Source organism: Parasteatoda tepidariorum, chromosome 7 (assembly GCF_043381705.1).
Source record: "Parasteatoda tepidariorum isolate YZ-2023 chromosome 7, CAS_Ptep_4.0, whole genome shotgun sequence".
In the NCBI taxonomy this organism is placed as follows: domain Eukaryota; kingdom Metazoa; phylum Arthropoda; class Arachnida; order Araneae; family Theridiidae; genus Parasteatoda; species Parasteatoda tepidariorum.
The window spans coordinates 45723761-45861631 of record NC_092210.1 but is presented as its reverse complement, the minus strand read 5'-3'; the positions used below and the strand labels follow the sequence as shown (position 1 = coordinate 45861631).

General features: G+C 29.1%; 1 protein-coding gene across 1 annotated transcript; it reads left to right on the top strand.

The window, feature by feature from the left end:
- Positions 1–20939: 20939 nt before the first annotated feature.
- Positions 20940–108301, top strand: LOC107451260 (QRFP-like peptide receptor). The gene is made up of 8 exons (XM_016067306.3): positions 20940–21167; positions 71634–71708; positions 77238–77518; positions 83424–83545; positions 86067–86190; positions 103821–104026; positions 105339–105468; positions 106893–108301. Exons 2-8 carry the CDS (start codon positions 71696–71698, stop codon positions 107223–107225), a joined length of 1209 nt encoding a protein of 402 aa, XP_015922792.1. The 5' UTR covers positions 20940–21167; positions 71634–71695; the 3' UTR covers positions 107226–108301.
- Positions 108302–137871: the final 29570 nt, after the last annotated feature.

Below are 137871 nucleotides of genomic sequence, written 5' to 3'. Positions count from 1 at the left end.
TCTTTTAAAAGTTGTTATTTACTTTTGGAGGACAGACAGGAAATCATTATTTGGAATGAGGGAAAACTTTTATATATATATATATAAGTATTCTATTTTTTTAGTTTGCATTAACAGGGTAAAATTTTGAAATTGTGTAAATGTTTGTAAATTTTTTAAGTTTCTTGAAAGAAAAAAATATTCTTATTGAAAATTTTAGAATAAAAATGACTATTTCAAAAGAAAGGACTACTTTAAAATAAAAAAGAATGACTATCACAAAACTATCATTAAGCACGAGTATTTGAGATAAATTTATTGAAGTTCTTATAAAATCCAAGAACAATTTTCACTAATTATAAAATAAACAATTATTTTTATCCATTTTTGAGCACAATTTCTTAAAATTAATTTAAATATTATAAATGAGAAACAAAACTTATTTAATTCTTGTTCTTATTACGCTGGCGTAAAATAATATTGAATAATACCGAACGTGAATAATTTAAATAGATATAAAGAGGATTTACAACTCGCTTGACTAGAGGATTTATTATTAATTTTCCAGATTTTTAAATATTTTCTTAATATTTTTGAAGTAATGCATATTTTTGAAAATTTTATTGATATTAGAAATGTTTGAAAACATTTTATTTATTTCTATGATAAAAATAGAGAATAGTTTGAATTTTTGAGTTAAAAACAAAAATTTTTCATCTCATGTGTCGTCACAAAAATTATTTTCTTGTATTTGAGGACAATTAAATGTAGAAAAATAAATTTGATAAAATACAGTGTAGATATAGAACTAGTTATATTAAGTAACTATACGAATCCGAATCTACTTTTTTACATAGCAGCACGTACACCATACGTGCCAATGTATCATGATACGTGTAGACGCAGCACTGTAAAACTGTAGCCTGAAATGTTTGGGGGAATTCTCCTTTTATCAAATAGAATGCTTCTTTATAGATGGAAAAGGGAGAATTATCCACAATAGCTAGTAATTTTTAGTTCACTCATAGAGAAATATCAGCAACAAAAATCGTAGGGTCAGTGGAAAACAAAAAAACTCAGTTATTTTGCCGGGCAATAGTGAGCTGAACAAGTTTCTTTAATTTTGAGAAATCTGCTTGGCTATACGATTTTCAAATGAATATAACGTTTTGAAGTTTAAACTATTTAGCCGACCGGCCTGTGTAGGGGGCAAGGAACTGTCCTTGCATCAGAAAGGCTCTGGGTTCGAATCCCGGTCAAGGCATGGATGTTTCTTTCTCTCTATCTGTGCTCTACGTCCTTTCTCCTTTGTGTGTGAATGTGTGAATGTGACCCGCCCTATAAACGGGTTGTGGTAGCGTGACGTGGGCGACGCTGCTCCATCGCCGTGGCTTGGCCACGGGTGCCCACTGGGTGATGAAAAGAGAGTTAGCAGTTCTGACACTTTCTGTGGCCAATGGACAATAGTTCCAAGTTCCCGCCATTAAAAAAAAAGTTTAAACTATTTTGTAACCAGTTGGATTATCGATTTTCTGTTAACGACCAAGTGAGTGCCTTATTTTTGAAAATTTGATGATAATGAAAATCAAAAATTAGCATAAAAATTAATTAAATATCTTTTTATGTTAAGAAAAGGTTCTAGTCACCATCACCTTTATTTCAGGAACTTTCGTCAAGAATGCTTTTAACTATTTGCTGCTAAAACAATATGAAATCTTGCAAGTTTCCGGCGAGTTTTTTGAGGATCATTCTGAGGTTAATTTTTTTGTGCAGTCATTAGTTTTTGGGTTATTCTAAATCATAGTAAAATATTTATATTTATTTTAAATCCCGTAATTCAGTTTAGCAAATACTACTAGCAGAGAAATTTCCTCCTTTCTATATGCAAGGAATCATTTCTCCATTTTTAATATTTAAGATATGAATTTCATGATAAATATATGTAATTCTAAAGTCTATTTTTCTCCAGGTTGAATTTCAGAGTTTAAACATATTTTTAACTGAGTAAAGAGTAAAAGCACAACTCAACCTTTAAAATGCTTCGCTTTGAATTTTCATTTTATTTTCGATTTGAACTTGAATTTTTATTCTAAACATATGCAGATTTCAGTAACACTTTTTTCTTGATGGCAATTAATATTTTTACTCTGGCATTAAAATTAATTAATGCCAGAAGAAAATTAAGAGAATGAATAAGTAGAAATGAAAAAAGAAATAACTCTCATTCGGTTTAAATTAAAATTTTTGATATCGAAACATATTTATGTAATTTAAATTTGTTTCTGAATTTTTTAAACATATTTTTATGAATTTAATTTTAGGATTGATAAAGAACAAGCAAAGCTTGCTAAGATCGCAAAATAATTTAAAAAGAATCCATGCAGTTCCGAGGATTGGCGAATCATATCATACCCCCTGGATCATACCCACTAATACAAATATAATGAAACAATAGTTTGTATAAGATTTTTTATGTCAAAATTGAGGATTTTTATCAAAACGCTTAATTTCGTTTATAGAAAATCATTATCACGGAAATAAAAGTTTCTTCAATTGATTATCCATCTGATTATGAACAATCCTTCACATTTTATTTAAATTTCCAATTTAGTTTTGACTGATTAAGTTTGTGAAGTTATATTTTCTGAAAATCGAATATCAATCCACTCCAATATCTAGCTGCTTGCGTTATCTGTAATCTGTCCCATAGTGGGCCGATTACACGTTAAAAGAGTGAGAGTCTTGACTAAAACAGTGTTAGAAATTCAGAAGGTTGGCAAGCGATAAGAGGTAGAGGGGTCACAGTGATCGAAACTCCACTAGTAAATCTGGCTGAGACATATTTATATGCTCAGCTTCAAGTATATTTTTTAAAAATTGTCACAATAAGTGTTACTGGAGCCGCGGTGGCTCAGGTAGTAGAACATTACCCTCTCAATGCCATGACCTAGGTCTCAATTCCAGGACCGACTGGAGACAGAACTCTGATCCCGGCTCGCACCAACCACAGTGCTGAAGCAAAATATCCTCAGTATTAGACGGATCATGGGATAGAATTCTCTTGTATCCGGGCTAACCGTGGGAGGTTTTCAAAAATGTTCTCTCCTTGTAACATATGTTTCAAAATTTTTCTCTCCATGCTGACTAATTCCATCGAAAAATCGTCCACGAAGGCTAGTTTCTCAAAATGCTTGATTCAGAAATTTCCGTGTGTTCTAGGTTGGGTTCAAAATTTCAAGACTACGGAATAGAACATTGATAGTCGTAAACTAAGAATTGTGGTGGCTGTACAATGTTGGTTATAAAATAAAATCCCAACTCGTCAAGGAAATCTGTCTGAAACATACTTATATGTATATATATTCAGGAATATTTTCTAAAAATTATCACGATAAGAGTTTCTTGAGCCACAGTGTCTCAGGGGGCAGAGATGTTCTCCTCCCAATAATGTGCCCCAGGTTCGAATCCCATCTGTGGCTGGTTGGTACAAACTTTGCTACCGGCTCGCACCAAGCGAAGTTCTGACGTAAAATATCCTCAGTGGGAGACGGATCATGGGTTCGAATCTCATTGCTATCGAGCAAATCATGGGAGGTTTTCGTGTAAAACAAATGCAGGTTAGTTCTATCAAAAAGTCATCCACGAATGCTTGTTTGTCCCAATGTGTGATCCAGGAATTCCTTTGTCTTCTGGGTTGTGTTCAAAATTATAAGGCAGCGAAGTTGAATATTGATAGTCGAAAACTATGAATTGTGTTGACTGTTACACGCCAGTTATAAAATAAAATAAAATAAGAGTTTCATGTATGACTGATTAATACTTTAAGGTTTGAGTTCAAAATTCTAGAATTCAAAATGACTGATCCAATATCCAATATTTGCGTTAAAGTGCTAAAAATTGAATGTGTCTAACTAATCATAAATATTAATTCAAAAAATTATATTTTGTTGCTATTGGGTATATTTTAAAGTTGATATTTAACTGCAATACATATATTATCTGAAATTTATTATGGCATTTTGGCGCGTAAACAATGAATAAAAAAACTGAACAAAACCGCCCGCATAACATAAGCGCTTGCGCATTACAATTAACACTTCGGAAGTAACAAGTGCTCGAAGTGAAAACTGAATGCCTTTTTCCAGATACTGGAAATTTTTATCCATTTTATATGGATAATACTGACAATAAAATTTAGAATATAATTATATATTATACATATAATATAATTATATATTATACATATAATATAATTATTTATTATATATATAATATAATTATATATTATATTTTTCGGAATATAATAAGTTAATGAATTATGTTATAATTTTTTTTCATACTTTTATAAATATTCACGGATAAGTAGTACTTAACAGTATTATAATTTTTGGTAAATTTGGGCAGCATTTCTTAAGTTCAAACTATTGTGTGGTTGTTAGTATGTAATACAATAAACTATAAAATATGCAATGCTATAAAAATTAAGTTTTTAAATGCGATTATGGAGTAAAAAGTGGGTGAAGCGAGTTTAGATCAAGAATCTGTTTGAGTGAAACTGCGTAATCAATTTCGAGGATTAGTGAGCGTTAGCGAGAAAGGATGGGATTCCCTAGTATTATACTAAAATATTTTAATCATACGAGTTTTAATGCTGCACTACAGTATCATCCTCAGGGTTACGTAGAATCATTTTCTATAATTTTAAGAAAGTAAAACAAACTGTGGTCCATAATAAAGTAATGAGGAGTGATATGGCTTGCTTGTTGGAAGAACCTTGCCTTATTCTTGCAGTAATAACATTTCATGCAATGTGAGTTTTAAATCGTTAAATTTCGTTTTCTGAAAAAAATTGTATGGTTAAAACTACCAGAATAGGGTAAAATTAACCACGTTTTTCACTCTATGGGTATGCCAAAAACTCGGTAATTTTTACTGAAGTGCATTAGTAATGAATTTGGTAAAATTAACAATAAAAAACATTTTTCTAATGCTTGATAAAATTTGGTAATCTTATGATGATATCTAAGAGAGTAGAATAAAAACCATTTATTTGATTAAACCATTATTTACTTTTCAGTTTCGTAAATTTTATTAAGTGTGCAATGAAAAGATCTATAATTTCGAAAACTGGAATTTTCAGTAAACCGTTACCACAAGAACGAAAAAAAAGTACCAAATGAATGGCTTAAATACCGTATGTAGTGGTTTTATTAACGAGAATTATGTTTGTTTCCTTTAATAGAAATGTAATTACTATACATTACCGTAAATTTACCAGAAAATTTTTTCTCTGGGTAATTAAAATTTTAGGAGGCAGTTTTTTATAATAGCTTTAATCCGAAAAAAATAATATGTATTCAATACGAATTTACTCAAAATAATAAGACAGTTCAAACATACTAATTGCATACGTAAAATGTTAAACGTTGCAGGATAAAAGGTCAGTGTTTGTATGAATACGGGATAACATCAAAAAAATTACTGTTATCCTAGAATCTGTTAATATTTGACATAAAATATGAAAAGAATCATTATTTACTATATTATATAAATTAATATTTAACAATTTGTCTTTTTCACTTTTATGTAAAATATCTTGTAATTACATTAGCAGATTTAAACTATACAAGCTGGCAGTAATCCAATATAATATCAAAAATAAATTAAAAACACTCATGATACGTGGAAAATGATTATTTGGCCTGATATAGGATACAAAATAAATATTTTGCAGTTTTTTCTTTTAAAAGTGAATACTTCAAACAAAATTGATACTGCTTTTTACTAAAATGATTTTATAATTGAAATTATTTAATGCTGGATATTATCCAGCGATCAAGAATATTTAAACTAGATTGAATTAATCAAATTGAATTTGATTGCTATAACACATATCATAGAATATCGCATATTATTTTAATCTGCGTTATGCAAACTCAGATTAAGTTCTCAATAACGACAAATAGTAAGTAATAACGGCAAATGTTAATATGGTACAATGAAATAATCCGTGAGCACCCCCTGTAAGCTAGTACATTATCAGTAAACACATTTGATATGATTAATCCTGACTTAGAGTATATCCAGAGTTACTTGATAAGCACAAGTAATGTATTCAGAGTACAGATGGAGTCATGTAATCGGCACAAGACGGATACATAGGACTTAATATAGATCTATATAGAAGATAGTTAGAGAAGAGTACATAGGAAATAGATAAATGGAAAACGTAGCTCAAATTTTTGCTTATTATCTATATTTTTTCTTTTGAACAGTTTAAATATGATAAACTGTTGACTAAATGAAATATTATTTATAATTTAATTTTATTAAAATTCATGAAGAAACTATAAATAAGTTTCAGCAGAAATTTGAAGGTTTTTCTCTGAATTTTCTTAAGTTATTATATTTGATTAAATCAATCTTAATATCTTTTATAAACTTTTGTTTACTTTCGATAATGTTTTTCATGCATTTATTTTCTCTACAAATTATATTCTTTGAATAGCACGTATACAATCATTTATCAAAAGAAATTCAATGCAAAGTTTGAGTAATAACAAACAATAGCTTTGCAAAATATTGCTTGGAAATATTATATTGCAAAGTTTTTTTCTTTCATAAGAATGATTTTTACCGTGCCACTTAAAAAATTAAATATTTTATGTAAACGCACGAGTACAGTTTCATGAAGTACTTGAGTTTTTAATTATGTCAATATTTGCGTGTCGCTAAAGTTATAATTCATTCAAAGTATCTTTACCTTATTAGAAGATTGTTTTGGTTCTTATAAAGAAGAGTTAAATAATTTTTTATACACTTTTTTAAAAAAAAAAATTGTGATTAAAGGCATCTAAAATAAAGCAGAATATATTCATCAAGCTCACTATAACAACATGCACATTTATAAAATTCAGCATTTAATATTTATATTAATATCATAAATCGAACCTCTATTATATTTCTAATTTTGAGAAAATAATACTATAAAGAAAAAAGCTTAAGAAAATTCCTCTTGCAACAAGAAAAAAAAGCAATATATTTGAAAAACTAATTTTTAAAAAGTTACAACTATTTTCAAATTATTGTATTTTAAAAAGTGCATCCGAGCATAATAAATGCATATTTAAATATAATAATAAATGTATTTGAGAAAATAGTAAAGTAAATTAAATGCTTTTACGATTTTAAAAAAAATATATCGTTTTTAAGAAAAAATAACTTTTAAAATATTATGCAATTACATAAATATAACTGTGCTTTCTATAAACATAAATAATAATATTAAAATAAGAAAACTAATTCGAAATTGTTTGAACGAAAAAGTATATTTTATTTAAACTCGACTTATGATTTAGAATTCCTCTGAAATAAGGAATTTTAATAGTTTGCCATAGTTAAGAAATAGTCCAAACGAACATTTAATAGTTTTCTCTATCTACTAAGTACTTTCTTTTCGAATCGAATTTATTATAAAGCCAGAGCCATAAATCTCTAAATGTGGAGTAGAGTAATATGACGCTTACTTTTATAATCAGCAAACAAAGTATATTACGGTTCTCACTTTACCTCATAAAATATTTCCCTATAAAATCTATTTTTCAGCATTTCTGAAAATCAAGTTATATTTTTGTTTTTAAAAATAAGGATGAAGGAAAAAAATTTGGTTTCTGATAATAAGAGGAGATAAGGCTTTTTTTCTCTCGTTAATGATTAAGTAGTATGGGTAAATTTTTTATTTAACTGATAAGAAGTTTTATCTCTTAATAATAATTTAAGATTAAAAATGTAATTTCAAAGGTGGAAAGTATATAATTAGACAATCATTAAACGGTCTCAGAGATAATATCACAGAATTTTTTCTGAGGATTGCCTCAGTTTATAGATTAAATTTCGGATCATACAAATAAATAGCATTCTTCATAGTTAATAATAAGTTATTTATTTCTTTAACTACCTCATTAAAGTTTGTATTTTAAAATTTTAATTAGAGACAATAGTACATTATTTAAACTTTTTAATGGTAAATCAAAGAATAATAAATATTGATTTTGAGAAAAAATTAAAAATGCAATTTTTTAAAATTTTGATTTTCTTATATTTTATCTAAAATATACTTACGAATCCATGTCTAGTATTTATTATGAAAAAATACCAGTAAAGATTATTTGTCTAAAATAAAGCTTTTATTTCTTTAATTTTAGTTTTCGTGCTTTATTGAATGATATTGCAATTATCATCTGATAATATTGCACTTTTAAGTGACTATCTGGATATCAATTCACCTAATACCTTAAATATACTTTTTTAAAAAACCTCAATTATGTATTTATATATCATTGCAGTCTTTGAAAACGCATTGATAATGACATTTTCAATATTAAACCAATTTAAAGTTTTACAATAACAAATGAAAGCTAGTTCAGTATTTTTTCTCGTGCAAAGGATCTCAATAAATTATTCAACAAATTAAAATTCATTAAGACTATTGTACCTCGGGACAAAGACGACTCCTAAAAACTTAATAGCAAAATTAGCATTAATTTAAGCAATTTCGCCTTTTAAAAGTCGAAGAGATTGGGGCAAAAGTCAACAACTGAAACATTACATTAATTAAAAATAGTAAAAAGTAAAAGGTCTTGTAATACAATGTAAGTACTTGCACTCTAAAACTTTAGCAGAACCATTGAAATGAACTTTCAATGCCAAATTAATCAAATTAAAACACTGTTATAATTTCCATTCTAAAATTATGGTAAAATAACAGGTATAAGTTTCTCCTTCCAATCAACCGTAATGTTTACTGAGAAGAAATTTTTTTACTTTTAAGGTTTTAAAAACGTTTATAACTAGTATGGTTAAAAAACAGTGAATACGAAACTATAGGAATTTTTTTAACCATTTATAACTAGCATGGTTTCAAAACAGAGATAAAGAAATTTAATTGGACATTCTAGCTAGGTTTTCCGTTAGGTAATGGGCTTTGGGTTATCAAGCGGAAATATTGCGGTGCCAACGCTGGGACTGAAACTCCCATTCAGTCGGCAATAATATGTACCCAGCTGCATGGAATTAAGTGGAATTCCATGCAAAATGAACTGCATGGAATTAGGTTGGCCTAGTTGATGTGATAAAATTCTGGTTGTTTAACCCTAATAAGTGAATGCAGTTAATAAACAATTTATTACTAAACAGTTTGAATACCATCTTATTTATAATTTTTTGATTGTTTTGTTTGAATATACTAAAATAGAAATTAAACATTGTTATTTAACAATTTTTCCAAGAAATTTCTAACAGTGTAGGTGTGCAAACGCAGTAATATCTGAATGTTTAAATGTGGTCACAGCTGCAACCCAAGAGGGGGGATTTCCCAGCTTCCATTTCTCAATTCAACTGTGTTTAATGACCTGTTCATTGTCACCTGTTTGGCATTTTTTTAAATAAGAAAAGAAGCTTGATTTTTGATCTTGTATAGTTCAGGTAACAAATTTGAAAAGAAATAAAAGCTTGAATTACAAATGCGAACAACTACAGAAAAGAGGAGTAATCTTAAAAAAAAAAAGTCTTTAAAAGTTGCTTTATTGTAAATTAGCTTCCGGACCACTACCAAATCCACAAAGCTCACGCTATGGTTTTTTTCCCGGCAGATCGTTGGCCATACAGTGCAAGATTGCTTAAAATTTCGCTCTATTTCTAATATAGCAGAATGTAGAGGTAAGTCTCTACAGCCTATTGAAGAAAAACGTTTCATTTTCAAAGCTCATTAATTTTGTTCAAACCTAGTTGTGGTTGTAATTTTAGGTACCTCAGGACATGTGCTAAGGTACGGAATAGGCATTTTTAATAATCTTGATATATTTTCTGTTACATTCTTGTAAATATGGGAAATTTCATATTTGATAAAAATATTTTATTTTAATTTATTAGAATACTTTTATTATTTATTCCAATTTACATGTTAAAAATTGGAAACTTAAACTATGGCATCCCAATTTGATGCATATATTTTGGTGGAAAAGATATTTTCTTTTCTTGCTTTTCAAAAAGAGCTAACTTCCGACTATCGTAATTTTAAAAAAAAATCATTCAAGTAATTTTTAATAAACTTTCTTATTAAAAAATCATTTATAAAATTTTCAATTTTTGTTTTATGAATTTTGCATTATGAATTATTTGTTTTATGAATTTTACATTATGAATTATTTGTTTTATGAATTAACATTTGTTAAAAATATTTAAGCGCACAGACATAATTACAAAAGATTTTTAGAAGAATATACTAATTAATTTCAAACACCACTTACGGGACACAACAGTGAAATTCCTCTGAATATTACGATTATTATTGCAATAAATACTATACTAGGAATACTATGAGTCTCTCAAATTCATGTTTGCAAATTCAATGTAGAAGTCTACATCGAATATGAAAACATTCCATGAAGACTTGAGTCAATAATGTTTGCATGTATCAAGTTTAAACAGAAAGCTTTGAATTTTTGTGTTACACATTTGCAATGTGTATCTTTTTACCTTCGTTTCTTAAAATAACATGCAATGTTTTTGAGTTAAAATTCATTCAAATATGTGATTGCTGATTGTAGCATGAGGTATGTCCCAAGCAACAGCAATAGAGTTTTCGCTGAGACAGTTTACATTGCGAAATAATTAAATTTTAAGCATAATAGATTATATTTAATGGCTGAGAAAAGCACTTTTATTTTTGAAAAATGCATTATAAAAGAAAATGTTTGAGCACTTAAATATTGCAATTAGATTGTAAATCTGATTATAATTTTTGACGAAAAAAATCTACGATGAAAAGATGATCCAATGAAGATCTACGATCACGCCAAATGAAAAAAAAACTCTCGTCTATAAATATTTACATCCGTAATCAATGCTATGACAATCACTAAATATGCTAAATAAAATTTTTGATCAAGAACAATAAAACGAAAGAATCATTACTAATCTAACGATGACATAATCTAAGAAAGTAGAACTCAACACCTATACCTACTTGATAATTATCACGGTACCATTTAATAAAGATACACTGAAAAAAAATTACACCTCTTGATAATGACAGTCACACCTCGAGACGAATTTTAAGTAAGAAAGCTCAAAAACACGTTCTTCCTGAAGTTCTAACTATAGAAAGAAAGTAAAACATAGACGTATTAAACATCGAGCAATTATTATCATTATCGTTAAAATCAAAAACAATTTATTATATCAGACACTGAAAAGAAATACGGAAAAAAGCATTTGTTAAACATTTATTTGAAGGGGAAGAAAGAGAGTTAGAAAAAATATTTTACTTACAGCAAAATATTATACGTCTAAATTAGCATTCATTATTTACGCATTATTAAATGCTTTCATTGTATACTCATTTGTATGTAGAAATGATTCACACGTTGCGAAGGTGCTTTCTTCTTATTCCTTTTAGCAAAATATTTTCATTCAATAATAAAAAAAAGCTTCTATCCCACTAAAAGCAGAATAATAAGAAGAAAAAAAATGCCAGCAATTTATTCAGCAGCTTGAGATATTCTCCCAACTCAAACAAAATTAAAGCACTCCTTGATGCCCCTAGTTCAGCAAAAAACATCCATTTTAGGAGAATTCGTTGTGACTAGAAAATAGAAGAGTTAAAATCCTTCGCCCTAAACATTTTCTTTTCATCTACTCAATGGAATAGAAAATTTATTTCCATATGTTGCTTTCACAGCTCATCATAGACGATTCACTATCTGAAACTATTTTAAACTCAGAGTATAGAAGGGGGGGGGGGTGAAACAGACGTCCAACATTCAAAATGGAAGAATTGTAGATATGCCAAAGAAAACGTCTTATTAAAGTGGTATTATATGGTGATGCATATGAAAAAATATTTGAACATGAATGGAAATGTATTCTTTTCTTTAACGCAAGAAATCAACAGAATTGGTTTGTTGTGAATCGGCAATTCTATGGCAAACCCCAAAAAATATATTAAGGATTGTTTAAATGAGGAAATGTCTTTAATTGCATAAAAAGTATGAAAAATGGTACTATTTTGTAAAATCGACGCTATGTCTTTTTTTATTTCAGAGTTTTTTTATGACTGGATGGAATTTTTATGTAAACATATACAATTCTAACTCCAAAGCAACATAAGTGTTTTTGAAATTGGATAAAAAAAAAAGGACATTAAGATTCATATAATAATTCACTGTATTGTAGCTGCAAATTATGACATTTCACTTCAAGATCTCACAGCAATTTCAGAAGCGTTTCAAATAGTTGCAATTGCTACGCGTATTACTAGAATAAAAAGTTCGAAATGAATCATAAAATTGAATCCTTGATTCATAATATCATGCAAATTTATTACAACTACAATGAAGCTTTAAATTGGTCCAAATGACGTTCAGGTGTTCCCACAGTATCTGTAATAGAGTTTAAGGTAATTCATTTTGCACAATTGTATGTTCAACAATTAGTCGTATTACGATTGTAAAAAATATACACAATGTAGCTTTTCGACCTGCGCCAAAATGTTTAATGTTATGAAAAATTGTGCTGCCATCTATTTATTAAATATTTAATTAAACTCTTACGTAACCCAGACAAAACGGAGAAATGCACTATAACCAATGAATATCTCTGTTATACTAGGTTATGTTGGCAAAATGAGATACAGCAAATGAAATTTAATATTTTTAACATTAGATTGCCCAAGGAAGTCATTTTGACTGCTTTTAAATTTCAATCAGGAAAACAATAATGCATATAATGACACAATTTCTTAGAATTTTGTGACTTTTTGTACAAAATATAATTTTTTTATTGTTAATATTTACTAATAACTTGTTATATAACTGTAAATAATACAAAAAATAATAAAAATTAATTTTAAGCAAATTTCTGTACACATTAGTTATTCTTTTACAATCCTGTCATTTTGACTGCTTTCGGGCAATATAAGTATATACTAAGTTTCAGTCTTTCTTGTGCTAACAGTTTAAAAACTATTAAAAACGGAGAGAAATTGACTCAAAATTTATAGAACTGTACCAGATTTCGTTTTTCGTTCCTTTTATACTAAATGAAAAAAACATGTTTATTTTAAAATTCTTTAATAATTTTCGTGCATTTTCTACCAGAGTCCCTATTCACAAAAAAACCAATTCTGTTCTTTTCTTACGTCAAAGAAAAGAATACATTTTCATTCAAGTTTTAATATTTTTCTTCGTGTGCATCTCTATGTAATATCACTTTAATACTGCGTTTCTTTTTGTAACAACAATTCATACATTTTGAATGTTGAATGTCTGTTTAACCCCGTCTCCTTATATTCTCTGAGTTTAGAATAGTTTCAGATTGTGAATCGTCTATGATGAGCTGTGAAAGCTACATATGGAAATCAATTTTCTATTCCATTGAGTAGATGAAAAGAAAATGTATGGGGTGAAGGATTTTAACTTTTGTATTTTTCAGTTGCAACGAATTCTCTTAAAAGAGATTTTTTTTTGGCGGAATTCGTGGCAGAAAAGTGTGTTTTAATTTTGTTTGAGTTGAAAGGACATCTGAAGGTACCGAATAAATAGATGGTGATTTTTTTGCTATTTTACTTTCAAAGATATAGAAGCGTTTTTCACAATATAATGAAAATATTTTGTTCAAGGAATAAAGGGAGCACCTTTGCAATGTGGGATTTCAGTCTACATGTGAATGAGTATGCAATGAAAACATTTAATAATACATAAATAAAAAATGCTACTTTAGACGCGTAAATCCTTCGTTAGCATTAATACTTTTTGTTTATTGTCCGTTTCGTCTCAAGATTGTTTTGTTGTTCTAAGCTTATAAGGCTCTGCTGGTACGAGTCCAAATCCCTTTTTCAATGAGTAGTAATTGCAAGTAATTAACTTTGATAAAAAATCTCACTAACTCAACAGAGTATATTGCGCATTTAAGGAAACGGAACACCTTAATAGTTTTTTATATGAATTTTCTTGTACTATCATGCAATGGTATTGGTTTGGGGTCTTGACATTAATCAAGTTAATGAATTAAAGCAGAATTTATTTAGAGTTAAATCGTTAATAAAGATGTATTTTATCTGAATAAATAGATCTTTTATCATTGGATTCAGATTTTTGACCTCCAACATAAAAGGAGATAGCCTCAATCTCGACAGATAGTTTAGTTAGAGGAGCGGTCATTTTAAAGTTTTGATCCCTTAATGTTAATATAACATTTCAAATCTATCGGATCTTTCAGAATGATATCCTCAATATTTTGGTGGTAGAAGATTCAAATCCATTAGGTAAAGAAGTGCTTATTTTGAGAAATGCGTTTTTATTTCTTATTTCGCTGCTTATCATTTTTTCAACACAAATTGATACGCATTTTTAAAGTTGGACACTCAAATCATGTAGACCATTAAATACAAGAAAATCTGATAATTTGATGGAAATATATTAAGCTAGTCTATTTATTTTAATTTTTTGCACCATACATTGCATAAACGTGCAGCAGCTGGACATATATTAAGAAAAAAGTATTTTCAAAACTACCAATATATGGTACATTTTACAGTGTTTCTAGTTCTACGAGAATACTAAAACAATAGGTAATTTTTAGCGAAGCTTTTGGGTAATGATTTTAATAAATTTAACAAAATATGGTTTTAGAAAAAAAGGTAATTAAATTTAGCAAATATGGCAAAATTTGCTAATTTTAACATACCTTAGAGCATGGCATGAAAATCATTTATTAGGTTAAAATTACTTTAGAGTAATTTTACCGGAATTTTCTTCTCTGTGTATCATAACTTGCACTGCCTTACAAAAAAATTTGGAAAAAGTTTGACGTTAATATAATTTTAAAATATAGTCTCCAGTATTTGACCTCTGCAATAAAATGTAGAGAGAAAATAGACCAGACAAAATTGAAAAAAGACGATAATATATTCTTCCCTATCTGTTTTCCGGCTTAATTTTATCGATTACGAAGGCAAACTGTGCGATGGGGATGTTTTAGGAGTTAGTGCATTAGTTTGTTAAACACGTCCTGAGTTTAATTCCTATTGACGACCTAGTGGTCCTTCTCTCTTTTTCTAGCATAATTTCTAACATAAAGTTCTACTGCAAACATTGAATTATCATTGCAAAGTCAGGACTTCCTGAATACCGATACTTTTAACCTTTAAATTTCAGGAATGCTTTTTACAGAGGTCTGAAAAAAAATCCCCATTAGTTTATTTTAAAAATTAAAGATCTCGTGTTATGAACATTGCAGAGTTGTGGCATGAATTTTGACTACCTTCTGAAAAGAATTTCTCCAAGTTCCGATATACTGAGTTACTTTACTGCGAACTGCTTACTAATTCTCTTTTCTCTAAATGGAAATGACTTTTCGGATTTTAACGTCTTTGTTTTAATCTCGTACTATTCTGTACTTTCTATTACATTACTATAATGCATAATTTTCGGACTCTCTATTTCAATCAATTTACTTAATTTTTGAAAATATGTATTCCGGCACTCATGTGTGCATGTCCTGTAAAGAAATGTATGCTATGACTACATGCGTCCTTAGCAAAATCTTTTAGTCAAATCAACACAAAATTAAGATCAGTTTAAATTTAATAAAATGTGGATTTTAAATGATGCTGGTTCAACATAAGCAACTCAACATTAATGTATGACATTCGGAAAGAAAGTTTAAAAAAAGCCTAATTACTTGAAAAGATACATTGCAAAAGGATTTAGCAAAATCAAAGCTACTTCTTAATTTTAGAACCACAGGTATTATAACACATAATGTGTTATGTAAAAAGTTTCTTCTCTGTACTATTATCACATATGTCTGCTGCATAGGAATGGAATCAGGCTGCAACAGCAGTTTGTTGGAAAGAGAAACCTGGATATGAATTTACAGCATTCATTCAGGTGGAAGTCACTAGGAGTAAGATATAGGTTGACACATATACACCGAAGAGCCATTACATTATGAACAACCTCCATCTATAACAATGGGCTCGCCCTGATTTTCATGGTCTCTCGCCCTGGAACAGTGTTTTCATGGGGCACATTAGGATCCATAATCCTCAGTGAACAGTACCTGGAGTCTGTGAGCTACTTGAATATATTTGCAGACTAGGTTCACCCATTCAGGGCAACAGTTGTTCCTGCGGGGAATGGTGCTTACCAACAGGATAATGCACCATGTCATAAGGGTCGAATCGTCGAGGAACATTCCAGTGACTTTGAAGTCATGTTTTGTCTCCCAAATTCACCTGACCTTAACCCAATAGAGAATTTGTTGTCCTACTTGGAAAACCAAATTCGTTCTGCCACGCTACCCCCTCGCAATGTGAGGGAATTGCAGGACAAGTTGGTGAGAGCTTGGTACCAGATACCTCAGACTACCTATCAGCACCTTGTGGAATCAATGCCACGGCGGGTGCTAGCAGTTTTGAGGGATAAAGGTGGTCCTACATGATATTAGCAGGGTGGTCATAATGCAATGGCTCTTCGGTGTAAATTGGGTGGTCGTTCATTTCCCAGTGAGACTTCTGCAACTTCTAGCATCGAAATGTCTTCAGATCTCAGCAGTTTTCGTAGTTTCAGTGACGGACCATCTGCAGTTGTTTTCCAGTGACTTCCACATTTAGCTCTTTTATCGCGACGGATAAGTAAACTCTTCTTCTAGGTATATTCGAGGTGCTCCATTATTATGTAAAGAAATATGGTTATTATTTGCAATTGAATATTATTTTTTAAAATAAAGTAAACAAGTCTTACAGGAATTTGCGTTATGCTTCAACTCTAAGCGTAGCGGTTGGGACAAAGCAGCGTCATTGCCGCCATGAAAGTGTTAAAGATATTTTGTTAAACATCGCTGCATTCAAGTTAAGAAGAACTTCTTCTGTGGCAGCCTGTAGTCAGTCAAGGGGTCGGTCATGAAGGTTGAAGACTTCCAATTTCATTACAAAAAGCACTATGATGACAATTGGATTTTTTTAGCAATATAATAAAGCTTCTAGTTCTACAGAGTGTAAGTAAGATCACTAAATTAAGAATTTTAATTTTAAAAGGTGAGTTTTAAAGCACCGTAAATTTGAGAAAAACCTGCCATAAGATATTTCACATGCATTGAACGAATTATAATTGCGAGAATTCTATTCTTTCACTTTCAAACAAAAACATTTTTATTGCTTTTATTTTCCGTTCAAAATTTTTCTTTATCATCTGTTTTATAAATTTTACACAGAAATTTTAATAAAAACATTCCGATTTATGATACGAATTCAGTACTTGAATCAGTGCTATTATACTAAGGATTGTAGAATGTTTTTTATAAAGCGCATATTTCATAATTTAAAATACAAAGTAAGTCGTTTTAAGAAAATCCAAATTATTCCTGAACTATTATACCGATTGAAAATTTACTAGAAAAAGTCAACAACTTACAAAGATAGCCTATAACTTTTACTACTGCAGGACGATACTGATTAGTTTTTAAACATTTATCAAACAGCTCTGTAAAGAACTCTTATAACTTTCGTAAATTTATCAATTAATCACTCATTACGCTTTATCATATTATTATGCTCAGATATTTCCGACAGATTGTGATAAGAAAATGACCGTTGCGACCGTAAGTAACGAAGGTCTGCGTTAAATTGCGTTATTAAACATGTATTGCAATAAGCATAACTAAATTCAGTAATTAGCGTAAAGCAAAGGGGCTGGTTATAGTGAACCAAAAATATCTAGCATATTAGAAAATACTGAAGTCTTTCTCATTAAGCCAGGCGAGATGCAAAATTTCAGTGATATTAGGGGGATCGAAAAGTAATGTCGTTTCAGCCCATTAAATAGTTGTTAGTCTTAAAAACTAATTTTTTTCGATCTATTTCGATTCATTTTCGATTCGGCATGAAAGGTTGTTTCTAACGAGTGTGAATACATTATTGATTAAAAATAAAATATTGATAACAAATGTCAAATGCACCGAAATTGACATTACTTTCCTGTCTCCCATGAGAACTTCGTCTACGATATATATACTAACAGTATAATAATCTCTTCATCACTTAGTGTTAAATATGAAGAAAAAAAGAAACTCAATTCCCTTTAATGTTCCAGTTAAAGTAAAATAATTATTTTCGTAACGTCTTCTTAAACAATTTAAGAAAATCTTAAGATTTTCATGATATTTGTGCCTCTATTGTTGAATTTAGCTTTCTGTCATTAGGAACTAAAAAAGTATAACTAATCCCAAATATTTCATGAAAATTTTGAGAAATAAATTTTAAACATTAAATCATGGGATTCAAGCTGGTATTTCATTGCTGAAAACTACAAAACACCATGATTTATTCTAGTTAATAATGTTCAGTACATAAATTAGTGGTATAAATTTCAGGCACAGGAGCCATGTGTTTAGTTATACCACACCTAAAACTAGTTTCATTTCAGCAATACAGTTAAAGACAATATAATTACAGTTTAAAATCAAAATAAAAGCCTCCAAACAGAAAATAACATGATTAAATCCCGTACTACACTGATTGAAATTCCAACTACATCGACTTTTTATATCTTATGACATTAAGATCGAAAAATAAAATTAGATAAGGTATGTTCTTAAATAAATCTATGTAACCTGATAAAAATTTAATTATTAAGAAGAATTGTAAATTTATTTAAACAAGTCGAAAAATGAGTAATCATCACAAACTAAAATTTTAAACTTTGGTCTGTCTTAATAATAAGGGATTCAAATATTTTGTGTAAGATTTAATCCTCTATTTATTAAAATAGATATATGGCCTTTCTATACACGTCTCTGGCTTAAGATGAAAGCTTAAATTATTTAAATTAGGAATTATCTTTCCCTTTATTTGACAGCTCTTTCATTTTCCATAAATATTGCTTGTACAGTGCATAAATGCCTTAAAGCATATTTCTATACATACGAATGACAAAGCGCAGATTATTGTGCTTACCTAACAAAGTTTCGGGATCAGATAAATCGGCTAATGATAAAGTGAAAAGAGCTCAAAATAACAGTTTAAATAATATCATTATTTAAACTTTTCAAGAGAAACGAATTCTTTCCTAAAAGATTTGATTTTTTACTGATTTGATTCGAAGATACTGATTTGATTTGAAGATTTGATTTGACATTAAATTAAATAGAGTCTGATAAATGTATCATCAGATTAAATAAAATGGAACAGATTAGATTAAACAAAACAGCCGGCCGTGCTGTGTTGTGCCAGGGAGCTGATTCATAACAGGAAATTCCAGGGTTTGAATCCCGCTTCGGGCATGGATGCAATTTCTTTCTTTCTCTCCTTTCTATCTGTCTTTCTTCTGCTGTTGGGGTGACGTTGATCCACCTATATGGTACACACGAAAAAGAGATCAACAATACCGATTTATAAGTATTACGATGGCATATATTTCGTTTTATGATAATATAGTTGCAAAATGTGGTAGGCATTGAAAATTAAAAAAAAAGATTAAATAATATATTTGTACAGATTGTTTACTTATGACAGTTCAATGGCTCACCGAAAATTTTGGTTTTCAAATTTATCGTTTTTATTACCACTGCTTCAGTGAAAACTACAAAGCTGAAAATAACTGAATAAATTGTTTTCATGCCCTGTTCTAAGGTATGATAAAATTACTAAATTTTATCACATATTATAAAGCCATATTTTATTGCTTGTTTTACCAAAATTATTAACAAAACGCAATGGTAAAAATTGTCGATCTTTTTGGTGTTTCCATAGAGCCAGAAACATGGTATATTTTACCATATTCTGTTAATTTTGACTTAAATGTTTTTTCTCAGAGTATTAATATGTTTTTAAATATGGTGTTCTTTAATATAATAATTATCTTTCAGAACTACTCAACATATGAAAGTTGCAATATTTCTGCAGTTCATGCACATTTTACAATAAGCAACGACTTTTTTAAAACTATTTTTGAATTTGTAACAGTAAATTTGTAAAGTGTTGTCTAATTTGTATCGACAAAAACTTTAAAAATAAATTGACATTTTAAAATTCTTTGAATTATATAGAATGTAAATAAGAAATTTAGCAAGAATTATTTTCAATTTTTAGGACAACAAGATGAAGTCTAATATAAAATGCTTTGAAAATATTATTGAGAATTAAAATTTAAAACAATTATTCGAAATGCATTTCAACTTTTAACAAATAAACATTTCTTACTTAAAAAAGTTGAAACTGATTTAAAAATAAAAAGGGGATTGAAAAAACATAATATTAGCATTCTATAATGGGAAAAACCGATTTTAAAAAAGCTTTTCTAAAAAAATTATTGCCTCTATAATAGCTGCCATGCCTGCTTCCTTTTTTTAGAAATTTTCAATCGCAATGAATTTTTTACTATAAATAAATAAATAAATGAAAATGAACGAAAGTGCTGAAACACTGACATTAATTATTCTTCAAACAGTTCAGAAGGTTAAAAAGAAATTTACTTTGAATATTATTCATTTTTATTACGCATCGAAATAAAAAATTCATTAAATGGTCCTCAAACTTCAAAGATTTAAATAAATCTTAATGAAAATCAATCATATAAAGAAAAATAAACTGATTTGAAAGTATTTTAAGAATGATGATCTTGGACGGAAAAATCCAATTCCAACAAAACTTCTCACAGGAAAATTACAATCTCCCCAACAATTACTAGAATTTTTAAATTAATTGCTTCCGGCTTTCTTCTTTCGCTCATTAACAGCAACAATGCATTTTCCACAAACCCGAGAAAAAATGTTAAAAATGTTTTAGCGAAACAAGAATAAAAAGGAAACATATTTTTGTTGTCTTCCTTGCACGACAGGCAGCGCTTTCAACTGAACTTCTAAGAGTGGGAAAAGCGGGGGTGGACTAAACGAGACGAAAAGCTTCCCACTCTGTCCACATCTCTTAAGATCCTGCGCTCTTGCTTTTCCTTTCATTCATCCACTGTGCGCTTCATCTGTTAACTGTGCGCGGTTTTCAGTTAACTTTTAGAGTTAACAGGCAGCGGGTTGACACCAAAAAAGATAAAAAAGCATTTATTCTCTGAAAATTGAAATCAACTCCTCAGAAAAAAAATCCTAGTTTAAATGCAGATTTATTGCTAAATTTGGTAAGTTTTGCTAGTTTCATAAATTTCATAAAGCTTAAGAGAAAACATTTTATTCCATTTTTTGAAGAAAAAAAAATTAGGTTATTTGAAGAACAACCTCAATCTGTTGATTATGCGTTTAAAGCAAAATTTTAATTGCATAGACTTAATTTTACAGCCAAAGCAAGAGCAGAAGTGCTTATTAAAAATATTAAAAAAAAATATTTAAAAAAATTTTTATAAATTTTTTCTAATGTTTGTTTGTTTATAAAATTAAATATACAAATTGAAAAGATATATTTGAATAATAAATGTGTAATTAAACCTTTTAAAATTACTGAAATTATGCAATTTTTGAATTTTATAATGGAATAATAAAACTAAAGGAATAATTTGATCAAGTTTAATTTTACTAAAAATTATTATTTAATTATTTCAATTTAATAGTACACTTTTATTTAACTATTACTCATTTGTTTATTACGTGTTTAGAGCGAAATTTCAACTACACAGATTTTGCAGCCATAGCAAGCGCAAAAATATTTAACGAAACAAAACAGAAAAATTTTAATGAAAATAAAAATTTTTAATTTTTTAAAAAATATGTACTCAGTGTTTATTTGTTTATAAGAATTAATTTTACAAGTTACAAATGCATTTTGTATTAAAAAATGTGCAATAAAATCTTTAAAATTGTGCTAAAACTATAAAATTTCTGAATTTTTCATGGAATAATAAAATTAAAGAAAACAATTTGATTATACAATAAATTTTATTGTAAAATTATTTTGATTTCTAATTAATTCAATTTTGGTTATTCATTTCATTTAAGTATACATTCAATTAAATTGCATAATTATTTTTACTATACAATTTTTCTGATTTCACAAGGAGCAATTTTTTGTGTTGCACCTTTTAACCAGATAAAATTTTATTTTATCATTAATGTCAAATCATGCTTATTTTTCTAGAGAGAGGTATCATTTTCAAAATTTAAGGCATAAATTATTTTAGTAATTTTGCAAAATTCAATTTAATTAAGCAAGAAGAAAATTTTTGTGCAGATGTTTTTTACTCAATTAAATTTTCTTTTAAAATTAATATCAAATAATGCTTGTTACTTTATAGCGAGAAATATAATTGTCAAAATTTAAGGTACAAATTATTTTAGTTTTTTGACACAATTTAAATGTTTGAGTCCTTTTCTTTTAGTACACTTTCAATGCATGATTATCTATATTTTTTATACAGATTATCTCTTTTTTTATCAATATTTTCTACGTTTCCATGAAACTGATCATAATACTGATCAAAGGTTGATCATGTCTTAACCTAATTAAATATTACATTGAATGCATTTTCTTCTGCCATTTTGAAATTTATACTGTATTTGAATATGATGTAAATAGAACTATATTTTTTTAATACTTTTTTACTTCTTATCGCTTTTTTATAAATCTTATTTGCTATCGGACTTATTTTAAATATTTATGCAAATCAATTTTAGTAAAAATAGTGACATTGTTATTCTTTTCAACTGAAGTGTAAGTAAATTACTTATTGTTTTTGATATTCATTTTAACAGTTTGCGGAAGTTACGCTGTTTTTAAAATGCGTACATAAATGCTGAATTACATTTCATTGAATGTTTACTCAATTTAATTTTTTTTCATGTATAGTAAGAATCTAATTTATATGCTATTTTAATTTTTGTGTTACTGATACTTACATTTATATATAAAACTACCTTTAAGAAAAATATGTGATATATCCTTCCGTGTTTGCTTCATTATAAGGAAACTAAAAGTAATATTACTTCAATCGCTGTTATGATTTGTTATTTGTTTAAATGGCGGAAATATTTTTCTCGATTTAAAATATTGTCTTTTAATTTACTTTTTATATTATTCTCAAGTTGTTTATTCTTATGAATTCAGAAAATTAAATTTTATGGAATTTCGCAATAATGCTTTAAATTTACTTTTCAGTTTATATTTATAAACTGTTTTAAATATACTTTCTTAATTTTTTAAAATAAAAAACATATTTATAGTATATCATCAGGAAAAAAAAATTTCTCGCTCGTGATATTTGACCTTAAAAGTAAAAAATAAAACGTTAAATCCTTAAACTTCATTGCAAATTTTTTAAGAAATATATGTTTAGGATTTTATGTTGATAGAGCACACGCAATGAAAGAAGTATATATTCAGTATCAGTTATTATACATGAATAATAATAGTTCATTGTTTTTCATAAAATATTTTTGTATAAGTTAATAATAAGTTTGTCATTAAAGTTGTTAATCAGAATTTTGTGAAGAAATGTATGAAATGTTTTATATATACGCACATTCTTATTTATAGACAATTGTAAATCGTCTCTTCATTATTATTATTTTTTCTTATTTGTATATATTTATTACATTATGCTCTCTTTAGGATGGCATCGATGAGTATAAAGTAAATATAAAAATTCTGTTTTCGATAGCTTTCCATCTTACGCAAACGCATTTTTTTAATAAAATATGACGATTAAGATAACATCACTTTCAAAAGTAATTCAATTTTCTCAGAAAACTTGACATGAAAACTTCTACGAAAGGATAATTAAAAATTTTCTTATTATAGAAATGTATTTTTAATTATGATTTGTAGAATAAAATATGTATATCCCAATAGTGTACCAATATTTTAATTATAAGAAAAATAAATTTCATCAAATTTGCTTTCTTTTATTACATTTTTCGTTGGACATTTTAATAAGTCTGCTCCAACGAGCAATACTTTTACGTCTTTAAAAAAGCGAAATAAATAACGCCACGTAATATGTTTAAAGCTTTTTGGTAGATTTTTATGCCCTTAAAGCTCATATTATTTTTTTAGTTTCTTTGTTACTGTCCTCTTCCTAATATTCATATTGTTAAATTAGTGAACTTAATGAACGACTCAGTTGAACATCCGTCATCAATTTTCTAAATAAATAAATAATTATACAAGAAAAAATCTTTATGAATAATCATTGCTCAAACCAGGGATCCATTTCAGCCTTAAACCTCTACTTGTGTTTCTTTGCTTTATTTTTTCTTTGGGAAAATAAGTCGAAACTGATTTTTTATGATATCTTTTAGTTTCGATGAAAACTCCGTGAATAAAATTGCTTAAATATTTATTTGTTTGCTAAAATAGCCATTTAGCTTCAAAAATAAAAATTACTTGATTAAAAAAACTATATTTTAGAGAATAAATAAGTTTTTTTTGAAAGTCTACTAAGAGCTTATACAAATAAATATTATGAAAAAATTTACCAGCAGAAATATATAGTTTTAGCAACAAACTAATATTATAACCTCTTACACTGCAGAAAATACAAAAGTCTAAACAATGAACAAATGGGATGCGTTTTTTTGGAACTTATCGTAAAGTCAATTGATTATATTTTGGAACAGAAAATCACAAATAAAACATCTATCATGTTTCTCTGCAAAGCTACAGGCTTCATGTTTACATCGTTTATATTTAAGACCATGCATTCAATCTTCCAGAAATTTTGGCTTAGGATGTTGCGGAAAATAACTACCATGTTTTATCCTACTGAAAGCGTCTCAATTTTATTCGACAGTATTTTTATAGAAATGATTATCTGTATTTTGTATATAGATTATCTATTTTTTTTTATCAATATTTTCCACGTTTCCATGAAACTGATCATAATCTTTTCTTATTGATTGTTTTTTTTTTAAATAATTTGCATTAGCAACTGGGCGTGGTTTTTTCTTTCCAATGTAAAAAAAAAAATCATGTACCACACCAAGAAAGGTGGCAACTACTTTACATCCAAATGGTGCTTCACTAAATGCTCACCTGCACCAAAACAAAGGATAGTTCCTGGTGAAGTGAAACACCTGAAAAAGTTCCTTTACACTACTTGGTGTAAAGCAGCTGCTACTATTTTTCATATTTAGTAACATTAAAAATAATTTATAATTACAGTAAGATTACTTTCGGTGAAAAGCAAGAATTATAAATTTAGAACATGCACAATATTTCTAAACCCTTTGCTCTATTTTCACGAATCTGACTCGTGATGAAAATCTTAGGCCGAACTTGAATATCACAAGTCAAGCTCGTTGTTTAACTTCATGTCAAACATGAATATGACGAATCTGGCTCGTAATCGACATTTCGGGCCAAACATGAACATCACGAGCAGTACTCGTGGTCTTAATCTCGGGCTAAACAAGAACGTCTGAATGGGCTTGTGTTTCTTCTTTATATGAATAGGTATTTTATTTATTGTCTGCTAATTTCTTATACTCTAATTCTCTGTCTGTCTCTCTTGTCTTAGGATCTTTTCGCGAACATTCGGGTGCATAAGTTAGGCACGTCTTGTCTCGAAGTTTAGTGTAGTTCAAGCAGTTAAAATGAAATTAGTTTGTTAACAAGCATTTAAACATCACAGAGATAACATTGATAAGAATTCTAACAAGGCTTAACAAAACTGAAGTGGTCAGAAGCTAAATATTATAAAATTATTTTATACAATCGAGATATTTATATAAATTTGTTTACGAAAATGTAAATATTTTATTATGCAACTGAAAACATACATGCCTTTTATAAAAATTTACATAATCAGTTTGTTGAACGTATTGCTAAGATTGAAACGTATTGCTAAGCTTAAGTAGATAACTAAGTCTAATTTGATTTAGATGTTGGCCATAATAGATCGAAAATTAAAATATCTTATAATCTTCAGACATAACGTTGATATTTAAGAGAGAAAAACAGTAACGCATGAAGCTAAAGAACAAAACGGGTCACAATTAGGTAAAAAAGTTTTAAACGGTGCGCTTGACGTGTATGCATCAGTTGGTGAAAATGATTAAACTTGTAGTAATGTCAGTTTAAGAAATAAAAGAAGAGTAAAATGATACCGCTAAAGCCATTGAAACAAAACCACAACCAATACCAACTTTGATGGGCTGAAGTTTTTGACACAAATACCTTTCTATTTTCACGTTAAGAAAATAGCCTACAATACTTAGAAATTAAACAGTTAAATCAGTTACCATTGTTAAAATTTATTGTTTGCACTAAGAAGAAAATGGCATTAAAACCAAAATTTCAAAATATTTTTAATAAATATATGCATTAATTCATCTTTCTTTTGCATCCTAAATATTTCGTGCTACTTTGTTAATTATTTTAATTAAATCATTGTTATTACGCCTATTTCGCTCGATCGGTGAAATTAACTCTGCTATTTTCACTTGTCTTCTAGCACAGCAAATTCCATTTGCTTCATTCTTAAATTTATGGGCACTGCAACTCGCACATAATTTATCAATCTTTCCTATGCCGGTGATTAGATGGAGACTATATCGAATAAATAATAAATTGGATCATAAATTGGACACTAAGATTTAAATTAGCATATTGACATCGTCTGGATGGAGAAGTGCGTTCTCGATCGGTTTGCATTCTTGTTCCCCACTGCTCAGATGTTTCAAAGAAATGAGCTGGAGTAGTGTGTACTCAAATGATTATCGGTTCTCAGTTTTTCTTTCCTTTGCCCGGATATTTCTGAAGCACGTATATCTCTTTTTTTGCACACTTGAGGTGTCGATTGACTTATAGTGATTAGGCTGGATAGTTTTGCAAATACTCCTCCTCACTAACAAAAAGAAATGTCAATGTTGACGAAGGTCGTAGACTTGCTAAACCAAAAAATTCACATATTTGTTCTAAATGATGAATAATATATATATATATATATACGTATATATATATATATATATATTTCATCATTTAGAACAAATATGTGAATTTTTTGGTTTAGCAAGTCTACGACCTTCGTCAACATTGACATTTCTTTTTGTTAGTGAGGAGGAGTATTTGCAAAACTATCCAGCCTAATCACTATAAGTCAATCGACACCTCAAGTGTGCAAAAAAAGAGATATACGTGCTTCAGAAATATCCGGGCAAAGGAAAGAAAAACTGAGAACCGATAATCATTTGAGTACACACTACTCCAGCTCATTTCTTTGAAACATCTGAGCAGTGGGGAACAAGAATGCAAACCGATCGAGAACGCACTTCTCCATCCAGACGATGTNGGACATTGTGATAATATTCTATATATATAAGGATGATAAACGGCTGAGCTGAGCAGACAGGCACTGGATTTTGAAAAAGCAAATTAAACTTACTTGAATCACTATAAGCATAGAACGAACATCCAAGGGACAAAAAAATCGAAATGCTCCCGAATAAAAATTTGGGAAAAATCTTGCAAAGTTGTCCTATAATATGCTACGTATGAAAAGGAAAACCTGAGTAATTGCAATTAGTTCATTAAATAGGTCGAGGGAATAATCTCTTTCTTACAGTTAGTAAAGGGTAATTTTCTATAGCTTTATGTCAAATAATTCATGATTTAGAGTTTTGTTTCTGAGTGAATGTTTCTCGCATTCTACATATACTCTGTTTGTGCCAGCGTGCTGAAATTAGGACAGTAAGTGAAAAGGGTAACTTTAGCCCCCATTTCTAAAAAATCTAAATTTAAATGAGATATTTCAGGAGAGACGTTTAAAAACTTGAATTTGTCATTGCTATAGAACTATCCATTAACGTTTCAAGTGAAACTACAAATGGTTCAAGTTTATCAAATATTTGAAGTAACCGTACTGTTATATATAAATATTTTTCCTTCGCTACATCAGATAAACTGAAGGATGAATATGAACGTGGACGTTTCAGTTATCTACTGAGAAGCAAAACTAATTGAGAAATAATGCAAATTTTTCAAGAAAAAATTTAAATATCGTCATGTTAATACTGAAGCCCATGATGGTCGATCAATTGGAGTTATGTCTACTAATTGAAATAAAATTTAAAAATCAATATTGTTTATCCTTTATTAACGAAAATGATGCTTAGTTAATTTTGCCAATAGTTGTAAAATGGAATAAAAAATTAATCTATGAGCTAAAAAGCACAATAGATGAATAAATAGTACTAATTAGTTTTAGAGTAACATAAAAAACTAGTGGGCTGCGCCCCCTGCTCGCCAACTCAGCAGTTTTAATTGGTACCCAGTATGCTAATCAAAGTACAAAGTATTATATTAGTATAGTTTGAAACCATTAAAACTGAACCAATATTGTGTAATTTTAGTATAGATACTGCGGAAGAATGCTTTCGCATTCCCCGAAAAGGTAGAAAATCGCCACTTTATTCTTGACTATCATAAGGTAGTCTTGAGCAACTGCAAGCTTAATTACAAATTAAACTGAATATATTTAATATTTATCTCGATTGATTTTGATAGCATGAACTTGTGATTTTGCTTATGTGATTTTAAAGTGATTTTGCTTAATCTAATATCGTAAAGGCTATAGACTCTATAAAGGAGAAAAAAAGAATTATTTTATTTTTTTAAATTATCTTTTTCTTTCAATTTTTGTGTTATTTTGTGGAGCTGATAAATAACGATTTTTTGAGTATTCACATATTTTACCTAGTACGAAGAACGAGCTTTCAACTAGTCTGTAATAATAAAAGAAAATACTTGATCGTGTTTGTGTATGTGTCTGTTATAATACGAAACGCGCTTTTGTTAGATTACTAAGATTTCGTCAGTGGGTAAATTGGGAAGTTTAGCCGTCGATCCAAAAAATTGTTCACTATAATTTCTTATTATATCCTTTAGAAGAGACGTTTGAAAAGATGCATTTTTCATTGGTTTAGCATTAGCTATTGTTATAAATTAAACTCCAGTCGATTCTGTTTTGTCTTTTTTTTATCTAAAATTTAATAGATAATATCACTGTTGTTTGCTATCCTACAGCTCTTTTAATCTGAAAAGTAGTGTTCTTTATAACATGCAAGCACAATGATCAAGTTTATAGCTTGTGGGAGTTAATCACCAAAATTGGATTCCCTAAATTGATAACAAGTGCTTATTTTGTTTTATATTGATGCTTTTTGAAGGCGTTTCTGTTAAACTACATAATTAAAATTCAACGACAATTGAAATTATGGAACAAAGTGAAATTAAAGAAAATGTAATTTTTAATTTCTTGGATGGCAGAAAATTGCCAAACTAACATTGAAACCAAATAAGTTTTCTAATTTGTGATTAGAACTAAAGGTGCTGTTTTAAAAGGTACAGTTTTATTAAGAACTAATGTAGGTACTATGGTAATAGAATTTTTACCTTTCTCGAAAGGAACAAGCAACGGAAAATTATTTTATTGTGGTAAATTTTGCTACTATAGGTTGACGGTGAAAATTAGCATCATGCCAAATGATACTGAATATTGTTAATCTTTCTCTTAAAATCGGAGGAATATTTAAATGCGTGTTAAGCTTATTCTTTTTATGCAAAGTTACCGAGAATGGCAACTAAAGGTCTGGTTTCTTAGGACAAGCGCCTTATCTGGGGGTCAGCGAAAAGTTGACGTAGAGCTGACGTCAAAAAAATATTTTTTTGTTAGCTCAGCGTGAGCAGTCGGTCCAACGCAGACATCTCTCATTGTGCATGCGTTAGTAATGTAAACAAATATTTATTTTGAATTTGTATTGATTTTGTTTTTCCCGACCAGTGTTTAAGAGAACAAATAATGACTTTGTCCAAGAAAAAACACATTATAGCTGAGCTAAATGAAGAGTGCTATGTTTAATGAAAAAGCTATGTTTAATGTCAAAATCAAAATCTTGGCTGATTTCCATGGGCGGATCGTGAATTTGTGGAGCCCTGGGCTGAAACTACTTAGGGGCCCTAATAGCCATTTTGTCAAAAAACTGTTTTCTATAGTGATGTAGATAAGTATATAGAAAAAAATAGGTCAATAAAATAATTTTGTGTATTTTTTATTTTTATTTGTGTATACAAACAGCAACTGTACAACATTATTGTAAAAGAAATTGACATGTTGTGAGTAGTTATGTTATATAAATTATAAAGCAATCTTTCTGCATATTTGTGCTGCAAATTCCTTTATTTGCTCATCACATTGTAAGTCCTTCGTTAAATCACAATTTATGGAAAGAACTGATAAATGATTTAGTCCATGGTTTGACATTGTTGTCCTATATTTGTTTTCTATATATGACATCCTGGAAAAAGAGTTCTCCGCTTCACAGCTAGTGATTGGCAAAGTTAAAAAAACCTTTAAGATAGTACAGCAATTTGGGAAAACATCAACGAGTTTCTTTTCATAAATTAGCATAAAAATTTCACTACAAGAGGTGTAAGACTCTGGCTTAGACTGAAGTAAATAAGATTTTAACTGAATGCACTCATTCACTAAATGCTTGTCTACGTCTTCTGGATAATAATCAACAATATTACGTACACTTTCCAGATCTATGTTTTCCATATTTTTGTCTTGAAAATACAATAAAAATTTGAATTTCTTGCTATACATCTCATAGACTTAACTCCTTTTTATTAAATCTATAATCAAATTATCTAACGCAGCGTTTAGCGTGTCTCTTTTAAATTTTCTGAGCTGTATACTGAGAATTTATCTGTAGACTTATCTGAAAATTTTGGAGTAATGCGTCTCTTGTTTTGTCATTGTAGTCTATTTCCTCACTAGTACTTAACATTTCAGCTTTCTCTTCGTATTCCTTTAGCTTCTGATCTGAATGGTGCCTTATGCTGTTCACAAAGTCTTTTAATGACACAATTAACTTGTTGCCTTCACAAATATCTAAATCAGGACTCTGTATTTTTTTATTAACTAAATTAAATCTCCCCAAAATTTCTTCCCAATAAATAATCAAAATTGCAGTATCGAATTTCGCTATTTACATTTTATTGAATAAATTTCGTGCCTCTTTCCGGAAATCAACTTTCTCATCCTCATTTTCGCTGAAACTTTCGAAAATTTTCATAATGTCATCATAATTATTTTTCATCTGGTCTGGCTTAAACTTTTTAACGTAAATTTGAGTTTTGTTTCACGATTTAACAGTTCCCACCTATGGATCTAAGTAGAAAAGAAAACGTAAATTTTTTGTACTACAAAAAAGTTCACAATTTCGGTTGCAACCTTAACAGATTCTTCACCAACTAGGTTAAGGGAATGCGCAGCACATGACACATAATCCGCGGATTTATTTTTTTGTTTTAGTAGTGCTCGTACACCATTGTTGTGACCCGCCATATTAGCAGCGTTGTCATAAGATTGTCCCCTACAATTATCCAGTAGCATTCCATTTGCTTCTAAAAAGTCTTGTACAATATTAAATAAATATAAGCCAGTATGACTACTAATTTTAATGAAGGATACACATCTTTTATACACTTTTCCCCGAAAACAGTATCGTAATACAATAGCAAGTTGATCATTGTGAGATAGATCTGGAATAGAATCCATCACAATTGAATAATACTTTGTGACGTCGTTATTTATATGAGTTATAATTTGTTTAATTATCTGTCGGCCCATAATCTCAACTATTTCCTCATATACTGTTTTTGATAAATACGATATTATCGGTTTTGGTCGCAGCTCTCGTTTTTCAATGTGTTCACGAATAAATGGATTGAACTCTGCCAATAGCTCCAGAGCACGCATAAAATTACTATTATGTGGAGAACCAAATACTTCCTCGGAACCTCTAAATGCTAAGCCCCTTATACTTAAAAATTTGACCACTGCAATAACACGTTTTAGGACATTGTGATAATATTCCGTTTCTTTTCTTAATTGCTTCTGAAGCCGCTTGTCTAAGACAGATCTATTTTCTTTTGGTGTCAACCACACTAAGATTGATTTCTTATGTTCATTAGAATTTTCATGATTTTCTAAACAAGTTCCTATGTGTTTCACATCAGTAAATCCGGTTGTGTATTGAGAAGGGATTTTAGAAAAAAGTTTGCAAGTCAAACAAAAGACAGTACCATCCCTGGTTGAATAATATTACCAAGATCTTTCCAGAGATTGACCATTTTTCATTTTCTTAATGAAATACCTATTTGAAAATGTTCTGTTTTGTTCTTTGTATTTCTTTATTGAAGTTGAATATATATTTTTCGGATCTTTATTTTGAAAGTCAGTTTTTTCATGTGAGAGGATGTCATTAATAAAATCATTATTTAACAATTCTGGCCACAAGCCCACGTCAACATATTTCTCAAACTCAAACTTAATATTCTCTAAATTTCTTTCCACCTCGGTATTACCGTCCTCTTGCTGAACACCAAAATAGTTTTCAGAGGGATCAGAGGGTTGCTGGTAGTCAAGACTTTGTACATTTTCATCACTTGTATTTTTTTCCTGGTGTTGCGATTTTCTGCTCCCTTCAAATAGATTCTCTTCGGGTCTTCGGATAAGATCCCTTCCTTTTCGCTTATTAATAAATTTGTGGCTATTTCATTCTCGTTTTTATGTTCTAATCTGAAAAAAGTTTCAATTTTTGCGCATTTCTTTCTTTCTTTTCTCGATCTAGCTGTAATGTCAGTTTCTCAGCTCCACTTTTATATTTTCTACCGGACATATTGTAAAATAAGACTTAGATATTTTTCTGAAAATAAACAATGAACTTGATAATTTTCTGGTAATTAGCAGGAAACAAGATAATCGATGTAATATTGTTCTTCGTCAAATTTTAATACTTTGTAATGAGTGTAGTAATTCACAAATTATCATTAAAAATCGATTAAAAAGTTCATTTAGTATTGAAAAAATACATTAAAAACAAAAAAGGCATGATTTATAATTCTTTTTAGAGAAAGGTCCGATCTTTATAACTTTCAAGTTATCATTTATTAGTAAACTAAACAAGTTTTTCACTTCAATGACGAGAACAGAAGTGCGGAAAAACTAGCGACGGGGAATTCCCCGTTCTGTTCGAAAGACACGCGCATGCTTGGGTTGATTGATCTCAGGGTAGCCAACCTTATAATAGTTTTTTTTTTTTAATATTAGGTACTTTTTAAAATTCAAAATATCCCCTATTGCTTTCAGGGGGGACTGGGGCCCTTTGTATCCACGGGGCCCTGGGCTGCAGCCCATAAAGCCCTTAAGTAGATCCGCCCCTGCTGATTTCAATGTGCTGTTGGATGTTGTCCGCCATTGCTTCTGTGGTTAACGTCACGTTGTAATCCAACTGCAGTTGAGTTGGACGGCAATTGTAGTTCAAGATGAGCGTTCGATGCCGTATACTATCAAACTCACAAATGGATCAATCAGAGGTTAGCGCTGATTTCCAGCTGACGGCGTCCTGTCCTAAGAAACCTGGCCTTAACAACAATGAATACAAAATGTACTTATTTTAGTATTTTTAATTGCAATGGTAGAGTGAATTATAGAATAGCTCACCCTGTTGCGATGTTTTTAAATCTCGCCAAGTAAATTTTTGAAATCGCGCCAAACTAGGTATTCGGATTTGATTACTTTGAACGTCCGATTAAACTACCGAAATTCTTAAACCTGATTGGTTATTTGAAGTGTATACCTACGAGAAAGTTGGATTTCGCTAGAAAAGAGGTTTTTTTTTGTTGTTTTTTATTTCCTATGAGCTGCACAATCAGTCTTCCCGATGAGCAGACCTAGTGCGTTCTCCGGAAGTGGTGTCCACTCTTTCAGGACCACACAATGAGTGAGATACCGTTGGCCATGCTATATTAGACGTCTGGTTTCTGCCACACTAGATGGCAGCACCGAGACTCTAGTTGGATGCTAAAGTGCACTAGGAATTTAATTTTGCGAAAAGAGCTAGAAAAGAGGTAAAATGGTTTATTTTTTCGCCATTTATGCATCTGATCTCTTGCTGTTAGAATCATCGTTATTATTTCATTCCTTAGTCGTTATTTCATTTATTACCGGTATTATTTAATTTTCAAAGGATAGGTAAGTTATTTTTTCATTCTATTAAAAGTATTTTAATAAATTTGTTATAATTTAATTTTTTTTAAGAATCAAAAAGCAACGTTGATCTCAGTAATAATCGCCAACTTGGCGATATTTCAAAAGTTGTGAAGAAGAGGGCTATTCTAGGATTTTACCCAAAGGTACCTTTCAGTTTCCTTCACGGATTCGTAGTTTTTTTATAACCGATTTGATTACTGACATTTTTCCAGTTACGAAGAAAGGGCGCATAGCTGGTAAATAAATAAAAATTAGAAATTTGAAACTAATGCACTTACTACTTATGCTCACACATTTATCAAATTCTACACCTTGAATTTGCAGAAAATCTCTTATTTCAAATTGATACGGGCAATAATTTTAATTGATTTTTTTTGTTGCTTTTGTCTCAAATACTAATACAAGAAGTTTCAAATTTTACATTGCAATTTGTAACCGGTTTTGTCAATCATCTGAATTTTGATTAGCTATTGTTTCTGTGTAAGTAAAGAATTAAATTTCGTTGCTTATTTGAATTTCGAAAATGTACCAAAGCATTTTGTCTATTTTTTTTTAAAGTATCTGTGGAGAGAAAAAGCGACTGAAACTTATGCCCTTATCCTTGAAAAACCAGTCCTTCAGTCATTTTTTTGAATGGTATTGCTTTCAGCAATAATTTATCAAAAAAATTTTCCCATATGGAATAATTGCAGTTACCTTTGAAAAATAACTAATTCAGCCCTTTTACAGAGTGTTATTGAGTTTTAGGAATATAGGTTTTTCTCAGAATATTAACCCGTTCCTTCTCGCTCCCGTGAAAATGACGGGGGGAGTTTTCGCTCGCTATTTCTCGCTCCCGTGATATTGACGGACTGGAGTGTTCAGTAGTAATGCGCCAATAAGAATAAAGCTAATTCACTTCTTTTGCCTGGAAAACATTTTATTTCTCATTTTACATACCATATAGCAGTACCAGGATATTTTTAAGGTAATTGTAAATAGTTAGTTTATTTTAAACTAGATACTAGCACTAATCAAATACGTGTATTTGGCAAAATAGACACTTTTATAACCGTTTTCTTGAAAATTAACCGATCGTTAAGTGGTTAAGTGAGATTCATGTTACTAATGTCCATTCAGAAATTTGAAAATCATACACTGAGAAAAAAAGAATGGTCAAAGCTACTAGAATAAGAAATAATTTTCCGTGATTCTGGCTTTATGGAAATACCTAAAATCTCAATAATTTTTACTAAAGCGCCTTTGATAATGATTTTAATATGATTTTACAAATAACAATAATATATGATTTTGTAATAGGTAATTTTATCATGAATCCTTTGATAGTGGCATAAAACCAATGGACTTATTTCGTGGACTTTCGAGGCATAAAGCCAATGGACTTTCAGATTTACTTTCAGTTTCTATTTTTTACGAAATATCAGATAATAAGAATTTTGAAAACCAGAATTTCTGGTGAATTATTGCCACATAAAGAAATAATTTACTAAATGAATGATTCAAGTATCGTACACTTTGGTTTTTTTAACCAGTTTTTTTATTACCAGAAATGTCATTACCAAATAATATGGTAGTTTACCAGTTTCTTTCTTCTTGTAACTATTGCATATTCAGTATTGTTATAAATGGTTTACTTTAATTGCAATTGATTTTTTCTTTCTGCATTACATTGTTGGATTTAGAGGAAGGAATTGCATTATTTACTAAAGATTATTAAAAAACGATATTTCACTATTCAGTTTACTCCTTATTGCGTTTTTTATTTTACTCTTATTACGTTTTAATTCCTTTATCAACTGAAGATTAATATTAATTTGGATGCGTAACATCTTTAAAGTTTTAAATTTTTTTATGGTAGTCTTAAGAAATAAATCTGAATCGTTGGAGCATTCTAAAACTTTTGAAAGTACCCATTAGAAGGAATGATTGATGAAGAATTTTTGTTTAAAAAGTTCTCGATTCTTAAAACTTCTAAAAACATAATATTTTTTCTTGAACATGCACTCCTCCGATTTATCATTTTTTTCATCTATCAAATTTGATTCCACGGGGATGTTTACCTTAACATTTTTCTAGTTTAAGTGACATTAAACTTTTATTTTGCATTTATGTTGTTTTTGAAAATAGTTTTCTTATAAATTCCATTTGATATGAAAAGAAATACTCCGTATGTCTTATAAAAATGAAATTACAATATTATTATTTGGAATGTATTTAAAATTAATAATTTAATTCGAATTATGGAATTTTGAACTTCAATTAATTCAAAGTCATTTTTTTTTCATCTATCAAATTTGAATCTTTGGGGTCGTTTACCTTTGCATTTTTTCAAGCTTAAATGACATAAAACTTCTATTTTGTATTTTTCTGATTTTTGAAAATTGCTTGCGTATGAATTCTATTTGATCTGCAAACAAATACTCCGCATTCCTTATAAAAATAAAATTAGAGTTTTATTATTAGTTTTCTTATAAATTCCTTTAGAGCTGCAAAGAAATACTCCGTACGAGTTATAAATATAAAATTATAATATTATTTATTTTTAAAATGTATTAAGAATTAATAATTTAATTAGAATTATAGAGTTTTGAATTTCAATGCATTTAAAGTCATGTTATTTCATTTATCAAGTTTGAGCCTTGCGGGGACACTTACCTACGCATTTTTCAAGTTTAATTTACATTAAACCTTTACCTTGTATTTGTGCATTTTTGAAAGTAATTTTCTTATAAATTCAACTTAACCTGTAAGAAAATATACCGTATGTCTTATAAAAATAAAATTTTACTATTATTAATTTTTAAAAGGTATTTTGAAATAATAATTAATCAAAATTATAGAATTTTGAATTTCTATTTTAAGTTTTTACGAAAATATAAATTTCTCAAAATTTGAATATCTATTGCGAATTCAGACTTATTAAAATTATGTAAACTTATTTTAGTTTAAAAAATATTCCATTATAAATTCAACCAAGATTCAACTAGATAAGTAACTAAACTGTTGCATATTAGGCTCCCTCACTATACACGAATGGAGTATCACAATAGCAACGTTGCTCCTGATTGACGGGTAACGTCCTTTAGGGTCACTAATGGTCTATTATAGTTAATACTTTTTGCTCTAGCGGGATAAAGCTAATTAATAAAGTAAGATATTTTATTTAAAATATAGACTATGATTTATTACGCTTGAAAACTAATAGTGTTTGTCAATTTAGTAAAAATAAAACATATAATTTTATTAAACTGTAAATATATATTAATAAGTCAGAAACATTCTGAATAATCATTCATGCATTCACAATTATAATATTAAAAAAAACTTTAAAAATAAATTTTGTCATTCCGAGACTGTTAATAATACTTCATATTCCTGGTTCAGCCTAGTTACGAGGCTCATCCAGAAAGTAAGTTTTCCTATTTTTTTTTTAAAGAACTCATACTTTCAGGAACATATTTATTGGTAACAAGTACAGCAATGTTTCAGCTATTTTTCAACATAGCCCTCACCAGAAATGAGACACTTGTCGTATCATGGGATCAACTTTTTTATCCCTCTGTAGTAGAACTCTGCCGTCTGTGAATGAAACCACGTGGTGAAACAGTAAACGCTGACCGTTACTGAGAAACATTGCTGAAAGTGCGACGTGCCATTCGAAACAAGAGGCGTGGAATGCTTACTGCAGGTGTTGTGCTCCTCCATGACAATGCTCGTTCACATACGGCTCGACGTACAGCAGCTGTTTTGACGGAATTCGGCTTGTAGTTGTTTGGTCATCCACCCTACGGCCCTGATCTTGCTCCCAGCGATTTTTATGCTTTCTTGCACCTCAAGAAATGTGTTTGCGGTGAGCGTTTTGGCAACGATGAAGAGCTGAAGACGTCTGTCACACGCTGGTTCCATTTACAGGCGACAGAGGGATACAAAAGTTGATCCCATGATACGACAAGTGTCTCAATTCTGGTGGTGGCTATGTGGAAAAATAGCTGAAACGTTGCTGTACTTGTTGCCAATAAATATGTTCCTGAAAGTATGAGTTCTTTTTTTTAAAAAAAAAATAGGGAAATTTACTCACTGAATGAGCCTAGTACATCCGTAGTTAAAAGCTATGCAGTAAAACCCTTCTGTTCCAAGCACTGTAAAAAAATCCAGATAAAATTACGAAGAAAGAAATGGCGCCCTGAAAGCAGTACTTATAAAATTCATTTTACCATAAAATCCATTATTACGGTAAAATATTTTATTTTGTGGAAGGATTATAAGACTCCGAGAATTAGAGCTTTTTTTTAACCAGTTATAATTTTAGAAACGTGCTCAAAATTTATACCCTATCAATTATACATTTTTTATTAAGTATTTTAACCAGTTTTTTAAAGTTCTTAAAGAAGTACCAAAATTTAAAATGTATATTTTATTACAATTTTTTTGGAAGTACGTAAAAGAATTCTCATTTCTAAAACATTGCAATTAGTATTTCGCATCAAATTCTTTCTATTTACTATAAAATAACCCTTTTTTTTTAAAACGAAGAAATGTATTTCCTAAATTGTTGCACACATTTTCGACTTTTTCTTTTTCATTTCAACGAAAACCATAATTCAGTTTATTTATCTTCAACTTTTATATACATACTAAAATCAAAATCAGAACGATTGTAGATTCTGTTTCATATTTTTGAATTCTACTATTCAAACAATCTAGTTTCAAGATTTGTATTAATTAAATGATGCGATACAAAATATGTGTTCTTCATATTAAATATTTTTAAAATAATTAACAATATTTTATAGGTTAAATAATCACAATTGCTTAACATTAGTCATGAAGTCTCATGAAGTTGGTCTTTTAGGGTCCCATACCGGGAAAAAAGTAACCATTTGTCTATTACTCTGTAAAGTGACAATATTTTTAAAATAAAAAATGACAGTATTTTTTCCATATACAATAAAAACAACACACTTTACAAAATCAAAGTATAAATTAAGTTAAATTCCTAAATGTGATTGCTTTTATTGTTTTGTCGCCAAACTATATAGAACACGTTTCTTAATGTCTAAATTTAATAAGTTATGTAACGCGAACAATGATTTCATTGTTTTTTAAGACAAGTATAATTACTTGTATTACAGAAATTGGGTTGCACCTACAGATTAAATTTAGGTTATGAACAAGCCTGTAAAAACATGTCAGTTTTAAGTGCAGCTTCAGTTTTTTAATTAAAATTGTCAAATTTATTAGCTCCTTTAAATTTTAAGAGATAATATTTCTCGAACTGAATTTCAAAGGCCAAAATAATTTATCTTATCCTGCTTCCAGTATTATTAACAAATTGGCAAAATAGGTCTTGGTTTGCATTTCATCGCGTCCTCACTTTTCAGCTACAATAATCAAGAGTAATAGTAAACAGTGCGCATGCGTTGCTATAGCGACCGTTGCTGTTTCATAATTTTTTTTAGGATTCCTTTTTTTCACTTTTAATTTTGTTATGCATTAAGTTGGTGAGTTTATTTTTGAAATATGGGACCAAGGATATCCCATAAATACTTCTTGAGTTGTGAATTAAAAAAAAAATTTCATCATTTGAACGATTTTTTGTTTTTATTGTTTTAATTAAGAATCAGAAATTCTAACCTACAGTTCAAACTGGATCGTTTTCAATACTAATTCAGGTGAATATGACAAATAAAGAGGGTCCAAACTGATTGACATGACCCAAAAGTTAGAACTGAAATAAGAAAAAAACGATGTCAAGGCCTAAACTGTTAAGGCTGAAAACACCAAAGATCGTAGACGGGAATACCTTAAGCGTTACACACAAACGGAAAAACGAAAAGATTCCGTTCGCAAACGCAGGCATGAAGCCCGTCCCTCACAAAAGTACCAAAGATAGTTCAAAGAATTGAACCCTACCGAAGAATGAATGTTGACTCTCCGAACCCCTTTCATGCAAATACAAGAACTAGGTATTGATCACCAGTTAGGGATAAAATGATCCATTATCAACGTCCCCAATAACTCGCACAAGACCATAGACTGTCTTCCACGCAACATAAATTATTCATTCACTATTCATGTAAAATTAAAAAAAAAAGGCTAGCTTTCAAATCATATTTCATGTATGAACTTGTAAATCCGAAACTGGTGTATGATGCAGCTTACAACCTCCTTTAAACATCATTGAACCAATCCGAAAATGTTAATATTGATCTCGATTGGCTGTTCAATGTCTATTCAGTCATCAAAAAAATTCACACAGAATGTGTATGAGCTGCATTTAAATATGTCTGCAGAATTTTGTATCGAGCAGTTCAGGATTAACAGTTAAAGATGTCCAAGATGAAAACACAATAAAGTTTCTTTTCCAAGAAAAAAATGGACAGCAACCATTTTGTTAATAGATATCCTGTGATCGTCTTGCGACGATCGCAATTTTCATGATTTTGTAGAGAATCATATTTTTTAAAGAGATAGAATTTTCTTAAAACCCCTTTTCATAATTCAAAGTGCTATAGTTTTTTTGCTGCACAATAAGATAGGAAATTAAGCGTCTTAAACAGCACTAATAAAACTGGGAAATAGTACTTTCCTTTGTTGGTCAGACCATTTTAGTTAAAATATTTGCTACTGTGTGTCTTTTTTTATCAGATTCTATGGTGTAAAAAAATTAAAACAATGATTATTTTGAATAAAATGTTTGATAGTATTTATCTAGTTAACAGCGCCATCTGTTGAGCAACTTTGCTATTAGCTTTGAAACTTCGTTAAACATGTAGTTATGTTGGTAAGATATGTAGTTTCTTGAAATGATGTCTAGTTACGGCAGATCGTGTATTTGTACCTTTCGTTAATAATTAATTAAGACACCTGGTAAATTGTTTTTATTAAAAAAAAGTATTATAATTTCAGAAAATATCAGATAGCATATGAATTATTCGAAAGAAGGCTAAACTGCAGCTAAAAAATCACTTTACTGAAAAATGTTTTGTTTTAATATAGAATATCTGTAAATAAAAGAAACCTGCCAAATAAAAGATAACTGCAAAAGCCTTACCTTAATGATATCTTATCTAATGTCAGTCTTTAAATTTTTTTTCTATGTGATAAAATGTTATTTAATTATTAAAATTTATTTTTCGTATTGGTTTCGTAAAAGAGTATCCCATTTATTTTACAAATTTTATAACTTTTCTTATCTTTTTGTTCCAAATCTATTAAATCAAAATGAATAATTATTGTTAGATACATGATAAGATGGTATAAAATATATAATGATTGTTAGAAATCTGTAGAGATTTCTCCTTGCTCCCTTTGTTCAAAATATAAATTCACTAACTTTTTCTAATAGTATAACGTCATGGTTCATCTATTCTCTGAGCGAATTAATAAACCATGACATCTGCAACAATCGAGGCACATTGGGTGATTACAAGTTGTGTTTCAGCCACTTCTTATACTAAAGTCACTTTTTCTTTTCAGCATTCATTAACTTTATTTCAGTTCTCTTGAATCAGCAATTCTTATTCTTCGTTCATTTCACTTTATTTTTACTTTTAGGAATTACATCAAAATGAATAAAGCTTTCCTGCATTTTATCCAAAGAGTAAGCTGCGAATTTCAGTTTATGTTACGTAAAATAATTTTGAACACCACTACATTTAAATAATTTAAAAATATAAATGATGTAACGATTTTCTAGCTTGTTAACGAAATTTTAAAAAAATTGGATTATTTAATTGTTATTTCATTACCCCTCTAAATCTTGAAGTGATGTAAACTTCTGGTCTAGCAACTCTGCACTTCTATGTTTATATTACAAACTGATTTCACTCTTAGAGCGAACAACTGGGGTTAACAGTTATTTCATCTGGCAGCAGCATCATGAAGAGATTTCTTTAGCTGATGACCTGTCCTGGCAATTTCACAGATTAGATTATTCAACCAAATAAAACTAAATTTAATTAATTTAGGTGCCAAGTTAGTCCATCTCTTGTTTTAATCGAAGGATATACTATATCCTTAAAAAAATCCATTCTACTCCTATATTTTTATTTTCCAAACCCCAAAAATGAGCGAAAAATGGTAAAAATTATATATGACACATTTGAACACATTATATATGACACATTTGAACTCTGAACACATCTGTCGAAATTAGGCTACTGTTTTGCTAAATGATAACCATCTTATTCAAGCGCTTTTACTCTAATAGCATTACAAATTGTTTAAATAACGTTTTCTTGAATATATTTATAAACACAATAACTAGATATTTTTAACTTTAAGGCCTCAAAGGAATATTTTTAATTATCAAGCAAAAAAGCACGTTATGTGGTATATTTTAATTAAAATTAACTATATTAGTGAGCTTATCTCATTAGTCTATTTGTCTTAAGTTTGAATTCCTCATCTAATAAAAAGCGACAGTTCAGAGAAAATCCTTTTCATTGGCTACTTCGATTATTTTTAGCCTAGTAAACAGTCAAACTGTCAACTGTGGGGCTTCACCATTTACTTGGAATCGAGATTACTTTCTACTTCAATAGGCATCCAAGAAAGAATGCTGTTACAACGTCACTGTCAACGTTTAACTAAATATAAAGTTTTTGTACTAGATTAATCTTCCTGTTTACCATTTTTGCATTTTAAAAGCAATAATGCACACCAATTCCTTAGAATATTATTATTTTTAAGTGTTTAAGAATGTTTAGCATCTTATTTTTACTTTTTTTAAAAATAAATAAATAGAGTTTGAAAAAGTGGATTTCAGATGAAAATAATGTTAATAAGAATCTTTGCATATATATTTCTTTTACTACAGCCATATTGATAAAAAAAAAACTTTTTAATCAAAAATCTGAAGGCTAGAATCGAAATTTTAGGAGAATGGTGAGTAATATCGCGATGAAGAAGCACCTATCTTTTACTATTTTTCGTCCTACCCTAAAGATTTTAATATTTTCTCTCTTTTTTTTTAATAAAATGATGCATTAACAAGCTTTTTATTTCTTTAATTATGTTTTCTTATTTTTAGACTATCATTTTAGTTAAATGTTTGCTGTGAAATATTGAGAAATCGAAACTTAGTTATTGTAACATGTGTTATGTCTAAAATGAAAACATGTGTTTTTATTAAAACTTTGAAACAACCATAAAAATTGTTGTTGTTGAAGTTGTAGTTCATTTACGTCGCACTAGGGCACAATGGGCTATTGGCGACGGTCTGGGAAACATCCCGGAGGATGATCCGAAGACATACCATCACAATTTTGATCCTCTACAGAGGGGATGGCACCTCCGCTTCGGTATCCCGACGACCTGGACGTGAAGTCGAGCACTTTACGGTAGAAAAGTTTAATGAGGACCCATACCGCACATCCTCGGTCCTTAAGAAGACTGATCTAAATGGTCACCCACCCGCACACTGACTACAGCCAGTGATGCTTGACTTCGGTGATCTGCTGGGAACCGTGTCTTAACGATCAGTTCACTGCGGGACCCATCAAAATTGAGGCCACACAGAAACAACACAAAATTGAAGTACATGCAAAGACGCAACCCATTCGGTAGGTTCCCAGAACCAAAACTTTCGAAGCCCGCTTCTTACTGCTCTGTCCGTTCAAAAACAAACTGAAAAGTTTAATTGGTTTTCATCTTGAAGGAAGAGTTGAAGAATTCTTCTCTTGTTGTTGTGAATAAGCGATTTTTGGTTGCATCCAAATGTTTTAGAAACTTACATTTCATTTAAAGACAAATTATTTCCCAACGTTACACAAACAGTATTTTTTGTCACTTTCCATCAAATAAAAATTTACATAATACATAGGTTTAGAAATTAGAAATTGATTGATACCTTTAAAGTAGAAATATCTAATCACATTCATAGTCTGTACGTTTGTAAATATCGTGAATTGTATTATACTAATCTTTAAGATTTTAACTCTTTTGTTATCGTTTAATTTTCTGAAAGAAATCTATGGAATATTGGTAAAAATTATTATTAATTCGAAAAATAATTGCTTCTCAACTGTTAAACGATTAACAACTGTAAAGCAATTACTTTCTCCAAAATTGAAGAAATTTGGGAAGGCTCAAAACTCGCAGAACAGACAAATTTATGAAATAACACGAAACAAATGCCTAAATATTACGCTGCACGTGATAGTGTTACGTCAGATAACCGAATCATGTGGTTTAATGTACATTTTAAAAAACATTGTGTTTGTCAATGCTCTAACTACTTGCTGGTTAAATTACTACCTTCAAATCAAAAAGTGCAAGTTTGCCAAAACAGAGTTTTCCACATAATATATCAGCTTTCTTAAAGTTCCTGAGAATTTCCGTAGACATTGTATCAATTATTCAAGAAAGAAAATAAAAGTAGAAAGAAACCTGAGGAAATCAATCAAAGAAATAACTTCTCTCTTTGTTTATTAGATTTACTCAAGCAACGTGTTCTTGGATTTCTTACTGTAAAAGAACTTTTACGCTAAAGAAATTTTTTTTTCTATTTCTCCTAATATAACACTAGCAAAATAAATACCATTTTCTAATGTAGACTAAGATTGGTAAAAGCTTTAGTTTTAACTAGATTTCTGTGCTATTTACTTTATAGTACTGTATTTTCTACACTTTTTGCCAAATGCAATTACCACACAACTACATTTGCAATATTGAATTGAAAATAAATGCGGAATGCAATTACATGTACGATTGTGGTAATAAACTTTGAATTAAAAAGTTTAGTTATAGAAATGTGTTAATTGTTTACCCGTAAAAACTGTATTGTAACGAAAATAACATGCTTAATGTATCGAAAGTGTGAAAGTATTATCTTAGTGTATCGAAAAATGCGTTTTATAAGTTTTTTTTAATTAACCTGTACTCTTTTCGTGATTTTGTTTTATGTTTAAATCTATATGAGCTTTATCATCCTAAATAAATTAAACATTGTGTAGATAAACTGAAAGTAGTAGAAACTTTATTTCTCCAGGCTTTATTTCTCAAACTTTATTTCTCTGCAAAATAATTATATATTTTAAATCAACTATATTTAAGTACTTTTTAAGTTATAGTTGAAGTTGTATTTAAATAGTTACACTCGATTATTTTTTCCAACTTTATTACAATCTTTCCTCAATCGAAAAGCATTCATCACTAAAATCAATATTATTAATATTTCAGCAATTTAATTTTTGTTTTTCTTTTCCTTGTTGTAACAATATAATTATACACAAAGATAAACATTCTGGTAAAATTACAGTACTATATGAGCCTAAATCAAACCATATGGTGACAAAAAACCATAAATCTGGAATTGAAAAAGAAAATATGGTATTTTAATCACTCATTTGATAATTTTTTTCTGTACATATACTATCAGTTTACCGAAAATACTGGTTTTCAAAATTATTCTTATTTTTACCCACAATTTAGTAAAAAATACTACATTGAAAAGTATATTTTACCGAATAAATGGCTTTTAAGCCCAGATCTAAAGTATCATGAGAAAATTACAAAATTGAATCCCATGTTATAAAACAATATTTTCCTGCTAGTTTTTTTTTCAAAGTACTAGTTTTTTTTCATTACCAAAGTACTTCGGTAAAAAGTAACGAACCTCTCGGAGTCCGGGATTCAGTTGATACATTATTTTTTTAAGCTTTCAAAGTTTTGATTACTTCTAAATACTACTCAACAGTAAAACAATTTATGCAATTTCACAATCTTTTTTTAAAAAAAATAATCTATTGCTTTATCCAATGAATTATTTTTTCATCAAACTAAAAAAATCAATCTGTGTAAGGTGCATAAATTTAATTGCCCCGTTGGAAAATTATCACGGATTTTAAAAGCAACGTTATACCTTCATTCTGATAATTGGCAAATAATATTTATATTTGATATTTATAAAAATAGTTATGTATTGTTTAAGCAGTTTATTTACTTCAAAAGGGATAAAACTTCTGAAGTAGAAACATAAATTGCAACATTTCTACAAGCAAAACGATTATGTGAATTTATCGATAAAAATTTTATACGGATGTAGTTAAACGGAAACGTTAGCAGATTCAGGCCATCTGATAATGAAAGCGAAAATCGATGAAATGTAATTTTAAGAAAAAATCTGTTTCTAAGATAAGTGACAGCGATTGGCCTGAAGTCATGTTAAGGAAAACTTTAGTTCTTCCAAATAAAACTGAATTTACATTGGCATAAGGCAGTACAAATACATTTTAAAAGTGTGCAGAATAGTATTTTTATGTTGTTAGCAGATATATTTCCAAAATTTGAAGAGCATTTACAGCAAATTATTCAATCGAGCAATTATTTTACATCTTTGCATTGCATTACTGTTTCGATTTGTTTTAATTATTTTATTAATTTATTTGCTGAAAAATTATAGGAAAAGTTAATTTTTAAGTAAGCCAACAGCAGAAGTGCATTGCATAAAGATGATTTTTTAAACAGCAATGAAAATTTTAAAGATTATAGAATGCATTTAATGGTGTTCTTTGGGTACACCTTTAGTCAAATGATGAGGCATTGAACAGTTTACCATTTTTTCCCTCTAAACATGTGCAATGGTAGTGATAAAAATATAAATATATTTAAATTAAAGATTATGTTACCTTTGTTCAAAGTTAAAACTTTAACTGCTGGCTCTTTTTAAAAAAGGTATCTTGTAATATATATCTGGAAAATCTTTCAATATAATAAAAACATTGAATTTGCTTATACGAACTTTGACCATTTCTCGAAAGCACCTACATTATCTACTAGTACAGTAAACAAATAAATGGCTAATTACGGCTGTGTTAACCTATTTCTAGGCCATCATCCTCATTCTGCACTTGAAAAAAGTAAGGACAAAAGTCTTGTTAAGAGCATGAACTAGGGAGCTAGAGTAAGCAGACTCATCTCACCAAAATCAAACCCATAGCCAAACCCATAACTTATAGATGAATGAAAATTTAATAAACAACACTTTCCTCCACCATAATATACACAAAAGTGAAGTGCTATTTTATATTAGTTGTGTTAAGGTAATAAGAAAAATGATTGCTACTATTATAAAAGTTAATCGAGTGCTAAACTTGCAACATTTACTAGTTCTATAAATCGAGTGTCAAGGATCGAGGTCAAAAATACTGTACTCGAAAGTAATGTAAATACTTTTCTTCTCTGGACACAGTGCTTATACCACAATTTTTACAGTAATATTTGTTTAATTACAAGGATTCAAGGAATTTACAATAATTATTACTGAGAACAAATCACTGCATTTCCCATTTTCTGTTCAGCGAATATTTACTGCAAAAATTGGATTTTACGATAAACAGTATTGGTACTTCAGTGTAGCATCCATAAATCCAATTTTATCGTAAAGTTTTGCACCATAAATGTTACAGTAATATTTATTTTATTATTGTGATTCTATGATTTTAAAATAACTATTGATGTAAAAATTACTGCATGTTCCATTTTTTGTTCGGTAAAAATGGACCTTGAGGGTTGAAAATGAACCCTGAGAGTGACTAAAAACGGATTTTGAGACATTTTGACATAATTTGATCTGGAATTTTCGACAGTGCATTTATTTAGTATGTTTGTCAAATTTCTTTAACTACCATTTAGAAAAAATGGAAGCATTACCACTTAGATGCTTCCACGTTTTTATTTTATTTTTCTTTGTTAATGTAGAAGAAAATAGTTAGCAAAGCTCATCTTATTTCCTAATTTTATGTGATAGTTAAAACTTTTAATAAATGTTTTATTTGTCGTATATTTTTCACGTATTTTGACATTCAAAAAATAATAATGTGCATGATTAAAGAATTTATTTAGACATTTAGTTTCATTATTTAAAAAAATGGGCAAAGTTTTTTGCTTAAATTTATTTAATTTTTTAGAAAACGATACTAATATTTGATAAAAAAATATTTTTCCAACTTATTGAATATCATCTTTTGCTAAGTATCACTTGCAAAAAATATTAGTTGTGCCAATATTTAGTGAGCAATACATAATTTTTACAGCCAATTTAATTCAAACAAAACAAAACAAAACTGAATACAAAATTTTACTATTGCTTGATAATAGAAAAAAATGCAGCTCTTAAGCATGCGCAAAGGATATTTAGAATTTGTCGACTTCGCGATAAAACGTTTGCTACTTGAGAACATAGTTGTGCAAGCCGATATTTATTCTCACAGCACTGAGCTGTCAAGTTGAAAGTACCACGAAATATGTTTGTAGAAACAGAACTAATCAGGAATATTCATGGCATGAAGAACTGAATTGTCGACATAGAAATGGTGATACACATCCAGAATCATCTTGCGTTTGCATAATGAAGAATGGTGATTTGCTACAGCAGTAAACTGAATTTATATATTTGACTAATGAAGTGCTTCTAACTACTGAATCTGATGCAAATGGCTATTGAGAGAAATGATAAAGTATACTATTACTCAACTATCAATTGTAAAACATCAATCTAGAGATGTAAAAAAAACTTTGTATGCATCATGAAATTTAATCAAAATATAGTTTATTTTCGTTTCAAATGCTTCACCTTTCAAGTCTCAAATATGTATATATATATATACAAAAAAATCGACGCACCGAGAAGCAATCATCCGATTGCTTTGAAATTTCGCGTGCATGAATGTTTTGAACAGATCAGGCTGGAATGATGCCGACTGGGGACGTATAGTCTTTAGCGACGAATCCCGCTTCCAACTGTGTCCTGACGATCATCGAAGACGTGTTTGGAGGCGCACAGGGCAGAGGGGGGGGGGGATCCTGCCTTCACTATTGCACGCCACACCGGCCCTCAACTAGGCAGTATGGTCTGGGGTGCCATTTCCCTTGACAGCCGGATCCCCTTGGTCGTCTTTAGAGGTACACATACTTCACAGTGGTACGTCGACGACATCCTAACACCTGTTTTGCTACCGTTCCTTTTGCAGCGTCCAGGTCTGGTTTTTCAGCAAGACAATGCCAGACCACATACGGCACGTGTTGCTATGAACTGTCTGCAAGCTAATCAAACTCTTTCTTGGCCTGCCAGATCACCAGATCTCTCTCCCATGGAGCATGTCTGGGATATGATGGGAAGGAGATTGCATCTGGCACGGAATGTTGATGACCTCAGTTCGACAATTGGATCGAATATAGCAGGAAATACCGCAAGAGACGCTCCGGGAGCTTTATCGGTCTATGCCACGCCGTGTGGCAGCTTGTATCCAGGCTAGAGGCGGGTCAACACCTTATTGAACTTGTTACTGTAACTCTAAAATAAATTATTCAATTGTTCTGAAATTTGAATTATTTACTATTCTTTACATTGTCTCCTATCCACCAATTTCCGTTCCAATCGGACAACTCCTTTTTGGTGCTTCGATTTATTTGTTTTATATATATATATANTCATGAAATAACTAGGTATTCTATAAAATAACGGATTTCATACTTTAACGGTAATATATATATATATATAAATTATTTTTATTAAAAAATTTGTCTGAAACATTTATTATTGCATTATAATTTTTTGAAAATTATTGAGATTATTACTTTAACCTTTTCATTGCTAAAGTATGAAGGAATATAGCGAAAAAATATTTGAAAGTCGATTTTCCATTTTGCTGCCATAAGTAATAATAAAATAAAGAAAAAATGAATTATACTGGCAGGAGTCTAATAATTTTAGGATCACATGGATGGACCTTAGTTCTTAAGTAAGTAAAATAATGTAAAGATTTAAAATGTTAAATTGCACCTAAACTAGGAACAAACATGCATATTATTATATTATGGTCTATTTAAATGCAATGAGGAATATATTTAATAATAATTTGGAAAAAATATGAATTTACTTGCTTTTAAAATTATGGCAATTATTACTACACCTTTAGTATTTTTAATACAAAACTATATTTATTTTTTAATACAAAAAAAGCCTATTTGACCATATAAATGGATTTTATGCCGTGCTCCTAGCTATCATGATAAAATTACCCAATTTTATCACATTTACCAATTTTAATTCCATATTATTAAACCATATGTCATTGTCAATTTTACCAAAATCATTACCAAAGTGATTAAGCGAAGCAAATCTTTTTTGGTGTTTCAATAGCGTCAGAAACTCGTAAATTTTATCTGGTTCCGGTATTTTTGATGATACTTTTTTTCCCAGTATATAATTGCAGGGATTTTTTTTAAAAAAATTGATAAATTCTATATTTTTCTATTAAAATAATTTTAGTTTAAACTTTATAATTGCAGAGTATAAATGAGTTATACCTTTCTTTTAATTTTGAGATGAAAAATGTCATTTTATAAGTATTACTCGTTATGGTCTTATAATTATTTCTTTTCAATATTATTAACGTACCTAAATCCAATGCCTAAATTTTATTTCTTTTTTACACGTTATATACTTCGAGATTGATTTTTTCCATTGATTTATACACTCTGAAAAATGTTAGCAAAATTTAGAGACTTAACCGTCAGTTCTTATGGTCAGATTCTTTCTTTGGCCTTTATTCAATTCAACTAAATATGTTTTTTAATTATTTTCTTTTTTTCTTTGCCTTAAGAAAAGATACTTTTACTTAAAAATATTATGAAAAGAAATATCAGAGTAGAATGTAAATTGATAAAATTATTTTTTTGTTCAAATTCATGCTAACTGAAACTAATTCATTAAAAAATCTATTTATATTAATTTCTAATAAATTAAATATTTTAATTAATTTTTAATTAAAATAATAAATTATTAATTAATTTTAATTATTAATTAATTTTAATTATTAATTAATTTTAATTATTAATTAATTAATAATTAAATAAATTATTTTTTTTATAAGTTGGCTTTCAAAAACCGTCCTCTTTGTGACAGCCATTACAAAAATGCTTCTTTATTTACTTCGGGTACATATTAGTTATATCAACATCAGGCTACGGACACAAATTTTCCAGGCTTGATCTCGACCAATGCCAAATAAAATCTTTTTTACTCTACTTTTGGCTGGTGACCTTAGTCAAAGAATGCGTAATCCTCTCTGCTTTCGATAGATGACCGGTATTGTCAGATATTGACAGACAGAGAAGGCAGAAATCGGTTGAATTTGATAGATTCGACAAAAAAAAAAAATCGTCTTGGGTCTGAAATAATATAGGGACCGAACTGAAGATAGCTTTCATGAGCGCAATGTTTATTAATGATCAGAGTCGATATATTTGATTACAGATAATTTACAAGCGAACCTGCATTGTTACGTATATAATAGCTTTAAGGGCATGAATTTAGTTTAAATTTTTAATGCTTTTCACTAATCGTAATATAGAGGTGATTTTTAGAAGGCTATACTTAGTTTTTAATTTTCCTTTTCTGTGAAAAATTTCATTCTATAACTCAAATTTTGTGGATAGGTAAGTGCTAAATTTTGATTATTTTTGAGTTAAAATGAATTATATTATAATTGCAATTAAATGTTTTATTTTATACGTTAATTCATAATGTAATTTTTACTTGTTTATTTCAATAAAACAATCGAATATTTATGGATTTTAGGAAATCTTTGTGTTTATAAGAAAAAACTGAAAAATGAGCTTTAAGTGTTATATGAAACTTTCTTTAAAACTTGTTTCATTTTTAATATAAAAGTTTAGGAGAGGCAGTTATGTATGTTTTGAAATGAATATCTTTGCCAAACTTAGCTCTAATACATTTTTGATTTTTAAATTATGTCTCTTTCGCGCAGTGTATGTTGAGAGTTTTTGTTTGTCTATTTCTTTCCTCACTGCCTGTGGAATGGCGTATTTAACAATTTATTTCTACACCAATTATATTTTCTCAGAATTCACAAATCTGCATAATTTATATTGTTTAATTTGCAATTTTTTTAATCAACTCATTGAATTGTTAATACAAGTTGAATCATCGCACATGCACACAATGCATAAATGTCAATCTGGTTACTGAAATCAGCTGGTTATGGAACACGTACCGTCTTTTTTAAACTAATCAGAAACATCTAGAAGATGTATACCTAAATGATTTAAATTTCATAGACAGTTTAGAAAGTTTTCATTATCAAGAATCTCAAAACGTGATGCCACTTTCAATTACATAATATCATCATAAAAGCAGACGATAGGGTGCTAAATCACGGTTTTACAAGTCTAAAAATGCTCTGAGACATTTTTACTGGAAAAAATAAAGTTAAACAATATAAATGCATTCTCATAGAATTCATTAAAGGAAATAGCAAGAACCATTTTTATTAGGTCATTCGTATAATAATGGTCATTTGTATATCAACCTTGAAATTGTTGAAGCATTCATACAGTTCTTATTAAAAAAATTCAGCCAATTATACATACACTGGTGTGCAAAACTTAAGCAACAAGTGGTTTTACGGCCACAGCTCCCCAACAAAGTATAAGATAGCCGTGAAATTGCAGTATAATATGCACGTAATTCAGTAGAAAGATTATTTGTGTGCAAATTTTAGAAATAAAACGTCGTAGGTGATGTAAGAGCACGTAAACCTTGTGGGTCGGCGCGCACAGGTCAAAGCTGTGATAAAAGGATGAAGAGCACCGTAGTTAAAGACATTCGCCGCAAGTGACTTGTTTTGTGAAGAAATCATTTAGACGACTTTACTCTCGGAAGAATGATTGGGAAGCTTGAGGAGGGGCGCAGTGTGACCAGTGTCGCAGAAGAGTTCGGGATCGACAAGAGTGTTGTTTCTCGTGCTTGGAATGCCTTTAAAACTACTGGTACAGCTGTTCGGAAGGTTGGTGGTGGCCGTCCAATGAAAACAACACCAAGAGATGACCATTACATTGTCCTCCAGGCGTAAAGAAACCGTTTTCAGTCAACGAGCGCCATATCTCAGCAACTGTGCACAGCCACAGGACGAAAGACGCCAGACGCCTCCACAAGGGTGGCTTATTTGCTAGACGTCCAGAACGCTGCATACCTTTAAAAGTTAGCCATCGGCGGCACCGTTTTGAGTGGTGCAGAGAACGCGAAACCTGGACACCTCATCAATGGAGTCGCGTCCTCTTCACAGATGAGAGTCGTTTTAGTGCTACAAGCGATTCTCAACGTCAGTTGATCTGGAGAGAGGTAGGAGTTCAATTTCATTTCCATAACATCGCGGAAAGAGATCGTTACGGTGGTCCTGGAGTTGTCGTCTGGGATGGCATTATGTTGAACGGGCGGACTGAGCTTCAGATCTTCGGCCGATGTTCTGTAACTGGAGACCGCTACTGCAATGAGGCAATCCTACCCCATGTGCGTCTGTTCCGAGGGGCCATTGGACCAGACTTCATTTTTATGGATGACAATGCCCGGCCACACTGTACTGCTAATGTTCAAGAGATACTGGAAAGTGGAGATATCACACGAATGGACTGGTCAGCTTACTCTCCAGATCTAAATCCCATAGATCATGTGTGGGATGAATTAGGGAGACGTCTTGCGACACGACAGTATCCTCCTGGTAACACCCATCAGCTAATGTACATCATATTCAAATTTCATGTCAATCGGATGATTTCATGTAGAAATATGACAAAAAACGAAGTTGTTGCTTAAGTTTTGCACACCAGTGTATAAGAAATTCTATTACATTTATAATTTTTTTAAACATAACAAAAATATTCTGGTTTTGAGTACTAAAATATTTTATCAAAAAAAGCTTTGAATAATTTCATATAATCCATTTTCACTGTTAAGTGATATTCACTAACTTATGAGTTTCAGTTTTTAGGTGGTTATCTGTAATAATATAATTGTTTTTAAAGATGTATTCAGAAATAATAATTTGAACAGCTTTATTATTTTATTTCTTTATTAAAACATTTTGTAAATAGTTTTTATCGAAGAATATGATTGATTTTTTAAATTTATAATTAAAATTAAAGTAAATATACAGCATTATATGTTAAATTATCTTTCGCTAATTTAGCGATGTTTTTTTTTAGCTTTTTTCAAATTATATCAAGAAAAAAAAGCAATTTTTCGAAAATATTTTCTTATTTCTTTTAGCGTCAAAACGTTTGATTTTTAATTGAATCAGTACCAGTAATCAGTAATCAGTAATCATTCCTTTTAAAAACTTACCTTTTACCTTACATATTGTTTCACTTTGCAATTTTAAATAGCACACATTTCTTATATTTTTCATGTATAGTGTTACCCCTTCATTAAAAATCAAAGTCTTATTAAATTTTTATTCTTTTATAATTCCGGCTAATTTACTATTTTTTTTACACTTTATATCATTTATGTACCATTGTACACTGCAAAGAATTCTCTATCAAAATACGGTATGAAGTAGATTACCAGCACTTTGAGTACATCATCCCTAAAATCCATTTTACCGTAAAGTTCATTTATACCATGAAATATTATATGTTATTTTTATAGCAATATTTATTTAATTAGAATGATTCAGTGATTTTACGGTGACTTACTGTAAAAATTAGAGTACATCAGATTTTTTGCTCCGTAACATATTCCGAAAAATATAGCGAAAAAAAATTTGCAGTAAAAAAAATGTACCGACACCAACAGTGCTTTCATTTTTTACCATAATTTGATCCGGAATTTTTGACAGTGTAGACCGAAATGTTCGTTTGGTAATTGAGCATGCTCATATGTGTTGGTTATATTTTTTTTAAACTTTGTTTTGTAAACCTAAATCATTATTGCTGCATTGTCGAAACGCCCAAGATTATTTTAGCCAAAGTTAATTCGCTTTTTCTTTTGCAAAAGTTGGATATTTATTTAATTTATACGCTTTCTAATCATTCATTTGTAGAAAAACTTTGATTTTATTTATACTATTCAGCTATTCAATTTCTTCCAAAATTGTCCTCCCGTAAAACATTTTTCTTTATTTTATGTAGTTTGTTTTTTTCTTTTTATATTGTTTTGATTAGATTTAGATTCTGCTGATTTAAAAAAAAAATTTGTAAGCAAAAATTTTGTTTTCGAAGTTATAGCACATTCATCGTCAAACTAATCAACTATGTGAAAACTTTTCAATTTTTCATCAATAATGCTAAAAGCAATATTGCATATATGCTAGCGTTCTATTGCATCCACTATGCTTTAACTGACTCTTTCTCACAATTTATATCAATTTATAAAACTTTAAAAAAACAATTTAATAAATATTTTACAAAAACTTTGCCTTACTTTTTTTGTCCAAAGCTGAAGCCATTGCCTTATCCATGGAGCATTCGAGGATCAAATAATAGCATTTAAGTGTTCTATAGAACGTTTTTTAATCGAAACTTATCTTAACTAAAGAACAATGGTTAATCCGATAGGGCCATTAATGTTTTATGACCAGCGTTATTCTTATCTTTTGTTATAGCGAAAGATATTAATGCTCATTCTCAATCTAGGATTTATCTGGAAATATCTTGTTTAACAAAAGCTTTTAATCGTGCCTAGTCCGATTTTTTTTGACTTTTACTAAAATAACATAACAATTCTTAAATTAAATGCTATAATAAAACTCCCTTAAAATATATTTCTAAATATATATATATATATATTTGAAGCATTGCAGAATTTGAAAGTTGTACCACCAATTAAGAAATGACAAAGTGTTTTCTAAAGTTAAGATAGAACAGTGAATTTTTTGATATTTTTATTGGATCGACGTTTCGGAAAAATAGTATAAAAAAAGCCCACTGTATTGGGATCGTCTATTAATTATCACTCATTTGATTATTGTGCTGTATACATAAATATTATTTTATTAAGAAAAATAAAAAATTAACAAATTTATAAAATACTGTAAAATATTTCCTCAAAAAATTTTTTATTTCTAAAAATATGGAAATACAGGAAAAATAACACATGTTTCTGTTTTGAAATTTTCAATGCATAGTTTTGAATGCGTGATAATGTATATAAATTTCTAATCTGACCTATCAGTGAAGAAAGAGAAGCTATTCAACTTTTTCGATAATAATCTTTGAATAACGTCTTGTTAAATAACTAACTAACAAATATTATAAAACAAATTTTAGTTCATTCTGTTTATTGAAATACTTTTTTTAAACTAAGATAAAAAAAATTAAATTTGAAGAAATTTAATATTTTTAAAAATGCTCATTACTTAAAGATTTGATTAGTAGGTTTGAAGGAATAATTCAATTTAAGAACCGAAACAAAAAGACATATATTTTTTTAATTATCAATTGAAAATCTAGTTATTGCTTTCATGTAAATTCCCCGTAGGTTAACACATGCGAGGAAAAAAATCTCTCTTCAAATGCCTTTATTCAATATTAAACAAATAAAATTTTATTATTAATTATTTAAAATAAATAAACTTTTGTTGATTGTTTGTTTATCTAAGAGAATGTGATATTTTGCGTCATCAATACACATGAGAAATATTATGTTTATTGACTTTTCCAATCTATTAATAAAGTGAGTTTAAGAAATTTTCGTCTACCAATTTGACCTTTAAACTCTGATTACCATTTTGTATGCTCTGAACTAAATCTCTCATTGTTTAACAATATCTCATTATTACTCATTTTCCCAACTTTTTTAATTTTTTGTTGTATTCTCTTGTTATTTGTGTTAGTCAATTTATAACATTTAATCTACACTGTTAAAAATGTTTCGGAGAAAATGGTTAAATATTAATTTATTTAATTGCTGTTTTTCCACGTTCTAACAAAACAGTCAAATAACCATAAATAACATGTTTTTCAAACTATGGGAAAAACCGTTTATTAACTGTTTTCACTTAACAGGGTGAACAGTTAATAAACCAGAGCAATAACTAGCAACCAGAATTTTATCGCACCAATTCGGCTCAACCAATAAAGCCACTCTGTTCATAACAGCTGGATACATATTGTAGCTGAGAGGGCTAATCTGTGAATCTCTGAGCCGAGACAACGGATGTTCGATTCCTAACTTTGACACTACAATATTTCCACATATGCTTTTATACATGAAGCGTTTCCAACGTCCTGCACTCTCCAATTCCCGATGGTTTATTAGAAAACGTTATTCTCAATAACGCACAGATGGCAGAACCATAAATCTGCTGAACTGTTTCCAATGTCCATTTAAATTTCTTTTTCCGTGGTTTTGAAACCGTGCTATTTGTAAATGGTAAAAAAAACTATATAATTTTGCATTCATGTTATTTTTAACTATACTTGTTGTAAACGGTTTCAAAACGTTAAAGGCAAAAAAATTTTAACTTTACAGTTAATTAGAAATACAGACTGCTGCCGGTTATTTTACGATAATTTTAGAAGGAAAATTCTAACTGTGCAATGGTTTTGACAAAATTCGTAATCTCAAACAAATAATGGTAGCAATTTCTTGTATTTGACGAAATGGTAGTTCACTTAGAAAATTTTCCTTGAACGAATTTGTGAGAAAAGATAAATTATCGGGAGCTTTAAGCGTCGAAAGTCGAGAGGGATTTTTAATTAAAGGGGAATAACAATTTGAATTGACTTTTAATTACTTCTAAAAAAATATTTTAAATTCTATTTTTTGTTTTTGAGATATAGTATGAGATAGATTGGGTTACTCGAAATCAAAACAGCTGATAGTTTTTTGATAATAAACAGCTGATAATAATCTAGAATAGTTTCAACATACCTACTAATACTAATACGGTCAATGTTAAAAGGGTGTATGTAACATTTTTATGAAAATAGGTTTTTTGTTTTTTTTTACCAAATAATACCGAGTAATTTTCTAGACTGCCTAAAGAAGAGAATCTGAAAATTTGGAAACAATTAAAACTATCTTTCACAATTGACAAAGTTTTTCTCTCTTCTCAAAAGGGTAGATTTCTAACATACCCACTTTTAACAGTGACCACTGCAATTATAAAGTAGCGTATAATCTCAGAATATGCTCCTTTATAAAGAAGTTATTAGAAGTTAAACGTAAGAAGTTATTTTTACATCCCATTTTACTTGTGATTCAAAATCTAATATTATTAAAATTAATATTTTAAGTTTTTAAATACTTTATTTTATACAACTGTTACGTATTCAAGATAGTTTTGAACTTCTCGTAAAAATCATTGACAAATTTAAATACGCAATGAAATTATCATCAATTTTAAATTCGTCAGTAAATTTACATAAAAATCTTCGTTAAATTTTCTTTCAATAAACTTAATAAGCAAAGAAAAGAATTTCTTTAAAAAAAAACAATTTTGAAACTGATAAAAAGCATCTACGTCTGCATTGAAACATTGAAAATAATATGATTGTCTCTATGTATTATTTCAAATGTATCAGTATTAATAAATATATATATATATATATTATAACGATCATATATATATATAGGAAAAAAATTCAGAAAACCCAAATAAAACTATTGTAGAGTACGGAAATTTTGACGATGCGTTTTTCTGACTAACATATTTAATTTATTAATACTTCAAGATCACAAGATAATGCAATTAAGAGGAAAATCCTGTACATTCTGTAGGTCAGGTTGGATTACAAAGCAGTATAAGGACGAGCGATATCTTGTTGGAAAATACGCCCTTGAATGCTGCATAGGAATGGCAACAGGACAAGTTGACCATTACTTCCAACAACCGTACACAGCTTGCCGTGGTAGCTCAGGGGATAGAGCATTCAACTTCCACTGAGGTAAACCGCTTTCGCATCCCAGCGATAGTTGTTCCATACGAATTCCGCTCCTGGCTCGCACTGACCACAGCGCTGACGTGAAATAACCTCAGTGGTAGACTGATCATGGGTAAAAGTCCCCTTTCAGTCAGACTATGTGTGGCAGGTTTTTGTGGTTTTCCTGCCCATCTAAAGCAAAGGCGGGTTAGTTCCATAAAAAAGTTCTCCACGAAGGCAAATTCTCCCAATACTTGAACAATTATTAATGTTTCTTCCTTGCACCCTCACAGTAAATTAAGATGGCTGCTATGATGTATGATGATGTGATATTTTTTTTCTTCCAATGCCTACCTGTGTTAACATCCGTCAATTCAGGCATACACAGAACGATTTTGTTGGCCTCTCTTCTTAGGGGCACCATATTAGGTAGGCAACTTCGCTCCCACAGTGAGGGCAGATAGGACAGAGAAGGAAAGAACCTTCATGCCTTGCCCGGGATTCGAACCCAGAACCTTTCTGATGCAAGGACAATTCCCTGCCACCTACACGGGCCGGTCGGCTGATGATGCGACAAATGTATGATGTGAAACTGTATGATGTGACACTGATGTATCATGTGACACTTTGTATTATGTGACAAATTGTAAAGCTCCTCATTAGATCCTCAGCTAAAACTTTCATTAAGTATGAATGTTAATTTCCCCGTTTTCTCGTTAAAAACAAATGTATAAACTAAAATGCAGTAATAATGTAAAAACCTAACACAAATGCTTGTATTCGAAGTCAATCTCCTAAATATTATCTTCAGCATCAACTTCTGTTTGATTTCTGCCTCATTTCCTTTTGTCGAATTTTAAGTGGCATGTAGTCAAACAGTAGTGTCCACTCATACAACTAAGGTAACAATGCGAGTAATTACTGTCCCTCAAATTGGCTGACTAAAGCCATTGACATAAGGGGCAACATATTAAGGAAAATGTTCTGCCTAAACACTAATGATGGTAATTTATTTTCTCTTTCAAATATCACGAAACTTGGATTTTATTTTATCGAAATATATCTACCTCCTTATCTGAAAATCGAACACAATTTTCACGAAATGTTCTGTATCCTACTTTAAATGTCCACAAGTATCACATTTTTCTTTAAAATTTTATTACAGCATTGTTTATTTGAATACGTCATTATAAATGGATAGCTGCTTTATATAACTAAAACAATCTAATTTGAAGTTATAATTTAAGTTTGCCTTTTTATTTATAAATTTGTTATATATTGAATATTTTACTTTATTTTAATTTTATAATCATTGTTAAACTGCAGACCCAATTTTTCGGGTACACGACTACTAATGTTCGACTCCGTAGCCCAGCAATTTTGAACCCAATCAAAAAGACAAAGGAACTCCTGGTTCAAATATGGGGAGAAATTTGCCTTCATGAAGAACTTTTTGATGGAACTAACCAGTATTTGCATCACACTGTGAGAAAAACCACAAAAACCTCCTATTATAAGCCTAATAGCAGTGGAACTCGAACCTGTGATCAGTCTACCACTGAGGGTATTTTACATCAACACTGTGGCCGGTGAGACCTGAGATTCGAACCCGGTTCACCTTATTGGAAGATGAGCGCTCTATTCCCTGAGCCACCACGGCTCGATAACTGATATTGGCATATTTCTTTGCATATTTCAAATTAAAGGAAAAAGTTCAAAGTAAAAAGCATAAAAATGGAGAATAAAGAAGACTTGTGCGCCGTGTTGCCGTTGGTCATGAAGTTATGGAGTCTTAATCTCAATGATCTGGTTCCAAACAGGCTGTTGCAGGTATGCTTTAAATAGTTTGTGTAGTAATGTTTTGGTTGCAACTTTGCAATGTCACTGCAAATTTTCCAAATATGAGACGACAAGTTCTATTTGTCAACAAGAAAATACTATTTGCCACAATAAAATTTAAATATGCTTTTTATTCAGTGCTTTGATAAGAAATATGTTAAAATTATATTTTAAATTGCGCATAACTAGCATTAATTTTGAGAAATCGAAACATTTTAATGACATTTATATGACAGTATATAATTTTTCAATACTAATTTTTTTAAAGTTTTACGTGTAGTATATAATATTAGGAGTATTATTTTCCACAAATAATTTTTATTGGTAAAGACTCAATAATATCGATCAATTATTTCTTTTCATCCCATTTAAAAAAATGGTGATTCTTTACTATTTCTTCATTGCGTTTTATACAGTGAAAAAATTATATGTTGTATGTAAATCCGAAATGCAATAGTGCAGTAATTTATTAAAAATATTTATTTATTTCACTATATATTAATTATCATTAAGTGATAGATTTGTGCCATTAGAAAAAAAAATATTAAGCGGTTTGCACTGTAAAAAAAAAAAAAAGATTCTCGAATTTCACGGAGCTTTCTTCTTCTTGACAAAACCGTTTCTTGGTATATGCTCTGAACAAATATTTCGTCAAAGAATCGAAATAAGTATCGTCCCTTCTTCGAGGGAATGAATTTTGTCTATTTTAACGAAAAATTTTGTTAATCCACTTTATTTGTAAGAAAAAAACCGGTAATGCCTAGTTTATCCAACTTTATCTTACCACTTTAACGTTGGCACCATGTAACCATATAACTGTATCAATGTCGCCTTAAGAACACAAGACAGATAGAATAAATTACACCCATGCCTGAAGTGGGATTCGAACTCTGTATCTTTCTAGAACGAAGCCAACTTCTTGATCGTCATACAGAACGGTCAGCTTGTCCCGCCACATTATTTTCGATCATCCTAGTTTCACGATTCTAATTTATCTCTGTCAATGCACTACGATAAAGTTCGAGTTTCATTTTCGTCATATATTTGAGAATTCCCGCTTCGTCACAAATCACGTGATTTCGTGGCGAAATAATTTTCGAAATTAATGTAATATCAGCGATTAATTAATAAAGTTTAAGAATTTCTGAATCGTCAAATTTGAAAGTTTCATTTCTGAGAGTGTGGGGTGAATCATTCAAAACAAAATGCAAATAATGAGGAATCTGCATGTGTAGGGTCATCACGTAATCTTGATTATTTTGAATAGTGTATATCTTAAAACTCTCGAAATCAACTCAGTATATTTAAAATCGACCTGAATTTTTCGTAATCGTAACTTAAAATTAGCTTAAAATGAAACTAACTTCAAGTAAATCAAAAAGAGGCGGGGATTGCTGATGACGTCAGAATCCACATCCTGGCTTAACGGAATTAGCCGAAACGAAGCTTGTCGTAGAGTGAAGTGATGTTGTTTACAATGGAATTTATTTTTGACAAAATTCTGTTAACTTTTTGATATCATACAGACAGATAAGGCTGTTTAATTTGAGAATGTAATTTTTTATTCAAAAATATCAATTTTATCATAGTGAAGTGTTGCAAGAAAATTGGTTTATACATAGAAATAAGAACTGTTTTGAAACTTTTTACCTAATGGTTTGATCCCAGATAGGAAATGGACATTTTTAAGATTTAGAATTTTTCTTAGGTGTAATATTTAATTTATTTAAAGTAATAAACTGGACACGAAAGTTGTATTTTAAAATTTTTTGCTATTATAAGCTAAAATATGTTTGCAAGATGCAATTCGCAAAATAAATATAATACAAAACTTAAAAAAAATAAATAAATAAATTAAAAACTAAAGAAAAAATTGCTATTGTGTTTTATTATTTTTATGTGTGCAGGTTCAATAAAATAGAAAGTTTAAAGAATTTAAAGTGTGACGTAAATAAAGTGCTGTTTTTTTCTTTTAGAATAAAAATAAAGCATAATTTTTAAAATTTCCTTTTTAAAATTTAAATATTGTTAAAAATGAAAATTTTGTTTCGAAATTTGTTGGTTTAGTAACAGTGAATAAATTTTGGAAAATGTTTTTCAATTGTTTTTAAAAAGTTCAAAAATTACATAAACAAGTTTGAAACGAGATTTTTGAAATATTTTGAGGATTGTTTTTTTTTCGCGTTTCGTTCTCCTTCCCCTCCTTCAGAGAAAATGTCTGTACAGCACGTACAAACATTTGACAAAATAAAATAATTTGGCAAATGCAGAAAGAAAAAAAAAATGGAGCTACTTTTCTAACTTTTCTTCAATAACTTTTGAAGCAAATAATTTTTTTTATTAATGTTCGTTTATTTTTTATAAGATGCATTAAAGTATGGATTGTTAAAGTAAAAAATTTCATGCTGGTTTGATAGCACACAGAAGAAATGAAAATGAATAAGATTTCAAAAAGTTTCGATTGAATTAATTTACAATAATTGTCTTGGAAAAATGTCTCTCTTATTTTTTTTTTTATTATTCACTTAGAAAATATTTTATTCAATTATTATTAGAAGAGTTGCAATCAATTTTAAGCCCCTTTCATTTTTTATTTTAATTGTCTTTAATTTTTCCCCTCCCAACTGCACAATAATAAGATGAATAATTTTTAACTCTAAAATTTTGATCTCTATAAAGTAGGAAACAAAAGTACATATGTTTTAGATGGTTAAGTTAAAGCTGAACGAAATGAAATAGGTTGTTTAATGAAAAAAATATTGATAGAAATTAATAACCTGTACACGATTACTCTTTAAGAATAAAATCCCTTCATTTCAAAGAACAAAAAAAGAAAAAGGGAGTTACCTAACGGGCGTTTCATAAACATTTTAATTCAGCATAATGAATGATTCCTTCAGAGAAGCTTCTTCAAAGGACAGAAATCTTATAAATTTAAAATATAACTGAGTACTGTAGAATAATCTTCGTAACAAAATAATAAAGTTTCGGACAGTTCGTGATTTTTTTTTTCGTTTTAGTCCTCACGTTTGATGACTTCCCAAGTCATGATTCTTGATGGTTCCATCAAAACATTTTGATGGTCTATGTTGGTTTCAGTGAGATTTTTGATGGTTTAACATCATGTGATGGTCACCATTATCCAATATTTTCCATTCTGTGTTCATGGTTTTTGATATGCCAACAAACTTCCATCATTTCATGATGGAAAATTCTACTTTAATACCATGATGGTTGACCATCAAGAAAAGTCTGATTCTCATGGACCAACAATCCATGATGATCTGTGATGGTCCATGCTGGTTCCAACAATACATTTTCATGACAGTTTAATGGGAAATCTTGTTGGTTCTCAGGAATATACCAAAAAAACAATGTGATTTTTTTAATGTTGGAGCACCATAAATCAGTTCGAATTCCTACATGGGGGTAATGGTGATTCATGATCATTCCAACATTTGATTTCAAGGAAACTATGATGGAAATTTTTAATGGTTCAACATAAGTAAGCCCTCAAAACAAGTTGCTATTCTTATATTGGACCATCATAAATCAGTCCGAATTCCTACATTAGAGTGATGGTTACTAATGTTTGTCGCCTTAAAAAATATGTTTTATGATGGAATTATTGATGGCTACCATCAAGATTATGTTGGTCCATCAATAGAAAATCGTCAAAAATTTTGACTTATGTTTGCATCAGTCCTCTCATATTTCGCCTTTTGGTACATAAAAATATTTTATATGGTGTGTTAAATATTAAGCTAATGCAACGTGGCATAAAAGAATACTTGTAAGTACTTGGAGTTCTTTTCGATAATTCTTATCAAATCTTCTACTAGGTGCAACACGTGCTTTTGCTGTATCAAAAGGTGATGGAAGTCGCATTGGTGCTATATTCTGACGTCATAAGCCAAGGTGGGAAAACTAACTGCGTTTTAGGGGACGTGTTCAATCGTGCGACTTTAAATATTAATTACAAAATAATTAGAAAACTCATTGAACTGTAATTGGTGCCTGTCGGCATAAAATGGCATGTTGTTTCATTTTAGAAAATAAAAAAAATACCACACAGGTTCCTCATCAAATAATATGTTTATGAGGAATTTGAAAATAAAACTGAAATCAGTTTAAAAGATATCATTATATAATTTTCGAGAAATTAATATTAATTATTTAAAAAATATTTCAGGTAATTAAAATTAAAATTCTTTAACTGCGAATAATCATGCAATTTCTTTGGCATTTTCCGAAGAAATATTCAATATTATAAATATAACAATTAAAAGACTTAAATTTGATTTCACTTTTTTTCATGTAAGTGTTTTATAGCTAAAAGAAGTAAATAATAAGTTACCGTTAATAATAGTAAATAAGCTCATTACAAATAATTTAATCACTAATCAAAATTGTGAGGAAAGCTATACATCTATAGCTTTAAAAAGTATTTTTATACTTAATGCATTAAAAAGAAGACGTGTTCAATAATAGTATCAGATTTTCGAACATTTTGCAAGAAGTATACCCATTTTCTAATACCCATTTTTATTTTCTACGAATTAAGTACCATCACTTAGAATTTATTTATGTTTTATCAATGTCTTTAAATTGAGAAAAGAAAAAAAATATAACATATCTTTACATTAAATAATATTTAATATGCTCCAGCTTAAAACTAACCAAACATTCTCTACATCCGCATTAAATAAGACACTTTTTTAATCTACCTAAGGAGCCGCAGTGTTGGAAAACACTTCAAACGCCGTTGAAAACTAATTTCGTACATCTGAATTGTTTGTGTATTTCCTAGAGCAAAAGTTATTAAAAATGAGTGACTGTTATAAAAGTGAGCAGGTAACATTCAGAAATATTATTTTGGAATAAGAACATGGTAACATGAAACATAAATTACATTTCAAAATAATTAAAATTAATTTTAAAAGCTAAGATGTCTTAAAGACATTTAGATTAAATTAAAACTAGCACAAATGTATCTTCAAATATCATCAGAGTTAAATTATTTAAGTTAATCCACCTTAAAATATTTATTTATGATTGCTCCTATTTTCATTTTAATATCATCCTTAGCTATTTAAAAGAAGAAATTGGGGCATGTTAGCAAAAGGTTTGACTCATAATTTCCGTCGTAAGGGGAGACAACGAGAAGCTCGAACAGACCATCAAATTTTTGCTTTCATAAGTATCAATTTATTGAATATTGTATTGCAAATAGTGGATCCCTGATAATCTTCATATGAACGTATGAATCATTTTGAAACAGAAACCCGTTAACATGAAAAATCTGAAAAATTGAACGTTTTGACTGTAGACGTATGCGCTGGTCTTACATTGAATGACCCAGCTCCCCTTCATGTTTTTAAATGATGCACTTTGCCTAGTCTGAGGTATGGTAGTAGTAGTTAATTTACGTCACACTAGAGCTGCACAATGAGCTATTGGCGACGGTCTGGGAAACATCCCTAAGGATGATCCGAAGACAAGCCATCACAATTTTGATCTTCTGCAGAGAGGATGGCACCCCCGCTTCGGTAGCCCAACGATCTGCACTCAAAGTCGAGCACTTTACGGTAGAACAGTTTAAAGAGGACCAATACCACACACTCTCGGTCCCTACGCAGACTGATTCAAGTGGTCACCCACCCACACACTGACGCAGCCAGTGATGCTTGACTTCGGTGATCTTCTGGGAGCCGTGTCTTAACGATCAGTTCACTGCGGGACTCTAAGGTATGGAAAATGCATTTTAGGAGATCGATGTTTGCATCTCATGCGGAAAATTGATCCTGATTGAATAAATAACAAGCCGTGGCCACATATGGTAAATGATTTTCAAGAAATTGAAAATATTCACCAGATGATCAATTATAAGTCTTCATACTTCAAACTTATGGAGTATATCTAAGATGCTATGAAAATGGTAGTTAGAACTCATAATCCTTTTTAGAAAAATTTTCCAGGGCCAGAAAGCAACATTTCTGAAGGAGGGGAATCATATGTCGTAGAGTTATCTCAATGCCTTTTTACCAATATGACCTTATAACTTATATTCTGTTCGATTCCCTCTCTCAGAAATAAGACTCTCACTTTTGACGATTCAGCAATCCTTGTACTGTATTTCGTTTATTTTGTGAATCACTTGATTTGTAACGAAACGCGAACACTCAAGTAAATGAGTGGTCATACAAGTAAGATTCGAGTTCTGTTTCTAGCATGGATGTAATTAATCTCTTTGTTCCATCTGTTCTTCTTTCGTTGTTAGGGCGATGTTGATCTGCCTACATGGTGCACAGCATGATAGTCATTTCGTCACTTTGACGAAATTTTTGCTCGGATCATATACCGGGAAACTGTTTAATCTAAAGTGAAGGAAGTTTCGTAATATTTGAGTATCCATTTTTTATGATGCAATAACGACTGTTTCATACTTTAGAACTCTGTACAGGTGAAAAGTGGCATGCGTATATATCATAATTGCTGAACAGTTATTTTATTTCTATTTCTCCTTACCACGTTTTATTAAATCTGCACTGTGGTTATGGAGGTTAACGACTCAACGTGTAAATTCTTATAATTTGAATGCTAGCGTAAAGGTTCTTTTACCATCAGTTTCGTTTGTACTTATTTAAAGATTTTTGTTCATTTTTCGTTCAAGAAAAGTATTAATTATGTGTAAATAGTAAATATTTTCGTTACTAATGTAAGAACATCCACTTAAAAGAGGAAAAAATACGATGCAATTTATAATAGTTTAACACTAAATTGCCCAAGGAAGTCATTTTGACTGCTTTTTAATTCGAAAAACAGTGAGGACACAATTTCCTAGAATTTTGTGACTTTTTGTACAACATATAATTTTTTTTATTGTTGATATTTGCTAATAGCTTGTCATATAACTGCAAATAATATAAAAAATATTAAAAATTTATTTTAAACAAATTTTTTTATACATTCAATACAGGCAATATAGGTATTTCAGTCTTTCTAGTGTTAAAGACCAAGTGAAGTTACAAACATCAATAAATACAATAAACACCCAATTGTTTTATAGCCTGTTGTTAAGGTCTATAAATTACATAAAAGTTAGCTAGGAAAGATTCAGACTGCAGTTGGGTGGACAAGATTAAAGAAAGCTTAAAGAACAGAACTATTTCAAAATTACTTTTTGCTCTCGAAAGTAGTTCCAATCGAAGAAAAAAAAAGCATACCTGTAAGTCCTTGAGACTGCGGATTGAGTCGAAAAAAGGAAAAAAGAAATTCTGTATAAGAAAGTCTTGAATCATACGTTAAATTTAAGAAGCAATTGTGACCAGACTTTATTTCTTTACGGAACATATTATGTATTGTTAAAATGAGTAACTTAATATTGTATGTAATTTATTGTATTGTATCATATAACATTGCATCTCATTGTTTATTGTAATAATATATTACATTATATAAAACTTATTATTTTTAAGAGAATAGCATTTAATACAATATATTCAATTTAATTTTAGGAATAATTCTTAGAAAATATTAAAACTTCCAAATACAAATTTTTGAAATTATTTTGACTGAAGAACTTTAGTTTTATACTTTTATCAATACTCGAACAAGTTCTTTGATAATGTATAACAATAATTATTGTTCTACATTATCAAAATAGTATTATATATTATCACAAAATTTAAAAAGCTAAAATTTTACAAGAATAAATTAATTTTTATGTCTGAATATTCCGGATTTAACCCTAAGAAACAAGGATTCCGCTTTATTGTGGGTTCCACTATTTCCCTCAGCTTCCGTTTTTTCATATATCAGATAATTACAATAAAAATTAATTTTTCATTTATTTTAATCTAAATAATTTATTTGTATTCTTTTTTAAGTTTGAGATAAAAAAAATATTTGCGACGTTTGAATTTCAAACTTTTGCCTATTTGTTAGATAATATCAAAAATAAAAGTTTTTTAAAGCATGAGCTTGTGTAACAGTTCAAGTTTAAAATTATAGTAGTACTAATAAAAATGCATTAATTTGTTCTTTTTTAATTGCAAAATAGTAAAATTCACTTAAAGTAAAATCCATGAAATTCATTCGAAAATGTCGTTATAAAGTATTTTTCATTCTTGGTTTATCTGTTTATTTTGTTGAAAAATCGATTGTTTTTATTTTTTATTTTTAGCAATTATTGTTGCGGATTCTAGTGAGGTATTTCTTGTACGATAGTATTATGATGTGAATTTAAATTCAGGAATTTGAGTAATTACTTTTTGACGTGCTCGATATAATATGATTTACTAAACAAAATAATTTGAAATTAAAAATTTTTGAATCTTATACATAACTATTTCAACATGTGAAATTCGAATTTCGCATTAGTGTAGGCACTTTTTTGACTCGGGATTATGAAGTTCTAAATTCACACAAGTCTTGATGATTTTTCTTTTTGCAAGTTATTGCTATTCATTCCCCACCTAGTATTTGAATTGCATTTTTTGACACTTTCGATTGCGATCGGGCCGATTGATTATTGATCAATTGATTATATCGATTAGTTTTTTCAAAACTTTTTGTTAAGAATTTCTCCCTTATTTTTAAGATGCAATTTTTTTTTCTTTTACTTTTTTTCTTTTTGATATTATTATAAAGGAAAAATTTCTTAATCTTCGAAAAGTTCCAATAAATTGCTTTTTATTTTCTATTTAATTTGTTCAACATAATTATTGCAAAGTGCTACTCTTTGCTAGCTTATGATGAAAATTTCGAAATTTTTCGTTAGCTTTGATTTCTTAAATAATTGATAAGGATTGTACGAAATCTTTAATACATGAATTTTTACTTTTTCTCTGGAAACAGGTTTTTTTTATCGAGTTGTGGGAATTTTTATTTTCTATTCTTTTTCAGTATTTATTAAACAGAAAAATATGTTTAATGAAACTCAGCATTAATTTTTTTTTTGTTTTAAAACTTGATTAATATAGAGTAGAATTCACATGAGACATTAATTTCAGGATTTATTTCAAAAAAAGTTCAGATTTTTGACCCTGATCACCAACGACGAAAGAGTAATGTACTTTTAGCACAGCAAGAGGTTACTTTAATATAAATTAACTGATTTAAAAAATTAAAGATTCGAATTAATTTTTGAATTAATAATGTTTTTATTTTAGTTGAAAAGAATCAAATTAAACTTCAAAAATTAATTTAATTTTAAATGTAATATTAAAATCATGTAGAATCATAATAAATTGTAAACATATATTTATACCATTAAATTTAAGTTAACGGACCAGTTGTTTAAAAATATTTTGGATTATCTCCTTACCAGGTGTAGAGATTTGTTTTATGTCATAATGTGATTTCTATAATTTTCATTAAAAAAATTGGCAAAGAAAAGCCTAGAAAATTCAGAAAATATATGATTTTACTTTAGTAGTACAAATTAAAAAACAACATAAGTTACTATACAGATCATATTTTTATACTTAATTATTGTATCTTATAATAGTATTTTTTTTCCAAATAGCTTAGTACTATTCATACCAAATTAGGTAGATTATTTTTTTGATGCTTTTACTTGTTATGGGTAGTTCTTTTCTTAACCCTTTCGCGCCGACTGTCACAAATACGTGCCAGCGTAAAACCGTATCAATCAGGGTAAAAAGATAAAACTGGTAATCAAAGTAATTCTTTCGCAGTTTATTTGTGGGCGGAGTTATAACTGTTTGATTCATTTAATTCACCATTACTTTGTTCAAAATAAAACTATTTAGTTATACTTTGAATTAACATTGATTATATATATGATTAAACTAATAATAATTAAAGTAAAAGCAAAGTAAGTCTGTCAAATCAGAAAGGACTACATTTAAGTTACCGTTTCTTATTTAATTACGTACTGATCCTGATTTTGTAAGAATGCTTTTCTGAATCACCCGTCCCCAAAGGGTTAAGCATTCCTCTTATTATTTTTTAAGTACTGTAAAATTTTAGAGATTAAATTACGTAGATTCATAGTCAGTAAAATCCATTTATCATAAAATATGTCTTTTTTCCTTAAAATATTATACTGTTATTTTATATAAAAAATATTAAAANNNTGTATATATATATATAGTATTTTTTCTTTATTTTGATATAGAGGCTATTGAAATTTCTTGGATATCGAAGAAATTTCAATAGCCTCTATCAAAATAAAGAAAAAATACTCTGAAAACAAAAACCGTATCACAGTTTTTTTCCCGGAAAAAATCACGGACAAGCAGTGGCCAACCAACAAGTTCAAAACAGAGATCCATTTCATTCGAAAGACATATCGACCTTCTTTTCTTTTCTGAAACTTTCCCTCCTTTCTTAACATGAATGGCATGAAGAAGAGGTTTTGTTTGAAAAAAAGAGATTGTACAAAAGGCCAAACTTATTCAATATATCAAATTGATTTATCTGTTTCTGACCACGTATATTTTAACAAAAAGCCTTCTCTGCAACACATGAAAATTAAATATTGGCGAATTCTACCAAAGAATTGTAAAATAAATAATTTATATTCTATGCAGGATGCAATTTTTTATTATGCATTTGATTTTTTTTCTTCGATGACCTTAGCAACATTTTTACCTTGTCCCGACCCAAGTTGGGTACAAAATTTTTCCTATATGGATTCCATATGAAAATGTACCAAGGGACCAATATTGGGATGTCTAGATTTTTTTATATTGATCCTACATAGGGCCAATATCTGCCTTTATAGGACTTATATGGGGAGTATAAAGAATATAAAATATTGGGTCAATTTTACGATTCTTTATAGGGACGATATTGGTTGTGAAGCCGCTGTAAAATATCGGGTGATATATAGGGTCAATATCGGAAAATAACGGCCCTATGAACCCTTACTAAGGCAAGATTCGTTTAGATCGGCCCAAGTTATTTTGCTGCTAGGGATATTCGTAAAATCAGAATTAGGTCTGCTGTTCAACGCTAGTCATAAAATGTGTATGATATTCTATGCATATCATGCTATGTTTATTATAGATAGATATACCAATCTTTTTCTCTTTTTTCTATACAAAATAATTTTTGCAGCATATTCTGCGCCAATATAACGGCAATAAATGTTGTTTGGAGAATAAGACCTATAAGTGAAAATGGATTACGAAGGTAATTATTTTTTTCTTATAATTCTTTCATATAATCTTAGTTTAATTTTCTTATTAGTAATCTCTCATGCATCCTATATTTTTAATAATATTATGTTATAAATATATAGCAGTTTATTTATCGCAAGTGATAATAATATATGTTATTTAGTTACATTATATAATAACATTATATAATAATAAATGTAATTAAGGCAAAATGTGTAATAATAAAAAATTTTGTTTGGGTAATGTATGTAACTTAGTAATAATAAGTATAGATTAAGGGAATTAGAAATTAAAACTTATAAATGTTTCTTTGCTATGATGCTAATTATAAATGTTCTATCTTTTTTTCTGTGTATTATGTATCTTTTTCTTTTTGTATATTTTTGTACATGAAGAATATATAATTTGTAGTGAAACGTTTTTTAAACTTCTTCTTATAGATGTTTCTTTCAAACAAAATAGCGTTTTCAATGTTTCTTTTAAACCAATAGTACTTTAAAAATAATCAGTGATTCCTGAAGTAATTGTCGAGCTTCGAACTTCCATAAATTCTGAACATTGCCTTCGTAAGTTATAAAGAGCATGATAAAATTACAAGTGTGTAATACTTTTGCAACAAAGAAAAGCTTATGAAAGTTGCAAATGCTTGAAACTACAGTAAGTGAGCAAAAGCAAGGAAAATAACTTACCAAAAATGAAATAAGTTAGCCAACTCTTTTAAGATTTCTTAATTTAGCTAAAATATGATAAATATGTCAACGTATGAAACATTGGTAACTTAAAAACTTCAAGCTAAAATGGACAATGTATGCAACTTTCAAAGATAGTAAAAAATGGCCATTGTGCAAAACTCTTATAGCTCCTTAAAAACAAGTTTAAATGGCCAACATGCGACACTGACGAAATAAATAAAAAAATAAGGTCGTTTCATGCAATTTGAGATATCTTGCTGCCAATGGTTCTTTATAATACACTTGCAAATATTAAAAGATTAAAACTTCATTCGCTACAAAAAAAATTTAAATAGGTTATAATAGTCGATATTTTTCAAACTGTAATAAAACAGGTGCCCATTTTCAAGACTTGCCAGTTGTAAATGCGAAGAAAAAACTAGTGGTTAGAAATATAAAACTGAAAGTTTCCAACAAAAAATGGAAAAAATGAAGATGAGAAACAAAACTAGAAAAACCCCTGTAGCCGAGAGGGAAAAAAGACGAAAAACAGAAAAAAAACGCAAAAACTATACTAGCTAAGGGTATAAAGGACAATAGTAGAGTATTGTCCTTTCTTGTAATATAAAATATGTTTATTGTCCAAAATATTATGCTAATTTGCCTTTCTCAGTCTTTTCGGGTTTTATTATTCTGTTGTTTTATCACCATCGACAAAATAATTATTTAGCAGTATAAGTAATTATTTTATTTTAATCAAAAGTGTGCATTTTGCTTAATATAACTACTTATCATTAGCATTAGATTAATTTTGAAAATAGAGTTTTGGAAATGTTTACTTTATACAGATACCGTTTTTCAAATTTTATTACCAATACCGATTTCTAGAAAGTACTTTCCTAATATTTAGAAAAATCTGCTTTTCTCAAAACTTATTTGAAACTTTTATTTATCTATTCTTCTAAAACATTTCGTAAATATTTTAGAAACGTTTCAAATTGTTTTAAACCATGAAACATAGAATCTATTGCAAATGGATTAGAAAAAAAAAAAGGCTTAATAGTGAGACACTAATTCCCCGAAACGAGTTAGTTGATTTTACTTCTAAAGGGCTATTTGGGGGCTATAAGGGCCTAATTATGGAGTTTTCCTCTCTTTATAATGCAAAAATGGAGAAAATTCATTAATAATCAAAATTTATATCCTCTTTATGAAAATCAAATCGTATTCTTCTACTAACTCAGTATTAGTCTTCTAGGCTGGATTATTGTTAGTGATTACTTATTGCATCCAATCGACTACATCACCAACGGTGATAATAATAGATTTTAAATCAGGAGTATTAAGAAAACAAAACAATCTCTAACAAACAATGTATTCAATATCTTAACCAAAAATCCAATAATTGTAAATATTATTTTAAAAATAAATTTTGCAAGCTTTAGATAAACAGATTTTGTAATTGTGTGCAAAATGTCATAGACAATTGTTATCAGAAATAAGTCTTGAAGTCGAAGAAAAAAAGAAAAGAATCGTTGTCAGGAACTGAAATCCATAATTAGAAAAATATCATCAAACAGGAAATTATCAAAAATTGAGAAAATATAAAAATCCAATTGTCCCCATACGAAAAGTGTTGTTAATACATATATGTAAAAATAAAACTAATTGCTTGTGAAAATAATTGCTTGCGTTTAATAAATCGAAGTTTCAAAGTTTACTTTCTAAATTTAAAATAATACCTTTTCTAAATGCATGGAAAATAAATTACAATACAAACACAATCTCAAATAGCAAATATTAAGCTTTTATTTCAACTGATACTTTAAATATATCAAAAAATGAAAACTTCCAACATTAAGAAGATTGTGACATAACTTCTTTGAAGGATAGTATAATTATGAGGAAATTTTTGAGAGCAAATTTTACTACCTAAAACGCAGAACCTTCTCGAAAGTTAGTCATTAAGCAAAAAAAGTAGAAAAATGATTAAATTGGGTTTTGTAAAAGCCTTACATTAGCTCTTTTCTTGAGATCTTGATGAAAGCTCTCTTTTTACGAAAAAAAGATATGCTGGTGGATGATAAAAACAAATTTGCATATTTTCTTTCCTCTCATAGAAAATGTTAAAATAGCTAGGTTATTATGGAAAAAAGTAGAAATATTAATAAAAAATAAGTATACTTATTTTTTAAGAAAAGTCGAAGGGGTTGGCTCACCAAAATAAAAAAAACCTTTTTTAACGTTTCATTAGCTAATATTAAGGCTTATAACCTTTTTTTTAACATATTTCAAAGTAACATGGTGAATGGTTTAACATGGCAAAGATATATCGTAATACTAAAGGATATTAAATTAGATTTTTAAGTCTCTTCAATATATCTGTATATGAAACATAAATGAAAAAAAAAACATGTCTGTAAAAGTTTTTTTACTAGGAAACTAGCTTTCCCAGTATCACTAAATTTAAGATGATCCGTTTGATTAAATATAGGTACTCGGAGAAAAATATCCGGTAAAATTACAGTACTATATTTGTGGTAAAAAAAATCGTAATTTTTGTTAATAAAACCAAAATACATGGTATTTTAAACCATTTGTTTGGTAATTTTTTTCTTTTATATGGGAAAAGTTTAGCGGAAATTCTGGATTTCAAACTTGTAGTTCTTATTTCCACTCATCAGTTAAAATACAAAACTGAAACGTTAATTTAGTAGAATAAATGGTTTTACATACTCTAAAGTTCCAGTTTTTTAACGGCCACGGAACACTTAATCAAAATTCTTTTGATGGAACCCTGACTTTGAATTAATGTTTATAAGCAGATGTAAATATGCTAAACAAAAAGAAGAACTTCAAATTAATTCGAAAACTTTTAATGTGAATGAATTATTTTATTGTTTCATAAATAAGTTCAGTTATGTTTGGCAGTTGAATTTGCAAGTTTGCCGAAACTCTATTTTGTTGTTGTATAAATCTAGTAGCTTTTACAGTTTAAATTAAAATTGTATAAAATTAAGCTGAATTATAATATTTGAAAAAGAACTTATAAATTGTGAGAAAGGTTATCTCGAAAAATAATTCTTTATTCTTGAATTATGATAATTCATTTTGAATTTCAAAATTCAGTGAGAAATACTGATGCAATAATTTTAAAAAGCATATCATTCAGCAACTAATTCAATGTATTGTTTTTTGAAAAAAAAATTATATCTTTTCAAATTTCCTATCTAAAGTTTATTGCAATATTATGTAAATAATTCTACGAAAATATTAAACAAAAAATGGATTATTTTCCGGATACAGACCTATTGCATGCTTCAAAAAATTCTTACTGGTTAAGAAAAAAGTTCTAACTTACAGAACCCCCATGACCTTTTCACGGAACTCTAGAGTTCCTCGGATCATTATTTGAGAACCATTGCTCTAAGGCATGATAATTATAAATTGTATGACCATGGTTATTGTTATTTTTTCTAAGTAATTACCAAAGCGCTTCAGTGAAAATTATCGAGATTTTAAAATTCCTATAGAGGCAGATACACAGTAAATTTAACCATATTCATATGGTAAATTTAACCTTATTTTTTTCTCAATGTAATGAGCATGCCTTTACACCAGTGGTGGTTACGGATTAGTTCAATCTTGCTAAAACACAACTGTCTAGTATTCTTATTTCCTTGTGCACATACTTACACCAAAAGTGCGTTACATTTCACATCAGGTGATGGTTACAGACGAGTTCAGTCTTGCTGAAACACAACGGTCTCGTATTCTTATTTCATTGTGCACGTACTTAGACCAAAAGTGCGTCACATTTCCACAGCATTCGGACAAGCAAACTTATTTGTTTATCATCTATAAATGTCCTACATTATTGAGAAAAGTAATACGCATATTTAATATATTTAAATACCAAAATCACAATTTTATATTAAAATAAATTGAATTTATCAAACAAGATCAACGTAATTATTCGTTTTCCCCAGGACTAAGTTAGAACAAGTAAGCTTATTTTAATTATAAGTAATGTCGATCTTATGTTTGCCATCATTAACTAATACATGGCTGATATCTGAAAATGAAATTTGAATCACTGTATTAAACAAATTACTTCGCATTAGTTTGTTAATAAATAAAAGAAAATTAACAATTTGAAACGTTCTATTTACCTTCAAGCACATTCTTTCGTTTTGCAAATGTACCAAGTTGAATTTTATTCCAACGAATTTGTAAGGGTAATAATTTTTCATTTCATTTCTTTTCTTCAAATGCAAAATGAGAAAAAAGAAGAAAAAAACTGGATTATTTCTTCGAATTATGATTTGAATTATGATCGAATTTGGAAATTCAGTTTTATGTTAGCCTTTTAAATCTATCGATTGTCAATGCTTAAATTTTTAATCTTCAACACTTGAAAGTTTACTTTTTCAGATTTGTTACAATTTTACTCTTTTTCTCCACTTAATTTTTCAGTTCTTTTTTAAAATTATTTACACTTAATTTTTCCCTTAGTTTCACATTTGTTTCAAATTTTTTGTAATTTATTTATCCAAGAAACATCAGTATTTATAATACCTGCATAAATGTTCTACCATATTTATATAAAAAAAGACAAATTTTGTAAAAAAATCGAAAAAGAAGCTACTTTTAACATTTTTATCATTAACACAGTTAATAAAAAAACAATTTGGTGTTTTGGATCTGTTTCTTAATCACGCAATAAAACTGAACCAGAGTGTTTCGTTGATAATATTAGTCTATACTTACAAGACAAAATAACAGTTACCGGATAATTAAGATGAAAATATCCAGAAAGGTATTTTCAGTAATATTTAATAAATATTTGCATTATGAATTTCCTCCTGCAGATATGAACTTAAGCGTCTTTGGCGAAAATGCGAGTGATTTCAAGAATTCCAGTGGTTACATGGATTATGACCGAGACGAGTCTTTCAACATGTATTTCTTGGATGAGCTCATACCAGTGGCTCTTGTGTATGGAATAACACTGGTCGTGGGATTAATTGGAAATATCTTAATTATATACACGGTGGTGAGTTTCCGTAGGATGAGAACCATCAGCAATGTCTTCTTAGCTTCTCTAGCAACGGCAGATCTTTTGGTGGTTATTATATGCGTACCAGTTAAGGTAAGCAATTTTTATAACTGAAATGCACATTTAATTTTTAAATTTAAAAAATAAAATTCATGCAATTTTGAATAAAATATTTTGTTTTTGTTTTGGAGAATAAAATTTATTTAAACAATTTAAGTTGTAAAGATATCCTAACATTTTACAGGGAATTTCATAATGAACGAAAATCTTAGTGGTTACAGGAGGTGACTTCAAATATGGTAAATAATTTGCGCCAACTATTAATAAGATTCTCAATCAGACACGAAAAACGTATTTTCTCTGAATAAACATGTAAAGATATCTTTTATAAATTTAGACTCTTCTCCCTCAAAATATGGGAGTTGATAAAATTTCGAAGTAATTGGATCATAAATTTATGGACAATGAAACTATATTTGGTCATAATTCCAAACAATGGCTACAGCATGTAGAGTAATTTAGGATAACTATAAGCTAACTGTGCGAGCCATGGCGACTCAGAAGGCAACCCGGATTCGAATCCCAGCTATGGCTGGTCCATACCAACTTATGCCGAGCACAGTGCTGACGTAAGATATCCCTAGTAGTTGACTCATCATTGGTTAGATAGAGTACCCAAGCCACCTACCTACCGATGGGAGGTTTTCATGGTTTTCCGCTCCATGTAGCACATATGTGGACTAACTGCATCAAAAAGACCTACACCAAGGTAAATTTTTCCCATTACTCCACTATTAAATTAAACAATAAAAAACTAAATATAATTATTTTTTGAGTGTAGTTATCTGTGGGTAAATGGGTTTCATCAGTAAATGCAATTTTTAAATTGAATTTATCATTAAACCAATTTTCACTCGCTCTCCTGAATTAAGCTTTAAGGGTCATAATTTCCAGAATGTGGCCTACTCCCCCCACCCATACTTCAAGAGTTAAAAATCCAAATCTGTGAAATATATATTATGTTATTTGTAACACATGAAATATGCGTTAATATATTACATATATATAGGTATATATGCTGATTCAAAGAGAGAACGTCTTTGTGTCCAATTTCGGAACTAAATTAATAATAAGAGCAGATTAATTTGCATATTAGAGGTCACCTCCAGGAACGATTAAGATAGACACTTAGTTTATGAAAATCTAATTATTAAAACATAAGTATTGCAGGTCATATTTTTTTCTGCGCACTGTAAGGGGGAGTGGGGTCAATTGTAACATTTTTTACTTAACTATTAACTAACAAAAAATCCAATATATTGTTAGCATTAATTGACAGACGAGTAAAGTAGACTATCCTCTACTAGAAAAAAAAATATACCTTATTTAGAATGCTGTTATATTAGTTATTAACAATTTCTGACAGTAGTGCACTTGTTACAATTGTACCCATTTACGGGGTCAATTGTAACAGTTAATAAATTCAACTGAAACATAATTAATTTTCCATATTATTATAGTTGTGATATATTTTTTTATTGATCAAAATAGTAGTGATATTTTAGGCGTAAAATTAATAATGAGCATAGACCTAAAGGGTTAAACTTTTAACTTTAAGGGGTTAAAAATTTTAATTTATGCTGTGAAAGGTGACAAATAAAATAATGCCCGTGCAACATAATATAAATGATATAGGAAACTATTGGTGGTTCTTAAAGAGTTAAGTAATGGTTTGTAAACATAAGATTATTTATTTTCAGCTGTTACAATCGTCCCTTTACTTATTGTTACAATCGTCCCCAAGACGCCATTTCAGCTTCATTTGTTAAAAACAATGCTAGTTAATTAAAAAAACTAATCTTTTTTCTGAAATGTTAATTAAGGTGTCCACTTACATAGTCGGTTAATAATTTTTATTTGTTTAAACAAAATTACTTTGTTACAATATAATATTCTAATACCAAAAAAGTACTTACGTAGCGTGAAAATATATTTTGTGACGTAACTCTTTTAAAAGTACATAAAAATGGTTGCCTGCAGGGGTGTACATGTAGATTTATTAGATACACATTGTGCGCCACCTAGGAACCAAATCTAGAACCCGACACTCGAAATTTTCGCTCTATTACAATCGTACCCTGCTACAATTGACCCCACTCCCCCCTACGTATAGCATAATAATAAGAAAACTATTGTTATTTTTTATCTATTTAACGCATGAAAAAGTACAAATTATCCCATGAAAGCTATGTGTTTTATAAAGTTTGTAAATAAATTTATGTTTATTGCCTTGATGCGAGCTGAACTAAGATTAATGATAATCTAACAAAATCATGAATGAAATAAGGAATTTTAATTAAAAAACTGTTCAGAATATCTTAAAATTGCAACATATTCCGAAACGTCCATCTTTAACAGATATTTTTTAAATTCATCATAAATGATTTCAGAATTGAACAATGATTAGGAATTGTAAATTAGATTTTAATTGATGAAATAAGCGAAAACTTTATCGGAATCCAATGAATCACAATTGATAAAGATGAGACTGACAATATCAACGGCTGTTTGTCTACCTGATGAAACTGGGAGGTGTTTCTTATAATCGCATTATAATTTCACGTTTGTTTCCCTAACAATTAAACTGGTATTGGTATTTTTTGCCCTTCTTATTGAACAGTGATTTATTAGATATCTAAAAGGTTTTTTTTTCCACCCAATTAATGTTATTAGGGATCAGAGGGATTGATGTTATTAGTAAAATCAAATACATAAATTAGGGATCAGAAATTAATGTTTACTTCAACATTAATTTCCGATCCCTAATTTATGTATTTTATTTTATAACCAGCGTTGAAAAATCAACAGAATTCTAAGCTTGTGATTATTAGTATTTAACTCCGTACCCTTGTAATTTTGAACCCTATCCAAAACACAAGCGAAATCCTGGGCCAAAAATTTAGACAAACTAACCTTCGTGGATGACTTTTTCATGGAACTAACACGCATTCGCGTTACATGCACTTGAAAACCACAAAAAGATTCCGTGGTTAGCATGATGGCAATTGGATTCCAGACTTTGATATCTCTACCACCGAGTATATTTTATGTCAGCACTGTGGTCGGTGTGAACCGGGAAAGGAATTCGTATCCTCCAGCCAACGCTGAGATTCGAACCTGCTCACCTAAATGGGAGGAAATTGCTCTATTCCCTGAATCGTTGTGATTATCTCCTTCAGGAAAAACAATACAATCATCTCATTTGACGTGTTAGAATTTTTCATTTACATCAAAGTTCAATTTTTATTTACATAGAATCTGGGGACCAAATCTCAAATAATATTTGAATGATATTTCACGAAAGATTATTTATAATATTGTTTTTTTTTTCTGAAAAGTTACGTAATACTTTTATAATAAGAGTTTCATAAATTAAATCAACTATTTCCCATTCAAATATTCTGAAATATTTCGCTTTCTAAGGTTTATCTAATCAATACACTTAAGGTGAAAATAATGTAAGATTCTTTTCATGATTAATGTATACACTTCTGACATCAATTTGCAGAAAAACCTTTAGAAGGAAGATATATTTATAAAAATTGAGCTGTATATACTTTTTCCTATCCCTTACAATTGGTTTCGATAATATCTTTTATATTCAAAATGCTATATTCTGGCAGATTTAATTTAAAAATCCAAAGAACATATTTTTGCTTAAGGCTAAAAGCAAAATAGAACTTTTTTGTATGAAATATTTTTCCAAAAAGTGCAAGAGATATATTTCACAAAAGAATATTTTTATAAAATCCAAGTACGTTTTTTAAACTGTAAAACATTATTTTTTCTAAAATAAGTAGAAACAACTATCTACCTTAAAAATGTGCAAATTATGAAAATATTTCAACTTCAAAAGTTTTTTCTATACTTGAATAATACAAATTGGAATATATATATATATATATATATATATATATATTTACATATATATAGAGAGAGAGAGCGAGAGAAAAAGAGGACATGGGAAAAAATATAAATATTTTTAAAAAAAAGAAGAAAAAAAACTCCAAAACAAAGCTATTTTAAAATATATTTAATTTTTTTTGAAAATAAGAAAATTAAAGTCAGAAAGCAAATTAGGGGAAGGATACAATCTCATCATCAGCCCACACGAATATATCTTCAAAAAAGAGTGCTTTCTATAATTTTTTTCTTCTTCTTTTCTAAAAATATTAAAATATTGTTTCATATTTTCTTTAAATTTTTTACTTGTTATTACTTGTCCATGTACTTGCAGCTTATGCACAGTAAATAAATCTTAAAATTATTATTCTTAATTTTCTTTGTTATGCTCTCTTTTCTTGTATAAATTCTTTTACTATATACATGCTGAAACGAAGAAAAAATACTTTTAAATCAGGAGGTTGGAAACTGAAACCATTTTGCCGGAAAAGGAAAGTATTGCATCAAGGAAAATATTATTTTAAGGCTTCTGTTTTCCTTAAGGTAGGATCAATAAGGTCATATATGAAAAACGCTTTATTTTTTGCTCATACTTATGAGCTTCTGAATTTAGAGCTAATTTAGAAGACGAAACATTAAAGGAATCTTTGTGTCCGTGTTAGTGCCCTAATTCTTTTTGGACAAAAAATTATCTGCCCTAGTAACGAAAAACTCTTAAAACTATAAAAGCTTTTGAAACTGCATGAAGAAAAATTCTGGTAAAATTAGAGATCAGTATATTCGTCAGATTTCTGGCAAAAATTAATAAATAAAATTTTTAAAAAAACCACACATTTCGGTAATAATATCAAATTATACGATATTTATACCCTTCATCTGGTAATTTTTCCGCTCATATGGCGACTGTTTACTTGAAATTCTGGTTTTCAGGACTATAGTTCTCTTTAACACACATTTAGTAAAAAAAAAGAGTAAAGTAAAGGATAAAAGATTTATTCTTTATTTTACTCTTATCCTTTACTTTATCCAAGAGTGAAGAATTTTTAATGTACTTTCTCCGCCAGAAAATAATTAATTCAGTTCATTTTTTTAAATTTTATTTCATGGAAGCTGGTATGAGATTAGAACTTTTTTAATCACATCTGTTAACAGTTTTTTTGCCCCTCAGATTTTCAGTTGTTTTAATATAAAATTAAAATCACGAGCTCTGTTAATCTTTATCTGTTTTTTCTAAGTACCTAATTATATCTGCTCTGAATTACATCCAATTTCTTCCGTGCACCTATTACATGATTTTTTTATTAACTCATTACGTAGCTCTCTACTGAATTTATTCGGCTGTTAACGAAGATACTCATCCATTGATTCACGAAAGTTCTGATTCATTCATTCACCCCTTCATTAAACCAATCACTGACTGAATCGCTTCCTTTCTTCTATCGATCCTTTCTTCTTTCATTTCCTAAGTATGAGACTGGGACAGCCTGGTTAGTAAAGCGTTGGGCCCGTGTCCAATAGGTTGTGAGTTTTATCCCTGAAAGCCGAAGACACCCTGTGTAGTTAATGAGGAAGTCTGTACATTAAATCTGTAGGATCACAAAGTCCTTCATGTTCCCATAACAAATCATACATCAGAGGGTACTGAATTGGTGATTGATCGCTCTCTGGTTCAGGTCCAAATTGCGATCTGTGGATGAATTACTAGAAGTATGAATGGTCCCACTCTTTAAACAGGCTGTGTATGTGGCTGAAATCCTATTCTTGACCATAGATGGCACCACTGAAAAACAAGAAACGCATCCTCTGCCTTAAAGTCTCCTGGTTTCTCTGAGCAGGCTTACTGATATATGGCAAGTGGCATTGAGAACAACAACATTCTCTAACTATAAAAAAAGTAATTCATATTAAGCTATTAACGATAAGTATAGAAGCTAATCAATGATCACAAATTACTTTAGCTTAAGAGCGAACTTATATAAACTTGTTATAAAAGCCATAACTTAAAATAAAAATGCTTTTTTTACATATATTTCAGTTTGGACAACTATTTTCTTACTCTTGGGCACTCGGTGAATTTGGTTGCAAATTTGTCCACTACGTGCAAAACGTCTCTGCAATTTGCTCCGTTCTCACTCTCACATCTATGAGTGTCGAAAGGTGGGTCAATTTTTTATTGTAAATATAAATTATTTAAGTTAAGAATAAACTTTGTACAAATTTAGCTACGAATTACAGTAAACAACAGAGAATAGTCAATAATCTACTTAATATAATAAAAAGTGCAAAAAATACAAAACAGTATTGATTAGATGGTGAATAAAGCTAAAAAACATGATCTAAGTATGGAAATGGAGATGGTTCTATGAACAATAACATTTCTCAGTGTCAATGCTTAACCCTGAGAACGGTTCCTTTTTTTTTACACAACCGCAATTGTATATTAATTTTATATTGTTTTGAAAATTACTTATGCTACGATAGACTGCAAAACAAAAAAGAAATGCTTGAAACACCGCTATAAAAGTTGGTTTTACAATAATGAAGTCCAGAAAAAGAGCTTTTATTTTAGAGGCCAACAATAAAGAGCATACAAAAGTTCATTATTACTGAAGAAAGTCATGCTCGATTTATCAACGCGTATAGGGTGCATAATTGATTTTGGGACAATTGGATTATTGGAACAAACTTTAAAGGGAGGTAGAGGTCATCACATGTATTAAGAATTGTGTAGCAACCCATGGTCGGAAACGTCATGGGAAAGTGGTATGGCAGGTAGATTATACAGACACAAGACAGAGATGATCTGAAATATTTATTTGTCAAAGATATTACAAGTGCTGTGGTAGTTGATATGTGACAGTATCACAAAAAGTTTAACGTTTCCAGCATTGCAAGCGATGTATGAGTTACACCATTGGACCATGGTTTGGCGGACTCGCTCAAATACACCAGAATTTTGTTGGATATCCTCAGCAGCACAGATGATTCTTACAACCAGATCCATTTCGAAATCCACAGGTGTTACGTACACAGCCATTTTTCAGTGCACATCAAAGAAAGAAATGCATGCTGCTTCAATCACGAGATCTTGGTGACCAGGAAAACCGGGTGACCATGTCCAATCCTACAGTGACCAAACACCTGGTTCAAATGTTCAAAAACACATCAGCCATAATGGGGAGATGGCAAAAGATTAAACAATTGCAAAATGTTTAGATAATTTGCTGACGTTAGAGGTAATGGCAGCAAGTAAGATCCAATTAAGAAGACGCCGACGACATCAGATCACGCCCATAAATGCGCAATGTGATGATTGAGCACACCATATCGCGCGAAGTACGCCTCTTCCGTAAATAAAACGTACTAAGGACGGGAAAGGTACGCTTTGGCAACATTGGCCAAGATACCACTGTGCAAAACGCACAAGCAGAATGATCTGTGGGGATCAGGGATTGAAGATGGTATAAGAGTAATACTTCACGCTGCGAAGCAAGATGAACATTATTTCGAGATCCTCCTACAGCAACTGCAAACGCTCGCCAGCTGGTAATCGGATTACTTTGAACGGTATCGAACACATTTTGTTCCATGCTGGGAGTTCTAGTCACTTGCGACCCGCCATTACGTAATGATCAATATTCAAACAAATTTGATACAAATTAATAAACATCTGGGTGTCCGTTGCATTTCTTTGTGAGCAGTTTCCACGATAAAATCTATCTGCTGCTCGTGCATTTCCCTCTTTCAATCCGTACATCATTTTCATATCTACCAGCACGCTGTTTGTATAATGTTGCCTAATTATAGAACGTAAAATTTATAACGTAACATTTCCATACTCCTCTGCGAGTCCTGACAGTTCAAAGAACTGCAGTATTGCAGATCTGATCTGAATCCCTGTGATGTTCCCTACCTCCTGTTAAAGTTTGTTGTGACACAGTAGAAATAAAAGCAAAAGTATTCCTAAGATAAATTTTCTTATATCGTTGTTCGAATTAATCCATGCTTTATAACATTTTTAAAGAAGAAAACAGAATTGGAGTTTAGTAAAAAAGAAGTTTTCATGACTCATGTCAGTTTGTTGGATGATTCTGAACTTTAAATCAAGTGTCCTAATTTTCATAGTTGAGATTTTTCTTTTAATTTTCATCAATTTTATTACCTGCACAATTTATATTGAATGGTCATATTTTCATTAAAGAAATAATTACAAAATATTGTATACAATTATTTCCCACTTCTTTTTACCTCTGTCTTACCTAATTAAATCTTTTTAAAATAGTGCATGTTAACCATAAAAGATGAATATTTATCCAACAAATTATTATAAATGATATTCAATTTCAGAAAATCTTAAAAACCAAACCAAAGTTCTTAACCCAAGTTCTTTTAATGATTCAGAACTTTATGTAAGTTTGTAACAAACTAGAACTATTCTAGCTGTTGTATATGATATGAAACAACAACAGCAAAGTAACTACTATTTATTGTGGTAATCACGGATTATTTCAGATCATACATTAGTTAGAATTTTAGGCACAAGTTATGTTTTCGCATACATTGTGTTACACAAAAAATATATTTAAACCGTAATAGAGGTATGCAATCCAGCATAAAGTAAATATTCAAATAATTTGTTTACAAATATTTTTTTAGGAAGTTTCTGTTACCTTTTCAGATATTATGCCATTATGCATCCTGTAAAGTCCAGATACCAATGCACAATGCGTCAGGCACGACGTCTGATCATAGTTATATGGATTCTCTCGTTCGTTACTGCTGTACCAATTATATTTGCACAAGTGAGCACTATTTATTTACCTTTATAAGATATTTTACCATATCACTGTTTTGGGTGTTCAACAATACGTAGCACTGGAAAAAAGCATATTTTAAGCTAACAGGATAAGGCAAAACTAATTGCGTTTTTGGCTCTATGGGAACACTATAAGGCTCGGTAATTTTTACCGAAGCTTTTTGGTAATAACTTTTATAAAGTTAACAAAGAAATATGGTTTCATAATATATAATTTTCCAGATTTGTGTAAATTTTGCTTTGTTGCAAAAAAAAAAGAAAACTAGTAACTTAAAAACTAAAAAATATGATGTACAAAAAATGTACAGGATGCAAAATGGGCTCACTAAATAGTTTGATAATTATCAACTGTCAAACACGTAGTAAATTGCAATTTCAGAGGTGAAATTTGGTGTGCTAAAAGGAACATTTTTGTGTGCGAACATAACACAAGTATTTTTTTCGAAACTATAATCCGTACAACAGTTATTGCAATTTTATATGTTTCTTCAGAAAAGTTTTCTTACTTGTTACTTTAAGCAATTGCCATACATCTTTTATTACTAGTATAAGAGTATAAGAGTTCAAGAGACTATTAAATATACCTATCTATATAATTAGAAATCTTAAGTACCGCAGCTGTTGTTTCGGATATTCAATTCGTAACTTTATTACAATGATTATTAAAAACTTGATGTTGAAAACTGTAAAACTTTAAAAAATGTACAAGATGTACGATGGAACAAATAAATTTAGTTTCAATTATTTGTTCAAGAATAATCAACTTATAAACATATCGTTCAAAAACAAAACCATACAGTCCAAACAAAGCCATACTGACCACTAAATTGCAACAACAGAGTTGGAATTTAACGTGCAGTCATTTTCATTAATTTAATTAAATTCATCATTAAAGTAAATTAATTTTTTAATATAACTAAATTCAATGAATTAATTTCATCAATTCATAATTTAATTAATGCATAATCAAAAAATACTAAATCAAATAAAAAATTAAATTATTTATCTAATTAAATAAATAATTGAATAATTAATTGATGAATAATTGAAAAATACTTAATTAAATTACAATTTATTGGAAAGTTACTGCAATTTAGGATGCTTGTTCAGTTACTTTAATTCAGTTTTTTTGCTTTAATTAATGACAATTATTTCCAGTGCTGTATTTTTTTTCTCTCTCGAGATTCTAATTTTAAAAACTTACGTTTAACGATGTAAAAAAGTAACAAAAACTCAATAAATGAATGAAAAAATTAAGTGGGGGGAAGTATTAGAAGTTGTCAGAAATAAATGTTATATATTTATATCGAATTTTAAAAATATAAAACAGTCTAGAGAGATAAGAGCCGTTTCCAATTTGAAATGCTTTAGGATGTGATGTTATCGTGATATCGTGTTAACTAGTAAAACTACTTCTAATTTATTGTTTCTTATTGTACTGTATGTTCTTTAGTTTCAGTTTACACGTAATTTTTTTCAAGTTTAATAGATCTTTTTTCAAATCCATTATCAAATTTTGCTTCCTTTTATTGTTTATGTCAATGTTTTATATCAACAAGCCTAAAAATATTCCTTTTTTTAGAAGGAATTTATTCGTTGCATTAGTCAAATTCAACCAGATTTATGACAAACAGTCATTGTAAATTTTGAAAGAAGAGCAAACTCTTAGAGGTCGTTTGACCAATTTTCCATTCCATATGTAACCTTACATTATATTTTCTATGGACCAATAAAAATGTTACATAATCATAACGAAAAACCATCATTCTCAAAATACCCTAAATACTCAAAAAGAGAAAAGATCGTAACCCATTAGACTAATTATATACATCAATAACCTTATAATATTCAAGAAAATTAAAATTGCTTGCGAAACTTTTCAAATAGTGCGATGAAAATAGGCGGATTTGAACTTTTTATTTTTATCATTATAATTATCATCAAAAATAATTTCCCTAAAACAGCGGGAAACATTTTATTGATGAGATTTTCAGTCTTTTCACAGTTCAAAATGTGTATTTGAGAAAATGGACACATCTCAAGATACGTGTTTAAGAAAATGGACACATCTTGAAATGCTGTTAAGGAAAGAAGAAGCAGTTTTAAATGCATGTTTTAGAAAAAAAAACTTCAAAAATAAACTAATGGATCCAAATAAATTTGTAATACAATCAGTTTTAGCTGTGTCGGCTTTTGTAAACTCATTTTTTTGACTTTATACATTTTCGTAAGCATACATTTTGAGCCACATCCACTTTCTTAAACACGCATTTCGAGCTGTTTCAATTTTCTTTAAAAACACATTATGAGTTGTATAGATTTTTGCAAACCAAATTTTGAGCTGTGTTGAGACTTATGATTTCAGTAACGATTTATAAGTAAATCATTTTCAATACATGCCTAAGGCAAATTCAAAAATTCATTACAGCTAATTGATAATGTTTCCTCTATCGAATGTTCCCATACCAAGGGCTTTAGTGTTAAGTATAGTCATATATTTATATGCCCATGCCACTGTTTAACAATTTCATTAAATACAATGAGATTCCTGCTGGTCTTCTTGCAGATGTTTTGTATAGGGAGAAATATTATTGTGACCTTCTTCGCCAGTGTTTGTAAAGCAGGATCCACAGTTTCATAAATACATTATATCCAGATAGAGAATCATGCACCGAAAAAAATCTACATAAAAAACAAAATGGCTTTTTACCTAGATTTATAAAAAGAGAATATGTATTTTTTCATAAAAATGATTATGGTTTATTAAGATTTAAGTTTTAAAATAAAATTACTTGCTTGTGGTTCATTAAATGCAAAATGAACCAACATGAATATTATTTATACATACTTATAACATGCACATGAAATTAGATTTCGAGTATAAGTAAGTTTTGAGGAAAAGACAAATAAACTTTCAGAAATTAAATTATTAAATTTATTTATATGCTAAATTTTTGCCTACACTGCAAAAAAAAATGTATGCTCAAATTTCCCGAAACTTTCTTCGTTTTTGACGGATGCATTTCCTGGTATATTCTCTCAGTAATTTCTTTGTAACTTCCTCTAGATAACGAATTTTGTGAAAATTAAAGAATTTTTCTGTCATTCCACTTGTTTAAAAAAAAAAGAAGAAAAACTCGTAGAATTGATATTGTCACGAATCTCGTGATTACGTGACGAAACAATTCTCAAAATTAACGAAATACAGCTCAAAGATTGCTGAACAATCAAAAGTGAGATATTTATTTCTGAGAGTGCATAAAATATTTTAAATGTATAATAGTAGAAACAAGCTAGATGTTTTTCAATACTCTGTGGATGAGATAAGTAATTATCACGGAAACAAAATTTGTGTTTTTCAACCTTAGCTCCTCCTTCTGCAACTAGCTATAAAAATATAATTAATTACTTAAAATTAATCACTTTAGATGCACCTATCCTTGCATATAATTAATATCAATAAATCTAAAAGTTAAAAAAGAAATCAATTTTTGTAGAACTGCAAATGGGTTAAACAGATAAAAGCACATTTATTGTTCGTTATTCTGTCACGCAAAATTTAAATTCAATAGTTACTTTTCTTTATTTGGCATTAAAAAGCAGTTATTAGATTTAAACTAATACATAAAATGTATACATATGCGGCAGATTTATTAAGAAGCATATTTTTTTTAAAGAATCAATCAATAATAAAGATGAAATGGAAAAAAAAAGTGATCTCCTATATGATGCTCTTATAAATCTTCTCAAATATGGAATATGTAAAATGTTTTTATACACAAAATTCCAATGCATGACATTTGCACTACAATCTAGGAAAATTCCTTTTCACTATAACTTAAGATAATACTTAAGATTTATTAAGTTATATGTTTTTTATAAAACAGGGCCTTGTAAAGAGTACAAAACAGAATAAATCACTACAGAGAACAAAAAAATCTCCCAAGGGAAATTTATTTCTTGAGAAGACAATTTATTTTGCATAGTTCATATTACATAGAGATTATAAGTTTGGGACACGACAGCTAATTTCTTTCAGGATCAATCATTTTCTTGATGTTTGTTGTAAGATATATGCCCAGAATAATCTTACATACATTTTATCTATGTCGCATTAACGAGAAAGAAGTTTTTTTTTTTCATCGCTTCCTTTCACCTAAAGTAGAACTTTATTTTGTTTTTATCAGTTACGGATCAAACAATATCCTCCTCAAAAAAGATTTTTCAAAGATTCTGAAAGTTTTACTTCTGTCTTTTGCTTAATGATACTTTAACTTATCTTTAGGTTTTCGACAAAAAATAGGGTTCTTTAGGAAAGAAATTTGAATGCATTTCTTCGTTTTCAAATGTATTGAATTATGAAATTAATAATTTTTAGAATAAGACATTTAAGCCTTGTTTAAAATTCAGAATGATTTTAAATTGATGGCGAGCATTCCATTTTCGAAACAATCCATTCTTTCTTACATTCGATGCAAATAGTTTATTTTGGTATTTTTTCATCAAGAACCCAGTTTGTGATCATGATTTTGTGACAAACGGTATGATGTGGGGCGTGTCGTCAGCATTGAGTACTAACTACTCTTGCTTTTCAGACGAGATGGTACCGGCTGATCTGTATCTCTTATTCAATGGAAAATAACTTAATAAAAACAAAAAATGAAACATTTGTGCATGCACAGAAAAAAAAATATTTTTTTCACCAGTTAGGAAATCTTCAGGACAATTTATTTATACATTTCAAATGAATATAAAAAAAGATGTGTGAACAGTATTGGCAGTTATTTTTTTCCTCTCCATAAAAGCGATTAAATTTTTATACATTTTTTACCTAATTGCTATTTTTATCCTGAATCATAGAAACATTTATAAAATGACTTGAAAAGTGCAATGTTTTAAAGCGTAGACCACTCTAGCAGAAAAAAGATTGTAAAATTCGGAAATAAAATTTCTTCAAAATAATTAAATACGTCAAGGTTTTAAAAAAAGTAATTTATTATGCAACTATTAAGGCCATTAAAAATCATTTTTTCTTGAGTGATGAAGCAAATTATAATTTTTTTCCGATTGAGTTTTTTTTAAGGTACATACATGACTGAACAACATCTCCTGCAGTTTTTTTAAACTAAGATGAATATAAAATTTTATTTTTCGATTATGTGTTCGAGTAGCTACAGTAGCATATATATTTTAATATCTTTTTTTTTTTAAAAAAAAGTGCATTTTTTAAAAATAAAAAAAAAGTAATCAAAGCGGGAAACAGAAACAAAAAATAATAAATAAAGAAAACACCAGAAGATTGTTTATAGCTAAAAATATACTATTAAAGGTAAAATTTTCAATGTTGTAATTTCAAATCTTTATGATAATAAAATAATGAGTTTGTTTTTGTGTGTATGTTCCGCTCTAGAGCCATTTAAGCTAGTGTCCTAAAATTTGGACTGTGGGTGAAAAGAGCAATTTCAGTCCCGCATCTTAAAAATCGCTCAAACATTCTGCTTTTTCCCAGCAGAATGTATTTCCAAGCAGAAAAATCAAGTCGCTGGATATTTGTGTTAAGTTTTGATTTAAGTTCATTGGTTTTGCAAATTTTCTATGAAATTTTTCAGCAATCTGAGTAAGGATCAAGCAGAACTAAAGTATTGTATAGATTATTAAATGTATTATACAGTTGTGAAGCAACTTATTCTGTTATCGTCTGCTTCTTTCTCTGCTGGATAACTGTTTTAAGAGTTTTGGAATAACACTTTGTTAACGTTTTAAAAACTGTGCCTTGTGTGCAGTCCTAAATTGTGCCGGAACGATTTAGGATTTACATATCAACTTCAACTACTGAATAGGTTGATTTTCAAGTCATTAAAGCTGTACTTCTCCAAACTGTTTAAAAGTGGCTTAGAACAATTTTTGAAAAAATTTTCTCCCGATAACTAGTTCTCCTGAGTGAAGTATATAATTTATTAATAAGAGAGGTCTATAATAAGTAATACAACTATTCTTTTCAGTCAATTTTTAATTAAAATTACTTTTTCAACAGAAGAAAACCTCAATCTATGCGTGAATCAGTTAGAAAGAAATTAAACTATTTCATTAAATTCAATGAGTCTTAAAAACCTTTTGATTTAAACTATTTTTCTTTTTGGCAGGAAGAAATACGTGATGAAAAACGTCTAAAATATGAAACTTTTTCTTAATCAAGTAGCGATATGGTAATTCTTGGTTTTCATTGTGATTTAATAGATCAATCTGCTCGATTAAAGCCTTTTATTTTAATAGCTTCAATCAAACCAGTTTCTTCCATTTCTTAAGACCTAAGAATTATATACTTGATTTTTGGCTCAAATAAGAGATAGTTTTAACAAGCAGCGTTTTTTAAATCCATGCTTTAACTTCGTAGTACGTAGCAGCACGAACCATTAACGTTCTAAGGAATTATTTAAAAGTAACTACACTTGTAACATCTCGAAAATGTAATACTTATTATGCTATTAAACAACTCGTTTTGCTACACACTGTCTAATTATTTATGTAATCATAATTACTCATTATTTTTATGGCTGGTACTATTTGGATAGCAGATGGTACAAATTTTGAAAACGGGTTCCTAAATCGCACCATTTGCAGAAGTTGCGAAAACAATTTATTTTCAGCACTTATTACACAAATATTATTACCAAACGAAATATATAAGTAGCACAAAAACTGTACTTTATTTTTAAAATTTTAAATGTAATTATCAATGATTTGCGACTGATAAAAATTTAAATTGGAAAAGTGGAATGATTTAGGTAACTCTTCCATTCATTTTTAAAGTTTCCTGGGTGCACGCAGTAAACTTTCAGAAGCTTTGCAAAAGTTACAAATTCAAGTTCTTGTGTATTTTCTTCTCATAAAATATTCGACATATTCTTTTAGAGTATCAGGGTTCCTTTTAAGTAGGGAAGAAGAAAAATGATTTTTCTGGAATTCTAGAAGTCTAGTAGCATAGCCTTTTAAATCATACACATAGTAGGAGCTCAGTTTTTCAAAATAATGATGATTTACGTTTTCTGTTATTTACCTTGATTTTAAAGTTCTAGCTTTACTTGTAGAGCGTTTGAAAGAGAGTGAATTACTTTAAAAACTAATATTTCAGCTTTAACCAGGATTATTAAATCTTTTTTCTGAAGTCTGTTTTATTTGTTAGCCGTCGAAAAAATTAATATTTTAGCGCAACGTATGTAATGGATTTAAGCTATTTAATTTTATCCTTCTCATTTCAAACCCAATTCAGAGGCGTGAAACTTTCAAACAAAGTATCAAAAAATATTTAAATTCAAGGAGTAGCTTTTCAGAGAAAGTAAGCAGTTTATCGTTATTCACAAGAAAATAGTTTTACATCTGTGAGGATGATCATTTAAATAATTGTAAACTCAATATGTTTCTGTATATTTCTCCTATAGTTAGAGATAAAAATTAGCAATCAGGGGAGAGACTCATTATTTATTGACTTTTAAAAGTCAGCACTACTGTTATTTAGCAAATTGCTACGTTTTCATTATATTAAGCTTAATTTTTGAAGAAACGTATCTGATAAGACTGTCCACTATATTTTTTAAATGGCACCTAGTTTCCAAATGCATGTTTTTTACTTTAAACACTCATATCACACAAATTATTTTAAAATCGATATTTCTATTTTTTTATAATATTCTTATACAGAGTAAAAGCATTGTTGCATAGTTGCAATCATAATTAGTGTTGAAATAAACTAAATACATTTTTAGGAACAGAACTGTAATTATCGGGCAAAAACTGAAAGCAAAAAACTAAAATTAATAATGGCTTGAAAGAATTAGCACGAATATGTTACTAAAAATGCACTTGTTTCATAAACGAAATGTTTTTGCAATAAACCCAATTAGCCTATAAATTAATTCTAATACGCATGAAAATATATATTATCAGTAAACAATAGAAAAAAAGATTATAAATAAATTAACAAAGCTAGAACACAGCGAGAAAGGAAATACAAAATGTAACTACATGCGCTTTGAAAAATCTTAGTTTATCTTATCTCTAAAAATGCTGGTAATTATACAAAAAGTTTTATTTAGATGCACAGGGTTTAACAATACATACTGATTAGAACTGGAAAGGGTTTTGTAGAAAGCAAATAAGTAACTTTACATCAAATTAAAGTGTTGAGAAGCAGAGAAGCAAAAGTTTCAGTCACTAGAAGAAGCATGCCAGTAGTATTGCGTTGTTCACGTTTTTTATTTTGCTCATTCAACATTAGTAAAATAGATCCAAGACTTAACAGATAATAAGTTTCAAATATATACTGGTCTATCATTTTTTAAGTTACAAATGGTTATTAACTTTTAACTTAAATATTATTTTTCACCATGTTACATATCATCAATCTTAAAATTAAGTTGTTTTGTTCTATATAAATATTGTAAAAAAAATCTCGTACACAACGTATTTTTTTATTCTAATCAGAAGTCTCTTCAGTAATTAGTATCTCATTTTCATTTTGATTGGTAAAAAGAACACTTGTTAATTTTTAAAATGTAAAGTTTATCATTTATTGTTAACAATAATTAATAGCAAATTTTTAAAAAAGTAGTTTATAGATATTACATTTTTTGGAATCTCCTGCGCAAAATAAATAAACGAAAACTGACTGAGAGTTTTTATTATTTACAGAAGAACAACATAATATTAATTTTAAAGAAATTATTATTAACTAAAATACGAATTTAAATATTTCTATAAAATGCGTTTATATAAATTACATCTTTTAATGTGTGATATGAGAAACAAAAATTGTTTTTATCATGAATTATATTAAAAAAAACGATCTAACTTCAACATTAATTTTCAAGATATAATTAGTCACCATGCTTCTACTAACTTTTCCTATTAAATGTAACTTTTTATTTATTAATATATATTTCAACTAAATTCATTATTTTATTTTGAATTCATAATAAAATTGAACTCCTAAACCACAAAGCTGTTCTTCAAAGTTTATTTTGCTTCCAAATTTTTTTTCTATGCAATAGACACGCAATTGGGTATAATATAAAAAAAAACACAACTACTTCCACTTAGTAGGAATAACATTTACCATGACGCAATGCTAAATTCTATGCCACTATCCACATAAATGCCACTATCCACATAAATCAATTATTAATCAAAAATCGAATATCAATTACTTTTCTTTATAATGCAATAAAATCTGGCGAACAGCTATTTAAGCGATCAAACACTTCGTTTGTTTATTTGTGGCTTAAAGTTAGGCTCGCAGAAAATGCCGTTCATGGGTTAAATTTAGTAGGAATAACACAACCTGCGACGTAGGCTATAGTATACCAAATTACTACACAATAAACACTAAGGAAACATTGTGTTATCTAACAACAAAAGTTTTGAAAACTATTATGTGGAAACTGTTGGCATGCTTTGAAGAACCATGCATAAAACTTTCAGAAATTGTGCTTGCTCCCCATGGAAAATATATTTTAAGCCTGAAAACAAAAGGAAAAGTTTGTGCTTACTTCTATTAAAAGTAGACTTTTTAACAATGCGCAGTGAGGTGCAAAGGTCTACTACACTACTTGTTAAAAGAATTCAGAAATGTTGCTATAATATTATCTGCAGTGCTCAATTTATACCGATAACTTTTCTGGTGAAAAAAAAATCAATACTATCCCACCTGAGAGTCAGTAACCATTCAGGAATTAACTGGAATAACCTTTCTAAGTAATTCATAAGCCATACCCGTGAGAACAGTATTATTTGCATAATAAGTCAGTAACTTTCAATTGCGACTGAATCATGTTTCAAATATTATACAGTCATAGAATTTGCATCAGCTTGTTAAACTTGTGGTGCCATCTAATGTGAGAAATTAATAGTATTAGAGTCCCCCAGTGAGTCAGATGGTGATGACCAGAGCTGTGATGCTGCTCTTAATGCCTGCTTGAGAGAGTTGCGAGTTTCTGTAGTCTAGATTCACTAATTTAAGAATGTATGAAGTTGAAGCTGCTTGTTGTTATATAGAATGTAGGGAAAAAGTGATGTCCACATTGGGAGTCGAACTTCCATTCCAGTGAAGAGAATGATTGCTCAGCACTTTTGGTTTATGTATATACTCAGCTTTACTGATATGACATCATCATAGAATTTAGAAAAGAAATTATCATAAGAAATTTTCGTTATAATAAAAAAGTCTGATATTTAAAGTTGCATTTCTCAGGAACTATTCGACCGGTTTTGCTCACATTTAGTATTTTGCCATGTAAAATTATTTTCTTTAAAATTATGCAAAAAATTGTATACCTTACAATTCAAATTTTTTTCAACCATTATTAAATGAAATAATAAATATTTAATGAATGTTAATTTTAGCGAAGAAATTATCTTTAGACAAATTAATTTTATAATTGTGTCTCACAAATTTTCAAATTTCACTTAAAAAGTTTACGAGGTATAGTGAAATATGCAAGAAGTAAAATTAACATTAACGGGTCAAAACTTTGAACTGCTCTCCTGACCAAACTATTTGGACCATATTTCCTAGTTGGTGACTACCCCCTATATTTTGAGAGTCACAAATCTAAATATGTCAAAAAAGTTATCTTTTTTCAGAGAAATCATGTTTTTATTTCTGATTTTGTAGCTTAAAATATCGTCTGCACTTATTAATTGGCATATTTGAGATCACCCTCTTGAGCCATTTAGATTGATTCCCAGAACGTGAAGATCTGATTATTAGATCAATAGTTATTCAGGATGGTCCATATTTTGTGCACTGTATTTAGAAACCTATTCCTAGAATGACGGATGGGGAAATGAGTGCTCTGTAAAAAATTCCGGTTCAAATTATGGAAAAAATTAATGATCTCTTGGGTGCATCATTCGCAAATCTCTTTCGTAAAGTAATATTTTCTATTTTGACAGTGATAGCGATTTAATTACAGTGATTCAGTGATTTTACAGGAAATATGACTGTATAAAAATCACATCAAAAAAGCAGCATCAGATTTTTTCTTCCTTAACATTCCAATAGTGCGGACTTTATTGTATATTACACTGTCATCCTGAGTGCCAATATTTTATACCGTAATTTTTTAGTCTTAAGCTTTTAAGGTAAGTCTAAGGCCTTTAAGGTATTTTGGTAGGTACCCCAATAGCCCTAGGTAGGTTTATGTAAGTCTAATTGATCGACGCACAAACGCTCTAGAAAAGGACAAACTGACCCCTTTACATTTTCTAGTTATACAGTAATGTCCAGTATTTTTAATGTTCACAAACGGTTGCAATGGGTACTTACTGTATCATCAATATTATTATTAATTTTCTTTAAATTACCTTGCATACTTTGAAATTTAGACGCGCATATTTATCTACTGAGAATAAAACACGATATTTAATAATAAACAAAATATTGTATCTAAAAAACAAATGTAAAAATTAATATATTTTAGAGTTATAATGTTTTTAAATAAAACGGTAAAGAGCTTTAATTTTTTTAAATTTTTACCTTTAAATTTTTCCCCATTTTTAAATATACATTCTACACTTAAAAAGTCAAATCGTAAAATAATTTTATCTCAATTTTACAACCTTTTCTAAGAGTTTTGTCTTTTATTTAACCATTCAGTATTTTTGAAAAGTTACACAGTAAAAAAGGTTTTGTTAAACTTGAGCAAAAATGTGACAAAGCAACTCCAAGTCAAATAAAGATGAGTTTGAATGCTATGCTCATGTTATCATTATTGAACATCGTGATTAGAAAATTGTTACATCATATACTCGTTTTTGAGTAAATTGCATAATTTCAAAAATGATATCTAGGGAGAAATATGTGAGAGGGATGTTTGTTAGCTTTGAGCGGGATTCGAAGCAAAGATAATCTGCATCGATCCACCCCGGAGTGAGGTATACGGAATAAATCAACTTGCCGCCGTGATAAGCCCCTCAGGAGAGCACCACACCACAGGTCCAAAAAGTAACACTTGGTCGAGGAACCACCAAAGCCCCACCCGTGGCATTTATTAAAATCGTTAAAAATTAAAATCATTACAGTTAATTGTTGCTCCACAAAATATTATTTATTTTTTACAAGTAATACGTCAATGACGTGAGGACAACCTTCTTGAGCTATGTACAAAGCATGGATTTCAACAAATGTTAGGAATGTTCTAAATAGTAGGATCAACAAAACAAGAAGTAGAACAAATACAGATCAAAATAATTAGTATATATATATATATTTTTTTGGGTTCGAATCATGGACCACTGAGTTCACAGTACGCCGTTTTGACCGCCATAGCCACCCCAGTCCAGGGAGAGTTAAGAAATATTATACAACGGCCGCCGCAATGACACATCATGACATAGTAATTTCCAATTTCAAGGCAAGTTGTTCCCAAATGGTGCTCCGCGGAATCCTTGCGAGGTTACACGGGTACCGAGAGTTAGGATAGCATTATCAGTTACTAAACTCTGTAATGAAATTTTTGTCCAATTAATTCTCCATTTGTCATTTAATATTGATGTGATTATTATTCTCAACGTTCATTTTCGTCCTTTTTGATTTTTATTTGATCTAGAACAACATTCAGCTTATGTATACAATAAAATCAAATTATGAGCTGGACTAGATGCCACTTTAGGTCTGCAAATTCAACCGTCTGACACAAAATCCAATGAGACTAGTATTGTTAAAATTATACCATGAAAAAATTTAATTCTTTATCCAGCCATTAAATGTCTTAAAAATAATAATTAAAATTTTAATTTATTAAATATTAAAAAAAATAGTTTTCTTCAGTTGATTAGTACTTTTCAACATTTACTAATAAATTTTTTTCTAAATATCGAGATTCCGCTGAAAGAAGATCGATCATTTTGGGGTCCGTATCTGAAAAAAAATTGGAATCCACTGGCTTAGACAATAGATCGGTAATTTCGATCTCACTTTTTACTTATTTTGCTTCATTTAAAAAAAAAATTCAAGCAAATGGAATATATGTTGTTTCATTGCGGTGGGCCACTATTTAAAGCTTCCCAACTTTCCCTAGACCGGGATAGGCAACTATGGTAGTTTGAGCGTTCTACTATGAACCATGAGGTCCTTGTTTCTAATCCCGCCGGCAGCTAACGAACATCTTTCTTACACATTTCTATCTCCACATCACTTTTGAGTCTGTATTTCGCTAAAAAGTGACTATAAGCTCATAACAATAATTTTCATAACTATATTTCATACTGTACTCAAAAGTAAGTACATGGAGTTTTCGAATTCGATTATATTTGTTTCAAAGCTATTTTGACATATTTTTGCCCTTTCTGGCAGTAAAGAAACAAAACTGCCTGATAATATTAGCAATAATTGCATTTCTTAAATAAACTGGTGCTGCATGCGTAGTTTAATCTCCTGAAATGACACTACTTCCGAAAACAATAATATATATATATATATATATATATATATATCTTACTATATATAAAAATCTAATGATGGTGTCGCAGTTTTCCATTGTTGTCCATGCAGTTTTATTGGCCATAAAATCACGTGGTAGGATCCAGTTTTTCCTTCATTCATTTCCATATTATTTTAGTTATCATCAGTACAAAATTAATAAAAGTCACACAAGTATTGTCTTTCTGTAAATATTTTTGTATCCCTAATTTAAGGCTATTTTCCTGTACTGCTACTGTTACGTTTTTAATTCAAGAGTTTAAAACTAAGAGAATTGCTTTGTTTTATTATTATTATGTAATTCCCCGCTACATTTTAAGATAAAGTTATTTAGAAATGTAGGCTAATCTTACTAAACTAAACTCAGTGGCACGACAGCCCAAAGAGGGCCAGGGCCTACTGTGCCCATCTCAGTTTACTTGCCCTTGGGCTCTGGGGTGCAGGAGCAGATGTTTCGGTTAGATGGTCAGCCTAACGCAAAACCCCCAGTGTTTAGTTCCCAAGCTTGCTTGGTACTCGTTTATCGACCCACTGAAGGGATGAAAGGCTGAGACAACCTTGCCCGGCCCGAGGATCGAACCCAGGACCTGTGGCACGGGAGCGCGAAGTTCTACTACTCAGCCATTATTAACCTCAGGCTTATTAACCTTTTTACAATTATTACTTTGTAAAAATAACATTTATATACTGTTATAAATTACAGTTAAAGGGATCTATTAAATGCTTAAGAACTTAGCTATCAGTTTCGTGGACAATGGGATGCAAGCAAAATTAATATTTAATATATCCGCCCGTTTCGTAAAAGAAAATATTAAATCACGGTTGTGAACTCATCAAATTTGTTTAAATAATATAATGTAATAATCTAATATATATAATTCTCTTACGTGGCTCCCAAATTTTGGCTGTATTTCTTTTCCGTCGGTGGCAACGTTTGCTTTGTTTTGTTTACGTTATTATTTCTCTTACACTTCGACGAAAAAAACCTCATTGCNTATATCTTGAATTTATTTGTTTTATTATTGTTATTAGTTATTCATTGAAAAATGAGTCTCAGTCGCGCTGTTACGCCTTAAGATTTTATACTATAGCACATTTCTAATAGGTTTAACGAATTGCATGTCATTTATTTGAATTCAAATTTATTTTAATGACTTAGTATTTACTAAAAAGATGTAATTTTTTTTAAAAAAAAAGTTTTTATATGGATTTGAATGATTCTTTTGAATTCTTAGAATTTTGTGCATTTGCAATGTATCTAAGTTAGTAGCGAGCGAAGCGAGCTTGGTTTGCGAAGCAAACCATATAAGATTGCGTAGCATTTTTTGGGGGTTGGCGAGCGTTAGCGAGCAGGGGGGCAGCCTACTAGTATATATATATATATATATATTGAAATGTTTTCTTATATTTTTCGTTTCTTTTCCAGGATATAAATTATTATGGCATGTGATGTATAATTGTATAATCTAAATTCTCGAATATAAAAGCTGTTTCAAAGCTTCTTATAGTATCTATTCACCCAGCATGTTTATTTCTTGTTTGTGTTCATCAAATTTTAAAAAGATCCATAACAATGACAAAAATATTTCTATGTGCAAAAATGTATTTTTTCCCAATTTCGAGCATGCATTTTTCATTCCATATCACGGCAAACAACAATAGTTCTCTAAAATAATTCTCTGTTATGATGAAATAAATAAAGTACGATTTTTGCATTATTATGTTGAGCTGCTTTAGAGAAAGTAATTTGCATTTTTAAAACTCGGGAAGGATGATTCTCGAAAACATTTCTTTTCCCGAATGCAAAAGTAATTGCATGATCCTAAAATAACCACGCTTTGGGTTATGGTTACTTCAAGATTATTTTTTTTTTAATTTTGCATCATATTTTATTTAAAAGATTTTAGCTTTTCATAACTTAAATTTTTTATATAATGTTGAAAGTAAGTCCTCGTTATTTAATTCTTTTAAAGTGAATTTATGTCTTAAATTGAGATATTAAGTTTGGAGACTGAGTTTTTTAACAATTCATCGAAAACAAGTGAACTTCAAGATGGAAAACAATACGAAAACAGTAAATTATAAGCTTTGTTTGAAATAGTTAGGAATTATGCTAAGGCTGAAGATACTCTTAATTACATTCACTTTATTATTCAGCAATTCTTCATATGATTTAAAGAAACACGTGCAATTTTTATTAAACTATATCATTCGTATACTACCAGTAATTTTTATTACCTTCATATTTTTCAAAATGTTTTTAAAATTGATAGTTTTTATAAGAGTCTTAAATTTTGAAATCGTCAGAATTCCGAAAATTTTGATTTAAGCATAGTTATTTTCGTTTTGTTGATTTTTAAGCTACACGAAGCTGATTTTTGAATATTTTTTATGTTTCATTTTTTTTTAAATTATAAATTATGTTACTTAATCAAAAGATTTAATTGAGAATTATTATCTATAATTCGTAATTAATATATCTTCAGTATGAATAAAATATGTTTGAATTACCTGATAAATTTTACCGTAAATTGGAGTTACACTGTAAGAAAGGGTTTCTCAAAATTGAGCCAAAATGTTTCAAAATGGCATCGAAATAAATAAAATTCAAGTTTGAAAACCCTGTGTATTCAAAATCGAAACAACATATACTCATTTTTGAGCAAAAAGCACAGTTTCAAAAGGGATGAGAAGAGAAATATGTATGAGACATGTTCTTATAAGAATGCTTTAAATACCGTAGATATACAGTCTAGTTCAGGGAGAGTTAGGAAGCTTAATATTGTGGCCGCCGCAGTGACATCTTATGGTATGCTAATTTTCAATCTCAGTGGTCCATTGCAATTTGAAAATTATGATCTGGATAATTTTACTTTTTTTATTTTTTTTTTTATTTTGCTTCATTTTAAAAACTTTTAAACGAAAGATATGTATGTAATGATACATGTATGCAATAACTCGTCCTGAACTGAGGTGTACAACTATGATGATTAAAGCTTCCTACTATGAACACGAAGGTCCTTGGTTCGAATCCTACTGGCAGCCAACGAACATCTCTCTCACATATTTCTGCCTCTACATCCCTTTTGAGACTTTGCAGTGGGCTCAATGATGAGTATATGCTGTTCAAATTTTAAATACATGGAATTTTTAAATTTGACTATTGTTAGTTTCTAATCTATTTTGGAACTTTTTTTTTCAATTCTTAAAAACCTTTTTTACAATACACTTAAACCTAAATTTTTTTTAAAGATTTTGGATATTTAATACCTTTTAAAATTAGCATTGAAATATACTGGTCGTGTTCGCCAATAAAACGATTAGAAAGCCAAAGAAGTTAATAATTGTGGTTAAAGAACCTGCTTTAGATAATTTCTGAAAAGTACAAGAGTAATCTGCAAGCAAACTTTCACCGTGTTACAAAGATCTCTTTAACCCCTTAGCGATCGGTAAATTTTCAAGAAAACAGTCATAAAAGTGCCTATTTTTTGGCTTTTGTATTTGTATTACGTATTCGATTAGTGATGAAATCTAGTTTAAAATAAACTATTGATAAACTACCTTAAAAATTATCCTGGTACTGCTTTCTGGTGAGTAAAATGAGAAATAAAATATTTTCCGGGCAAAATAAATGAATTAGTTTTATTCTTATTGCCGATTTACTACTGAACACTCCAGCCCGTCAATATCACGGGAGAGAGAAATAGAGAGCAAAAACTCACCCCGTCATTTTCACGGGAGTGAGAAGGAAGGGGTTAATATATGACTCTATTATTAGAGAAATAAAGTCCGATCAACAAGCACTATAAGCTGGTAAACTAACAGAGGGAGTAGGTGGAATAGAATCTAAAAGCATGGTCAGTGTAGAAAGTATCTCTCAGAAGCAAAATAATTATCATGTATACACAATTATATCATTATAGGCTATTACTACATAACTACTAGTCATGTAGTCATTAGGCTATTACTATTATGCAAAATAATTATTATTATAAGCTATTACTGTAAAATTTAATAAAATGCTTATTTTATTTTAAATTTTTTCTTCACATTCTATCTGAATGCATTTCTGGCTCCCTAATAAAATATCAAAAAAATATAAATTGCAATGATGATAATTTTTTGAATTATTTTTGTAGATTCATATAGAAGTAGGAGAACGATACAAAGCATTCTGGTGTGTTCGTAATTGGCATCAACCATGGCTTTGGCGAAGCTATGAAGTCTATATGATGCTTCTAATTCTCATCGCTCCTTCTTTAATAATGGGTTTCGCGTATTCTAAAATATGTCACCAATTATGGATAGTGATGAAAGACAGAGCAAGCATGGTCTCAGGTGAAATGTAAGTTACGCATGCGTAATCTCAAAACTAATTTAATTATCATAAAAATAATATTTATTTAAATTGCCATTCTAATTTTGATATAAGACTGTATATTAAAAAGCATTAGGGGAACCGGAAATTAATGTCGTTTCGGCACATTAAATATTCGTTAGTCCTAAAAACCAAATAATTTTTTTTCGATCCATTTCGATTATTTTCGATCAGGCATTGAAAGGTTGCTTCTAACGAGGGTGAATAGATTATAGATTAAAAATAAAATCTTGATTACAAATATCAAATGCACCGAAACGACATTACTTTCCAGTCTACCTAATATTAGTTACTGAACATTTAAATTTTCAAATTCTTTTTCAATTGATAAATGAAAGCTCGAAGAAAAGCGTAATTTAATAAAGCTTTTTACTATCTAAGAAAAATTGATGAAGAGAGAGCTAAACGCATAACAATAAATTTTATTTCTATATATGTGCTGTATAAATGTTTATAAAAGAAACTTTGCAATAATGTCCCTTTTAGGTTCAAATAATTGTGCAAGTATATTTCATTAATTTTCTAATTACACCAAGACTAACAAGTATCAAAAATGTATCAGAAATATATATAAACTACTTTTGCTTGCTTAATTAATAGCTTAAATTAATAGCTTAAATTACTTCTTAACAGCCTATAAAGTTGTTTAAAATGCCTTGTTCATTAAAAGTATTTTTGTCACAGTGGAATAATTGCAAGGATCTTTTCTGTTCATCTCTCATATAAAAATATTTGTGCGAACACAGGTTCATTATCAGGGTGGGCACATTTTTTATTTTTAGAAAACTGTTAGTCTATTTTAAGTTTTATACTTACATTTATATATAAATATACATACATATGAAAAATAAATCTGCATATATACCTAAAATTTAAAATAAATGGTCAGTTTTTTAAAAACAAAAAGTGAGCCTCCTTACTTTACTACTATGAAAAGTCATTAAACATTAAAAGGCAAGTTTTTGAAAATGAAAATTTCTGCATTTGCTTTAAGCAATTAACCACTTATTTTTCCAATGATTAAAAACTTATTTATTATAGGTTATTACTAGTTCCTTTCAATAAAACATATCTTCCTTTGATAAATTTCTTACTACAGAGCCAGTATATAACTCCACATTATAGTATGGTATGCTAGCAAAGTAATTTCATGAAAACAGAATAAATGTTATTATATCTTAAAAAAATATAAGTTATTGAAAGACTAAATTTTTGTTACTTTTTCCAATTTGAATTTTCGAATTCATAATTCGCGATTTCATAATCTGTTTTATTATAGGCCTGGTACTGAAATAGCCCTAAAGGAAACTCATCCAAGGAATCAATTTTTGACTTACAACAATTCAAACGTTAAAATGAAAAAGCCAAAACTTCAAAAGTTAGAAGCGGACAACACAACTGTCAAACAGGTAAGCTAAGGGTAATGTATAAAAAAAATTTAAAAAAAAAAGGAATATCAAAAATCAATTAAAAATATATCAAGTTTTAATAATACGCAGTATATTTTTAATTGATACGAAATTATTTCCTAATTCATTGATTTAATTTAATTCAAGCGAAAGAAAAATGATTATAAAATATATGAATTAAATTATATAAATTTGAAACAATGTTTCCCCTCGATATTAAATTCTCCTAAATTAAAAACTTGGGATTTTATATAATTCTTTTGTTAAAGCTACCAACTTAATGCGTTGTTTCATTTAAATAACTTATTTTCTTTCGTATTACCAGTAATAACTTTAATAATATTTGAGGTTAAAGCAAGTATTTATAGTATTAAATTTCTGCAATTAGTTTAGCTCTATGTGTATCATCCGAAATATAAATATAAATAAAGGAAAATAAATCAAGGTTATTTCGATTATTTCCAGCAGCTTCTCGCTTAATTTTATAATGTTGTTAGTTAAAAAAAAGCAAAACATATTATTTGTTACAAAAGGTAAAATTTTTAGTGAATAGAATATTTGCTTTTGGCTCAAACAACTCAAGTCAATATTAATTGGTTGAATTACTTATTGTTTCAAAATTGTATAGATCACAATATCAACACAAAATTTTTGATTCACATTTTTGAGAGGCTGTGATTGATCAAACAATTAAAGGGCTTTATGATATTCCTTTCCATGTATCGCAAATACGGATTAATTTTATTAACAAAGTTATCTAAGTAAGTATAGCCTAATTAACCTTGTTTTTCGTTTTATGAATCTGACTTATGATTCCAATGTTATAAACATAAACTTATAATACAAGTAAAACTTTCTCCATCTTTTGTGAGCAGTCCATTGGTTCCTCAATTGCCTTAATGTTTTTCAATTTTATAATAATTTTCAACTGCTTTTTAATTATTTTGTTATTAATAAAGAAGGTTCTTGGGCCTTCCAGTCTGACGGCGCTCAGTGGATTGCGATGTGGCAGTTGTCTCTCTGCTGTCGGTTTGGTGCTACCGCCCTGTGGGTCTGAATCTGGGGCTGGACTGCTCATGGGTCTCCTCTCAGCCTGTCGAGGTGATTGGGGTTATTTATATCTGGTGTGACTCTGGGCTCTGTATCTAATGTAAGTACGCATTGCTTAGCACTCGCTCTGGGCGAGGCTGATTCGCGTGATGAGGCATCTATATGGGCTCACCGGGCATGGGTTGCTGTAATTATCTTCTTATAAGCATGAAACTCATTACCTAATATTCACTAACAAGGAATGATAACGACGAGTTTAAATAAAATAGTTGAGAACTAGGAGAGACAAATTGAATGGGATACAATGTATCATATTTCATAGCATAAGTCACTGACTGGAATAAATATTTTTTAAAAATTTGTATCATTTTCAGGTTATAAAAATGTTAGTGGCTGTTGTGATTCTTTTCATCATCTGTTGGGGACCGATTCTCATCACCAATGTCCTCACTTCCTTCGATATCCTCGATAGACTCAATTACGGTTATTTAAAACCCATGAGAACAGCCTTCCATCTCTTATCTTACTTCAACAGTTGCATAAATCCCTGCGTCTATGGGTTCCTGAGTGCTAACTTCAGAAACAGCTTCAAGGCAGCCTTTCTCACCTGCATGTGCGGTAAGACCCAGAAGAAGAGGGTACAAAGAGCTCTGAGTCGAACAGGTACAACTTCCGTCAGCTATGCTAGATCTACTTTCATCACCTGATGGCTGAAGGGGGCGATCACAATTAAACCTGTGAATAGAATGGCTATGGCTATGTAGTTCGACTCTCCCTGAAGTAATTTTGTAAGAGTTTGAGACCGCCCCTTGAGAATGTTTCCTATTTATATTGTAATTCACTTTTTCCTCGTGTGGTTGCTATTTATATTCCATATCTGAAATACGTTCCCTCTTCCTAATGAGCTTATATGTTATTTATTGAATCATCCACTTAAAAACCCTTCCATATTTATGACATTTTTAACTACATGTTTCTGTGTTTGTTAGATAGAATTGATGTCGATCTTCGCAACTTTGGATATTTTTAAAATACAAAGTATACAATGTTTCCGTCACTTTAAGAAATTAACAAAGTAGTGGAGAGCATACACAATACACTAATGGTTCACCTAATGTCCCATTTGGAAGTAACCAGAATGTGCCAGAAATAGAACTATACTACATAAGACATGAGAAAAGTGAACATAATGTAGTCACTGTTCAGGATATGTCAGTGTTTAACAGCATGTCAATGTGAACAGCGGAACTTAAACAGTATCCGAAAAGAATGGACCAGATGTAGTTACCAAATTAGGTGATGAAGTAATAAGTACATAAATAATGAAATGTAGCTTCAAAACCTAGTATGTCATTATTCGAAAAAGAAAAAAAAAAGTATGTATCGAGACATGGATGTCATTACTCAAAAACAGGTCAACAAAATGCGGATACTAAGCCTGGTATGTCAATATAAAACAATAGTGATGGAGCAGTGTTCAAAACCAAACCAAACCTAGGTATTAAGCGAAACATCTCAGTATTTATCTGTGTATATTTTCAAAGATATCTTGAGTGAGAAAATGTCTTATCATAAAATAACAATACTTTTTTTAAAAATTGAACTGGGGGAGATTATGTTACTGTCCATTGAGCATCAAAAAATTCTTATCAGTTCATCTATACAGTAAAAATTTCGAACCCAATCATAGTACCGGTACTCAAGGTGCTGGTACGTTGTACATAAACTCCATTTTTAGCGGAATGCCACTAAATAAAAAACTTGATGAAACAAAACAAAAAAACAATAGCCACAGAAAAAAAGCCTGATATACAGTAATGATTACAGTTATATTGCTGAATCACTTTAATTATAGGAAAATTACTGTAAAAATTATGGTATAATATTTTATAGATGATGCACCCATAGTGCCGGAATTTTTGACAGTGTATCTAAAATTGAGATTAGAGGAGTTACACTGCTCTAAAGAATATGATCGTATCTAAATTCCCAATGAAGAGGTACATAAACATTTTTAAGTATTCTATTTTTTGTATTTATGTACATGGTAATATCATTACGGTATCAAATGTTTTATTTCCACATGGTAACTTTAAAAAAAAAATTTAAGAATCGCTTTAAAAATTTAACGGTTGTAATTAGATGCATTTTTGTTTTAAAATTAAAACTTCTTTGAAGAAATTAAAAAAAAAAAACTTTACTGCAACTTGATTTGTCATTCAAATAGTCGAATTAAATTTATTTTTAGAATCAAAATTTATATTTAAAGCGTACTGATGTTGGCTAGAATAATTAAGAAAACAATGAATTAGTTATAGGTCACTAAAATAGCTCAAAATCTGATGACCAATCTGTCAAAATCTAGATGGCAGATGCAATTTCCTTTAAAAAAAATAATGAAAAAGTTTCGTTGTCATTCTATTGTGCAGATAATTATTTTCCATCCTATAATGTAGATAAATTTGACGAACATTCCTAAAACTGTCAAAATTTGTCTTCAAAGAATATGCTATGTATATATATAAGGGAACAATATGAGCATCTTATTGATATTCTTATTAAAAGTGAATTTATTTATGCAAATTCCTAACATCCTCTGACTAATATGCATATATTAAATGTGAACACGATTAAAGTTGAGTATTTAAAGAGAGTGATAATGAATGATGAATTGTATTTTAATGTGACAAAGAAGGGTTGGCTTTAAAGAACATGTTCTGTTTCTGAACATGTTCAGCTAGTCAATTTAAAAAGTATCCTTCTTAAGGTTTGAAGTATGCAACCATGAAAAGTTTTTTGATTCATATTACATCTTATATATCTTAAGATAGAGTTAGTAATTTATTTTTTTTATTTTCCAATGTATTTTGAAAATTATCAAATTACTTTAAATACCACGACGCTAATAAAATAAAATGCAATTAAACTCAAGATTAACATGTCTACATTAAAATATATTATAATTAATATATTTTCTAGCCTATATTATATCTGTAACAAGATAGAATTTCAATATAGTACATCTTTTAGGAAAATATAAAACTTTTAAAAAGTGCTGAATGATATCTGATTAATTCTTATTGTATATTTGAATATATTTATAACGAACACTACTGCATATTTCAATATTATACTTATCCTTTGAAAGTTTTGCATTATATATAGTTTAAAATTAAATAACTTTTGAACAATAGCATAAAATAATTATATAATTTTAATGATGTAAGTAAACAAGCAGGTAAATAAATCTTGTCGTTTTTGCCTTTGCTAGATAAATACAATCAAATTTAATTATTTTTAACCAAATCTATAAAAATACGCTGAGATTTGATAATATAATGAAGTCATAAAGAACAAGGTTAAGATAATGGGAAAGAGAAAACGTTTTACTAGTTTAACAATGGAATCGTAATTCCAAATTAAACTTTTTCAGTAGGAAAAGCAAAGTTTCAAGAAACTGCCTATATAAACACATTTTTCGTTTATGCTGGAAGCCTCCTGTAATTTTTATGTAAACTCTAAGAGATTTGGAAGATCAAAGTATTGCATAATTTGTGGTCAAAATGAAAGTCAAGTAAAATCAATATCGTTTTTTTCATACCATTTATAAACTTTCATTGATGTAAATGGTAGAAATATGTGTAAAAACTGATTCCATATAAACCGAATTGTAATTCTTTGTGACCAATAAATATTGTTTTGACCTCTTTGCTGCCTTTTTTATGAAACGTAAGTAAAATATAGGAATTGTTACTAAATTTAAACCAGGTTGTCACTTTGTATGTTATAACGTATTAGTTGAACTGCATCAAACCATTGAACTAAATGCTGTAATTATTGTTATAATGCAGTAAAAATAATTCAAATAATCTAAAAAAAAGTTGCGCCAAGTGGCAAACTTTTAGGTACTTTCCTCTCAGTAATTTGTCAAAAATTGCTTAACATTTTAGGTAGTATTTAGGTTGATAGAGAGAAACTAAAGCATAGGCCATTCTCAATGATGTATAGCTTCCTATATATTTCTTTTTATTTTACATTAAATTGAATAAAAATAAACCCAATTTGAAAGAATAGTTAGATGTTATAAGGATTTCATAGATAAAAATAATTATTTTTAAATTTCACCTATTAACGGGTCCAACACATCTAGTAAGCTGAAATGGAATGATACCAGACAAAGTTATTACAACTAGTAGGATTACATAGTTAAACAAAACTGCATCTTGATATTAATCTTTTGTCAGCTCGAGGTTACTGCGTTTAGTTTTCGGAACATTTTTTGTTCCGAGTACCGAAGTCTATTCGAATGTTTTCGCGTCATTGTTTCCCATATTTCACAGTTTTTCAGAAAAATATTCACGAATGTTTTACAATGCATGTGTTTTTGAGCAATCTTGAAAAAAAGGTATCTACAATATATAGTGGATAACTTCTAACACTCTCAGTCCAATATATATGCATTCATTTTGTTCAATTTAATGTTTAAAAAAGCATTGAAAAAAAAACAAGACATAATTTGCTCATATAGCAATATTTAAGCTTATCCCCCATGAAACTCTTTTTTCCTTCCTCCTCCAAAACTAAACTTACGAATTTATACATTTTCCCCAAAACTACTAAATGGCGGGTGTTACTTAACAGTTTGCTACGTATTGCAATGCAATATGTAGCGAGATATTGCAATGCTGTTTCATTGCAATATCGTCAGAACTGAAATTATAAGATATATAGGACATTGTTGATAGTTTTTAATCTAACTATTTGAGTATTAATAATTACGGTATCGATAAAATTTAAATTTAAGAAACAAATCTGGTGTTTCTTTATTATCTGTATAATAAATATGGAACAAAAAACCTTTTGATTTAGACCTTAAGAAAACCTTAACTGGATTCTAAGATTAAGAAAACCATAACAAGATTACCACTGGACAGGGAATTTTCCAGCTTGAAACCTGCAGGAAAATCTGAAAACAAAATGCATAAGTTATATTGAATAGTACACAACGCACAAATCAAATAATGGTTATTTTCACATTGTATTATTTTTTAATAAAACTATATGTGATGTGAAACTCAGTATAAAATGTCCCTGTTTGATTCATTCCACAACCTCTGAAAAATAAGTTCAACATTGAACCATAATATCGAAATATCGAACAAATAGATAATGCAAATTTGTTATAACCTTAATCAGGTGTAAAATTGGTGTCTTCTTTTCCTAGTTAAAAATTGAGAACAAGTATCGCTATATTCAAGTGAAAATGGTTTCGATTCTATAAGAATATGGTTAAAAAAATATGGTTTCATGCTGTTATGGTTGCAGCAAATTAAAACAATACGCAGCAAATTTGCGCAAAATTTGAAAACAGTTTTGTGACACTGTTTCTAACAGTACAGTTCAAGGAAGTGTAGTTAAAATTTAAACAACGAAACATAATTTAAGTTATTAAATTTAGAAAAAGATGGCTAGGTCACATCTATAGAAAGGATAATAGTGACCCAGTTTAGAAGCTGAATTTTGGAAAGTTTACAGGCAACCGATAAAGGGGAAGACCAACCACCAGATGAATTGATTTTGTGGAATCAGATCTTCAAACTATGGGCATCAATAGATGGAGAAACCTAGTGTCTGATAGAGCCAAGTGGAAATGACTCGTTCAGGCGGCTCTGATGGCCTGTACTAGACTGTCATGCTGATGAAGGAAAAAGTTTAAGGAACTTATGGAAAAAAATATGTCGTTGATTAATTACTCCTCATAAAACAATTTTTATACAGCATATGATTATTTTCCTTAATTATTGCTACCTTTTATCTTTTAAAACTATAAAATATGAGAAATATGTGCAATATTTAGTGTAATTCAAATTTAAGTTTAATTTTTAAAAGGTTATGAAAAAGGAGAACTGGTCGTTATGTCGAGATATTTCCATTGAGTGTACACGAAGTAATTTAATTCCATTCGCATAGAAAAATAGTTCAAACATTTACGGATAGATGGAGCTGTACTCCTCTTAAGATGTTAAATAATTACTGCTTTTAAAGAAATTAATTGCAAAAAGTTTAATAAAGAATAGGCGTGCGTCTTGAAAATTACCTGGATGGGGAAAAGATGGGATGGATAAAAGATGGGGAACCTAGTCACCCAATATTCATTTTTACAATACAGCTTCATATGTAGAGCCAGATCCTTCAATTATATTCATGATATCTCACATGCATAAAAACAGAAAATGTACCTTGCCCGCCTTTTAATCAGAAATGTAATTTTCGGTATTTAAAAGAAATATAATTTAAAAGATATGCTAAAAATTAGCATATCTTTCAAAACCATCGTTTTCAAGCATTGTTTGAAGAGTAGAGTAACATCTATCGATCATATTTTAAACTGCTTTTTCTTCTGTAAAACAAGTTTCCATATCTTTTCATGTTCTGAAGATATCGTAAGCATCGTTTAAGGAGTAGAGAATCTTATATCGATCCACTTTTAAACTATTTTTCTCTTTCTGTAAAATAAATTCCCATATCGTCATGTATACTGAGATAAAATATTAGATCATTCTGACTGTTGGTTTTTCTTTCATTGTTTTGAAAGTTAAACTTTAATTTTAATTCCCGTGTGTTTTTCTTCTTTCGTAGTTCTTTATACTTATCTTTGAAATCTATCTTTACAGTTTTTCCCTTTTATTTTCACTCTCAGCATCCTTTTATTTCCATCAATTTTTTATTCGCAAATTTTTTTTTAAATCTAAACCTTTTTTTATGTATAAAACTACTAAAATCTTGATTAAAAACCCTGTTTTTTTCATATACTGAATAGTTTGAACTTTTTTCATGTTTAGTTTTGTAGTACTACTTACTTCCTGGAAAATAAAAATATTTAAATGCCTTCTCGAGATATAGTTGAAGTTATTTCTCAGATGTTATAAACATTTTTAATTCTGTATAGTTTAGCATATATCGAATTATTTTTTATTTTATCACATTCTCATTTATTTAAAAAAAATCGATTAATCTTAAAAAATATGCATTTATTAAAATAGCACTATCACAAACAAAACTTAGCAAGGAATTTGTGTAACATTTTATGAACCAAACAAATATAGACTAAAGATATTATGTAAATTTTGAAACTTACACAATAATTAAATTACGAAATATTAACTGGAGCCTGACGAATAAACAAAATTTACTTTTCTATATTAAAATTAAGTTAATTTGTAATCAGATAAACTTTATTCCTTTTCTAATTAACTAAATATCTGAAGTTCTCGCTAGTAATTAATATGAGAGTAATGATAAAATATTTAGTATTTTATTTTATCAATACTCTCATATAAATTGCACCCTCAAAAAAGCATAATATTCGTAATTGAATATTATTCGAAAAATTGAATAATATTCAAGGTATAGGTGATTTTAATTAGCACTTAAAAGCATTTTAGCTAATATTTTGAATATACCTAGCTATACTTATTGGGCTTTTATTATGTATTGAATAAATTGCATTCAAAATATTAAAAAAATTAACCTTCACAATTTCAACTTACTGTAATAACTAGAAAACATTATTTTCCTGTAGGGAGATAGATTTTTTCTAAGAAAATGCTATATGTAGAATTTGAAAAACAAAAATATGCGTGCAAATTTAGGCTTTTAATTAAAAAAATTTCATAAAACTAGGTCTTCATGAAACATCATAAACTTTACCAAGTCCAGATGGGAATAAAAAAGAACATTGTTTATAGATGTATAACCATTTTTCCAACTGATTTTGCACAAATTATGAATTTTTCATACGGTCATATATATATNAAAACATTTATAATACTATATATATTGTTGACTAAATAGAATTATTAGTTAGATATTTTGGTACTATGAAAAACTTAGAAAATAAAATAATTTCAAGTTGAATGTTAATGAAGAACTTCCAATTTGTAGTATTTGCCACAAAATTGAATTTTAATGCATTTGTACTTTGCCATACGCCCATTGAATGTGGACTTATACCTTGCTTGCAAATATACATAATTGTACTGTAAATACAGTATAATTGTAAATGACTTCGTCAACATATTTCCAAATAAGCATAACATTCGAAAGCACTGAATAAAGCTTAGTATAAAAGTATTATAAGGCACTAAGCAATGGTGTAAAAAACTGTTTTTATTAATATGATTATCGAGCCTCAAGATTAAGGCTGAAGTGGCAGAGTTTTAAAATTTCTTAACACCAACGCTTTGTAATCGAAAAGTGATACTTTTAAGAACTCAAAATGGAGTTGGAAAAGCTAGACAGTGATGAAGAAAGTAACATGCCCCAATAAACCACTGTTCCGATCTAAAAAGTGTTAAGTAAAGCCTAATCTCTGGCTCGATAAAAATTTATAAAATAAACTCCATCTTTGCGGGATGCTACTTTTATATACTGAAATATCATTTCTGCTCTTCTTTCAGATTTCCCTTGTGAGGATCAAGTTTCAACAAAATATAATATATATAAATAAATAAATAGGTGTTGCCATGTCATTTAGAAATTCGAATCTTCTGTCACTGTAAGCGTAACCGTAAAAGCTGAACAGTCGTTTTTAACAATATTACTGAGCACATTATTCTTTTTCATGCTCCCATGCCCGTTATGCTCTCCACGGAGTCATATGTTGGCAATCACTTTGTATATCAATTATCTGCTGCAATAAAGGCACTTTAATATCATTATTATAGTTAAAATCCACTAAAGCAGAACTTTTCAATTAAGGCATGGGAACATTTGTATCACGAAAAAAAACATAACCACACGCATAGCAACAAATGAAAATGTAAGAAAAAAAAACATGAAGATATATATTAAAAGCTCACACAGAGGAAACAACTCTGCTAAAATTATGTACTTCACTGTAGTAACATTTCTAGTAGAGAAAACATAATCGTGATTAATAGAAGCAAACTACACAGTGTTTAAAACATTTGTTATTTTTTTTGTTCATATTGTAATGGTTCACCTGAAATTCTTGTTCACAAAATCATAGTTCTTCTTACCGCAGATTTAGTAAGAAATACAATATTGTAAAGTAAATATAAACGAATACATGGTTTTTATGCCATACTCTAAGGTATCATGATAAAAATACTAAATTTTACCACATAAACTGAATATTTTCACGTATTAAACAAACCATATTTTATTGTTAACACATTGTTGACCGGAACTAGTTTTTTTATGCTCAAACATTGTTACCGATGGCGAGTTAACTTGCAATTGCATTATTTATTTCAATTGAGAAAAACCAAAGTTATATAGAATATCTCATAGGACTTTAACTAATTCGGAAATTGTATTTTAACTAAGATTTATTGTAAATGGTCATAGCAAAGTTCTATTAAGACTACAATTCTTCATTATATTTGCACGTTGTAAATTTTGATTGAATTGAACGTTTTTTTTTTGTATTTTTAATTGTCAAAATAAATTATTGTGGTGTTTAAAACTTTACACTTCATTTTTATTGGTGTTGTTTTAATTAAACGATTCTTGTAAATTGAGAACGTTTCACTGAAAAGGTAGTGTTTCATTGAAAGGTTCAAAACACTGCGATGGCTACATTTGTTTTTAAAAGTTGCACATAATTGCATAGATAAAACGTTCTATTCAGATGAATATTGTATGGTAAGTACATTCGTTTTTGCTTAATGTTTTATCAGTTAACGACAAAAGCAATTTCTAAATTAGTCAACTGTATTGATGTTGTCACATTAGAAAGCCGTATTCGAAATCTCGAGCCTATCTTGTGACCTTGACATCGAAAAAAAATGTCTTCAACCGTGCTAATTCGAAGCACATTATAATAAAAGCTGCCAAAACAAAATGCACCTCAAGCAATGTCTTATAATATAAACCTTAGAAATAAGCTTTTTAAATACAATAAGAAATTCAATTAACTCGAAAAGACAATACACAACAATTAACACTTACTCCGAAGAAATTAAACTGATTAAAATTAACTCATAGAGCCTATCTTCTGGTAAATTAATATAAAGATTACTTTCAATCACCAACTATTCGATGAATCAATATGACTAGCATTTTCTGATTACATACTATTGTTTAATAAAAAAAAGCAATCTATATTCTTTCAATAACAGCGGTGCTATAATTATAAGAATAATTAACTGTTTACATAGCAATGTTTCAAAAATGGAAAATGGAATTTGAGCTAGAATTTAATCATATTATTTTTTATGCATTAAAAATTTACATTATAAATTACTTTTTTACATTTAGTTTGGTGTCGCTTCCATATTTGCTTTTTTTATGAATTTGATATAATTTGTAAAGTTTTATTCTAACTATATAATTTACGAAAAATCTAATTTTTAGAAAACGACGCTACACTTACAAGCTTTTAAAGGTATAATATAACTCTCTCATACTCATCCAATTCGAGATTTTATTATAAAATTTTAAAGTCAGAATAATAGTTTAAATCTAATGCTCTATTTTTAGAACGTTGGTATTTCAAGGGTTGTATTTTAGATTTCAAGTAATGCATTGGATTATGCTGCGTGCATTTCATTCAATTGGTATTATGACACTTATACAAAATAAATAATGATGTCTGGATAAAGAAGGCGAGATGTAAGTGTTTAGGTTCAACTTCTTTTCTTATTAATTTGCAGGTGATTTATAATTGAATGACTGAGAAAGAATACTTAGAAAGAAGCAAGGTATATCCTTTCATACTCAGCGTTTTGCACCTTTTTTTTTAAAATTTTTAACAACTGAAGAATATTAATCGAGTGTAAAAATCCTAGAATTAAATTCTAAAGTCAAGCACAAATAAAAGAAAAGAAACGAAAGCCCGATTATAAAATCGGATAAGAAAGTGAAATTTGATAAGCTGACAGAATTGAAAAAGCCTAAACCAATTTCGATAAAAATGCTTCGAGCGCGTGGATTGTGCTCCTCTTGAAGTATTTTAAAAACTATTCTTGGAGAATATCTATAATATCTGGCGTATTTATGAAATATATATTTGCCTGAAAAAAGATTTAACCTGTTAAGAGTTTTCCGAAAATGATATTTTTTCCTTTTTATGTTCTTCGAAGTGAATACCATTTTGTCCCGACCGAATATTTGCACTGGAGCGCAGTTGAAGCAATCGTAACCGTCTTCTGTAAAAAAGCTCCTAACAATTGCCATTGATCCAAAAATGGATTATCTATAAAAACGCACTTAAATTTTCTGCCCATTTTTTTTCCTTACATGCTCTTTAGTAGTTCATTTATCAAAATTCAAGTTATTGGGTTTACCCTTCCTTAATTCGTCATTTCGAAAGCATTGTTGAAGAAAAAGGAAACTAGAGTTAATTATAGGAAAGACCAGACAGATCCCATTTCCAAAAGAAAATTTTCCCGGATGGCTCGTGTAAGGATTGTTAATATTACGAGGAAAAACATTTATAATACTAAAAATCAAAGTAAGGTTAAACTAAAGCATACCCAAAAAATCAGCAAATTTTAAGCCACTATAAAAAATATACTTGGAGCTAACAGGGCTTTATGTGAAAAAAAATCATCGAAAACATTTACGTAATAGTAACAGAAAGAGTGGTACTTTATAGCATTAAAATCTGGCATAATGAAAAATAAAAAACAATAACAAATAAACTACTGTACATACAAGGGTTACCCTTTATAAGCTTTAGCAAATAATGTCACTTCTACTCTTGGATTACAGACTTTGGCGGGGGAACTGCTCCTTGACCTCAGAGTCTTCATTGAATCTGAAATCGCAATAGCATCATTTTTAAATCAAGATATCTTCGCAGAAAATTCTAAATACTTAAAAATAAAATCAAAGGAAAAAGGAAAAAAATTGTGATCTCTTTACTACAATCATAAGTATATTAAAATCGCGATCAAGACAGTAATTTTAAGTCAATAATAAAAAGAACATAAAAATACTATAAATTATTATCATTAAGATTGACGGCTGGGGAAAATAACTAACCCAAACTTTCTCACTTTTCAATCTCATCCTCGCACAGAGTCATTCAGTTTGTTCAATGTCCTTCCCTTCGGGGTGGGATGACAGTAGCGTCTTATGTTTAATTCGTGATGGTTACAACTTAATTTGATAGAAAAGTTTCAAGTTCATATTTTGAAGATTGAAATTCGCTACGCAAACTTCAAAATTTCACACAAATAGCAGTTTATATTTCTACAAAGTAAAGTAAAATTCTAAATCATAAATAATCAGTAAAAAATCAGTAAAATTCTGCAAAAAAATTCCCAAAAATTCCAAAAAAATTCTAAAATCTAAATCAGTAAAATTCTGCTTCAGACATAAAATAAAGCCGTTCCATCAGTTGAAATTGTGATGTAACTGACAATAACTGTTGTATTTAACTGTAGTGTCCAAAGACTTTTTAAAAAATTTGTGCGGTGTCAAAAATCTTTTTTACGCATATTATACTCAAAAGGTAATTAGCCAATTTTATAAAAAAAATTATAAAATTTAAAATTTTGTCAAAAACAACAAAAATAATACCAGCAAAATTGCGTAAAAAGCTTTAGTATTTTAATAAGAAAAATTGAATAAGTTTTCAGTACTGAGTAGCGACGCAATGAATTTATTTGCTGAATCAAAATAATTAGCTGTTTTATTACACATTTCTTTCATCCATTTCGACGCTAAGTAAATACATTTATCCAATTAAAAAAAGAAAACAATTTTTGTTTTAGGCTGATTTGATTTTTTCCCACATCACTCTGTACAACTGTTATTTTCTTTTCTGTAGTATTTTATCTTAAGGCTAAGAAATTTTGTTCTATGTATTTCCAATTAGTGAAACATTTTTTTTAATTATCTCATAAGAAACATTTTTTTCAGACAAAAGACTCTTATATTAAAAATCAGTTGTTTAAATTGTTTTTCTAATTTGATAGTTTTGATGCATAATGCTTATAAAAACAGAGGTATTGAATTCATTTTGATTTAATTGCTTGGTGGAGCTTAAATATTCTTTTAAATATTTTTTGCTAGCTTAAAGTTAAAAAGAAACTATTTTTTTACTCTCAAGAAGATATAACCTTGCAAGGTAAAATATTTATTTTATTATCTTTCGAATTAGGAAATTAAAATAGCCTTTCAATAAAGGCATGTTGATGCCCATTCATTGATTTAGCAACATTTCATTAATGTAATTTGGCAAAAAGTGTTACAAATCAAAGCTATGTTAAACATTTTTAGTCAAATTTTCAATGTATCTATGTTTATCTATTTTCTATAGTCCCAATGCACTGTTAGACATTTCTCGGAAAAAATGGTTAAATAACTATTGAACTTTTATTTGATAATATTCAAACAAAACAGTCAAATAGCCATAAATAAGATGGTAATCAATCAAATTTTCTCACAGTGAAAAATCGTTTATTAACTGCTTTCACCAAATATAATTATACAATCAGAATTTTATCACGCAAACTAAACTCACCTAAAGCCACTTATTTCCTGGCAATTTTTCCTTTCTATAGACGAAAGGGATAATCTGTCTGATTCATGACCAACAGAACTGGGATTCGAGTCCTACCATTTACACTACAATATTTCTTCCATTTCTTTCAACACATGAAGAGTATTCAGTGGTTTGCATTCTCCGATTTTTTTTCCTACACTCTCCAACACCCATTACCTAACGAAAAGCCTAGCTGCTATGTTCAAAGTCTTTTTTACGGTTTAGAAACCATGCTAGATGTAAATGGTTAAAAAACAGTACAGTTTTGTATTTATGGTCTTATAACAGTGCTAATTGTAAACGGTTTCAAAACTATAAAGGTTAAAAATGTTCTTAATTTTTTTACATTCTTTAAACTATACGGTAAATTGGATGGACAGACTGCTGTTTATTATTTAACCTTAATTTTAGAATGAAAACTCTAACAGTGCCGCAGAAACCTGCAACATCATGGGAAAAATTCAAAGATTTATCTGGAGGATCCGTTTCTTGATATTTGTGTTTACTAATTTTTGTCTATAAGGAAAAAATAAATCTACAGCAACTGTCACCGTGACAGATTAATTCTGCATTGGAGTCCGTGGTATTACATAATATGTTTAAAAAAAACTGCAGTTTTCCAAAACATTTGGCATGAAAAAATCTTTAACAGCTTTTGGTAGGATAAAATAAAAATAAAAATTAAATATCATTGGAAAGAGTAAACTTTGCTACAGAGGAAGAAACAACAAAATAAGATTGCAATGATTTTTTATCATATGTTTAAATGGTCAAGAGGGCAAAACTTCCGCTGGCTCCTAAAGGCAAGAGAAAAAGAGAAAGGCCAAGAATGCGATAGCAAAAAGAAGCAGGTTTATTTTAAGAAAATCTGATTTAAAGGATTAGAGTAGTGTTTCCCTAACTTATAACTTTTGTGTACCTTTTCTAAATTTTTCGTAACGCTGTGTACCACTAATAAAAAAATGAATGTAATTTTTCAAAAACATGTTTCTTTTTCTTTTTGGTGCAAAGTTTTGTAGATACTAACCAGTGATCCATATTCTACGTTAGGGATAAAAATTATATATTATAAAAATAATAAAAATAAGTAGAATTTATTACAAACCTTTACTATAAAAAAATTGCACCAAAGTTAAAAATCACAACTGGCTGTTGACACCTCTAATTATTAACTGTTAACTCTGCAAAAAATAGCCAATAGAAAAATACGCAATCGCAAATTTTCACGGCTGGTTTTGCTTTTAAATAAAATTTTTTGAAATTTTCGTTTGTTGCAAGATATTTCGTATGAGAACGCTTACCCTCGCTAAACTGTTCCCGTAGCTCTGGGGGTACTCGCACCACATTTTGGGAAACACTGGATTAGAGGAAGGTAGAGACCAGAGAGCTTGTAAAAGTAAATCTAAATTCTTTATGCTTCAATTGGTCAAGAACCTTGGAAAGTATGAAAGTTTAAACACTTAAAATATACTCAAAATTAGTAATGTATTTCTCATTCACACATATGTTTCGTTTATAAGTCATATTTCATAGCAGTTCCCGTTCAAAAATGATCACCGCAATGTTAAAATAGTTATATTATATAATGGAAAAAGAAGTTCAGTCGTCAGTTATACGTCGTTTTTTTTTCTATTACTACGTATAATTTAAATTTTTTTTTCGCTAAGTATTACTAAGTGCATGTCTGCCAGATGTTCATCTGCCGACAAGCCTTTTACTATTTTTGAGATTTTATCGAGAAAATTACTTCGTTTTTATTCCTAACCAGAATACCAGAAACTGAAATGTTTAGGAAAAAATCTACTCCTATAACGTTTGCTGCAAAAATGAAGTGAAATGAAACTGCTGTTTGCAGTGACAAATTCGACTTCCAGAAAACTTATCTAGCTTCAACATTTCCAACGGAAATTCATTAATATAATAATTAAAAAAGACTAGTTCTTAAGTTCAATTAAAACAAAAATCCATTGGGGTTTAAAAATTAATTCAAGAAAAACTGTAACCATTCTAAGAAAAATGGTGCCAAATTGTATTAAAATTATTTAAAAAAAAACTTTTTTTAAAGAAAATAATGCTTACTACCGTCTTCTTTTCTTTCCGAAAAATAAACTCTCTTGTCAACATAATGATATGTAAATGAATTCACCTGAAAATTTTCCCCATCTGTAGACTTTCTAAAGAGCAGCAAATTAGCATACGAAGACCTTTAATTCAGGAATTAAGATATTAACTTTGGTCCTTCCAAGTTATACTCAGTTTTTAAATGTAACAATACAAGCCGTAAAAATAATTGCTAGCAGATATATAGTAAATAGTTGTTTTCGATACCTGTTTTCTGAATTAAAATCGCATTAAATTGAATAGCAATGCTAATAATAAGTATATTTTGATAAGTTTCATTGGCAAATGTATATTTGTTAGTGATAATGTTTTGTAGTTCAAATTTAAGCGTAAATCTTTTGTAAAATTTAGGAAGCTTTACTTTTCTTACTTTTTGTGCACTTTTAGAATTTTCATTCCGTTATTATGCTAAAATAGCCGGCAGTGGTCAGTCCATCTCAGTAACCATAAAGTTTATGGTTAGGAACATTTTTTTACCTTTACTATTTTGAAACCGCTTACAACTGGTATGCTTAAAAGCTGTGAATGCAAAACTATACGATTTTGTAACTATTTATAACTAGTATAGTTTATATACCATAAAAGTAAAACTTAAGCGTTTAAGTTTTGGTAATGAGCCATTTATGCATGAATGATAGTTTTGCATTTTTAATAGTCCAGCAGCACGCATTGAAGAGTGCGAGACGCTGAATTGAAGGAATGAGAGAAATATGGAGAGGTCAATGCTGGTATTCGAACCCTTGTTTAGCCGGTCATGCGATTGATCGATTAGCACTTTTAGCTACAGTATGCACCATACTGCTCGGAACAAAATGTCTTCATAAGGTGATTGGCCTAGCTTCCGCGGATAGAATTCTGGTTGTTACACCGCATTAGGTAAGAATACTCACTAAACATTTTTTTCCCTCACACTTAACAGTTTAAAGATCTTTTTAAAAAGTTATTTGACTGCTTTGGTTGAATATAGTAAAAGCACACATAAATGATGGTTTATTGCATCGATATAAATATAATGTTAGGTTTCAAAAATCATTACTGGTTTCAAAAATTGAAACTCTCGGAACTCCTGTGAGCCTTTCGCAGAATCCCAGGGTTCCACGGAGCACAATTTAGGAACGGCTGCTCTAGATGGCAGACACTTCTTCTAATATTCTGATAAAACTATCTTTTGTAACGAAATTCTGATTTACAGGATATAAGATAAAATAAAATTTATTTTTTTATCTCTTACAAAGGTTTGTTACGTAAATTTTAATTAACGTTTTTGCTCAATCAATTGTGATGCCAAATTATAGAACTTTTAGAGATTAAAAAACATAATTTATTGGTTAAAATGCATCTTTTCTTAGTAAAATGCACTTAAATAGTTTAATTGAAAATAATTCTAAAAGAAAAAGAGAAATAAAAGAAAAACATACTTTTGAATATCATCAAACTAATGAGTTTTAAGCTCTGATTCTTATAAAAGTCTTTTTTTTTTCAACATGATTGTAAAATCATTTTAAGCAATCATTGTAGTAGCAAATCAGATAAATTTAAAAAGGAACAGATATTCGCTCATTAATAAAATTAAAATCCTTTACTTTTCTACTTGTAATGACAGTTTTTTTTATTATAAATTATTTGGAAGCTATGAACTAAGCTTAGTATAATGAAGAATATTAAAATAAGCATTTTATTGATAGTAAATAATTTTTCTTTTCATTTATGCAGCAGTTTCATATTGTTAAGTATCACCGAAATTCTCTTTTTAATTATCATTATTACATGATTTTTCACTATTCTTATAAGATAGAAAACTTCAAGATTTTTTTTCATGACTGACGGCGATTATTTTTTCAGTTTAGAATAATCCACTTCATTCTCGCAATTTTGAAAAACAAATTTTATACCCTTGAAAATATTATAATCAATCATTACGCATTAACATGCACCTCTTTATTTACGGATTGTATTTTAAGAAAATAAATAAATCCTCTATAGTTTTTACGTTTTTAAAACTTAAACTTAACAGAAAAATTAATTTAAGTTTAAGAAAAATAGTTCATCTATCTAATTAACTTTCTAAAGAGCAATCAATCTTGTTTGATTACAAATATAAATCGAATGTTTAACCTGTGATTTGAACCCCCAATATCTCAGTTGGAGGAGATGATTTTACCGTTTTACTACGGACGCTAAAAAAAGTTTTTTATTTTAATATCACTAAATTTTGTAATGAATGAGTAAATGAACTAAAATTTTAAAGGAGCATATTTTACCCCTGTGCCAACAGTAGCGGCACACTTTTGCCCTCTTTAATTTAAGCAAATATTCATTAATTCAATATAAATTTGACAGATGTATAGTGCGCAAAATAAAGAAAGGACCACCCTGGATAACTCTTGATCTAATGCTCGGATATTCACGTTCTGGGACACAATCTTAATTATTCAGGGGTTGGGTAACCTAAGATATGCTAATTAATTAGTGCTGGTGATATTTCAAGATACAAAATCAGACTCATAAACGTACTTTTTCTGAATAAACATACATTTTTTTCGACGAATTTGGATATCTGACCCTCAAAATATTGGGGGAAGTCGAAACATGGGAAATGCTGTTCGATCAGGAGATTGAAAATGTTAATTTTACTTTTTGCGCAATTCACCTTATCTTGAGAGCTTTTTAAACAAATAGAAAAATTTTGTCCACATTTATAAATTATGTTTATCTATAAGTATATTTATGCACAGCAAGTTTAACTATTAGTAACGATTATTGTTATTTTTTATTTAATTATAGTAAAAATAAATTTAAGTCTTAAGGAGTGCTATATTTTTCAACTTTATCAAATAATGAAATTTTACAAGGCAAAATACAAAATTTGGGCGAAATTGGTCGAATTTTGCAATCGTATTTCTCAAGAACTATTCGACCAATTTCGCTCAAATTTTGTATTTTACCATATAAAATTATAGTGTTTAAAAAGATGCAAAAATTGTATACCTTACGATTAAAAGCGTTTTTGACTATTATTAAATAAAATAATAAAAAATAGATTTTTACCAAAAGATATTTTTTTGCGTGTAATAATTATCTTTGGATAAGCAAATTGTATAATTGTGTGCAAAGATTTTTCGATTCGCTTAAAATTTTTCGAGATCTACCGAAATACACAGAAAGTAAGATTAACATTAAGGGGTCCAAACTTTCAACAACTCTCCTGATGTAATTATTAGGATCATATTTTGGGGGTCAGAGATTCAAATCTGTCAAAACCAAAAGGAAATTCAGAGAAAGTAGGTTTCGGTGCCTGATTTTGTAACTTTCAATATCATCTGCTCTAATTCAATCTTAATGGCTAGATGGGTTGACTTCAAATATGGTAATTAATAGGTGCAGACGATATTTTAGGTTACCATTATCGGACACAAAAACGTACTTTCTCTGAATAAACATGCCTTTTTTATTTTGACTGATTCTGGTTTCTGACCTCCCAATATTAGCAGAATCAGCTGCAATCTATGAAATATGGTCCCAGTAGTTTGATCATGAGAACACTTCAACATTTAGACAACTTAATGTTAATGTTACTTCTTGCATACTTCACAATATCTCGAAAATTTTGTAAGCGAATCGAAAAAACTTTTGTGCAGAATTATAAGATTCATTTATCCAAACATAATTTCATGCAAAAAATAACTTATAGTAAATATTTATTATTTCATTAAATGGTCGAAAGAATTTTGAATTGCTAAGTATAAAAATTTTTGCGGCATCTTAAAGTATATAATTTTGCATAAATGTAAAATTTGAGCAAAATCGGTCGAATAGTTCCTGAGCAATCGAATTTTGAAACTTTAAATTTTTTGAAATTCAATTTTTCAGGAACTTTTCAAACGATTTTGCTCAAATTGCGTATTTTGCCAGATAAAGTTACATAATTTGAAAGGACAGCAAAAATTCTTAAAATTTAAAATTTTTTCGACTGTTATTAAATAAAATAATAAAAAATAATAAATACTTACTAAAATTTATTTTTTGCACAGAATTATCTTTGGATAAACAAATTTTATAATTGAGTGCTAAAATCATTCAATTCACGTGACTCTCAAAAATCTCAAATCTTTCAATCTCGAGACTTGTCAAAATACATAAAAGTAAAATTAAAATTAAGCGGTCCAAGCTTTAGATCTCTCTCCTGACCAAACCATTTGGACCATATTTAATAGATTATGACTATTACCTATTTTGGGGAAGGGGACAGAAATTCAAATAATTCTAAAAATTTATTTGTTCATTTAGAGAAAGTACGGTTTTGTGTCCGATTTCGTAACTTAAAATATCGTCTGCACTTATTGTTCCATTATCTTTTTGATCCATTAATATTGATTCTTAGAACATGAAGTTCTGATCATTAGATCAAAAGTTACACGGGGCAACCTGAATTTATTTTTTGGACTTTACACTTAAGTAGAAAACTGCTGACTTTATTACCGCATCTCTGATTTTGTGATAAATTCAAGTATTTAAAGTAATTACTTATACGTCCATGGGATTACAAAAGGTTACATATATTTCAGAAATGTGTGTATCATTTTCAAACTTTATTTCATTTGTGAATTTTATTAATTAATTATTCATAAATTTTATTTGTGAAAAACTATTTGGAATAATGTAAAACTATTTTTCCGTATTTATAACTCTTCGTATAAGTCGAAACCTATTTGATTGTATGCAAGACTATTCAAAAATTAATAAATTTTTTCTAAAATATGCAAAACTATTTTTAAACCTAAAAAAGGGGACGTTTTTCAAAAATATTCGAATGTGTGTTAAGCTTTTTGAAAATGTGTAAACACTTTTGTTAGGAAACTCTAATTTTAAATGTAGAGGATTAATTCCAGCAAATTCTATTCGCTCTAAAAATGAATATTCTACTCATTGTTAACATAAATTGAATACGACTTAGTTTTACAAAGATTAATTAAAAAAAAAGAAACGTCAAAACATATCCTAGAATAAAAATAAGATTCTTATAAGATTATTATAGCCTCTGAGAAATGTCTTGAATTACTATTATTTACATTGAATACAACTACTTTTGACAGTTTTACAATAAACAATGGTCTGAAATATTTGATCTGCTCTTCTGCAGATAAATCCATCTGACAAAAAATTTACCACAACAAATTATAAGGGAATCTATATAATTTATTTCTTTTATGCAATTTGAATCGATATTGTTTAACTGAAGCTGCATTTCAATTATTAGAACATAATTCACTGTTATCTTTTGTTACATAAAATATATTCTTAGGCTTAAACAGAGAAATGTAAACCTTTATTTGCTGCTATATATAAAATAAATAAATTAAATTAAAAGCGATCAAGAGAAGAAAGAGAATTTAATCAGTGTTTACTTTTTGCTCCTCTATTGTAAGAATAATTAATACGGTTTGTTTAGTTAGAAAAAAGGACAAGAATCAGATTTATTTATCTTTGGAAGCAAGTATGTAAACGAGATTTTAATTTTGATAAAGCTAATTTGTTCAACACTCCTGTTTCTGCGTTATGTATTTTGATATAAAAATAAGATGGACTTTTTTAGATACTGAATTTTTTATCTGTCAACTATTTCCGTATTTTGAAAGAAAAAAATAGCCTTGAATGACTTTCAATTTTTTAAATTATATTCAGCCTCTTAAAAATAATTACACGCATTAAAAACTGCGATTTTTTTATTTATAGCTATTAAACTGTTATAACTACCAAACGTCTGAAAAATGAATGTCTAATTTTAAAACAGAATGAAATAAATAAATAAAAAATATTGGAAAGATAGATGTTTGATTTGCCTTCACTCAGAACAACAGCAAATTTTATTTTACAACTATTTTCTTATTTTGAAAGAGAAAAAAAAGCGTGCACTAATTTTTTTTCAATCACACTCAGCCTCTTGAAAATAACCTATACAAGCGTAAAATACAGCAAAACCTTATTTAGAGTAATTAAACTGCTGCTATAATTACCAAATGTTATTAAACTTTTTATAAAAGTTTTAAAAAAACGTTTGGAAATAGAATGGGTCTAATTACTTAAACAAATTAATGCTGAATATTACACAGGTGACACATGAATAAGAAAAGTCTTTATTCACCCATGAGAGCTAAGGTTTCTCTATTCCAGATTGTTATATAGCCAAACTAAAACTTCCATTAGTTTATTACTTCTGAACACATGGGCATCATAGTGAAACGTCCTACATTATGTCTAGAGATTTCTCAAACGAGAAGAATCACTTGTAGCAATAGCTCTAATTCCAGAATGTTTTGAATGGTTTAGTATGTTGCCAAATTAAAAATAATGCCTCGTTTATTTATTAATACACTTACTTATACATTTATGAAGCTCATACATTTATTAGCATAAACGAAAATAGTTATTTCTTTCACAAAAAGAAACCTTGAGAACTTATGGATTATATATTTAAAACAGTAAAGTTGTCAATTTTTTATTCGCAATAGTTTCAACACTTTTTTAGTAACAATTAACCACGTGTTCTTAAGTAATTAATTTTAATTCGCTCTTAAAAAAGCGCATTGAGAATATTTTGACATGCAGATATAAATTTGCATACATAAAGCAAAACATTTGACACTTTCTACTGAAATCATTTAAAATATTTTTTTTCTTTTCCTCTTTAATTATATAATCAAAATAGTTTTATCATAAAAAATAGATATATAGATAGCTACGTTTTTACATCTATCGATTTAAAAACATTAATTGAATTTTATTTTTTATTTTGAATCGTAAGGGTTTGATGGAAAATCTAAAAAGTTAGGAAAGTTTTGATGCTGTAACTGAGAAAAAAGATCTTTATACTAAGCTAAACAGGCATTACTTCACCAAATTAATGAAGCTACATGGAGAAAGAAATTCTAGTAAAAATGTCGTACTGCATACTAATGACATTTCTGGTAAAAATAAAACTATAATTCTGGTTAATAAAACTAAAGTAAGAGATTAAACGTGTACAATTATACTGTATTAAAACTAGTCATTCGATATTTTTTTCGTTCATATGGTAACGGTTTACCGGAAATTCTGGTTTTCAAACTATAGTTCTTATTACCACACATTTTGTAAAAATTACAAAACTGAAAAGTGAATTTAAGTGAATAGGGTAAACCAACCAGTGAAGGAACACTACCCAGTGAAGGAACATTTCATATATATTCATTAAAAATAAGAATTTGAAAGTTTTTCTTTAGATTGATTGGTAACAATAGCTTACTGCCAAACAATAGGAAGTCATCTAGCAATATTTTGGATTACCTGGTCAAATAGATTTCTCTGAAAAAATTTTTGAATTTGTTATTATCTCTGCAACACCTTGTTTCGTTGAAAAAATTATAAGGTGAGTGTTTGTACTTATATGTTTGAAGTGGAATTAATTGCATGTAGTAGTCTTATTTTTCTCACTGTGAAAAAGAGAATTCAAAATATAGTTATTGAAGTTACGTTTTATTTTTTTTAAAGCACCATAGCATAATCAAGTACTGAGATAAGGGGGTGTTTATTCACTGGATCACCAAACGATGAAAAACCAGTGAAGGAACAAGTGTTCCTTTACTGGGTTTTTCTCCCAGTTAATGAAAATAAAAGAAATTTTTTAATTTTCTTGTACTTTTAGTCATATTATACATCAAAATTCTGTTTAAAAGACAAAAAACAACTTCCAACCAGTGAAGGAACAGGCATGTTCCTTCACTGGATCACCAAACGATGAAAAACCAGTGAAGGAACAAATGTTTCTTTACTGGGTTCATTTCTCAGTTAATGAAAATAAAAGAAATTTCGTAATTTTCTTGTACTTTTAGTCATATTATACATCAAAATTCTGTTTAAAAGACAAAAACCAGCTTCTAACCAGTGAAGAAACAGGCATATTCCTACACTGGGAATACTTCCAGTGAATGAACAGTAATGTGTGATATATGATTTTACATGACTCTAGGATAAGTAATTCTGCTATATAGAGGACAACCGAAATTTTGTTAAAAATTGTATGAATAATTCCTGAAATAATTTCAGTTCAAAATGTTAATTTAATAGCTTAATTTATGAAAAAATTATAATTTATATTTATTAACGGGGTGTGTAGTTACATCAAATGTTAGGCAACTTAATAAACTATGTTTACAAATCGAAAACTAATTAAATATAATCATAAAAATAGAACATTTTTTCGCTGGCTTTTGCACCAAGAACTCCTAATAAGCTATCATTATAGGATAGCAACGTGATTATATAATTTATAGAAACTACTTTACAATGTTAGAATTTAGAAGTAAGTTCCTCAACAAAAAACAAAGTTAAACAGAAACGATACTCAATTTCTTCAGAAGCTTGAGAGGGAAATCCCTCAAGATATGTTGTAAATTTTTAACACAGCATTGACGGAAGAGTCTAATATCGAAAATGTCCAAGAGCCTGTACTTTTTCCAATATGGAAGAAGCACGTATTAAAAGAAGACCACTTGGTTAAGTCAAACTTAGGAACTGAAGCTAGTATTGATAATGAATGCATATTAGATATCGAATTTGAAATGAGTCCTCATGCTGATTCTCTTAGTTGAAAAAAGAAATGATTCTGTAAGTAAAATCAGTACTTCTAAAGATCCTCTAGATATAAGTCAACAAGAGATGGATTTGCCTCAAACTTCAAGACACCTTTCCCCCGTCTATTTTCGAGAAAGGCATTCTAGAAATGTTGCTGAAAAATCAGAAGAAGTTTGGAAGAGCCATTTACATTGGCCAAATATTGATGATAAAAAGAAAGGTCAAATAAGAAGAAAAGCGAATAAATTACCTTTTGCACTAACTTCAGAGAAATGGCAAAAATTTCAAGAGGCTGAAAGATCTAAAAAACATTAAAACAAGAGAACATGGAAAAGAAAAAGAAAGAAAAAATACTTAAAAAAGAAAAAAAGCTTCAAGAAATAAGAGGAAAAAGAGTAAACAAAAAGGTGATAAAATAATAATGATAATAAACAGCATCGGATGACACAATGATTTAGATTTGACTGTCAAATTATAAGAAAGAACGATTTTTTTAAATTTATTTTGTATTTAACATCACTTTAATTTCTAGTTCATGATTACAGAAAAAAGTTAGCATTTTACAAGTACTTGTATCTCATAATTTCACAAATAGTCTTGTTTTTAGTCGGACCTCTATTTAACAAAATCACTTAATACCAATAATAAGCTCGTTATATGGAAAATTCGTTAAATAGAAAATCACCTCTTAAAATACTTAAACAACACAAAACAGGTTTTAAATTCTTAAACACTAGACATAATTAAAATAGCAATTGATACACTTTTATCTTGTAAACTAGTATCTACTATTTATCATATAAATCTCAACCATAAAAGAAATCTGCATGGAAAGCAAGAATAGAGCAAAACATTATCCAGTGTTACACTATCATGCTATATACATTTTCAACTAAAAAAAGTCTAAATTTATGTATAAAAATATAGTTGCATTTATTATAAAAGTAATTTTAAACATACATTACCACTTGCGTTAAGTTAAATTGCTACGGATGAAATCCGTTAATTTGAAGTGAGTTTTTCGTTTGAAGTGCAAACAAAAAGGGAAAGGGAATTTACTGCTTTCTCTAAGATAATTTTTAGACAAAACAGTAATACATTTCATAAAGCAGTGGCTTCGAAAATTAATTTAATGTCATTTCCCCCATAAATTGCTTTAACAAGTTTAAAATGTTAAGAAATATTTTGGAAAATAGGGAAATTGGATCTCAATGAAAAGTTCGTTAAATAGAAAATTCACTTCGCTATATGGAAGTTATTTTACAAAAAAATTTCCAAAATGCTCTTGGTTCCTCGAAAAAATTCGTAAAATAGGGAAATTCGTAGAATGGAAGTTCGTTAAATAGATGTCCGACTGTATTTGTATGGCTAAAAAATTCATAAAGAGCATTAAAAAATAACCAAAATTAAGTGTTCCTTCACTGGGCAATTTTGTGTTCCTTCACTGGTAAGAGCTGTTCCTTCACTGGGTCTTCTTACTACTTGTTATTTGAACCTCCAAAACTTTAAAACAATATTATGTAAGTTCTCTGCAATTTTTTTGCATAATTTGCAATTAGTAACAAATATGTTGACACTGTCATTTAACTGAAATTACGAATTTTGAAATTAATATGATTTTTTAAAAGGCAAGCGAAGCTTAAGTGTTCCTTCACTGGTTAGTTTACCCTATATGATTTTTATGCTATCGTCTAAAGTATCATGATAAATTCACCGTCTTTTCCAAATTTTATCACATATTAAAAAACCATATTTCATAATTAATTTTATCAAAATCATTACCAAACGCTTCGGTATTAATTACCTTAAGTTCTTGATGTTCACGTAGAGTCAGAAACACTGTAAATTTTGTTATATTATCGCAGTTTTAATCAAACTTTTTTTTCTCACTGTAAAGCTGCTTTTCCTAACTACATACAGAGATGTGAATGAACAGAAGATGCATACAGAAGATGTGCTGTCCATTTCCATGGAGATGGTCCAGGGTGTGTTGGATGATGAAATATAGGATCACATCGCACTGAGAAAATATGATTAGCATCAGATGACGTGTTTAATGGGTAAACGTGAGGCTGCCCTAAACTTTATATAACAAAGAAAAATTATGCTTTGATTTTTGAAATACTAAATTTCTGGCGTTTTGTAATACATTTTTCACAATTCTCGTTATTTAAAATAACTGCCATTTGTCATGTAAGCTTTCTAATCTTCATTTAAGAATAACACAGCAAAATACACAGAAAACATAATGTAAAAAAATTTTTACAAATCTCACTCTGAGAAAAATTCATGGTAAAAACTATCAGAAAATGATAAAATTTACTTTGTTTCTGCCTTTATGGAAACACTAAACATGGAATGTTTAAGCGAAGCTCTTTGGTAATGATTTTTGACAAAATTAACAATAAGATATGGCTTTATAACGAAGTTGTTTGGTAACTAATATCATAAAATTTAGTAATTTTATCATGATACTTTAGAGGATGGCATGAAAACCATTTATTCGATTAAATATACTTTTCATTTTTTTTTACTAAATTTATGCTAATAAGAACTATAATATTGAGAACCCGAGTTTCCGGTAAACCCTTAATATACAAACGGAAAAATTACCAAGCGAATGGTTAAAACATGATCTTTTAGTTTTATTGCCAAAATTACAAATGTTATCAGAAATATCATTTACCATACAACTACGGTAATTTTGCAAGAATTTTTTTTCTTGCACAAATGTTATGAATTTAAACACAGTAATTATGAATAAAAAAGAATTATTATCGAGAAGTGATATGTTTCACATTCAATAAATAGAAAATGATAATAATATGTTCTGAAAAATATTTTTCAGGGTGCATATTTTGATTATTTTAACAAATTTCAATTCTGAATAGAAAATTTGTACTTTATTTAATGTATTAAATAATTTTAGAGTCCTTTATTTATGTATTACTTACTCATTTGTTTAAAGTAGCAATTAAGTATTTACTAATAATGCATACCAAAAGTTGTCTTGTCTTCTTCAAGAATATATTTTTCATTTACTTTTACTGTGTTTGAATTTTAAAAGGGAAAATCATACATCCTCTTTTTTTAATTTTACTTGAAATCTTTAGCAAAAACTAGTTAATTGCTGAATGTTGGTAAAGTTTAGTCTTTCTTACCTACTCAGAATCAATAACTATAGCTATGAATTTACATATCAAGATATTACTCATCCTCTTACAAGAAATGTAGCATTTTTTGTGAAAAATTTAAATATAAAAATTTATACGCAGTATGAATAAATCTCTTAAAAGATGATGAGTGCGGAAAAGAACACAATGAAACCTTATAAGTTTTCTTCAATACTTAACTTCATCTATGAAAATGTATTAAGCTATAAGAAGTTTTTTTAAATGCCATCAATTTTAAAGATCAAGGCTGGAAATTATAGCTTGGGTACGTTTTTACGTCGTCACTTCTAAAAGTATCATTAATCACACAAACTCTAGATCATTTTACTAAGAATAGAGTTATTATTATTTTTTTAAACTTTTTTCTCACAACAAATATAAATGCTTTCGAACATTCTAACTTCTTTTAGAATAATCAATTGTTTGACGTTAGAAAAATATAATTGCATGCCACCCATGTCCTTCAAAAGTATCTAAGGAAGGTACACAATATTCCATTACGAACAATTTCTGATATTAAAATAAAAAAAGTTTTATTTGAATTTTGTAGTTTGTGAGATAGAAAATTATTTTAAGAAAAGCTGAGGAGTGTATTTTAATAACATTCTATTAAAACGGCAATAAAAAAATTTTCATACATTTTAAACTTTCATTTTTTTTTCTCTTTCATAAATGATTCACGATTTACTTAAAAATAGATCAAGTAATTTTGTTTGCATAAAATCATTAAAAAAATATTTAGTGTTTCAGCTCTATTTCATAATATACGTTTACAAAAAAATAATTCTTTGCTTTTTGTGTTTACAGTTTAATAAGTTTAATGAAAAAGAAAGAACACTATAAGTTTTCAAGATAACATTTTTATTCGTTAGCAAGTACTAAATATAATCATGATAAATGTCAAAATCAATTATAAATAAAAAATCATAAATCTAATTCAAAAATAGTGAACTGATAAATCACGAATAAAGGAAAATAGTGAAACACTTAGAATGTTCCTTTACATTACTTAGTGAAAAGTAGACGTCTTCTAGTTTGTTATTCAGTAGCACTAAAATTTATAGTTTCAGTAAGATATGATTCACCTCCGAATGAATAAGTTACAATTATACAATATAAATCAAGAATTATAAATTTCGGATGCATATATGCAACATTTTTTAAAATAAATTAGTTTGCTAATCAAATATACACGCAGTACAGAGAGAATATCAATATGGAATCTAACTAGGCATAATATAACCGAAGTGAATAGAAATTAAATATTATGAAATTTTTTTATGCAATTGACAGACTTCGTATAAAATCTTCTTATGAAAATATAAAAATTTTAATATACAACATACATGCCTTATATGACAGTTCAAATGATCAGTTAATCAAATCAATACGACAAGAAGAAAGAATTTAATTAGTGAATAATCGATCGCAATCAATATTTTAGTACAGTGGGTAAAAAGGATTGAAGCTTAATTGATAGGTAAGCTTACTTAGGTTCCGGGGATCACCATCATGGATCGAAAATTAAAAAAAAAAAAAAGCATTGTTTCTAATGACACTTGGTCAAGCTAAGCTCGCCTGTCATTGTCGTTTTTGCGAATTAAGTCATGAAGGTGCTACTTTCGTTTGCCAAGAGAGTTCGGCAGGAATGAAAGTGCGACTTTGCTCTGAAACATACGGACAGATGGCAACACCACTCATTCGTGAGGACACTTCTTTCACTTTAAAATATATATGAAGAGGAAGGAAATTTTCTCCAGATCCCTGTACTCACGCTACTATTCAACGAATGACCCCAGGACAGGATTGCTCAGATTATACGAGCTCGTATATTGCATGTGCTGGGTGGGTCTTAACGGAAGCCAGGATCGAACCTAGATACCTTTAGACCGAAGTCCGATTATCTAAACAGTTGTCTACCACTCCCCATAAAAAAGTTCATATCTTCGGGAAGGAAGTTGATAGGTAAGTAAGCTCTCTCATTGTCTAAAACTAACCGTAGGTTATAAAACCACATTTTAATGTTAATTTTATCAAAATCATTAACAAAGAACTTCGGTAAAAATTACCGATCATTTTTAGTATTCCCATAGAGTCAGAAACACGATTAATTTTATGATGCTCTAGTAGTTCTGGCCATATTTTTTTTTCTCAAATTAAAATTTTAAATATTATTCTATTTACCGATAGTAAAATTTTTACTTACATAAGCACATTTTCAGACGTCAGAGATTTTTCTAACTTGTTGCAGACAACGGAAAAAAAGGTTCCGTAGCCTGTTTCTTTTTTGTTTCAAAGAATTTTCTTACATTTTTTTCTCGTATACTTACAAATGAATTCTCCATTCTATATATATATATATATTTGTATGTTTTTATAGTTAGATCCAATCAGAAATCCACTATTTATTTAATATTGTCGTTATTTTTATTAAAGTATTTTAGTAAAATGAGAAAGAAAAGAAGAAAAATTTAATTATTGATATCAATATATTTTCTAATAACAATGTATTGAGCCGCGATGGCTNTATATATATATAAGAAGAAGGTCTGACTTATGAAGCTACATTCTGGAATGTGTTAAAATTTATGTTTCAGTAAGCAAAAAATATTCATGATCGATTCTAATTTCGGAAATGTTTCCAACGAAAAATTCCATTTTAAATTACAAATGTGATGGGGTGGCTTTTCGCTTCAGGGGATCGCGTCAATTTGTTTGTTTTCCTTTTTTAAAGATTTAGTGGGACTCATTATTACTTCTATTCTAAAAATAGATTGAAGAGGGTGGAACTATTTTTATTTTTGCGCATCGTATGGAGTCACATTTGAATATTCTTTTCATTTCCATCCTGTTGTCGTGACTGTTTTTTCCTTTTATATTTTGCTCCGACGAGGCTATTTTATTTTTAAAAAAAAATCTCATTCTTTTCTCACAGATGGATAATCATAGCTAGGAATATTCCAGAAAAGTTGAAGTTCAATTTCGATTTTTGGCGATATTTATGATAGCCTAGAGATTTAGGAAACAAGATTCAAATAGTACAAAATAATATTCTAGGTTCAGTAAATGTATAGGAAACAGTGAAATATTTAAAATCCATAACGAAATTATTTTATAAAAACAAAAATTATTTTTTTAAGAAATACCGCTTCATAAAACAGACTATAACAAACCACCAAGATATAACTAATAAGCTGGTTATAACAAGTTATGCTATAATATAACTGTTGTCTAAACAAGTTATATTATAACTTAAGATATAAGTTAGTTTTTTCTTAATGCTTTAGCGAAAAAATAGGATAGGTTTTTTTTATAAAATCCTTGCTTCTGTTTTAATCGAGATAAAAAAATTCCTCAAACTTTTTCCATGTGCTGAGGAAAAAGTGTGATTAGTAATATGCATAGCGAACCATATTTAGTCATTTGGTAATTTTACCATCTATATGGTAATGCATTCCAGAAAATTCTGGTTTAAAAAGTTATACTTCTTATTACCACATATTTGATAAAATTACAAATTTAAAAAGTAAGTATTACAGAATTAAAAAGTTTTTTGCCATGTTCTAAGATATCATGATAAAACTACCAAATTTTATTACATTATATAAAACCATATTTTGTACTTAATTTTGCCAAAATCTTCACCAAAGTGCTACGGTTTTGACCATACTTTGTACACAATCAAACAAAACATATCTTATAAATTTTTCAAAACTTTTAATTACAGAATTCACCAATGATTCAATTTGGGAGTTACTTCAATTTTTCAATTTCTGCTTTTTTGACATTATATGTGTACTAATATTTTTATTTTTACCCCCCCCCCTCCATATCTATGCTTAAGAGACGGTAAAAGTAAACAGACAATGATTCCGCAAATATTTAATCTGGATTTTGAGTATGGGACACTCTTTATATATATTTTTACCC

What these genes read in the sequence shown, in the direction of transcription:
- LOC107451260 (XM_016067306.3), top strand. An exon ending in ACATCTATGAGTGTCGAAAG is followed by an intron (nt 83,546 to 86,066) that starts GTGGGTCAATTT and finishes TTACCTTTTCAG; the next exon opens with ATATTATGCCATTATGCATC. An exon ending in ACAACACAACTGTCAAACAG is followed by an intron (nt 105,469 to 106,892) that starts GTAAGCTAAGGG and finishes TATCATTTTCAG; the next exon opens with GTTATAAAAATGTTAGTGGC.